Consider the following 137,110-nt stretch of genomic DNA (forward strand, 5'->3'; position numbering starts at 1 on the left):
TATATCCAAACTGAGAACACATATATCCAAACTGAGAACACATAGATCCAAACTAAGAACACATTCAAACTAGAACACATAGTATATCCAAACTAAGAACACATATATCCAAACTAGAACACATATATCCAAACTAAGAACACACACACACACACACACACAAACACACACACACACACACACACACACACACACACACACACACACACACACACACACACACACTTAGCACAAAATGTAAGGAAATTTGTGTTTGGTAGAGTATTTCTTTGTTGTAACAATGCTTCTTGGCAATACATCTTGTACCGTTGGAAAGCCTGTTTATCTCTCTTTTAAATGGTGCCACGTGGGTAAGGAACATGCATTTGTGGGATGAGCAGCAGAACTGAGTATGTGGGTTGCGCCCATGAAAACTTTGCCAAATCTCCTCTGCCAATGCCAAACAGCTTATTTTGCTATTGCTATTGACTCTTGTTTTGAGCTTCTGGTACCCCAGGTGCTGACAATCAGCTGCCTGATATAAGATGTATTGCCAAGAAGCATTGTTACAACAAAGATATAGTCTACCAAACACACATTTCCTTACTTTCTTGTGCTGTGTGTATATATATATATATATATATATATATATATATATATATATATATATATATATATATATATATATATACACACACACACACACACACACACACACACACAAACTAGAACACATATTCAAACTAAGTAGCAAAAGAAAATAAAAATCACTGTCCAGAGACTGTTGGAACTGCCGGTCTGCATGAGCTAGCAGTTAGCCTAGCCTGCCCCGCTTCCACGTCCTGTCAGATGGCCCTCGGTGTTTCCTCTTTGGGTGCAGCTCCAGTTGGGGCTGTAGTCCCTGGGCCCACAGGACGCAGCAGACCAAGCTCCCCCAGCCATCAAACGAAGACACAAACTTAGATGCAGATGTGGATAAAGACACTGCATGGACGGGACAGGGTGAGGCTGCTGTAAATGTGAGCTCACGCCGCCATATTAATAAATGAATAAAAAGGTTTCATTTTCAATTTCGTCATTAAGTTTGAAATTACCATAACATATATTTCATTAAATATTTGCATTCAAACATAGAATTGTTCTGTTTATGAAATAAACATTATAGGGAAATGCTTCATTTTGGTGTCGCGTGTTGATGAGAGCTGGGATAAAGGGCTGCGGCGTTCTCAAGTTTGGGAATGACTGTTCTACAGGGTTATGCGCATGCGTGTGTGTGTGTTTTCTTGTACTTCTGTCTTTGTGACGTCCAATTTGAGTTTTTAACCATTACAGTGAGGACATTCTGGCCAGTCCTCACTTCTTTAAGGGTCTATTTTCTGGTTATGACTCGGGTTTAGGGTCAAGGTTAGATTTTGGATTAGGTTGAAGTTACATTAAAGGGCTAGGGGATTAATGTAGTCAGTGAGAGGCCCTCACAAAGATAGAAGTACAAGAAGGTGTGTGTTTGCATGTATGTGCATGGGATGCCGCATCTGCTGGCATGCAACAACAATGTCAGCATGTGATATGGGTCTATCGCCTTGTTCTAAATTTACATGTTTTATGCATCACAATAATGGGCCTAAGCAATTAAAGCCACCGCTTTCGGTGTATGAAAACTAGAGCAGCCAACTGGCCTGCTGACCTTGGCTTGGAGCTGAGATGGAGGGCAGAGGCTCCAAAACCAAAACCCCAATCACTCAGGGTTGGAAATCATTAGAGCCTGTAAAACGGCATAGAAGCGGCTTTGTCCATAACCCTGTGTTGAAGGACCGGCAGCCTCACAAACAAGCCAGTGTCGTTAAGGGGACAACACCTACCTTGATGGTGGGTGTAAAAAATGGAGCCATTGCCTTTTTCCACGGTAATAAAGTCTCTCACTGGCAGGTACTGGATATGTACTGCAGTGAGGTGAGACGGAAAGTGAAACTGCAGCTACAGCTAGTACCTGGGAGGAGAATCGCTTCTGCTCTGGATGAAAATTGAATTTCTCCGGGGATACTGCTGATTCTTTCACATTTATTAGACAGCCGCAACATAAAATAAGTCGGAGAATTTCTGCACGAGGAGCAAATTTTAACATACACGGATTAGGAATGATGAGAAAAAATCTAACTCCCTTTCTCAACACCCCCCACCCCCAACTTTCTATTGCCTAGAGAGTGCTGTAAGTTGAGTTAAGGTTCTTTTATTACTCCCTCTGGGGAAATTTAGTTACTGAAAATTGACCCATCCTAGCTGTGATCTGTGTAGCTAGGGGCTGCCGCCTTCATGTTGCACCCAGGGAACAGCTGCAGTTCTTTCTCCGTTGCCTTGCTCAGGGGTGAAGACAGGCGTATTAACCCCTAACATGTACGTTTCTTTTGATGGTGGGAGAAACCGGAGCACCCGGAGAAAACCACCACAGACACAGGGAGAACATGCAAACTCCACACAGAAAGGACCTGGAATGACCCCCATGGTTGGACAACCCTGGGGTTTGAACCCAGGACCTTCCTGCTGTGATGCAACAGCGCTAACCACTGGGCCACCGTGCCAGCCAATTTACCTAGGTTTACCAAGGTTGGACAACCCCAAGGTTCGAATTCAGGACCTTCCTGCTGTGAGGCAACAGTGCTAACTACTGGGCCGCCCAACTTACCTAGGTTTACCAAGGTTGGACCACCCCAGGGTTCGAACCCGGGACCTTCTTGCTGTGAGGCAACAGTGCTAACCACCGGGCCACCGTGCCGTCCAATTTACCTAGGTTTACCAAGGTTGGACAAACCCAGGGTTCGAACCCAGGACCTTCCTGCTGTGAGGCAACAGTGCTAACTACTGGGCCGCCCAATTTACCTAGGTTTACCAAGGTTGGACCACCCCAGGGTTCGAACCCGGGACCTTCTTGCTGTGAGACAACAGCGCTAACCACTGGGCCGCCGTGTCGCCCAAACATGCCAGATGCCATGCCAACAGATAATGCCTTGCCCAAAGTCAGCATCTAAGATTTCCTGCAGGGGAGAAGAAAGTGGACATTCGGCAATGAGGACAAAATGCAGCTATTTGATTTTGGAAGATTAAAGTTGAACAAACCATTCCAACACAAAGCTTGACTACATCCATGCTTCTAAGGATAACTGTTTTCCACTGTTTTCTATTAAAATAGGGCGTATGACGTCATATGCCGGGCCATGGGCGGGCCTTAGGGGACTGAGCCCAACTACAGAGCCCCTGTGCTCACCCAGTCTGCATAATAAATCACATAGCTCTCTTCTTTTGCGGCATTCATGTTTGGTTTTTTTTTTCTTCTATGGCCTCGCTGTTGCGCTCCAGCAAAAATAAACAAACACATAAATAAATAAATCGTTTTTTAATGAGACAGTTAAAGAAAACCAATCAAGCTAACGTTTGCATACATGTAAGAGCAACCAAGCCCTGGACCACTCTCGTGAATTTGCTGACATCTCCGGGTTAAAAACCCTGTAAAGTGGTTTTGGTCATGTGTTCTGCACTTCGAAATTACTGGTCTTTGGTCTTCAACACCCTTTCAGAAGTCTTAGGAGCCCCCATTTGAACCAAATCCACAAATCGCTATCTCTGGAGTACCAACAAATAATGTGTTCTTGTCCTTGAACACTAAACAAAGCGGTATCAGTGCATTCACATCTCTGCCTGCTCGCCGGGGGATTCTTCTAGCCTGGAAATCTCCCTCATCCCCATCACGTTCTGGCTGGTTAAGAGATATAATGTCATATTTGACCTTAGGGAAAAACATTAATGTACTCTGAGGGGATAAGAAGAACGTTTCTACTCCAAATGCCAGCCTTTCCTTTCCTATTTGGCAAACCTGTCTGTGTTACCCTCGGAGTGGAGATCAGATGGCGACGAGAGATGTGTCCCAATTCTATCAGAACTACGCTGCACTTGTCGTCATTCAGCCGCACCCCTGCAGCTTTGGCTGGCTTGCTTCATTTTCACATGCATTTTGCAAATGTCCATCGTTTAATGCTCTCGCCTATCAGACTTGATCAGTGTGAACCTATTATGAACGGATGAGGCTGAGATATGGTATTGTCGTTTGATTTCCCGATACTCCTGAGGCACTGGGGGTGAGGGTGCGGGGTGGGGGGGTCATCTGAGGTTTTGTTTGTTCTGTTTGTTCTGCATTACTTCTGAAAATATAAAATGTGGAAATATTTGTCACTTTTGGATATTGTATTTACACCTACATCTCCAATTAGAAAAAAACTTTTGAAAAAAAACATGCAAAGGTTAAAAACATGGCAGGCTTGTCTTGGTACTTGGTACTGGGGGTCAGTCCCACTGACCTCCAGTCCCACTGACCCTCAGTCCCACCGACCCCCAGTCCCACTGACCTCCAGTCCCACTGACCCTCAGTCCCACCGACCCCCAGTCCCACTGACCTCCAGTCCCACTGACCCTCAGTCCCACCGACCCCCAGTCCCACTGACCTCCAGTCCCACTGGCCCTCAGTCCCACCGACCTCCAGTCCCACTGACCTCCAGTCCCACTGACCCTCAGTCCCACCGACCCCCAGTCCCACTGACCTCCAGTCCCACTGACCCTCAGTCCCACCGACCCCCAGTCCCACTGACCTCCAGTCCCACTGACCCTCAATCCCACCGACCCCCAGTCCCACTGACCTCCAGTCCCACTGGCCCTCAGTCCCACCGACCCCCAGTCCCACTGACCTCCAGTCCCACTGACCCTCAGTCCCACCGACCCCCAGTCCCACCGACCTCCAGTCCCACTGACCCTCAGTCCCACCGACCCCCAGTCCCACCGACCCCCAGTCCCACCGACCCCCAGTCCCACTGACCTCCAGTCCCACTGACCCTCAATCCCACCGACCCCCAGTCCCACTGACCTCCAATCCCACCGACCCCCAGTCCCACTGACCTCCAGTCCCACTGACCCTCAATCCCACCGACCCCCAGTCCCACTGACCTCCAGTCCCACTGATCCTCAATCCCACCGACCCCCAGTCCCACTGACCTCCAGTCCCACTGACCCTCAATCCCACTGACCCCCAGTCCCACTGACCTCCAGTCCCATTGACCCTCAATCCCATCGACCCCCAGTCCCACTGACCTCCAGTCCCACTGACCCTCAGTCCCACTGACCTCCAGTCCCACTGACCCCCAGTCCCAGGTCATCATAGTTTAACCTGTGCTCTAGGGCGGTGTTACCTAGAGTAAATACCGCTGCACATAATAACATTAATATGGTTCTGTCTGGTGTAGGTGTAGCAAAGAGGCAGCACTGACAGCATTGTTGTGTGTTGTGCCAGTGCTGATAGGTGTGCTGGTGCGCCTAAATCAGTGCTAACACCACAGAGTGCCAACACCAGCCTGACATGCCCTTAACTTTTAGATAGTTTAAAACTGCAGATGACAGCAAACTCACTAAAGCTGGGGATAGTTGTTCTGTAAAGGGGGGGTCCATTTTGTGTGTGTGTGTGGGGGGGGGTGAGGGAGAGGGAAGGAGGCCCCCAGCGCTAACCTGCATCACTGCATTTCGCTAATGGCTGAGTGGGCGTTTCCATTTGAGCAGCCCTGGAAAGAAGACAGATGGCGTCGCCCTTTAACTTGTACGGTAACCGCATGTGGCTCACACACAGCAGGGGTACTGTATATGAAGTGACTGGTACTGTATTTGTAGTGACTGGTACTGTATTTTTTAGTGACTGGTACTGTATATGAAGTGACTGGTACTGTATTTGTAGTGACTGGTACTGTATTTGTAGTGACTGGTACTGTATTTGTAGTGACTGGTACTGTATATGAAGTGACTGGTACTGTATTTGTACTGACTGGTACTGTATTTGTAGTGACTGGTACTGTATTTGTAGTGACTGGTACTGTATATGAAGTGACTGGTACTGTATTTGTAGTGACTGGTACGGTATTTGTAGTGACTGGTACTGTATTTGTAGTGACTGGTACTGTATATGAAGTGACTGGTACTGTATTTGTAGTGACTGGTACTGTATTTGTAGTGACTGGTACTGTATTTGTAGTGACTGGTACTGTATTTGTAGTGACTGGTACTGGACCATTCACTTCATATACAGTACCAGTCACTACAAATACAGTACCAGTCACTTCATATACAGAACCAGTCACTTCCTCTGCCTGCCGCCCAGCCTGCACTGCACCCGTACCCCAAATGCTCATCCCCACTGGGTGGCGGCTCGGGCCCCAGAAGCTCGCCTCCGAGCTCCCTTCCCAGGTCTGGCTCCAGGAGGGGGCCCCGGTTCCCCTTTTCCGGGCGGGTGTGCTGTGGCTCTGCTGTTGGAATTTCATTGGGGTTTCTTGGGAATCGCTCTTAGTCTGCCCCCCCCCCTCCCGGGACCAGTTTGCCCTGGGAGACCCTACCAGAGGCTATTGCCCCCGACAACACAACTGCCAGGATCACGGGGACACCCAAAGCCCTCCACCACGTCAAGGTGGCAGTTCTCAGAGGGGAAATACATAAATACATAAATAAATAAACAAAATAAATAAATATATATAAAAAAAAAATTAAATACATAAAAATTAAATACGTAAAAAATGTGCTTGAGCATTTATGGGGCACAGCAATAGAAGATAGTTGCATAATTCCTGTGTGATGTGCAGAAACGATGGGTCGCGTTGTCCAAGCATCTAACTGGAGATGAATATGTAAAACCGCTGCTAATAAGTGATTCCTAATTAAAAATAAATAAATAAACGTGCTTGAGCAATTCTCTGTGCTGCTGTGTGTAGGCCAAGTCGTGCTATGGGACGCACTATGCCAGTGTGTCCTGTGTGACAACCCAGTATCACACGTCTTCGTTACATACTTACGAATTTAATCAAACGATTAGATTACATTTTGTAACTGGGTTGTAACTGGGTGCACCGGTGTGTGTATATATGCACGTGCTTTGCTGTGCATTGTGTGTGTGCGTGTGTGGGCATGCATGTGTGTGTTTTTAATGTGTGTATGTGCACTGATGCGTGCATACTACTGGGGGGTGGGGGGTGGGGTGGGTAGCTAATTGAATCCAGAGTCCTCCTCCTGGGGGAGGTAGCAGGAGTTAGTTAGCTTGCTAGTACAAGGCACATGTGGCGGATCCATCTGTATCACAACCTGACACAACGTGTATGTCCCCATTACGCAATCAGCGTCACTCTCAACGCACTGCGGCGCCTTTTATGGACCCCTCTTCTGCTGTGACGCGCCTCTGCGCGCAAAGCGGCGACGCTTTGTTATGTTTATGGCCCGTGTCGGCGCAAACGCGTCTTATAAAAGGGGGGGGGTTAGATAATGGAAACCATTTGAGCCAATTAGGGTGTATAGCTTCCAGCTCCCAAATCAGATGCATCAGCCCGAGCTGGGAGTGCAGGCATATCAGCCCATCAACGCTCACTCGATACCCCCTCAGTAGAGGACAGGGCCCAGCTCGGAGGGTGCGAAGCCGCAGCACTTCATCAACGCCACCGCCTCACAGCCACTTCGCTCCCCAAATGAAGAAGAGCCTCGGTGATCCGCTGCATGGGTGGCTTGCTGACATACCAAAGAGGCCGTTAGCCAATGCAGGGTGGAGGGACTGTTAGCAGGCCACATAGCTGTTTGCCCACGCCCCCCCCCCCCCGCCCCTCGCTCCCACCGCTGCCTTGGTGGTGTACACAGCAGCACTCCTGACCCTGATATTTGGAAGATGCTGGAGGGGAAAACATACCTGTCCATCTGGGCCGATTTGCTGAGGATGAACAGAAACGGAAAAGGAAAAGGGTAAAGGATCGGGAGGGGGGGTGGGGAGAAAAGGGGAAGGAAATGTGCAAAGCAAAAGCACCGAACGAGCTTTTTACAGCATTAAAAAAAGGGTTTGGTATCACTACGTCATTAATATACGGAGGAAAAAAACTGCACTAAGTGAGCTCGCGAGCATCATCGCTATAAATACTATCATTATGTAAGGGCTAATTAGCACCCTTATGTTCCCTTATGACTTGGTACAGTTAGGTTAGGGTTAGGGTGAGGGAACATAGGGCTGAGGGTACGTCATCAGGCTTCCCGCTTCCGGTGTGGGAAGATGGCGGCAGCGCGAACTTACATTTGCGGCGGCCCCACCCAGCACCGTCCATGCAGCGTCTTCGTCCACGTCTGCGTCTAATTTCGTGTCTTCGTTTGATGGCTGGGAGAGCTGGCGCTGGATCTGGAAGATCTTGGTCTGCTGCAACTTGTGGGCCCAGGGACCAGGGGACCGAAGGGGAAACTCCGAGGGCGGTCTCACAGGGGGCGGAAGCGGGGCTAGGCTAACTGCTAGCCCCCGCAGACCGGCGGTTCTGATCCTGATCCTGGCGTTCGATCTCTTGGATTGACCACCGTCATCAGTGGTCACCCGGGGTCGTGTATAACTGTCCCTCTAGGTCCTTGTGGGTATCCTTGCGGGAGGACACCTGCACATGACATCTTTTTATGTGGAGTGGCTGATGCGCCTGCAGCCACCACACGGTCCTTGGCAGGAGGTGGCCAGAGTCCAATGGTATGGGGAACCAAGACGATCGGGGGACCACCCTCTGTTGCAGCCTTCATCCACCTTCACGTCCGTAGTGACCTGGAGACATCTTCCGCTGGTTCTGCCTTTGAGGACTCTGTTGGATCGCGCTTCATCTGGAACCTCCCCCTTGACCTATCCGCCTTGGGTGACTCTTTTAGGAGCCAAGCTCCGGACGGCACAGCTCTTGGGATCATTGGTACAAGCAAGCTTCTCAACACACGGCAAGGTGGCGATCCAGGAGAAGAAGGGAACAAAGGCATAATGCGTTTGGTCGTGTGTGTGTGTCCGTGTGTATGTTTGTGTATCTGCCAGTAGCTAATCCCACACACTACTGGCCCTATCAGCCTAAAAGTGTTGTGCACAATACAACTGTATATGACCAAGAACCTCTCATGGTTGCGATGATTCGAAACCCTTGACAAATGTTTGTTCTCACTACCGCCGCTCCCTCTCTTCATTCACTCTCTAGCTCGCTCGACCAATGCTGCTCTCTGTCGCTGCCTGATCTGAGTTAACCGCGACTCACATCTACCGTTGACTCAGATCGGGCAGCGACAGTGTCATACCGTTATGCATTCGGTTATGAGTCTTGCAAGCAAACGAGACGTCGATCGTATGTCGCAAGTCAGCAAATCATTCACTGCTGATCTCAGCACAGGAGAACTGGAGGAACACCGGATGAACCTACCGACGCCCCCTGGCGGTCACCTGAGGGAAAAGACAGACCCATGTGTAAATCTGTACTCACGGTTTCTAAACCGTGCTGTCGGATTCATAATCCGTGCCTCGAATTACGACTCCATGCACACAGATTCGCAAACCCGGCCCACGGATTATGAAGTTTGGTAAGGTTGGAAATATATTGCAGCAAATTTAGGGGGGCAGCCGGGGACCGAACCCGGGTCTCCCGCACCACGGGCGACTACGTTAACCAGTCGACTAAAGGGTTCGACCCGGGTTCAGGTCCCGGCTGCCCCCTGAATTCGCTACAGTGGTGTCAGAAGTGGGATGGTGAGACCGTGAGGCCATGGGAAGCGCGTGCGCCCAGAGGCGTGGGGGAGCTGGTATGCTGAAGCGCGGGGACGCGGGGACGCGCTTCCCGAAGGGGGGGGGGTAGTGTAACGACCACGTGTGACTAGACTCGCTAGCCCTTGGCTAACGGGTCGGACCCTTTAGTCGACTGGTTAGCACAGTCGCGACCCGGGTTCGCGTCCCGGCTGCCCCCCCCCCCTAATTCGCTACAATATTCACAGATTCGAGTTTACGTCTTCACGTGCTGTATTTGTTTCCAGCCCAAGTCTCGTGCTGTGTTATGAACATGATAAGAAACAGCCTTTGGTTTGGAAAAGTGGAGGCAGGACGAGTTGCAGTCCAAGACCAGAAGTGAACAGAGGGTGATGGAGGGGAGAGCGGATAGCAGTGTAGAGCAGTGGGGAAGGGAGGCAGATCTGAGACTGGCTGGTGTGTCGTGCGTGTGCGCGTGCGTGCGCGTGCGTGCGTGCGATCACGGTGGGAGTTTGCAGAAAAGTAAAACCCAACTATAAAAGCAATCTCACAGCGTGCGCGGGCAGGATGGGTTGGGCAGACCCAGCGGCGGTGTAGATGGAAAGACAGCCATTTTAACACCGTCGTAACAGCAAGTCAAGTCAATAAAACAGGGCTAGAGTTTGAAGAAACAGATCGCTGAAGGGAATATTGAAGGAAAGTGTGTGTGTGTGTGTGTGTGTGTGTGTGTGTGTGTGTGTGTGTGTGTGTGTGTGTGTGTGTGTGTGTGTGTGTGTGTACTCGGTCAATAGAAAATGGTACAGTATGAAGCGATGAGTCAGACGTGATGGCCACAGTCTTTCTCCCAGCTGAAAGCTTGAAAGATGAAGGACAGGTCTCCACAATACACTCCACTGTGTCCAGTGTTTCTTCCTGCATTTGTGTACTCATTCACACACACACACACACACACTCTCTCTCTCTCTCTCTCTCTCTCTCTCAATTCAATTCAATTCAATGCAATGATGCCTTATTGGCATGACTGCACTAATTACAATGTTGCCAAAGTGAAACAGGTCAAAAGAGTAATAAATAAAAAAACAAAAAACAAAACAAAAACAAAACAAAGGGACACATAGATCTGGCAGAAACAGAACAGCACTTGAACAGTAACTGACAGTGTTTTGGTCACTGACCCTTAAGCTGTGGCATCCTGACACATATTGTGCCGCAAGCCGTGACCTTTGACCCTCTCCTAAAATAAGCGGCCATTGTTCTTTCTCATCCAGGAGGAGAACATTTGGAATCTGGTTTTCACATGTCTCCTGATGTTTTTCTCTTATGTTCTGGAATTTCTCCCAATTTAGCAGGAAGTGCATCTCTGTCTCCACCTCACCTGCCGTACAGGGACCACATATTCTTTGCTCTTTCGGTAGCCAAGGTGTGTTGTGTGTCTGCCCTTTTCAGTGGCTAGACTGTGGTCGGTGAGCCTGTACTTGGTGAGGATGTGTCTCTGCTGACTGTCTCTGACAGTGGACAGACAGTCAGCCAGTTTGTGTTCTCTTTTTAGGGCCCCATAACATCCTGATTTGTGTTGTCATTTGGTTTCTATGTCCCAGTGTTCCACATGTGAGTTGTTGCATTGTGTGATGATGTGGTTTCCTCTGATCTGGGGTTGGTTAGCGGTGCTGGTCTGAAACTCATCTGTGTCAGTGGTTACGGGGTCAGTTAGTCTCTGAACCGGCTGGCTGAGGGGACTCTTTCTTAGCTCCTGGATGTGAAATGCTTTAAACTGCAGTGTGTGGTGGGGACTTGGTTTAAGGTGCAGCCAGAATTTAAATGATCTGTTTTGATATTTATTATCAATGGGAAACGGCCTCATTCTGCCCTGCATACATTTGTTGGAGTTTTCCTTTGTACGTTTAGTAATGTTCAGCAGAATTCTGCATGCAGGGCTTCTATTGGATCTTTGTCCCATCTAGTGTAGTCTTGCTGACTGAGTGGACCCCATACTTCACTTCCATATACTGCCATGGGCAGAGGACACTGTCAGAGATTTTGGACCAGGTTTTAATGGGGATGTGTGTTTTATAGTTGTCTTTTTATTGCATAGAAAGCTCTTCGGACTTTCTCTTTAAGTGCATTCACTGCCAGACCAAAGCTGCCCAAGCCATTGACCCTCAGTCCCACTGACCCCCAGTCCCACTGACCCTCAGTCCCACTGACCCCCAGTCCCACTGACCCCCAGTCCCACCGACCCCCAGTCCCACTGACCCCCAGTCCCACCGACCTCCAGCCCCACTGACCCTCAGTCCCACTGACCCCCAGTCCCACTGACCTCCAGCCCCACTGACCCTCAGTCCCACAGACCTCCAGTCCCACTGACCCTCAGTCCCACTGACCCCCAGTCCCACTGACCCCCAGTCCCACTGACCTCCAGCCCCACTGACCCTCAGTCCCACTGACCTCCAGTCCCACTGACCCTCAGTCCCACTGACCTCCAATCCCACTGACCCCCAGTCCCACCGACTCCCAGTCCCACCGACCCTCAGTCCCACTGACCCCCAGTCCCACTGACCCTCAATCTCACTGACCCCCAGTCCCACTGACCCCCAGTCCCACTGACCTCCAGCCCCACTGACCCCCAGTCCCAGGTCAACACAGTTTAATGTGTGCTCTAGGGCGGTGTTACCTAGAGTAAATAGGTGTCTACGGTTCTGACACCTGGGCTTCTTCTGGAAGATCATAATCTCTGTCTTTTTTAAGTTTACTGCCAGGGCCCAGTTCTGACAGTATTTCTCTAGCAGATCCAGATGCTGCTGTAGACCCTGTTCTGTGGGCGACAGCAGCACCAGGTCATCTGCATAGAGCAAGAATTTAACCTCTCTTTCTCATTCACACTCACTCGCACACTGCCTGTCTGTCCGTCTGTCCGTCTGTCTATCTGTCTGTCTGTCTCATTCACTCACTCACACACTGTCTGTCTGTCCGTCTGTCTGTCTGTCTGTCTGTCTGTCTGTCTGTCTGTCTGTCTGTCTGTCTGTCTGTCTATCTGTCTGTCTGTCTGTCTGTCTCTCTCACTCATTCACTCACTCACACACTGCCTGTCTATCTGTCTGTCTGTCTGTCTGTCTGTCTGTCTGTCTGTCTGTCTGTCTGTCTATCTGTCTGTCTGTCTGTCTGTCAGTCTGTCTGTCTGTCTGTCTGTCTGTCTGTCTGTCTGTCTATCTATCTGTCTGTCTGTCTGTCTGTCTGTCTGTCTGTCTGTCTGTCTGTCTGTCTGTCTGTCTGTCTGTCTGTCTATCTATCTGTCTGTCTGTCTGTCTGTCTGTCTGCCTATCTGTCTGTCTGTCTGTCTGCCTATCTGTCTGTCTGTCTGTCTGTCTCTCTCACTCATTCACTCACTCACACACACTGTCTCTCTCACTCTCTCTCATACACACAGTGTCTCTCTCTCTCTCACTTACACACTCTCTCACACTCACACACACACACACACACACACACACACACACACACACACACACACACACACACACACACACACACACACACACACTCACCATGATGATTTAGTAATTAGCTCTGGTACTCGATACTCCTTCTCACTCGGAGTTATATTGCTTTCATTGGATGCGCGGATCCAGGAGTGTCCTTGAAGCGACCGAGGAGGGGAATCAAACCCACTAATGAAACCAATTGCACAAGCCTGTTAAAGACACAACAGCAGAAAAGCCCGCCAGCTGCAGGTAACACTGGCCAGGGGAGAAAGCTCGGCTGCTGACTTGAGCCCGTCTCGGGATCTGTGGAGGAGATATGATCGAGTGGCTTTTAATGGTGTTATGTCCCCACAGCAATTTAAGCTGCGTGGCTAACCTGCTTTAGAGTGATGCCATCAGCTCCAACCCCCCCCCACCCACACACACACACACACACACACACACACACACACACCACATCCACCACCACTACCACCAAACAACTTTCTGGGAAATATATGACATGAATCTGAGGGGTGCCCATGGGGCGGGGTGCACAGAGATGAACAAGATGGATGTCAGACCATCCATACATCCATTATCCAAACCACTTATCCTGCTCTCAGGGCCGCGAGGATGCTGGAGCCTATCCCAGCAGTCATTGGGTGGCAGGCGGGGAGACACCCTGGACAGGCCGCCATTACATCTCAGGGGCCAACACACACACACACCTAGGGACAATTTAGTAGGGCCGAGTCACCTGATCTACATGTCGTAGGACTGTGGGAGGAAACCCACGCAGACACGGAGAGAACATGCCAACTCCACACAGAGGACGACCCGGGACGACCCCCAAGGTTGGACTACCCCGGGGCTCGAACCAGGACCTTCTTGCTGGAAGGCGACCATGTTAACCACTGAGCCACCGTGCCACCCTTGGATGTCAGTCAATGTCAAAATATCATTATTGATATATTGTAACGACCACAACCAGCTCCCTTACTGGAGCTGAGACCCATATGGCCGAGGCCTTGTCGGAGGGACCTGCTAACTGCTAGCCTGCTACCTCGGTAAGTCAGCCCACCTCCCGGCTACTTCTCTAGTCGTGGAAATCAGGCCTTCTTTCTGTTTCTTCCCTCGTTTTTCATCATTTCTACAAGCTCCAGGTTAGGACTAGTATTGTTTGCTTAACCCTTAACCCGTAGACCCGACTAGTCCATAACATAATTTGGGGCGCTCATCAGTGATTTGTTTGAAGATTAATGTTCGAGAACACCGGTTAGCGATTAGACGTCAGTTAACGAGTTACGTCCAAGCATTCTGTTTGTGAGAAGAGGCACAATTGAGTTGGATTCAGCTCGGGACAAGCCGTATGTTGCTAGGGTCAAAAGGAGGCCACGGACATACAGCTACGTGCAGAATAGCTGCACGGTGCTAACTTCTCACTTAAAACAGATGGTTGTGTATGTATGTAAAACTAAGCTAGCTAGAAGGGAGGCTAGTGAATGCATGTATCGTGTGTGTTGAGGTTAAAAATGGGGATATAGGTCTACAGGTTGATAACAGTTTGGTTTGGCCGGTTAGCTGATAGCTTCTTTGCTAATGGTGGCAGGTGTTTTGCTGGTGTGTACTGCAGTGTATTGGGAATATAGTGACCTCTAAGCTACTGCTTGTTGCAGGTTTGTAATAGTTACCTTAGAGGTAATTTTGTTAGAGTCTTGTCTCTTTTGGTTAGTCTATTTTTTTTGAGAATTTGATAACAATAACCATGGCAACGTTCAATGTAGAGGAGTTTTGTGGGAGTGATTTTGGGCACAAGGAGTTGCATAAGCTTAAAAAATAAGTTTTGCTTGCAGTAGCTCAATATTGTCCCTCCAGAGACTAAAAAGCCAGAGATTGTGGACACCCTGATTTTAGTGTTACACCTAAAAGATCATGTACATGAAAGAGCAGAGCGAGAGAGAGAGAGAGAGAGAGAGAGAGAGAGAGAGAGAGAGAGAGAGAGAGAGAGAGAGAGAGAGAGAGAGAGAGAGAGAGAGAGAGAGAGAGAGAGAGAGAGAGAGAGAGAGAGAGAGAGAGAGAGCAAGAGAGAGAGGGAGCGGCTGTTTCAGTGAAGTGGACAATTTGAACCGGCCTTCCTGCCCAATAGTGAAGGAGTTTGAAGGTTTTGTGTCAAAAGGGGTAGTTTCTGGTGCACCCAATGGCGAAATGGTCCCTATATCAATTTTGAGGGACACATGTGCCATACAGTCCTTAATAGTTCAGGGTGTCATAGACCTACCGCCTGCCACCTATTCAAAGGCTTCTACCCCAGTGAAGGGGGTAGGAAGTGGTTTTGATAGTGGCCCTCTGCACTAAGTATTTCTGGCATCTAACATTGTAGATGGACCGGTAGTGGTGGGTATTGTCCCTTCCTTGCCGATTGAAGGATTTGACTTTGTGTTGGGCAATGATGTGGCTGGTACTCAGATTTGTGTGACACCTGTTGTGAGTGAGACACCTTGTGAGGTCCCTGAGACCATGGCTTTGGAGAGAAAACATCCTGAGGTGTTTACGGCATGTGGTGACACGTGCTCAGGCCCTGGATGCTGAAAAGGGGAATTTCAGCAAGCAGGATGAACTGTGTGTTGGCTTGTCTGATACCTTTTTTGCTAGGCTAGCTGAGGTGTCCCCTTGCTCCCAGTTTTCTCGGGAAGCCCTTATATCAGAGCAAGGAAAATATCCTTCTGTAGCTCCATTAAGACAGACAGCTGATAATACTGAGAACATGAAGGCTGTGGCTGAAGGTCCTTCTCCAAGATGGAGTCTTGTTGAGGAAATGGCGTCCTCGTGATCGTCCTGCAGATGAGCTGTGGACCATTACGACTCAGATTGTGTTGCCTGGGAGTTTCAGGAAGGAGGTCCTGTGTTTAGCCCATGAAGTATCCTTAGCAGGTCATTTGGGCATCCGTAAAACTCAAGAGAAAACCAGTAGACATTTCTACTGGCCCAAAATGCATGAAGATGTGGTTTCGTAGCTGTCATGCTTATCAGGTTGTGGGCAAGCCCAATTAGACTATTCCAGTTGCTCCTCTTTGCCCTCTACCTGCCATGGAGGAACCTTTCTCAAGAGTACTTATTGTGTTGGCCCTTTACCAAAAACTAAGAAAGGGAATGAGCATCTCCTGACTATTACGGATGTGGCCACCAGATTTCCAGAGGCGGTGCCATTGAAATCAGTTAAGACCAAGGTCAGAGCGGAGGCTCTGCTCTATTTCCTTTCTCAGGTAGGTTTACCACTAGAAGTCAAATCAAACATCCCAAGATATGAGTGGAAAGTACTGTCCTTGCAACTGCTTTTATAACAAATTTTTACTTGAACGTAGCTTAATGATGTCATGTGGTACGCTACTTCAGTACACTTTAACAACAGATATTCCTGGGGCAGAAAATTGCATATGATCATTTAATATCCAGGAATTCACGTCATAGACACTACCACTGACCATCCCTGTGACAAATTGGCCACAATTTAGAGCACTGACCATATGCTAGGTTTTGTGCCCTCAGCTCTAACCTTTGTGTTGCTTTTCTTTACTTCCCCCACATGCTCTGCTTGTTGGCCTTCTCCCATTTCACCCCTCGGAGCGCCATCCCCTTTTTCATTCTCCTTTCATTTTTCATCTCCATCCCTGTCACTCATTCCTCCTCCTTTCACTCTGAACTCATCTTCCTCTCCTATTCGTCTTCCTCAGTCCTGACTTACCTTGTGAATGATCACCCTGTCAAAATTCGTTCAAAAGCTTCCAAAATGTGGTTTTTGTGTCAAAATGATTGGTAATACTCTAAGGCGAGTTTGCTTTGGTGAAGGTTATTCTTTCTTGCGAGAGGATTTCATATTCAAACTAGAGGAGCTCACTCAGTAGACTGCAGATCTCCACCAGATGTATCTCCCCTTCTCCGGTGTTTGGATTTGGTGATAAACCCTTTATTCACCTACCTGGAGAAGGGACATACATGCACATATGGACAGGAAAACCAGCGTTTTTCCTACCATTATGAGACTTTCATGCAGCACCCAAGTCGATTGAGCGGGAAATATGGGGGGGGGGGGGATTGTTAATGTGCAGCGCTCAAAGTAAAAAAAACAAAACAAAACAATAAAAATGTTGTGCCTGTCAGTCTGGATGTGCAGCCTCCTAGGCGGACCCTCACGCAAAAGCGACTAAGTCTAAGACGAGACGACCGAGATCAGGCTATCATAATGCGTTCAGCATCCCGCGACCCCAGTTGGGATAAGCAGCTTGGATAATATTGTAACGTGCATGGATAAGTAGACACGTTGGCCCTCGGCTAACGAGTCGGGCCCTTTAGTCCACTGGTTAACGTTGTCGCTTGCGGTGTGGGAGCCACGGGTTCGCGTCCCGGATGCGGCGTCCCGAGCTGCCCCCCCCTTAATTCGCTACATTGGTGTGGGATGGTGAGACCGGAAGCGTGAAGGAGCTGATATGCTCCCGAAGGAGAAGGGTAGTGTAACGTGCATGGATAAGTAGACACCTTGGCTGACGGGTGGGACCCTTTAGTCGACTGGTTAACGTTGTCGCTTGCGGTGTGGGAACCACGGGTTCGCGTCCCGGATGCGGCGTCCCGAGCTGTCCCACAAATCCACTGCAATATGTTTAGCTCAGCCATGGGAAAAGTGTTATCATAGCTACTATGATGATATAAAGCTGTGACTGTGACTAACCCCGCTCTTGAAGTTGTATTTTTATAGCAGAGTTTTAACTTTGGAGAGGTGAATAAGGCGACAATTTTCGGCTCATCCGCTGTTCCTCCAGTTCCCCTGTGCTGAGATGGATGATATGCCGGCTTGCCAAAGACGATCGACTTCTCGTTTGGGATACATAATGTTTCGGTTTGGACACTGTCGCTGCCCGATCTGAGTCAACCGTAGATGTGAGTCGCACATGCGCGCAGCCGATTCGGCGGGCAGCGACGGAGAGTAGCGTCAGTTAAGAGTGGGTGAAGAGAGGGAGCGGCGATAGCAGGGACAAAGGTTTTTCCGGAGGTTTTTAATCACCGCCACCACGAAAGGCTCTTAATCATACACTCATAACTGTATGCACACACACAAAAAAAGATGGCTGATAGACCTAGTTTGCGAGATTAGTCGCACGCGCGCGCACGCGCACACACAAGCGCGACCAGACGCACAACCTGGAGGGGGTAATGACGGGTTTCTGATTTTCACATGAACTTCCATTACGAAAGGGTATTGGTATCCAGGTAGCGTAGCGGTCTATTCCGTTGCCTACCAACAAGGGGATCGCCGGTTCGAATCCCCCGTGTTACCTCTGGCTTGGTCCGGCGTCTCTACAGACACAATTGGCCGTGTCTGCGGGCGGGAAGCCGGATGTGGGTATGTGTCCTGGTCGCTGCACTAGCGCCTCCTCCGGTCACTCGGGGCGCCTGTTCAGGGGGAAGGGTAGACTGGGGGGCGTGATCCTCCCACGCACTACGCCCCCCTCTTGGGGAAACTCCTCACTGTCAGGTGAAAAGAAGCGGCTGGTGACTCCACATGTATGGGAGGAGGCATGTGGTGGTCTGCAGCCCTCCCCGGGTCGGCAGAGAAGGGTGTATGAAACTGTATGAAAGGGTACTGGTTTTGCATATCTAAAAACGTCAACATCGGTCTTTTCAGTAAACACAGTGCATTGTGTTTTTGAAAGACTGCCGTCGTATACAAGGCCAAATATTATTTATATTCTGTTACTCAACGGAAAAAAGCCTATAAATTAGTAAATGAGTCTAAATAATAAGCAGTGGATCCAAGGACTGAACCAGTGCCCTTATTGAAGATCTTTTCTGGGTCAATCGGTCTTGTGTATCGCACAACGTTTGGAAGAGGTAAAACCTGCAGGTGGGAAGAGGCCCACCTATGGTTTCTTGCTTTTAGGGCATCACGCAAGGGTAGATAGTGCAATACTCTGTGTGACGGCCCTAGTGCCTTGTAATTGTCTCTCTCCAGATAATGCCCCGCCTGCTGTGGAGCTGCTGGTTGAGCCCAGATGAGTCCAGTCCTCATCAGCTGGATCCAAGCCTTGGAGAGAGACGCCCAACAGTGCCAGTGGGTTGTTGTCAACCAGACAGCGAGCTCTTGCGTCAATACTCGAGGAGGGTGAAACCTGTGGTGTTCTTGATTCTTTTAGTTTGTTATCCAAGCCTGGTTGGTTAAGAGCCGGCACTTTAAATTGCCCTCTGTGTACATATTGACTTAGGGTTAGGTTTTGTTCATACATCTGTTTTTACACCTGGTTCCGCCTCCCGCCTTTCTCATTCCCCCGGGACACTTATTTTCTTTGTTACTTCCCCCTCAGCCCCTGCAGCAGAGGGACAAAGTCCAGCTCCCGGCGGCTGAGAAGACCAAGGCAGAGGAGGATGCCTTGCTCAGGGGGATGAGGTGACAGGCCAGGCATTTGAGGACATGCAAGAGCAAAACAGCCGACTGCTGCAGCGGCTCAGGGAGGAGGACGAGGCCAACTTCACACCGAGTGAAGAGGACTACCCTCTTGAATACGAAGCTAGGCCTTGTATTTATGGGGGGGGGCGTCGTTACGGCCCCAGTGCCGTGTCTAATGTTCCCAGCTCCACAAGAGGCAAGGTAATGCCCTGCCTCAGCCCAGGTGTTACATCCCTCGGTCTGAGGGACAAGAACTAGTGCGGTGAGGGTGCAATGGTGAGACAGGTGAACGTTTGTAAATCATTTATTACCTTAACCATGACAAGGGAACCGAACGATTGCCAAAACTACAAAGCAACCCCCCCCCCCTTGACAGTGCTCAAAAGTGCCCAACCTAATACAGAGGGTGGCAACCTACAGACACAACTGGCCATGTCTGCGGGTGGGAAGCCGGATGTGGGTATGTGTCCTGGTCGCTGCACTAGCGCCTCCTCTGGACTGCCGGGGCGCCTGTTTGGGGGGGGGGGGGCTGGGATGAAATAGCATGACCATCCCACGCGCTACGCCCCCTGGCGAAACTCCTCGCTGTCAGGTGAAAAGAAGCGGCTGGTGACTCCACTTGTATGGGAGGAGGCATGTGGTAGTCTGCAGCCCTCCCCGGATCAGCAGAGGGGTAGGAGCAGCGACCGGGACGGCTCGGAAGAGTGGGGTAATTGGCCAAGTACAATTAGGGCCAAAAAGGGGGGGGGTAATCTCTGCCTCTCGACTCATTCTTCCACGTCGGCTCGCCACAATACTGTAGCGAATTCAGGGGGCAGCCAGGAACCGCCGCAGCCGGGACTTGAACCCGGGTCTCCCGCACTACGGCCTACTACGTTACGTTACCCAGTTGACTGAAAGCTCCGACCCGTTAGCCAACCGCCCTAGCGAGTCTCCTCATTCATGGCCGTTTCAATACTTGTCGTCTTAGTTGGCAGCCCCCTGCTGAAAACATCTTCCCGCGCGCCTGCCATGTTGTTATCTCGTTTTACCACCTTTTTTTTCCCTGAACGTGCATCTACGCCTCCCCATCTAGCGCCTCCTCATATTGTTTTAGATCGTGTTAAGATTTTGAAGACACATAAAGGAAAACCCTCCGTTAACAAGGCAGTCGTGAATATTGCAGCGAAATTCAGGGGGCAGTCGAGAACCGCCGCAGCCGGGACGCGAACTCGCGTGTTCCGCACGGCGGGCGACAACGTTAACCAGTCGACTAAAGGGACCGGCGCGTTAGCCGAGGGCTAGCGTGTCTACTTATCCGTGCTGTTTTGTTGGGCTCGTTGGGCTCAGCTGGAGGAAAAATAAGGGGGATATTTAAAAAAGGCGTTATTAATGACATGTACAACAAGTGGAAGCCTGGGGGGAAAAGGGGATGTTAGCATTTAGCTGATCCGTATCGGCGGTAAGTGGCCTCGGGGCAGGAAAGGAAATGTAATGCTCACTGTGAAGAGGACAGGTTTACTATTAATTAGCACGGTGAATATTAGCATATGAAGAGTGGTTCGGCCTCACGGGAGGTATAATGGCGCCCCTGCAGGCAGCTGTTCTCTGTGCCGACATGATTTCCCAGGGCAGACGGTATGTTCCGGATGCGGTCTTCTTGTGAGCCTCGAGAAGAAGAAGAAGAAGAAGAAGAAGAAGAAGAAGAAGAAGAAGAAGAAGAAGAAGAAGACAAATCCTCAGCTACAAGAAGAAGCTCAGGCACCAGCTTATCAAGCAGCTCGGCTGCCACCGGGGTCGATGACCTTTAGTCTGCAGCGGCGCCCGTCCCCATCGAGCCGCAGAGACGTAGTGGCTCTACCTCCGCCACGTGCGAAGGAAGGCAAGGTGGAGCGAGCGGTGTGCTGTGGTCGTTCATTTCCAATTCGTCTCCAATAAATCTCCCCGTCCGGCTCGCCTGCCCCCCCCCCCCCGTCTGCGATCTGCCACCCACAACGCCTCGCCGTGACTTGATGTGGTGAAAAGCCGGGCCTAAAGGGGTTTTTCGCGTCCTCTGTGATGGATGGATGGAGTAACTAGGGGGATGGATGACAAACAGGCCGAAACAACGCGCGGGAGCGAGGGAGAGGTCTCTCGATCAATCTGTCAGCCTCGCCTTCCCTTTCACTCCGGGGATGTCGTGGTCAATACAGGCGGGCTCATGTCACTGGCAGAGGTGGGGAGAGGGAGGGGTGTTTATGCATGCCGGTGGTGTACCAGAGGGTGACGCGAGTAGGGCATGGACGTGTGTAGGCATAGCTGCGTGTGAGTGTTTATCTTGCTGTGTTATGTGGTACCAGTATAGAGCTTTAAAGGGTGGGTTATTGAGCATGCATAAAGATGGCTGTAAAAATGACTGCAGCTCTTTCTGCAGCTCGGGATCCAGAAGTAACGTCCCCATTCATTCTTGCCGTAGACGAGGGTTCCCCAATTAGTTTTCCCCGAGGGCCAAATCATGTCATGCATGCCAAGCCCGGAGCCAAAACATCCAGGTCTTTTATTCCATTGCGCCAGCAATTGGTGTTTTATATGCAGATGGTGTTGCTGCTATTATGATTATTATTATCTATCCATCCATTATCCGAACCACTTATCCTGCTCTCAGGGTCGCGGGGATGCTGGAGCCTATCCCAGCAGTCGTTTGGCGGCAGGAGGGGAGACACCCTGGACAGGCCTCCAGAGCATCACAGGGCCCATGTCTATATATATATATATATATATATATATATATATATATATATATATATATATATATGAGACTCTCTCATGTGCTACAGATTGTAAGTTCTGGAAATGTCAATAGGGAAATTCCATTTAATGTAGCCGTGGGTCAAACCATTCTGCTGGTACTGTGATACTGCGTCACAAGATTAGAGGTGTTTATTAGTATCATTATTATTATTATTATTATCAGGTGATTATTATTATTATTATCATTGTTATTTTTATCGTTATTATTACTACTACTACTACTACTACTAGTATGTGTAGTAGTGGTAGTAGTTTAGGCCTGGAATTCTTAAAGCCTGTGTTGAGGATCACACGCACGCGCGCACGCGCGCGCGCCAAAAAATAAAAATAAAATGCGCTCTTGAAGTCCAAAACCAACCATTGAATTATGGACAACTGGACAAGATAAATGGATGTTCCTTCACCAGTCAGATGAGGCGATCCTTCTGATGGCGGGCCTGTATTCTGCTGTGGCAGTCCTGAGCCGCTGGCCAAGATGTGCACTGGAGAGTCCGCTTCCTGGTTCTTGATCGAGTTCATTGAAGAAATGATGACTCACGTGTGCACGTGGAGGGGGAAATCGTGAGTAGGAGCACTGCAATAGCGCTCATGTTCTTGACTCGAGCTTGGGGAACCACGTTGATCCAAAAGTCACTCGCCCCAACGTCCTTGCGTTGTGCTTTGAGCAAGTCAGGTGTTCCCATCTCCAAGACCTCTATGTGAAGAGTTGCCTCATCTATGGAAGGTACCACAACCTTTTGGCCTCTGCAGTCCACTGGCCGTCAGGCGAAACTGAGACTGGCTGTCTGAGGAAGTGAAGGATGTCACCTGAGAGTTTAGGGGAGCTTTCATATCGTTCCTCGACTCTTTCTGCCAGGCTCGTCACGGAATCCTTCACCGGTGGTTCATCCCTCATTCCGTTCTCCTCGCAATGCTCCCGCAGACGTGGAAAGTGCAGCTTTCTCCCGCGAAAGTCTCTCTCCGAAAGGTTCCGCTTTGACCAGAAAGCTTCAACCGCCTCATGCATGTCCGCAACAGCGTAAGTCAGGACTCTCAAACTACCGGCTCGCGGGCCACATCCGGCCCGCGGGGCAGTTTTGTGCGGCCCGCGCTATGTTTTAGATTTATCGAGAGATCCAGACCGCGTATCTATTTTGCATACTATTTTTGTGGGTTTTTTTTAAAACATTTCGGTGTTTCTAGTTCTAAGTACTCTGTTCAGATTAGTTTGTGAGGCCAGTTGCAGATGACGTAGCCTAATGTCAGTTTTGCCGCACTCTCACTCTCTCTCTCTCTCTCTCTCTCTCTCACACACACACACTGAACCAGGCAATGCGAGTACATGAACCCAGTAGGCTAGCCCACCGCGAAACATCTCACGTGAGCTTGCAAACATAAATTGTTGTCACTGCTTGCAGAAGTTTTGTAAAAATGTCCCTTTCAAAAGCCAAAAGAAAAGTTGATCAGGAGCACCGACAGTTCCGAGAGAAATGGACGTGCGACTACATGCTGCAGGTAAGGAGTATCGTTTGCCGGGGGAAGACATCTTTATTCGGACACGTCGGACGTAGCACGTGGGAGGATCATGCTCAGGGGCGGATCTACAGGGTGGCAAGGGGTGGCAGCTGCCACCTCTGGGACACAGTCTTGCCACCCCTGTTGCCACTCCATTTATAAATCAGATAATGTGTTTTTAAAGTATATTTTGTGTACATGCATGGTGAACGTCAATGAGACCCGCACCAAACTCATCTCAAACAGAAGTCGCCGATTTAGAATCCCCCTCCCCCCTCACAGGCGCGGATCTACAGGGTGGCAAGGGGTGGGAGCTGCCACCTCTGGGACACAGTCTTGCCACTCCTTTGCCACCCCAGGAAAAAATCTCTAGATCCACCACTGATCATGCTACCCCCCCGCATCCCCCCAGTTCCCCCTCCCGCCCGAACAGGCACCCCGACCGACGAGGAAGTGCTAGTGCAGCAACCAGGACACATACATCCGACTTCCCACCCTCAGACGCGGCCAACTGTGTGTGTAGAGACGCCAGACCAAGCTGGAAGTAACGCGGGGATTCGAACCAGATATCCCCATGTTGGTAGGTTATAGCGACTGGCACTGGTGCAAGTCCATGAATACTGGGATGGCATCAGCCCTTTACCTGTGCCCCCGTCCGTAGGGTTAGTGGCTGTGTCAAGAAGGGCATCCGGTGTAAAATTTTGCCAAATCATCATGCGGATTGACAAGCCCATTCCGGATCAGTCTAGGCTCCATACGGGATTGGCTGAGGCCCGTGTTAACAACGGCCACCATTGGTACTGTGCCGTCACGGGGTACTGATGAAAACTGTAATATTTGCTGTGGCGACCCCTGAAAAACAGGGAACAAGCTGAAAGACGAAGAAGAAGAAGAAGAAGAAGATCTCCGTGTCTGCAGGCAACGGAATAGACCGCCACAACATTTATTGACAGAAACGTCCCATCATTCATCTAAGTGACGTCTTCAGTCTCAACTGACTGCAGGCGTCCCCACCTTTACATTACAGTTGCACAAAGAGGTCCCTGAGATGGGTGAGGAAACGTTTCTCTCAATAAACGTTGTGTCCAGATGAACCGATTCAACTTTCTTGCTTTAATGGGTTTTTGGTTGTTTTTAAAATGTTTAACCTGGATTTTTGAGCATGCATAAAGATAGATTTCACACACCTGAAACATACCTTTGGCACTTTATGAAAGCACGGATGTAAACGACAATGCTCAGCTCGCTATATTTGTAAGGGGTAGCAATGATCATTTTGAGTTAACAGAAGAACTGCTAACTTTATATCCAATGCAGGGAAAAGCTACACCCGGAGATATACTTCAGGTGCTGTGCAATGCAATTGAGGATGCTGGTGTACCCTGGAATAAATTGGCGGGAATCACCGCTGATGGTGTCCCGTCAATGACGGGAAGAAAACACGGGCTTGGAGCACCGATTCCTTCAAAGAAAGCTGGAGGAAGAGAATGGAGATCCCGCAGTTGCATTGCACTGCACCATTCGCCAGCAGGCATTCTGCAGCAAACGCTTGGAGTTTGCCAGCGTTATGACTGTTGTGGGGAAATGCATTACTTACTTCAGATCAGGAGGTTTACACCACTGTCAGTTCTGTGTGCTTCTGGAGGAAATGGATTCAACATACTTGTCAGGAGTGCGCTGGCTGAGCGGGGGCAGTGTCCTGGAAAGGTTTTTTGAATTGAGGGAGGCGATCAGAATTCATGAAAGAAGGCAGGCTACATGTTCCTGAGCTTGATGATCCCAAATGGCTAATGGATTTAGCTTTCTTAACTGATATCACACAGGCACTTCACACTCTTAATTTAAAACTACAGGGGGCCGGACCAACTTGTCAGTGTAGCATTTGATAGTGTGAAAGCCTTCTCTGTGATACTCCAGACTATGGAAAACACAGCTCACAGAGAAAAGATTTGTCCACTTCCCAAAATACCAGTTAATTATTGATGATGGTGCCAGAGTCAATGCTGATGAGTGTGTGACTGCCACTGACAAGCTGCACCAGGAGTTTGAGCGTCGCTTTTCTGATCCCCACTTTCCAATTATTTGCAGACCCCTTCTCCTGTGACGTGAACGGTGCTCCAAGCACATTTGAAATGGAGCTCAGAGATTTGCAGTGCAACACTGAGCTCAAGGCAAAATTCAGAGAGGCACAGGGAAAGCAGGACATGCTTGGACAGTTTCTCAGAGAGCTTCCCAAAACATTCCCATGGTTGCTCGACTGTTCAGGCAGGTCATGTGTCTTTTCAGCAGCACTTACCTGTGTGAGAAACTGTTCTCAACTACGAACTTTAATAAATCAAAGCATAGGTCCAGACTGACCGATGAACATCTCCAGCCTGTCCTCAGGGTGTCCACTGTCCAGTCCCTGAAAGCAAATGTGCCTCACCTGTGTCAGCAGAAGTAGTGCCAGGTTTCTGGCAAGAAGTGGGCTAATTATGTAGGCCTAGGCCAGGCTAAACTATGTACACTGTTTCCTACTCATGCGAAAACTCTGGGGGGGGGGGGAATCGTAATAAATAACAATGTGAAGGTTATATCGTCGAACAGGTTTTTCTTCATCCCTATTGCACCGGCCCTCCACCGTAAGACCACCTGTCAAGTGTTCCCCAGGTAATTTGAGGTTGAGACCCATGGTGTAGTTCTTGCCTTGTAATTGCAGATCAAGGTGATATAGATGAAAAAAATAGCATTGCATCACCTTGTTGTCACTTAAGAACCTCTGATGTTCTTGGGCTTTCTGGCTCTGCAGTCGGGATAAAAATGACACAAGCTCGTGGCACAGGTCGTACACCCTCTCCAACACACTGCCTTTGCTCAGCCAGCGAACATCATTATGCAGCAAAAGACCCTTGTGCTCCACTGACGTTTCCTCCAGCAATGCTCTAAAAAGTCCATGTTGCAGACGAGAACTCTTGTGAACTAAATTTACCAGTCTCGGCACAGTATCCATCGCCTCTTTGATTTCCCCACACCGTTTAGTGCACAACACCGGTTTATGCATAATGCAATGAAATGCTAAGAGTGCTGGGTTAACAGTGGCAGGCCTTTTTACCAAGTCCTTGTGTTGTCCCACCATTGACGGAGCCCCATCGGTGGCAATGGGAACAATTTGGCTCACATCCAAGCCGTTCTTCTCAAAGCAATGTGTTAATTCATTAAAGACGAGTTCCCCAGTTGTGCGCCCGGGCAGAGGAAGCAAACATAGCAGCTCTTTCCAAAACGTCTCCCCATCAAAACATCTCGTGAACGCAGATACGAGCTGTTCCATGTCGGTTCGGTGACAGGACGAGTCTATGGCTAATGATATGGCCTCTGCTTTCCTCAAATCAGCGAGTAGCTCGGAAAAACACTCCTCCACTAAAAGTTCTGCTCTTCTTGTTGCCGTGTTAGCCGACGATGGTGTGGCACAATAAGTCACGTGTAGCTCATGAAACAGAATAATTTATAATTTCTGTAATGCAATGTAAGTTGAGAGTTTCTGTTATGTTTCCTATGTGGTTATGGGGGAAAGAAACGTGGTCATTGTGGAGTTAGAAAACAACGAGACAGGAGACGTAAGAGTAGACGTAGTCGAGGTAGTTTACTAGCTCCAACTTTTCATGTCATACGTTCGACAACGACACTGAACTCTGTACCGGAAGCGGAAGTGCATTATCTGACCTCTTAGGTGAATGTCTCTAGTTATATAGATGTGGGTCACCACGTCATTCTAGTTAAAATTGAAGGTACACGGTTAGTCATAGTTGGGCAGGAACACCAGTAACTAGCCAGTAGGTGGCAGTATCACTACATGAGCAGCGTGTGCACGGAGAGAGTCAAAGAGAAGTCTCGCGTGAGTTCGTCAGAAAACGAGATTCTCTGTGTCCCAAGATGGAAGCGGGAAAGGCTGTGGCGCGATCGGGAATTTAAACACATGTTCTTGTATTTTGCAGGTAAGCTGGTGAAGGTGTTTATGTGTTCTGGGTTAGAGAAACGTTTAGCGACACTGTGCTAGTTTCTGCATGTGTTTATTTGTGACCGTTTTGCCTGTGTATGCTTAGCTAGTTAGTAGCAGCTAATGCGAGGTGCATGGCCGCCATCGCAGTAGCGGAAGTGCCGGCAGGAGTCTGAACAATGAGGCTTCGTGTGAGGGACCCCCCCACCCCCCGTTGATCCTATTAGCATTTCGTATGACTGTGTTTAATAGTGTTTATTGAGAAATATGGAGTTATACTGTGTTAAGACTATTTGAAGAGGGATGTATGAGACATATTGCCCGTGCTATAATTATTTTATTTTTTTCCCGCATTTTCCCCCCTTTTTCTCCCCAGTTATACTCGGCCAATTACCCCACTCTTCCGAGCCGTCCTGGTCGCTGCTCCACCCCCTCTGCCAATCCGGGGAGGGCTGCAGACTACCACATGCCTCCTACGATACATGTGTGAGGAGTTTCACCAGGGGGACGTAGCACGTGGTAGGATCACGCCACACCCACACCCACACCAACCAGAGGAGGCGCTAGTACAGCGACCGGGACACATACCCACATCCGGCTTCCCACCCGCAGACACGGCCAATTGTGTCTGCAGGGACGCCCGACCAAGCCGGAGCTAACGCGGGGATTCGAACCGGCGATCCCCGTGTCTGTGCGTCAACGGAATTAGACCACTACGCCACCCGGACGCCCCAAATTGTTTATTTTTGTGCATTTGTGATGTCTTGTTACTGTTTATCTGGAGAAAATTAGATTCTCTGCGTCCAAGACCGGCAATCTAAAGACATATTCTTGCATTTTTGCAGAGGCCTGAATTAAATGTGTAGCGCCAGATTGAGCCCGTGTGACGTCATTACGTGCGCCTGCTTTAATGGCTCCACAACGGTTTTCTTGTTTGTCTCACCATGACTTAAAACCTCGCCAACCATATCAACTGCACACGTTTAATCAACTCAGCATCGGCGAGGCTCCATGAAACATGCAGTGATGCAGCGGCGGCACTCTCTTGTGTCAAAGCTGGTTTGCAGACAGCAGAGACGGAGTTGCTTGTATGACATTTGCTATTTTTCGTTTGTGGTGATCTGATTCTGTAGGTTGGTTGGCATTAAAGCAGGCAGCATGCACGGTGCTGAGGTGCTGCTTGAGATGATCTGCTTTGCAGACAGCTACGGTCTGCATGCATACCAAGCACGTTGGTCTGGCATCGACGGGGGTCCGGTAGAATAACACAAAGCTGATCGGTCAGATTTGAACTGATGGTTTTGCTGATCGACTTTCCACTTTTCCGCAGGCCGTGTTCTTGGTTTAGGACAGTTATTGATCTGTGACTTGGACGGTGAGTGGCTCTGTCTAGTCAAGGACCGTAGAGAGTGGAGAGTACAGCTTACATCTACGCACGCCCTACGGCATAGGTCAGCTGTCCAATGTGTGTGTGTGTGTGGGGGGGGGTGTCAAAATAAAGTAGAGCAGCACACACTGTATTTCACGTCTTATGACAGGTGCATTAGTGCCAGTGGGTCGGCGCTGGCCAAACATTTGGTTCTCACGGTCTGAACCAGGTCCGCGAGCCGCTTATTTTGGGATCAGGGTCATAGACATTTGAGAAAACCCACATGTAAAGAGTTTTAAGCCTTGAACAAATCCAACCTGCTGTGAGATTTATGCCGGCCTTATAACAATCGATTCCAAATATTTTTCTTTTTCTTTTTTTTTTAAATCAGAAAAAAAGGCAAAGGTACAACGCTGTCTTTTCTTTGTCTTCTAAAAAGCTGTGAGCAAACTCATCCCATAAAGTATCGTGAATGATGACACTGAGTCCCTTTCCCCTCACTATCAAACAGTTTCAACCGATGCATTCTTGTATGTACTGTGTTTGGTTTGTCTTCTCCTCATCCCTAAAATAGCCCATCGTGCCTTAGAGAGGGAATACAGTGGAATATGCTGCTGTAGAGGAAACATGGTGGAGCATGCTGCTGCAGAGAAAACATGGTGGAGTATGCTGCTGCAGAGGAAACATGGTGGAGCATGCTGCTGCAGAGGAAACATGGTGGAGCATGCTGCTGTAGAGGAAACATGGTGGAGCATGCTGCTGCAGAGGAAACATGGTGGAGCATGCTGCTGTACAGGAAACATGGTGGAGCATGCCGCTGCAGAGGAAACATGGTGGAGCATGCTGCTGCAGAGGAAACATGGTGGAGCATGTTGCTGCAGAGGAAACATGGTGGAGCATGCTGCTGCAGAGGAAACATGGTGGAGCATGTTGCTGCAGAGGAAACATGGTGGAGCATGCTGCTGTACAGGAAACATGTAGCATGCTGCTGCAGAGGAAACATGGTAGAGCATGCTGCTGCAGAGGAAACATGGTGGAGCATGTTGCTGCAGAGAAAACATGGTGGAGCATGCTGCTGCAGAGGAAACATGGTGGAGCATGCTGCTGTACAAGAAACATGGTGGAGCATGCTGCTATACAGGAAACATGGTGGGGCATGCTGCTGTAGAGGAAACATGGTGGAGCATGCTGCTGCAGAGGAAACATGGTGGAGCATGCTGCTGCAGAGGAAACATGGTGGAGCATGTTGCTGTAGAGGAAACATGGTGGAGCATGCTGCTGTACAGGAAACATGGTGGAGCATGACGCTGTACAAGAAACATGGTGGAGCATGCTGCTGCAGAGGAAACATGGTGGAGAAAAACATGGTGGAGCATGTTGCTGTAGAGGAAACATGGTGGAGCATGCTGCTGCAGAGGAAACATGGTGGAGAAAAACATGGTGGAGCATGCTGCTGTAGAGGAAACATGGTGGAGCATGTTGCTGCAGAGAAAACATGGTGGAGCATGCTGCTGCAGAGGAAACATGGTGGAGCATGCTGCTGCAGAGGAAAGGTGGTGGAGCATGCTGCTGCAGAGGAAACATGGTGGAGTATGCTGCTGCAGAGGAAACATGGTGGAGCATGCTGCTGCAGAGGAAACATGGTGGAGCATGCTGCTGCAGAGGAAAGGTGGTGGAGCATGCTGCTGCAGAGGAAACATGGTGGAGTATGCTGCTGCAGAGGAAACATGGTGGAGCATGTTGCTGCAGAGGAAACATGGTGGAGCATGCTGCTGTACAAGAAACATGGTGGAGCATGCTGCTGCAGAGGAAACATGGTGGAGCATGCTGCTGTAGAGGAAACATGGTGGAGCATGCTGCTGCAGAGGAAAGGTGGTGGAGCATGCTGCTGCAGAGGAAACATGGTGGAGCATGTTGCTGCAGAGGAAACATGGTGGAGCATGCTGCCGTACAAGAAACATGGTGGAGCATGCTTCTATACAGGAAACATGGTGGAGCATGCTGCTGTAGAGGAAACATGGTGGAGCATGCTGCTGCAGAGGAAACATGGTGGAGTGTGCTGCTGCAGAGAAAACATGGTGGAGCATGCTGCTGCAGAGGAAACATGGTGGAGCATGTTGCTGCAGAGGAAACATGGTGGAGCATGCTGCTGTACAGGAAACATGGTGGAGCATGCTGCTATACAGGAAACATGGTGGAGCATGCTGCTGCAGAGGAAACATGGTGGAGCATGCTGCTGTACAGGAAACATGGTGGAGCATGCTGCTGCAGAGGAAACATGGTGGAGCATGCTGCTGCAGAGGAAACATGGTGGAGCATGCTGCTGCAGAGGAAACATGGTGGAGCATGCTGCTGTACAGGAAACATGGTGGAGCATGCTGCTGGTCATGTCACTGTTTTGCAGCTCATGGTGAGTCTGCCATGGTGAGTCTCGTAGCATGGTGGTGCAGTGGTTAGCACAGTCGCCTCACAGCAAGAAGGTTCTGGGTTTGAACCCTGGGGTTGCCCAAACTCGGGGGTCATCCCGGGTCGTGGAGTTTGTATGTTCTCCCCGTGTCTGTGTGGGTTTCCTCCGGGTGCTCCGTTTTCCCCCCACAGTCCGAAGACACGTAGGTCAGGTGATTGTCCCTTGGTGTGAATATGTGTTTGTGTCGACCCTGTGATGGCCTGGCGGCCTGTCCAGGGTGTCTCCTCGCCTGCCGTCCAATGACTGCTGGGACATACTCCAGCATCCCTGCGACCCTGGTTAGGATAAGCTGCTTGGATAATGGAATGGCGGGCGAGTCTGCCTTGTACCGTCACTACCATGTAGCTGATAATCAACTTCCATATGACGGAGATATGAATGGCCTGACTGTTCGGCTCTATCGGTGAAACCCGGACTTGAGAAATCGGTGAGGTTATCTCGTTGAGAAGCTCAAACGTCTTTTTGAGATCTCTGCATTACTGCCACCAGCTGTGTGCGCTTGAATGTGTGGTGCTTTATTAGGTGAGTCTGCAGCTTGAAATCTCTTCTCGATCACAGACATGAACTGACAGAACCCCGAAGGTCTTCACGACCCAGAGGTGTCACAGCATCTCCGTTATCAAAATGTTGGAGCCATCCGAACAGGATCGTCATACAAGATAGGAAACACGCCCTTTACAACCCAGATATGAGTTATGAGGAATCGGTACTCTTGTTTTCATGCCGGTGTGATGCACGGCTAGCCTGTGGTGCTAATCCTCGGCCCCGCAGCACCGTCGCGCCTGGTGAGTGTATCTGGGCAAGCTTGGAGGCTGAGCCAAGCCTGTGTGGATGCAGCCTGCAGAGCGCTGCTGGGATCTGAGCCAGGGAGAAGCATTGATCAGCAACATAATCACCCTTCCTCATTCGTCTCAGCCTATGTGTACGTGCACGCATACACACACGTTGCCGAATACACAAAATCCAAGGTCGATGCTGATTAGAGGGTTGTTTTGCTTACCGTGTGCTCGCGGCGGCACACTGTATTTAGGGAGGCCTTGTTTTCTTCACCGATTTTTTTTCTGACCCAACTGTTCTCTGTTGTTTAGTTGAATAGGGAAAGTTTCAAGGATTCACTCGGCCGAGTCTGACGTCTAGTCTAACACTGAAAATCAAACTTTGATATGAACAGACAACACAACAACAGTGAACGCATGGCAGAGAAAGAACCGACTGCCTTAAAGGAAGACAAGGAAATCTTTGCGCGAAGCTTTTGGAAGTAGTTTTCTGTCTATTTTCTTTTGTCATGTGGTGAGGGCAGTGGTTAGCGTGGTCGCCTTACAGCTACAAGGTCCTGGGTTCGAGCCCAGGGGTAGTACAGCCTTGGGGCATCATCCTGGGTCGTCCTCTGTGTGGAGTTTGCATGTTCTCCCCGTGTCTGCGTGGGTTTCCTCCGGGGGCTCCAGTTTCCTCCCACAGTCCAAAGACATGTAGGTCAGGTGACTCGGCCGTACTACATTGTCCCTATGTGTGTGTGTGTGTGTGTGTGTGTGTGTGTGTGTGTGTGTGGGCCCTGTGATGGACTGGCGCCTGTCCAGGGTGTCTCCCCGCCTGCCGCCCAATGACTGCTAGGATAGGCTCCAGCATCCGTGTGACCCTGAGTAAGATAAGTGGGTTGGATAACAGATGGATGGATGGATGGACGGATGGACAACCAGCCTTGGAATGTGAGGTTAAACACATAGACAACCAGTCAGTGCATGTCTGTCTTTTTTATGTTGTGTAATCTACTCAGTTTTGGACCTGTACACGTGTTTACACGACTTATGTAAATGTACTGTAAGCTACATTGGCAGATATGCAACATGCCGACCAGTTCTCGCCGCTTCTGGTGTGGGAAGATGGTGGTGCAAATTCATGTTTGCGATGGCCTCACCCAGTACCAGTGTGGGAAGATGGCGGCACGAACTTATGTTTGTGGCGGCCTCACCCAGTACCCTCCATGCAGTGTCTTTGTCCACGTCTGCATCTAAGTTTGTGTCATCGTTTAATGGCTGGGAGAGCTGGTGCTGAATCGGCTGGGAGAGCTTGGTCTGCTGCATCCTGTGGGCCCAGGGACCACGGCCCTGACTGGAGCTGCACCCAAGGAGAAAACACCAAGGGCAGTCTGACAGGATGCGGAAGTAGGGCAGACTAAGCTAACTGCTAGACCATGCAGACCAGCAGTTCCCACAGTCATCCTGGCTGGCGTTCGTTCTCCTGGACAGTGATATACATATATACTATATACAGTGGTGCTTGAAAGTTTGTGAACCCTTTTGAATTTTCTATATTTCTGCATAAATATGACCTAAAACATCATCAGATTTTCACACAAGTCCTAAAAGTAGATAAAGAGAACCTAATTAACAAACGAGACAAAATATTACACTTGGTCATTTATTTATTGAGAACAATGATCCAATATTACATATCTGTGAGTAGCAAAAGTATGTGAACCTTTGCTTTCAGTATCTGGTGTGACCCCCCTTGTGCAGCAATAACTGCAACTAGACGTTTCTGGTAAGTGTTGATCAGTCCGGCTTGAAGGAATTTCAGCCCATTCCTCCGTACAGAACAGCTTCAACTCTGGGATGTTGGTGGGTGTCCTCACATGAACTGCTCGTTTCAGGTCCTGCCACAACATTTCCATTGGATTAAGGTCAGGACTTTGACTTGGCCGTTCCAAAACATCAACTTTACTCTTCTTTAACCATTCTTTGGTAGAACGACTTGTGTGCTTAGGGTCGTTGTCTTGCTGCATGACCCACGTTCTCTTGAGATTCAGTTCACGGGCAGATGTCCTGACATTTTCCTTAAGAACTCACTGGTATAATTCAGAATTCATTATTCCATCGATGATGGCAAGCCGTCCTGGCCCAGATGCAGCAAAACAGGCCGAAACCATGATGCTACCACCACCATGTTTCACAGATGGGATGAGGTTCTTCTGCTGGAATGCAGCGGTTTCCTTTCTCCAAACATAACGCTTCTCAGTTAAACCAAAAAGTCCTATTTTGGTCTCATCCGTCCACAAACATTTTTCCAATAGCCTTCTGGCTTGTCCACGTGATCTCCAGCAAACTGCAGACGGGCAGCAATGTTCTTTTTGGAGAGCAGTGGCTTTCTCCTTGCAACCCTGCCGTGCACACCATTGTTGTTCAGTGTTCTCCTGATGGTGGACTCATGAACATTACCATTAGCCAATGTGAGAGAGGCCTTTAGCTGCTTAGACGTTACCCTGGGTTCCTTCATGACCTGACCGACTATTACACGCCTTACTCTTGGAGTGATCTTTGATGGTCCACCACTCCTGGGGAGGGCAACAATGGTCTTGAACTTCCTCCATTTGTACACAGTCTGTCTGACTGTGGATTGGTGGAGTCCAAACTCTGTAGAGATGGTTCTGTAACCTTTTCCAGCCTGATGAGCATCAACAACGCTTTTTTTCTGAGCTCCTCAGAAATCTCTTTTGTTCTCGCCATGACACACTTCCCCAAACATGTGTTGTGAAGACCAGACTGTTCTTTAAATAAAACAGGGCGCCCACTCACACCTGATTGTCATCCCATTGATTGAAAACACCTGACTCTAATTTCACCTTCAGATTAACTGCTAATCACAGAGGTTCACAAACTTCTGCCACTCACAGACATGTAATATTGGATCATTGTCCTCCATAAATAAATGACCAAGCATAACATTTTTGTCTCATTTGTTTAATTGGGTTCTCTTTATCTCTTTATCTTTTTCTCCCCAACTTCTACCACTGCACCACAGAGAGCATCCTGACCAGCTGCATCTCAGTGTGGTACGGCAGCTGCACCTCAGTAGACCAGAAAGCTCTGCAGCGGGTCATCAAGGCGGCCCAGCATATCACCGGTACCCAGCTCCCAGCCATAAAAGACATTTATCACAAAGGCTGCCTTCGAAGGGGTCTGAGCATCAGCAGAGATCCCACCCACCCCAACCATGGACTGGTCTCCCCCCGTGCTCTGGGAGGCGCTACAGGAGCCTCAGAGCCCAGACTACCAGGCTCAAACACAGCTTCTTTCCCCAAGCTGTTGCCCACCTGAACCTGGCTACCCACTGAATGTCTGTGGATATTTCTAAATATTTTGTACTCCAGCTCTCTTTGAACTTATTTTTAGCTTTTGGTCTTCGTGTGTGTACATCTTATACTGTGTTTGCTGGGTTTGTCTGTGTCTGTCTTGCACTGTTTGGTGAAGCCACAGCCCTCAATTCATTTTTAACATGTGCCTGCACGTTGTTTTTAACGACAACACATTGAATTGAATTGAACTGAATCTGCTTTTAGGACTTGTGTGAAAATCTGATGACGTTTTAGGTCATATTTATGCAGAAATATAGAAAATTCTAAAGGTTTCACAAACTTTGAAGCACCACTGTGTGTTTGTGTGTATACACATTTATCTTTTTTGTAGTTTGATATGTGTTTTTGTAGTTTTTAGATATGTGTTATGGTCTTTGTGTTGCACTGCTGTGGGCTGGGGAAACGATATTTTGTTTAATTTCATGCACATGAAACAAAATGACAAAGTGAGCCTGATGCCTGATTCTTGATTCCTGATGCCTGATTCCTGATTCCTCATTCATCATTCCTCATTCCTGATGCCTGATTCCTCATTCCTGATGCCTGATTCCTGATGCCTGATTCCTCATTCCTGATGCCTGATTCTTCATTCCTGATTCCTCATTCCTGATTCCTCATTCCTGATGCCTGATTCCTGATTCTTCATTCCTGATTCCTCATTCCTGATTCCTGATGCCTGATTCCTGATTCTTCATTCCTCATTCATGATGCCTGATTCCTGATGCCTGATTCCTGATGCCTCATTCCTCATTCCTGATGCCTGATTCCTCATTGCTGATTCCTCATTCCTGATGCCTGATTCCTGATGCCTGATTCCTCATTCCTGATGCCTGATTCCTGATGCCTGATTCCTGATGCCTGATTCATCATTCCTGATGCCTGATTCTTCATTCCTCATTCCTCATTCCTGATTCCTGATGCCTGATTCCTCATTGCTGATTCCTCATTCCTGATTCCTGATGCCTGATTCCTGATGCCTGATTCTTCATTCCTGATTCCTCATTCCTGATTCCTCATTGCTGATTCCTCATTCCTGATTCCTGATGCCTGATTCCTGATTCCTGATTCTTCATTCCTGATTCCACTGCGGTTTTGTGAGTCTCGAAGTCGGGGAAATACTGCATTTGGAGTGAAGGGCTGAGAGCTCTTCGGCCCCTCTCTCAGCCAGTGCTTGAGTTGTCAGCGTTAGCCCCGAGTTTTCTGCCCGGCACAGATTTATTCTGCCCGGCTCCCTACCTATAAACCTCCATCACCGTGCAGCCGGCGTGTTATTACAGCCCAACCTGCCCTGCGTTTGCTGCTTCATCGAGCGGCTGCACGCTGGCTGTTGTGGGGGCCAATGGGGCCCCGGGGCCAGCTGGTAATGAATGCTCACTGGACACGGCTGACGGCGAGCTCTGCAGCAGGCCTCGCCGCTCTGAGCGGCCGTGGTTGTTTCAAGCTATTTGTCATGGAAATGAATTCACTTTTCTTGCGTGTGTGTTCTTGCATGCACCTATAGACAATAGGCCTGTGTGATTTAAAGTGTGTGTGTGTGTGTGTGTGTGTGCATACAAGTGTATGTTTGTTACATGAATTGACTGTGTGTGTGTGTGTGTGTGTGTGCAGGGGGGGTGTAAGTGCGTCATTGTGATGTGCGTATATCTGCAACATTGCAGCTTGAGTGTATCTGAGTGTAGCCATGTCTTGAGTATCTGTATTTTTGTGTGTCGTTAGCTCAGATGCATGTGTGTGTTCGTGTGTTGCAGGATTTGAGTGGTTTTCTGTTTGTGTGTAAAAAGCTTTAGTGTAGCCTGGACTGTGTGTGTGTGTGTGCGTTTCAGGGCTTAAGTGAATCTGTGTGCATGTGTGTTAAACCCCTCGCAATATATCCTTCCTTCTCTTCCTCTGTGTGTGTGTGTGTGTGTGTGTGTGTGTGTGTGTGTGTGTGTGTGTGTGTGTGTGTGTGTGTGTGTGTGTGTGTGTGTGTTTGCAGGCTGGTGGGTGAGGCTAGCATTAACATGGCTGGTGGTCGCTGCATGGCAGGCCGGGCCAAGCAGGTGTTGTTTCCAACAGTGATGAGGATGCATGAGGCCCGGTGAAACACGGGGGATATTGGTGGATGTCCACCTACTGAATCCGCGTCCCGCACGCGTCCAGGACCACAGTCCACTTCCTGTGGACTAAGGAAGGACGCATTAATATTACTGCCACGCCAGCGCTTTCGATAGAGGCCACATGGGGGGGGGGGGGTTTGTGTGTGTCTCTCTTATAAGGTCTTTTTGGCATAATTGAAAGGTGAGCCTTATGAAACGTCAAATTTGGACACATACCTCCGCCTGGTGGTTGAGCGTTAACATTACACTTTAGCAGACAGCCCACAACGAAGCGACTGAGGCCTTCCATCCGTCCGTTATCTGAACCGCTTATCCTGCTGTCAGGGTCACGGGGATGCTGGAGCCTATCCCAGCAGCCATTGGGTGGCAGGCGGGGGAGACACCCTGGACAGGCCACCAGGCCCCCCACACACATCTAGGGACCATTTAGTGCGGCCAGTTCACCTGACCTACATGTGTTTGGACTGTGGGAGGAAACCCACGCAGACACGGGGAGAACATGCAAACTCCCACACAGAGGACGACCCGGGACGACCCCCAAGGTTGGACTACCCCGGGGCTCGAACCCAGGACCTTCTTGCTGTGAGGCCACCGCGCTAACCACTGCGCCGCCGTGCCGCAACTGAGGCCAGTTAACACAATCGAACAAATAATGAATGAATGAGGCACCGGCGGTTCTGGTTGTGAGAGGGTTTGGTCTCCTAATAGCAGGGACGGCTGACAGGCTAGCATGACTTTGGTGTCTGAGCTCCCCACACCGACCACGAGATGATGTATAATGATAATAATAACCTTCTTTAAACGCTTCTTTATTTAGCTTCATGTCCAAGTGATGAACGAAAGCACACTGGTGTAACCAGTCTCAGCTCTTGCAGGGTTTGGGGAGAACCGGCTCGGGCAGTAAACCATAGTAAAAAAACAAAAGGGTGGGGGGGCAGCATTTTGGGGGGCAGATTTTTATGTAGTTTGTTGTTGTTTTTTTACACTTGATAATTTTGTCTGGTTCAACCCCTGTGACCGTTATTGACATCTGAAAATTCTGTTTTGTTTTGGGTTTTTTTTTTGGAATTTTCCTCTTTTTCTCCCCAGTTGTACCCATCCAATTACCCCACTCTTCCAACCCGTCCCGGTCTCTGCTCCACCCCCTCTGCCGATCCGGGGAGGGCTGCAGACTACCACACGCCTCCTCCCATACATGTGGAGTCGTCAGCCGCTTCTTTTCACCTGACAGTGAGGAGTTTCACCAGGGGGGACATAGCGCGTGGGAGGATCACGCTATTCCTCCCCCAGTCCCCCCAAACGGGCGCCCCGACCGACCAGAGGAGGCGCTAGTGCAGCGACCAGGACACATACCCATATCCGGCGTCCAGCCCGCAGACACGGCCAATTGTGTCTGTAGGGACGCCCGACCAAGCCGGAGGCAACACGGGGATTCGAACCGGCGATCCCCGTGTTGGTAGGCAGTGGAATAGACCGCCACGCCACCCAGACGCGAGAGGCTTGAGAATTCTGTTTACCGAGCTGGAGCCTACAAACAGCATGTGAGAATGCTGTTTGTAGGCTGGCGGTGGCAGACAGGTGGTGGCAGACAGGCGGTGGCAGACAGGTGGTGGTAGGCCAGTGTTACGTTGGCTAGCTAATTAGCGCCTTCATGCTACTGTACAAACACCTTGTTTACAGGGGCAGTGCCCTTCAGGAAGACACCACTCAAAACAAGAAATAGGGCGTCGGGGTGGCGTAGCGGTCTATTCTGTTGCCTACCAACATGGAGATCGCCGAGTCGAATCCCCGTGTTACCTCCGGCTTGGTCGGGCGTCCCTACAGACACCATTGGTCGTGTCTGTGGGTGTGGGATGTAGGTATGTGTCCTGGTCGCTGCACTGGTGCCTGCTCTGGTCGGTCAGGACGCCTGTAATATACAACTAAGACCAGCAGGTGACACCACCTTGCTCAAGTAAATGTACCTTCTGAAAGGCATAATAAAAAGCAGCACACTGAGAGAAACTATCAGCACTCGCACATGGAAAAGATAAATATGGTTTCCAGACCCGCAGAGCTGCCATGCTGGTCTTGCTCTGCATCTGCAACCAGTTGTCCCCCTCTCCAGCAACAAGCAGAGCAGGTTAGACCCTGTTTGTGTAGAGTCTTATTATCTGATGACGGAACCACTGGAAACGGACCGATTTTACCAGTAGACGTTAAATTTACTCAACTTTTTGGCTTAGACTTCATAATGAATGGAAACTAAAGCAGACATATCTTGTGACCTAACAGTCCTTTTCAGGCCAGGTCATATAGAGGTGGGATTACGTCAAGGATCGGCTCTGAGCCCTTTCTTGTTTGTAATGGTGATGGACAGGTTGACGGGCAAGATCAGGCAGGAGTCTCCATGGACAATGATGTTTGTGGATGACATTGTGATCTGTAGTGAGAGTAGGTGCAGGTTGAGGAGAACCTGGAGAGGTGGAGGTATGCACTGGAGAGAAGAGGAATGAAAGTCAGTAGGAGCAAGACGGAATACCTATGCATGAATGAGAGGGAGGACAGTGGGATGGTGAGGATGCAAGGAGTGGAGGTGACGAAGGCGTATGAGTTTAAATACTTGGGGTCAACTGTCCAAAGTAACAGGGAGTGCAGAAGAGAGGTGAAGAAGAGGGTGCAGGCAGGGTGGAGTGGGTGGAGAAGAGTGTCAGGAGTGATTTGTGACAGAAGGGTACCAGCAAGAGCTAAAGGGAAGGTTTACAAGATGGTAGTGAGACCAGCTATGTTGTATGGTTTGGAGACAGTGGCACTGATGAAAAGACAGGAGGTGGAGCTGGAGGTGGCAGAGTTGAAGATGATAAGATTTTTGTTAGGAGTGATGAAGAAGGACAGGATTAGGAACGAGTATATTAGAGGGACAGCTCAGGTTGGACGGTTTGGAGACAAAGCAAGAGAGACAAGATTGAGATGGTTTGGACATGTGTGGAGGAGAGATGCTGGGTATACTGGGAGAAGGATGCTGAATATGGAGCTGCCAGGGAAGAGGAGAAGAGGAAGGCCAAAGAGGAGGTTTATGGATGTGGTGAGAGAGGACATGCAGGTGGCTGGTGTGACAGAGGAAGATGCAGAGGACAGGAAGAGATGGAAACAGATGATCCGCTGTGGCGCCCCCTAACGGGAGCAGCCGATAGTAGTAGTGATAGTAGTAGTAGTAGTGGTAGTAGTAGTAGATATTTGTCTTTGAAAGAATGTAAAGACAGCCAAATGGCGCTGAACTCCTGGTGAGAAATCGTGGACATGCTTGGGAGAGATGAAAATGCCTGCTGTCAAAATTAAGAAAGTTGCTGGGAAGACATGAAGCCAATCAGTGGCTCTGACCCAGTACAGAGGGCCCTCTCCTCAATGGATGGATCATGTCAATTCCACATCTCGGGACCCAGGGGGCCCCCACGTGGATGGATACATCATGTCAGTGGATGTATTTGATTGGTACAGGTGCTGCAGCAAGTGTCCAAACAGTCATTATGCTGCTACAGTACTGTAACGATCAGGGATTACTAGACTCGCTAGCCCTCGGCTAACGGGTCGGACCCTTTAGTCGGCTGGTTAGCTACATTGGTGTCAGAAGTGGGATGGCGAGACCGTGAGGCCATCGGAAGCGCATGCGCCCAGAGGCGTGAGGGAGCTGGTATGCTGAAGTGCAGGGACGCGCTTCCCGAGGGAGGGGGGTGGTGCAACGAACATGGATGAGTAGACTCGCCAGCCCTCGGCTAACGGGTCGGACCCTGTAGTCGACTGGTTAGCGCAGTCGCTCGTGGTGCGGGCGACCCGGGTTCGCGTCCCGGCTGCGGCGGTTTCCGGCTGCCCCCCCCCCCAAATTCGCTACATTGGTGTCAGAAGTGGGATGGTGAGACCGTGCGTGAGGCCATCGGAAGCGCGTGCGCCCAGAGGCGTGAGGGAGCTGGTATGACGCAGTTCCTGACGGAGGGGGGGTGGTGTAATGACCACGGATGTGTAGACTCGCTAGCCCTTGGGTCGGACCCTGGACCCGGAGGAAATGACAAGTGGTCTCTCGCTCCCAAACAAACAGTCAAATAGAAAAAAAGCTTTCAGCCTTGGGGAAACACAGATTCCCAAGTGTTTAAAGATTAAATGTTCCACCATTTTGTTTTGATCTTTTGCCCAGTTTGAATCTTGTCACTATAGACATGACGTTTATCATCAGTCGCAGCGATGCAGCTTTTTGTGCCGCTGCTGTTCTGCCTCTTGCTGAGCCTACAGCACCGCAGGTGATCCCGTATCGAACTGGCATCTGTTCTTACTGGTTGTCACATTTGGCCACGTGTTTCTCATATATTGTATTTGGGTATTTACAGGATATTGCACGGGTAGTTGAGAGTCCATCCATCCATCCATCCATCATCTGAACCGCTTATCCTGCTCTCAGGGTCACTGGGATGCTGGAGCCTGTTCCAGTTGAGAGCCCATTAAGCATAATTAACCCCCCCCACCCACCCACCCAGGTCATTCTGGCAGTTCCACTTAAAGGACGGACACTGGAAACCTCTTTTCTGCAGACTGGCCAATGTTCTGTTCGTGCACTCACGGCGACTGGTAAGTCACCTTACTGGAGGAATTGCAGATAACATGTGTGTAGTACAACACAATGCTAGTTTCTTCATGTTGTGGGTGTATATATCTTCTAGGGCTGTGTACTGGTGAGAACCTGGCGATACGATACACATCACGATACAGGGGTTACGATTCAATATATCACATCGCGGTACTGTAAGAAAGGCGATGTATTGTGATTCCGTAGGCCTGTGTTCTTTGTGCTACTTCCTGCCACAGATTACGTTGTTTGGTAGGAGTGGAAGAGTCAAACGGCTGAAGATAGATGACAACACTGTTGTCTAGCGGTCGTGGGGTTACACACGACACAAAGTGTTTGTCACGAGCCTTTACGTGTGTAGTAGACCAACAGCGCTACCTAGTGGTGGTTAAGCTAGGCTCTCATATACCCCGGATGTTGACTGCTGCGACAGTCGGAGAGCTACAATAAAGAGGACAAGACGTTGGGAATTGGTCTTCGGCTCAAATCACTGTTATGGATATATTAGCAGTATAGGATACATCCAGATAATATAGCAAATATATTACAACGTGTAAACAGTTAAAAATGGATACAGTGGTTTTGAGAATCGATACAGTATCACAAAAGATATCGCGATACTCGAGTGTATCGATACTTTCTTACACCCCTCACATCAACAGTATTGGGTTTTCTATGCGTTGGGTGAGCTTTGTGGTCATTTCAGATTCCTTTGATTCATGTGACTGCTGCTGAGTGTTGGCTGGCTTGTGTCGTTTTCCCCCATTTCTCGTTGGAGCCTTGAGGATGTTGCCGAGACCTCGGATTTAAGTTGTGAGGGCAGAATTCTTAACGAACCTCCACTGAGCGAAGTCATGTTTACTACAAATGGGTTTTGTGTATTAACGTCATGCAAGGGCTCTGCCCACGTTATAGATGACAGGAATGTCCTTGCCACTTTGTATTGGTACAATATTAAAGGCAGCAGTACAATATTAAATTATAAAAAATATTGTAGTAGTACATTAAACATTAAAGTAGTACAATGTTAAATATTAATATCAATATTAAAGTCATATTGTCCTCGTAAAACATATATATATGTGTGTGTGTGTGTACAATAGTATTGGGACACCTGGCCATTACTCCTACAGGAGCTTTTATGACATCCCATTCCAAATCAAGAGGCATTAATATGGAGATGCCCCCCCCCCCCCCCCTTTGCAGCTATAACAACTTCCACTCTTCTGGGAAGGCTTTCCACAAGGTTTCGGAGTGTGTCTGTGGGAGTTTTTGCCCATTCATCCAGAAGAGCGTTTGTGAGGTCAGGCACTGATGTTGGACGAGAAGACCTGGCTCGCAATCTCCATTCTAGTTCATCCCAAAGGTGTTCGATGGGGGTGAGGTCAGGGCTCTGTGGGGGCCAGTCAAGTTCTTCCGCACCAAACTCACCCTACCATGTCTTAATGGACCTTGCTTTGTGCACTGGGGCACAGTCATGCTGGAACCGAAAGGGCCCTCCCCAAACTCTTCCCACAAAGTTGGAAGCATAGACTTGTCCAAAATGTCTTGGTATGCTGAAGCATTAAGATTTCTCTTCACTGGAACTAAGGGGCCTAGTCCAACCCCTGAAAAACAACCCATACCATTCTAACATACCATGGGCCCAGAGGCATGAGGGAGCCGGTATGCTGAAGCGTGGGGACGTGCTTGCTAGGAGGGGGGGGGTAGTGTCACGATCATTAATGACAAGACTCGCTAACGGGTTGGACCTTTTAGTCGACTGGTTAATGTAGTTCGCCGTGGTGCGGAGACCCAGGTTCATGTCCCAGCTGCCCCTGGATTCGCTATATATATATATATATATAAATGTAAAAAATAGCTCTAAGAATAGCTATCAGAGATGCTCTGTTGACCCACTGTTGAAATAAGAACGTTTCCACACAGACGTAGCTCAGTCAAATTAACATAATTTGTATTGAAAAATAGTTCATAGTTAAAATAAGAATGGTCACAGACGGTTATAAAAGCAGTTTACACTGCACATGTACACACCAGCAGTTTGACAAAGGCTTGTCATCACCGGCACACAGACAGTCTCCAATTAGCGTTCATGAGAGGATTCATTTCAAAAGCCCTCATTGGAAAATAATAAAAACAGTCTCAAGATGATATGACACTTGGTCATGACTAATGCTTTGTACAACATTCTGTGATTGCAAGTGTTTTACAATGTTGTCAACAGTCGATGTTTGAAGGTTCCACAAAATTTGATCAATCCCTGCTCTGCAACGGCAGAAAACTCCTCTCAAACAGGCGGCAGTTTTAAATACAGTACATCATCACGACATGATAACAACGGCAACCAATCACAGCATGTGTTAAAGATGTCACTGCGAACTTTCTTGGCTTTAAATTGCAGTTATCTGCCCGCCTTTTCACATGAATAATAATAATATTCATTACATTTATACAGAAAAGCACTATATAAATGTAATTATTAATGTATAATATATGTGAAAAAACACTATATAAATGTAATTATGATTGTTAATAATATATAACATAGAGGGAAAAGCACTATATAAATGTAATTGTTTTTATTACTGTGAAAAGATGGGCGGATAACTGCAATTTAAAGCTAAAAAAATTAAATGCAAATAAACATCCAAATTGCACTGAAAATAAAATAAAATGTTGCAGTGAAATAAATGTTTTCCAAGTAGAAACTGTATTTCCCCAAAACATCCTTTTGTTTAAATTTAAGTAATGTTTTTTGTACTTTTTTCTATTTGAGATGAAAGAGAAAAGGAAAGAAGGAAAAACACCCCATGTTCTATTTTTGTGTTCTATAATAATAATAATAATAATAATAATAATAATTTTTTTCTCCCCCATATGTGCTGTATCATCATGGGATAACAGAGTTCTGCAGGGTGTCTCAAACTTAAGTCAGCCAAACACAAAATTACCAGGATCGTTCTAGAATCTAGGTGTGATTTGGTTGTGCATAGAATTCTCCTTTTGTTTTTTCAAGATTACAAGTTAGGTGAGTGTGGCTGATCAGTTCAGCCTGTTAAAACACTGGTTTGGATTTTCTATGTGGCAACGGTTAACCTTGTGAATAACTCCAGTAGTATTTGAGCAGAGCACTACAAACCAAAAGGCAGTTTTCATATGCACATACTCCCGTGGATTGACAGTCAGCAGTAAAGAAACAAGAAAATACATTTATAGTATATTACATATTTATACTGTAGGGGTAAACAGACTTGCTATATTAGGAGAACACCTTTCCACCAAAAGTTAACAATTGCACATAATTGTTGGCTACGATATTTTAACGGCATGGAACACCTTTAAAATGGCATTGTTAAAATAAACAGATTAACACATGTACATTTGGTTTTGTTTTTTTACAAAATGACAAAAAAAAAAACACATTTCCAACAGGAATACAAAAAGTAAGAAGGTGCTACGAAGTAAAAAAAAAAAAGAAGAAGAATGAAGTTCTCTTTTTTTGTGTACAAAATTATGTCCTTTAAAACAGACCCTTGCTTTTCTTCAGGTTCTTCTGCTTCCAGTTTGGCATGGAATTGAACTCCACCCGACTCATCCCCAGAAGGCTCTGCAACACATACACATGAGAAGACATTAGGGGCTCTAGTTTCTGGATCGCACAAGGCCGGCGGTAGCACTAACACAGACGTAGAGACAATTTCATTGGGCGTAAGGTGGTTTTTCTCTCGCTTGGACACGTTTGCTAATTTCCGGGCTTGCCATGACATCGTTTGTGCCGAAATGGGTGTTGGGGGGGTGCAGTAGATGGTGTGTCAATCAAAATCAGGTGGCGCAGTGCTAGTTTGGTGTCAAATATATATATTTTTTTTTAATTTACCTGATCAGCTTTTAATATTGCTTTTAAACTTTTTAACAGACAGAACCCAGCAGGTTTTAGTTAATGGCGTTATGTACAATGTCCTGGTCTCAAACAGGGGCTCACCGCAGGGTTGCGTTCTTTCCCCCCTGCTTTTTGTTTTGTATACAGACAGCTGCAGGTCTTCTAAAGAGGGTAGCTACCTGGTGAAATTCTCTGACGATACCGCACTTTTGTCTCTTCTTCAGGGCTCAGAGTCAGATCACGGTTGTGCCCTACCTGCCTTTGTTGATTGGTGCGACGATAACTCCCTTGACCTTAATGTGTCAAAAACTAAGGAACTTATCATTGATTTTAGGAAGAACAGTGATACACCCAAAGCTAGCACCGCCAGCGCGGCATGTCTCGAAAATAGCAAAAAGGTATTGGCCACCCCTAAGATCGACTTGTGTCATGAACTAGCACCTTCGACTGCACTATGACCCAGAAAGTAGAGGCCTAAGGGTTAACCTAGTTCAGATTTTCATCATGATCTAGCCAACAAACCTCTCAGTGGGTTTGACGGTCGAGCTTGTCATCGAATCATTTCCCACTTAGCTCTTCGCCTACAGCTGCTAGCCACTGCAACCCTAATATGAATTCAGACTCATCCACCTCTAATGACATGTGCGTAATAATACAGAAGATTACTGACGATCGGTAATTTAAGCCCAGTTATTATGCGTAGTGACAAAGAGGGCGATTTTTAGTACAGCAATAGTGTACTTGGTAGTGGTAGCCCTCGCCTGTATATCGAGACATGCAGGCGAGAGCTGTGATTTTAACAGATTCAGAGGCGTCTATGGTTTGTGTTACACGGTTGTCCACTATAAACAAAGAAACTCGCTTCTGATAGTGTTTTTGAGAGAGAGAGAGAGCGTGTGTGAGTACTTGTATAACTTATGCTCCTTCCCAATTGGGGCTCAAAAAGCAAGACCAGTATGGGTGTGGACTTGATTTGCACCCCATTCCTGGAGCCAAACATTTTTCATTGCTTGCTGGTGTATAGTCACAGTTGTTGCCATCTGCTTGACCTACCTCGCCTGTATTTGACAATTCCAATAAACAACTCCTCACTGCTTAAATGTTACAATACTTTGTCCCTCAGTACTGATGTAATTGTGTAAATGACGTAAATTGAAATGACCTATCCTCTGTAAGCATGTATGCATGTCAAAATGGTTGAAAGGGCAGGGTGGAGAAAGGTCCCACTGTTATTCTAACAGGAATTCCTTATTTACCTTTTTCACAAAGACGAACTGGATTTTTGTTGAACGGCATTTTGTGTGACCTCCTCAACTTGGTCTCTTACTTTGAATTAGGACATGGCAATTAGGAACTGGAATACAACACTACGCACAAGGCTTGGACGTTGTGGTCTCTGTTGTGTGGAGTCGAGTGTACCGTACCTTGAAGTCCTGGTCGGAGAGGTAGTCCTCTAGGCGCAGAGGGTCCACTCCCTCAGGCAAAGGCTTCCGGGTCAGCTCCTCAATAGAGTACTGCTCTTTGCTCAGCTTGGACAGCGCCTCCTTCACCAGGGTCACCTTGCTTTTGGCGCCCTCTGCCTGCAAACATGCAGAAGGAATCGAAAAACTGTCAACTGAACTCGGTACAGCGACAACTTCTGTCGACTTTGTTTGTTTATATGCATTATATAAAATGAGTGAATGTGAATTAAAATTTAAGAAGAAAAATACGTGAATACAAGTGCAGCCGCTGTACCAAACATGTAGGCACATACATGCAAGTGAATGCTGTTGCTGATATTGTTGTGTCGTTAGCAGATGATTCGTTCTCAAGCACGAATCTTTTGAGGGAACGAACTGAATCACTTCCTCAGACGATCCATTTATTTCTGTCCGGTCAGCTGCGAGCAAACGTGCAGGGATACACACTCACTGAGTGAGTGGTCCGCAGTCATTTATTCGCAGGAGGAATGGGGTGTGTTCAAGACAGCAAATACACAGGTGATCCGAGTTGCTAACATTTAGCTGCAGGGACTCAGCAACATTGGTCTTGGGCAGCAATCCAAATATAAGACATTATCTGGATTGATATTATATGCACAGGATAACATTTATTGTTACTGAGCGGAGGCCGGCTGTTTGACACCACAAATGAGAGCCCACATGGGGCTCGCCTCCCTGCCTCACCGGGTAGGTGAAACAATGATGGGAGTGTTTCACCTCGCTCTGAACGCTTTATATTTTCACTTGCATCGGATTTACGCTTTGAAGCCATGATTACAAGGGGAAACGCATGACAAATTTAAGTCAAAACACAACACACACAACGTTTACGACTTAAAATGGTGACAACAGTGTGGCGTTGTTCTCCCTCGGGCCGACAAACCGCCTAAAACGCACAGTGTTTTGAGCGTCGCGCAAAGTAGTCCGTCCGTCCCTGCAGACACAATTGGCCGTGTCTGCGGGTGGGAAGCCGGATGTGGGTATGTGTCCTGGTCGGTCGGGGCGCCTGTTCGGGGGGGACAGGGGGGAGTAAGCGTGATCCTCCCACATGCTACGTCCCCCTGGTGAAACTCCTCACTGTCAGGTGAAAGAAGCGGCTGGTGACTCGACATGTATCAAGAGGAGCATGTGGTAGTCTGGAGCCCCCGCCCCAGATTGGCAGAGGGGGTGGAGGGGACGGCTCAGAAGAGTGGGGTGATTGGCCAGATACAATTGGGGAGAAAAAAATCCTAAAAAAAAAAAGTAATAGGCTTTACAGAGGTTGGTTCGTAAGTACGAGCGTTCGTAACCCGGGGACTCGCTTTATATGCAAATGTATGCGTAAGGGAAAGCGGTCTGACGAGTCACTTATTCCTTCCCTGGGATAGACTGCATGACTCTTTTATTAAGCGCCCGAGAAAGGAACTTTGGTAGCACTTTAGTATGGGGAACATAGTCACCATTAATTAGGTGCGTATTAGCATGCAAATTAGCAACATATTGGCTCTTCATTGGTCTTTATTAAGCACTCATAAATGCCGTATTCTGCATGGCCTTATTATACAACCAGTAAGCCATTAGCTATGAGTTTTCCCTCTATAACCTCAGAAGTATTGCTTATTAGTAGTACCATCTCAATATGCTTTGCTTAGTATGGCCTTTATAAGGTGGTAGTACCACAAGAAGAGTTATTCTCCCTTACCAACACTTAATGAATATGGTCTGTTCTTACATAACAACACACAAAACTACAAGTGTTCATAGTGTTAAATTACTCTAAATTCAGTTGTTGTTACTTAGAATATGTTCCCCATACTAAAGTGTTACCGGAACTTTAATACCGACTCTTGCAACAAAACAAAACGGGTCCTTGGCCCTGTGGTTACTGTGTTGTGAGCAGGAGAGCTCATGGAAACACTCCACTTATTTCCTTCATTAGCTACTAATGAAAATGAGTTTCCGAGTAGCACTCGGCACACGGCGGTGTGTCTCGCCTGCCTCACGTTGAGAGGCGGACCTGCAGCCGCCTGAGACTCTCAGACTGCGGACCGGTATGTAAACTGCTCAAGATCCCCATGTGATGGTCACGCCCGAATTAGCTCTGGTTCTGTTACCCCTCCCCGTCTCCTGTGTGTCGGTATGTGTGTGCGTTATCATGTTAAGTTGGCTGTTAACCTGTATTCAAGCGGCTCAACATTCTTTCCAGAGGAAGTCGGCGTGTTCAAAACATCTGTTTGTGATCTGTGTGGCGAGCTTACAGACGTTCTGCTCAGAAAGACAAGACAGACAAGACAGTGTCCCAAAGGACAACAGCACGGCAGAAAAGCCTCCCGCTACCTGTGCGGTGACGCTGGGGTCTTTCTCCCAGTAGGGGAAAATATTGGTGAACGTGAGTGGTTCACAACCTGCGAGGGTCAGGTAGGCCTGAGGGGGGCGCCGAGGATTCTTCTCTGTGTCCCGTCACATGGAGAGAGGAAAAGGGGGGAAAGAAAAAGCAGTTTTCACAAAGCTACATGCAGTGATGTTTTCATTTTTAGCAACTTTACGTGAGTGCCATCATATTGCAGGTGTGGCAGAAAGTATTGCTGGGTAAAATTTCAATAAGCGGACCTCTGAGGATTCATCACCAAGCAGTCGTTTCCCTTAAAATAATGAATTTGGATGATCTCTGGGTCAGTGCTATTGATTTTTTTTTTTAGTTCCACCCATTTGAATAATGCATAGCAGTGATTTGGTAGATGTTTTTATCTATTATTAATCCCCGTGGGGGGAAATCGTGCTCTGCATTTAACCCATCCTACCTGTGTAGCTAGGAGCAGTGGGCAGCCGCCGTGCAGCGCCCGGGGACCAACTCCAGTTCGTCTCGCCATGCCTCGGTCAGGGGCACTATTTCCGCCTGCTGCGGGATTCGAGCCAGGGTTGTACTGCACCATGAGGCGACATGACTAACCGCTCGACCGAAGGGGCCGACCCCCTGGCCAACGGGCCGGTGAGTCTTTACTAGTTTACAGTAGTCACCCTCTCCCGGAAGCGTGCCCTCGTGCTTCCTTATTCCCACGCTCCGAAGAGGCTTAAGAGGATCCGCACACTTCCGGATCCTGCCGCTGCCACCAGTGTAACCGCATTAACCCTAACATGCATGTCTTTGTGATGGTGGGGGAAGGGGGGAAACCGGAACACCTGGAGAAACCCCACCACAGATACGGGGAGAACACGCAAACTCCGCTCAGAGGACGACCCGGGATGACCCCCCAAGGTCGGACAACCCCGGGGTTCGAACCCAGGACCTTCTTGCTGTGAGGCGACAGTGTTAACCGCTGGGCCACCGTGCTGTGCAAACAAAATAAAAACATCCTCGATAGGTCCGCGAAGAGTTAAATTAAGCTATTTCTCCGGGTCCCTCAGATATCAGAGAACAACAGTCACAGAATTCACCATGCAGTCATAGACTTGGGATGCAAAAGGGGAACGTGTCAACATGACCAAACAAGTAATTATTGGGAAAATCTGAAGTCACGCTTTGAAAAATGTATTTAGATAAAAAAGGGAAGGGAGCCGTTTAGCCTTCGTAAGCCCAAGTAAGGTCTGGTTAGGAGGTTTGGCTGCAGCCTGGCCACAGGGGTGATAAGCTGGGTCTGAACTGTTCACACTACATACTAACAGAATGTAGTGTGCACATTTTGTGTGAGAAAAGTATATCTATGGAGATTATCTTCTGTTGCCTACCAACACGGGGATCGCCGGTTCGAATCCCCGTGCTGCCCCCAGCTTTGTTGGCGTACCTACAGACACAATTGGCCGTGTCTGCGGGTGGGAAGTTGGATGTGGGTCACTGGTCACTGCACTAGCACCTCCTCTGAACAGTCAGGGCGTCTGTTTGGGGGGAAGGGGGGAGTAGCGTGATCCTCCCACGCACTGCATCCCCCTGGTGAAACTCCTCACTGTCAGGTGAAAAGCAGCGGCTGCAGACTCCACATGTATCGGAGGAGACCTGTGGTAGTCTGCAGCCCTCCCCGGATCGGCAGAGGAGGTGGACCGGGACTGCTGGGAAAATAAGGTAATTGGCCAAGTACAATTTGGGAGAAAAAAACCCCCACAAAAAAACAAACTATGGAGGTAATCTTCACTGACCAAAACCATCCCCACAATTCTCTGTTCCTTTGTTGTTTCCGTGGCAACGACTGGCCAAGGGGACATTTTCCAAAGCGAAGGGCGGACATCAAGCAGGAGGAACCGCAGCCCAAATCGGCAAATTCAACAGTAATTCTCAACAATTTCATGACACTGTGTTTCGACGATGAATAAAAAGTGAGGGCTGAATGGAAACGGGAGTAAAAGAAGCAAAGTTCTGCTGCTGCCCTGAAGGGTCACTTCTGCTTGGGTGCCAACGTCTGCCAAGTGCAGCATACCAAGTGTGCGGCGCCGACAGATTTCTACATACTGAACAGTTTGCCTCGGCGGTATGCAACATACACTACATACTCTCAGTATGTAGAACGCACTGACAGTTCGGACACGGCTGATGCTTGATGGTAGGTGGCCACGTCTGCAAGCGCTTAAGTAATCAGCTAACCTGTGTCTGCCTGCAGTAAAACTGGAACCAGAGCTTTGACCAGAGACGGGCACAGAAGCCCTCAAGTCTTTAAAGTGAAAAAAGTGTTCATTGTCCCACTTCCTGCAGGCTAAGTCTGCCTCTTCACACTTCCTGCAGGCTAAATCAGCCTCTTCCCATGCGGCTGGCACTGAGCCCTGACCTTTGCAGTAATGCAGCACCGTCTCCATGGCACACTTCCTCTGGTTGTCCCAGCGCATCTTCGCAGAGCCGGTGCACTGGCTGTCGTCAGGCTGCCAGCCCTGCCACAGGTACACCTCCATGCGATTATCCAGCATGAACAGGGCTGCACGCAGGGGAGAAGAGACACGCCACAGTCAAGCACACATAGTGGAAATAACTGAAATGACAGAGCTTACTTCATTATCCTGAACCAGGATCCTGGCACTAGAAAATTAATCTATCAAAATGCCTTTCTGACTAGACCAAGCTAGTCTAGCTTGGTCTAGTCAGAAAGGCACGAACTGACGAAGCCTCTTGGAGGAGAGGCGAAACGTCTTCACGGATATATAACCAAGTCCAGTTGCCCTTGATTCAATTCCTTTGGAAAACAATACAGTCAGTACAAGTACAGGTTGGTGCATGCCACTACTAGACCCAGTTCATCAGCTATCTCGGAGAGGAAATGAATCGACCTCTTAGGACAGTGTTTCTCAACCCAGTCCTCAAGGACCCCCTATCCTGCAGATTTTCATTGTAACCCTGCATAGGTAGCCCTGCTTGTACTTACTCGACCAATCATCTCGCAGCACTTAATTATGCAAGGTGTGCAACATCTGACAAAATTCATTGCTGATTGGTTGAATAACTACAAACAGGTACCTATTCAGGGTTGCAAAGAAAACATGCAGGATAGGGGTTCCTTGAGGACTGGGTTGAGAAACACTGTCTTAGGAGTACCACTTGAGACGTCACATTAGCAAAAAACAAAATCACTACGATTCATATCCACAATCACACACACAGTCATTTGTGTATCACACAAAACAGCCTCTTGCCTAAGCAAGCAGCCTATCTGAGGACTGCGGTTGTGTTTGTACCTGGCTGCGGGGCGGAGTACAGGTTGTCCTGGAGGAAGGGCATGGCCATGACCCCCTCTGGAACCCTGGCAGGACTCAACCGCTCCTCCCCTTCAAACACCCCGGAGCTGGCACTCAGCCGGAACAGCCGTGGCGTGTAGTTGTACTTCCCTGGGTCTGAAGCCAAATAGACAGACACACACACACACACACACACACATTGACATCAGTCCTACAGCAGTAACCACTAAACGTCCTCCATCCCTCACCTCACCGCATCCATCCATCATCCAAACGGCTTATCCTGCTCTCAGGGTCGTGGGGATGCTGGAGCCTATCCCAGCAGTCATTGGGCGGCAGGCGGGGAGACACCCTGGACAGACCGCCAGACCATCACAGGGCCCACACACACACACACACACACCTAGGGACAATGTAGTACGGCCAACTCACCTGACCTACATGTCTTTGGACTGTGGGAGGAAACCGGAGCACCCGGAGGAAACCCACACAGACACGGGGAGAACATGCAAACTCCATACAGGATGACCCCCAAGATTGGACTTACCCCGGGGCTCGAACCCAGGACCCTCTTGCTGTGAGGTGACCGTGCTAACCACCGTGCCGCCTCGCTCGCAGCAATCACATGGATTGTCAAACCGAAGCTCCAGTCCAGTGTGCTGCAAACTAATTGGGAACACTGTCCTGTGTGTGTGTTGCTGTACCTTGTAACATGCAGTCGTAAGCCTTCCTGTCTTGCTGGCCCAGAGCCTTCCAGAAGTCTGCTGGCTCTGCTCCTTCCTCTACCTCCTCCACCTTCACACTGCTGGTGCTGCCCAGGCCCAACTCTGAAGGACGCCTGGAGTGCAAGAGCGCACACACAGTTGACGTGTCAACCAACGCAGGCACCATAACCCCCTGCCCAACTCTATCCATCCTAACAGTTACCCGTCCACCCGGTTCTTACCCCTGGGTGAGCTTCTCCGCAGCCCTGGTGGCCACCTGCCTGGCACCGATATGAGCCTTACATCCGTGCCACAGGTACAGAACCCCTTTGTGGGCTCCCAGCAGCACCAGGCTGGCCCGGGACCGCAGGCTAGAGCAGTGGCAGTCCACCTCCACCAAGGACGTCTCCACTGGCGCCTCGCCGCGCACGCAGAACAACCGCCAGCCGCCTGTAGGTGTCGGATGGGGACAGTTAGAGACAGCTGTGACACAAACGTGTCCGTTCAGACCGAGTCGGTGAAAGCAAAAGGATCCAGGCAGTTTCTTACTCCGGTCTTGTATTGAGCACTCTTTTTGAAATAATCAATCCTCGGCAATTACCTATCAGACTCTGCACAGATGAGAACAATGACTTAGGGGTGATGTGTCAGTCACTGCTCACTACGTGGTAGTGCCGAGACCTTCAGGGACCCCTGTGTCAGTCAGTCACGCCCCCTCATTACCTGTGTTGTTGGTATTGTCTTCTCTGCTGCCTTTGTGGATGACAAGCGCCCCCTGGAAGAGCTGGAGGAAGCAAGGAGGCTCTTCCCCCTGACTCACCAACACCTAGGACAGGTAAGGGCACAGACAGAGAAGCAAAGGCTTGAACCGGCTCCTGACAAACGGACAAAAAACCACTGCCGGGGGCTTTATGATCTTATTTGTAAAAGTTATAATTGTTGTTTGATGGCTGGGAGAGCTGGCATTGGATCGGCTAAGGGAACCTGGTCTGCTTGAGTCGTGTGGGCCCAGGGACCACGGCCCTGCCCGGAGCTGCGCCCTAGAGGAAACACCTAGGCGGTCTGGCGGCGGCCTCGCCTGTGCAGTATTTTGTCTGCGTTTGTGTCGTCGTGTGGAGTGCGGGGGAGGTGTGTCGAAGATGTCTGGCCGGGAGAGCTGGCGTTGGATCGGCTAAGGGAACCTGGTCTGCTTGAGTCCGGTGGGCCCAGGGACCACTGCCCTGCCCAGGCTAAGCTAACTGCTAGCCCATGCAGACCGGCAGTTCTGACAGTCATCCTGGCTGGTGTTGGTTGTCCTGGACAGGGGATTTTTTTGGGCGGTGTCGTTAACCGTTTTGTGTGTTGTGTTGCACTGCCGTGGGCTGTGGGAAACGAACTTTCGTTTCTTTGTGTACGCAAGTACACGTAAGAAATGACAATAAAGCGTTGCCGATTCCTGATTTATAATGACGTCTGCATAGATTTCATCTCACTCGTCTGAGTAAAAAGAGTTCAAACCAAGAAATAACACACTCATATAGACTGGAGAAATTGCCAACCTGCGCCCCCCTGTGGTTGCCCAGCTCGACTGTCATGAGAGCGGAGGTTCCCTTCTCGCTGACACTGGAGTGGCGGCCCTGCCAGAAGAAACAGGCGCTCCTCTCCCGGCCGGGACCACCCGCGCTCAGCTCGCCGGGCCTCTGCCGCTTCCCCACTGACGGATCACAAACACATCACAGAAAAATAAGCTCCGGTCGATTTCCTCTCGCCCACAATTCAATAACGTTTTATTGAAGCCATCACGACGGAACCACAGCGAAATGCGGAGAAAAGGCGAGTTTCTTTCTTTCTTTTTTTTTCCTTCTCGAACCACATCGCTTGTTGTCTCGCCGCTTTATTCCTCGTTTTGTCAAGAGGTATGCGCTGCTTTGCTCCCGTGCTCATAAAATAACACTCAAGCACAGCTGGGAGCTGCCAAGTACACACATTATTACACTGCTGGCAACTCAGCGGGTCCATTAAACCTCGGTCGACAGCACCTCTATGGGAGATACGGACAGAGCTCGTACAAAACATCCCCGATTTTCCCAAGCCGGGTTGCTGGGCTTCCCGGTCCAACTCCCGCTCAGCTCATCTGCTCAGGAAAATCGTCGTCGATGGCTTTGTGCGCGTGCGGTCAGCACCGACATGTAATGTAGTCAGCTGAAGCATTAAAATCCTCGTATGTACTGTGCTGACAGAGATATTAGTGTTCTGCTGACAAGACGCTTTCCCACAGTGCCTACATGTACCAGCATGCATTGCGTTCCGGCTTATGTGACGTCTTTTCCATCACTGGAAACGTAGCTTAGCCAAGAGAACAGGGATGTGTGTTTAGAACAGATCAGCGCGTTACAAACCCTTCTAGGAGGGGGGGTGTCCCAGTAGCGTGGCGGTCTATTCCGTTGCCCACCAGCACGGGGATCACCAGTTTGAATCCCCGTGTTACCTCCGGCTTGGTCGGGCGTCCCTACAGACAATTGGCCGTGTCTGCGGGTGGGAAGCCGGATGTGGGTGTGTGTCCTGGTCGCTGCACTAGCGCCTCCTCTGGTCGGTCAGGGCGCCTGTTCAGGGGGGGGGGTTAGCGTGATCAACCCACACACTACGTCCCCCTGGTGAAACTCCTCACTGTCAGGTGAAAAGAAGCGGCTGGCGACTCCACATACATGGGAGGAGGCATGTGGTAGTCTGCAGCCCTCCCCGGATCGGCAGAGGGGGTGGAGCAGCGACCGGGACAGCTCGGAAGAGTGGGGTAATTGGCCGGATACAATTGGGTAGAAAAGGGGGGGAGGGGGGTAGAAACCCTTCTAGGCTGTTAGTTTTTCTATCCGCCAACTAATGTCACGATACGTCCCCTTGGCGGACAGAAAAAAACAAATTAACTGTCACTGCCACCCCAGAGATGCAGAAACGACCCAGAACATCTGCAGGTGTTTTTCATGTGCCGTCCCTGTTTGCAGAGATAAGGTTGAAATTTGCCAAACCCCCCCCCCCCTTTAAGCCACTGCTGCACCAACTTGCATGGCTTACCGATGGCGGTGATGGAGTACTTCCAGCGGATAATGTAGGTGTCTCCTTCATGGAGCTGGCCCAGGCTGGCCTTGGGCAGCTCCTCCTCGCTGTGCTCCTTGATGTGCCAGGCGTCTACCGCCACCGTGGCCAGCTCCGCCTGCCTGCCGTCCTCCGTCCGCACAAGGCCGTGACCCCGCTGGACGTCCACGCCCTCCAGGACGCTCTTCACCGGTTCCGGCTCGTTGTCCAGCAAGGCCTTGGCATCACAGGGCTGGAAGTCCGGGTCAAGCGGGGAACGGGTGCTGGAGTGAACTGGACTCTGGGCAGCAGACAGACAGAAAAAGAGAGATTTAGTTACTTTCTGGTGTTACGGTTTGGGTTCATCCAGGTAATATAAAAGAAGTACGCAGAACAGTAGTTGAACAAAAAGGGGAAAGGACTCATTTACCGTCTATGTGCATATCTTAAGATAAGCCCCGTCATTACAAAGGTCAAAGAGAACACACATTTTGCATTGGAAGTCATGGGAAAATAATTTGCTGCACACAAAATAACTGGATCAAAAAATTAAAATTGCTCAGTTTTAACAAACAGAACTGACTCACAGTGTTTTCCCCTGAGTCAGTTTTTCCTTTACCTTGACCTCCTCAGCTTGGGCAAGCTCTTCCTTTTTCCTCTCGGCCCAGTCCAGGAACTTCTCTTTGAACAGGGCCGTCTCGTTGTGCTCCGACAGCCGGCCAAACAGAGCCCAGCTGGGACGGCCCTTCCCTTGCCTGGGTATCGCACAAACACAATTTCCTGATGAACAATTTCCACATTTGCAACAAATGTAAGCTGTAATGGCATACGTCATCCAGTAGGGGCCGACACAACTCAAAAGATGACTCGGGAGCCTCAGTGCAAGAGGCAGGCCATTTGTTTATACCACTGTTCATGAGCTCTAACGTACTTTCCATTACAAAAATTGCATCTAAGTAGATGAAGTCACATCACTAAGCAAAGTAAAATACACACACATGAGAAACACAGAGGCCACATGTGTGATACATGAAATCATAACCTTTTAAATTGGGACAATTTTTTTTTTTTATTACTGCTATATTAATCCCTATGGGGCGATTCTTTCTCTGAATTTAACCCATCCTAGCTGTGTAGCTAGCAGCAGTGGGCAGCCGCCGAGCAGCGCCCGGGGACTTGCCTAGTACAACAGTGTGGGAGCAGGCAACAATGTGCAAGGTACCTTTCAACTCTTGCAACTTCATTAAGACCAACAGACTCACATCGGGGCATCTTTAGCGGTGGAGGAGTCATCCAGGGGGTTGACCCGGCAGTGGCTGTAGTCGTAGCTGCCGCTGTACAGCTGCTTGCCCAGTTTCACAGCAACCTTCCTGTCGCCCAAAGGCACATCTTTCCCATGCCACACATACACCTCACTGCCAAAGTCAAAAACCAGGACCTGTGGGGAGGGAGGGAGACGGGATTTCAAGATGTATTCAAGAAAGTTCGCTAGAAAAAGGAAGAGGGCAGCTCGCCAAAAAAGAAACATGAAGTTGGGATGAACCATCATTATCACTGCAGAGTCATAACCAATAACATTTCTAACCGACTTCTGACAGCTGTATTTACAGGTCAGAACAGTTTCGCCCCGAGGAAACCCACACAGACACGGGGAGAACGTGCAAACTCCACACAGAGGACGACCCGGGACGACCCCCAAGGTTGGACTACCCCGGGGCTCGAACCCAGGACCTTCTCGCTGTGAGGCGACCGCGCTAACCACTGCGCCTCGGTGCCACCTTGAGATCCCGTCCATGAATATCACAAACAGAATTGGAGACAAGGGACAACCTTGGCGGAGTCCGACACCCACCAAAAACGTGTTTGACTTCGTGCCGAGAACGCGGACACAGCTCTCACTTTAACTTAAATCATTTAGAAACAATTAAAAAAAAAAATCATCATCCTCGATGTTAACGTCGAATACAAATTGTAAAACGTATTCCCCCCCGACTTCCTGGGCAGAGTTCGTGTTCTGCACGGAGGTCTGTACCTCTTTGGAGTTGAGCAGGGAGACGCTGGGGATGGAGGCCCAGGCCTCCTGGTGAGGCACCAGCTTCTCCCCCTGCAGCCTGTACACACCGTTGGAGTCCACCACCCCGCTCTCATAGAACTCATCCTCCTCTGGCTCCCCGGCACCTGCGGCACATACACAATCATGTACGCCCCCAAATGTATGCGTACAAAATACTACGGTTCAAACTGGGAATAAGATAATTAAAAGGAATGGGAATATCCACCACACATTTAAGGACGCACTGTAGACGTAGTCGTGACCCAGTCAGTGTGTATCAAAGAGAAAAAAAAACGTATAGCGGCAAAGGCGAAAGAATCTGGTCGACACGTTCATGTCAGATAAGTCTATTTGCATGAATGTGCAGGCGATGTAGAAGCGGCGGTGCTGCCGGGGAGATAGTAAGCAGAGGCGTCTGTGAACATTTATAAATGTACTGTAGCTAATGGGGTTCTTGGGTGGTCCACGTATATGCTGGAGACTGCACTGGGAATTAGTCGTCATGCAAGCTGTGCACCATAACGGTCAATTACGTGTGTGTGTGGACACACATTTCTCGCTCTGTATTTCAAGGGATACCTTGACCGGTGGGAATTTTTTATTTTTTATTTTTTTCAAATATTTTGTTTTACATGGCAACAGGAGCGAAATGGTTTGACACTCGCCAATCAGGTCTCCTAAATCCCGCGATCCTAACGTCTTTAGATCGTAAGCGTTCCTTTAAACCAGTGACTTGTCATTAAGCCAACCCCCCCCCCCCCCCCAATTGTACTTGGCCAGTTACCCCACTCTCCCGAGCCGTCCCGGTTGCTGCTCCACCCTCTCTGCCGACCCGAGGAGGGCTGCAGCCTACCACGTGCCTCCTCCCATACATGTGGAGTCGCCAGCCGCTTCTTTTCACCTGACAGTGAGGAGTTTCGCCAGGGGGACGTAGCGCGTGGGAGGATCATGCTAAACCCCCCGGTTCCCCTTCCCCCCTGAACAGGCGCCCTGAGCGACCAGAGGAGGCGCTAGTGCAGCGACCGGGACACATACCCACATCTGGCTTCCCCTCCGGCAGACACAGCCAATTGTGTCTGTAGGGACGCCTGACCAAGCCGGAGGTAACACGGGGATTTGAACAGGAGATCCCTGTGTTGGTAGGCAACAGAATAGACCGCCACGCTACCCGGACACCCTGGGGGGGGGGGGGGGGGGTTTGTTTTGTTTTATCAAACACGTATTTGTTTACTGATGTTCAACTGCAGCAGCGTTTTCCTCTCATTCCTTCTTTCCTAGTAAAACAAAATAAAGTAAAAGCCAGGAATTCAAAACACCCCATCATCCCTTCCAGTGATTTTCTGTGAGTGTATGTCAATGTGTCTACCTCTGTATTGGGTCTTTCCTCCCAGGAGGCTCCAGAACTCTTTGGCCCACCTGTTGTCGGTGTTGATGCCCTCCTCGAGGATAGTCACCTGCGGGGCCTTGCAGCCCAAGTCCCTCTTCGCCTGCACGAAGGATGCCATCTCCGACGCCTGGCCACACAAAGCATGCAAGTGAAGAGGGGGAAAAGCGAAACGCTTCCTACTAAAAGGATTCATAATGCTTCCTATTAAATACCACTTCTAAACAGATATGTCTTGATGCATGCTCAATAATCCAGGTAAGAAAATCAAAGAAGGTTGAATCAGTTCATCTGGATACAATGTTTCAGTTCATCTGGATACAATGTTTCAGTTCATCTGTATACAATGTTTCAGTTCATCTGGATACAATGTTTCAAACGTATCTGTCAATGAACGTTGTATCCAGATGTCAATAAACATTGTATCCAGATGAACTGATTCAACCTTTGATTTTTAAACAGATACTTTGTTTCACGTACATTTTTTGTTATGTTAGATGAAAGATATCCATACTAGTACATTGTGTGTTCCTGAGAAAATAAGATGCTACCTTATGTTCTTTAGTCAACATTGGAAAAACCCATGATGATTCTTTCATTAATTTCTTAACAATCGTGCAAACATGAAACATTGTCTTTCATCTTTGGCATTCAATATTTTGATGCCCTATGGCACCTTAAAAATCAATTTAAGGGGTGTCCGGGTAGCGTAGCCGTCTATTCCGTTGCCTACCAACACGGGGATCCCCGATTCGAATCCCCGTGTTGCCTCCTGCTTGGTCAGGTGTCCCTACAGACACAATTGGCCATGTCAGTGGGTGGGAAGCTGGATATGGGTATGTGTCGTGGTCGCTGCACTAAGGCCTCGTCTGGTCAGTCGGGGCGCCTGTTTGGGGGGGGGGGGGGGGGGCTAGCATGATTCTCCCACGCGCTATGTCCCCCTGGCGAAACTCCTCACTGTCAGGTGACAAGAAGCGGCTGGCGACTCCACATGTATCGGAGGAGGCATGTAGTGGTCTGCAGCCCTCCCCGGATTGACAGAGGGAGTGGAGCAGCAACCGGGACGGCTCAGAAGTGTGGGGTAATTTGTCGGACACAATTGGGGAGAAAAAGGGGGTAAAAATAAAAAAATAAATCAACATAAAAAATACATTTTTACACAGCGAGGTTTGATACGCAGAACCTAACATCTACAGACAGTATCTGCCTATCATCTTTATTGTATCCCTGAAGGATTTGGAAATGTGTCAAAAACACGCTTTAGTGGCGAGGCCTGCCTGAAAAACAAGTGGCAGATTTTTTTCCCCCCTTTTCTAAGTTCAGTATTTATGGATGAGCACATTCCGAATGTGATGGAGCTGCTTCAAGTAAAAGAAAGGATCAATGACAAAGGAAAAATCCATCTCTGTGCTCAAATTGATGCTCCCTCTTAAAACTTGGGTCACAGATACCTGGACAAGAATCCACGGTTTGTTCACAAGTTGCTGAATAGAGCCAGAGGAACAGTCTGGTGCCCGAGGTAACGTGTCCTACCTTGGCTTTCTCGATAACGTTGGCGAACTCGCCACTCCACATGAAGCAGTGCTTGGGCGTGATGAGCAGGAAGCAGTCGCCGCTGTTTAGGGAGCTTGCCGCAGGCGCCACGAGGCGCACCTGGACATGCCTCCGACCTGCAGATTAAACCCACGTACAGACACAGCCCTCTGAGATTAGACGTGTGCTGGGAGTGCAAAAACACTGCATTTGAGAGCACAGCAGTATCCATCCATCCAGTATCCACACCGCTTACACTCAGGGTCGCGGGATGCTGAAGCCTATCCCAGCAGTCACTGGGTGGCAGGTGGGGAGACACCCTGGACAGGCCGCCAGTCCATCACATGATCCACACACACACACCTAGGGACAATTTAGTATGGCTGATTCACCTGACCTACATGTCTTTGGACTGTGGGAGGAAACCGGAGCATCCAGAGGAAACCCACACAGACATGGGGAGAACATGCAAACTCCACAGAGAGGACGACCCGGGACGACCCCCAAGGCTGGACTACCCTGGGGCTCGAACCCAGGACCTTCTTGCTGTGAGACTAACCACTGTGCCACCGTGCCGCCAGTGCAACAACCAGTAAATAAACTAATGAATACATACAAGCGGTACTTCATGTCTTGCACAGTTGCGTGAAAAATTGCATCAAAGCAGTTTTAATTTACCACCTCTAAAACATATTTACATATTCAAATGAATAGCGGGATCCATTTAATTGCATACAAATGCATGCACATTATGTCCGTAAGTCAGATTTAGACCAACAAATCAAAACTTCCATGGCTGTTTAAAATAAAGTATACTTGTATTTCCCAGGTACGCTTTTAGGAAACACAGAGACGGGGGGTTCGGTCACCAACCCTGCTCCCGGAGAGCTACCATCCTGCCGGTTTTCACTCCAACCCTAATTTAACACACCTGATTCTACTGATTACCTACTTACCAAGACCTTGATTAATTGAATCAGATGTGTTAAATCAGGGTTGGAGTGAAAACCAGCAGGACGGTAGCTCTCTAGGAGCAGGGTGGATGACCACTGGATTACAGAATAATGCTACAGTCCTGGATGACTGAGCACCATGTCTGCAGACTCCTGTTTGGTTTTTTTTTTTTTTAAAAAAAAATTCAGATTTTTCCCATTATCTCCCAATTTAGTGGCCAATCGATCCCTATTTTAGTTCAAACACCCACCCTCGTTCAGTCTCGAAGGAGACGCCTCGCCACTTTCGTGACAAGGCGAATCCAGGCCGAACCCCTGCTTTTTCCCCACACACACAGAGACACATTCATGTGACGAACACAAGCCGACTCCACCCCCCTCCTGAAGACAGCATTACCAATGATTGCTGCTTCATCGAGTCCGGCCATAGTCGGATCTGACGAGACCGGGGCGCGAACCCCGGTCCCCGGTGGGCCACTGGATCGACACAAAGCCGACGCTTAGGCCGCTACACCACCACAGACTCATGTTTTACGTTACTGGTGAAAAGCTGAACCTGTCCAGTCCATTTCCCGCCCCGCCCTTTGACTCTCTGACCTTTGATGCGGATGAGCATGAGCTTGTGGAAGGGCAGCGTGCTGTTGTTGGTCACCACCTCGGTGGACTTCACGCTGCGCAGGCTGACCTTGCGGAAGTTCTCTTTGCTAGCGAGGCCCGCCAAAGCTGCATCAGCCAGGTTGGAGTGCTTCGACACTGCGTGGAAGACGGCAGGGTAGTTAGTGATAACCATTGCTATTATGGACATAGTTACTAACAGGGTAGGAGAAAAAGGGAAGTGTTTTGTAATCTCCATTTTCATGAGCTATCTAGACAATCACGTATAGCAGCAGTGTTCATTTCCCCTTGTCTAACCAATTTGTGAAAAGGTCACTGCACTTTTATCTCACAGTCTATTCAAAGTAATGGAATAGTTATCAAATGAGGTATATTTCAAAAACAAATGCAATTTTAATACACATTCATGATGAGACCAAGTAAAATATTTACATATACTTCCTCCATATATAATAGTCTCCATATAACAGTCATGTCACCGGATTAAATGACGTAAACCTATGAATTTTCCCAGGTTGTATTTGATGAAGGGATGAATATTTAGGCACTAAAAGTACACAAAATTCTTCAGGAGATTACATGAGGCCACTGGAAGCAACAAGTCAACTGTTTTAATCTCTAAAATGCCCTGACGGACATGATTTGGAGCCACATATTTTGCACAGCATGCTCCAACATGCAGTTTCAGTCCTCAGCACAGCTAGGTGACATTTTCAGCAAACTTACTCCTCTCCACTTGGATCCTCTTGGTCTCAACAGAGGCCACATTAAGCCTCTGTTCTGTGTAGACCTGGCGGATGTCAATGCGTCCGGCCAAGGCTCGTAAAGGGTTCCTGGAGCCCTGGTTCCTCCTGGCCGGCCGCACGGCCCGCTTGTGTTCTGCTACGGATGAGGTCAGTCTGAATACATTCATATACAGGAACACAGTCATGTTGGTGGAAACTAGTTAAAAAAACTCCGCATAACAGAACAGACAATGGACAGGTCACAAGTTATAGGAGCCCAAAAGGCTCAAAACACATATTCATGTATTTAGTGTCTTGGTACAAGCTCCTTGAACAAAGTAAGAAGCAACAATAAATGGGGCGGCTCATTGATATCTAATAAAGAGCAAAATGTATTCTTTTCTTTTTTTAAAATTTCTCCCCCTTTTACTCCCCAGTTGTATCCAGCCAATTACCCCACTCTTTCCGAGCCGTCCCGGTCGCTGCTCCACCCCCTCTGCCAGTCCAGGGAGGGCTGCAGACTACCACATGCCTCCTCCGATACATGCGGAGTCGCCAGCCGCTTCCTTTCACCTGACAGTGAGGAGTTTCGCCTGGCAGGATCACGCTAGTCCCCCCAGTTCCCCCTCCCCCCCGAACAAGCACTCAACCGACCAAAGGGGGTGCTTGTGCAGCGACCAGGACACATACCCACATCCGGCTTCCCACCCGCAGACACGGCCAATTGTGTCTGTGGGGACGCCCGACCAAGGTGGAGGTAACATGGGGATTCAAACTGGCGATCCCTGTGTTGGTAGGCAACCGAATAGACCGCTACGCCACCCAGATGCCTACAACATGTATTCTTAACGCTGGCCCACACTACAAGATAATTCAGCTGCTTTGGGGCCTAAACCCCCCCCCCCTTCCGACTAGTCCCAGTGTTTGATGGTTGTAAAGATGATCTTGCCAGATCGTCCTGTGGTTGGGACGAGTGTTAAGAGTGTATTTCACTTCCCCTGATCTGCTCAAAAGCCCATCGCGGTCACACCGATTTCAAATCGCAAATATTAAACATCCTCAAGCTTTACGATCTGATCCGATACGACATCCTGTAATGTTGGGGGGGCGACGCTGAGGATGCAGTCGACGGACCGTCACGTTCGGAAAGACCGACAGCCAACTGGGAGCCGAGCTAAATGAAGTGGTAGAAGTCATAAACACGATAACAGCCACGGCGGCATCTGTGAAAGCCTCATTTGATCCAGGTTTGATCACGAGAGAGTTGCGAGATTTCCGGTGCTGGGAGTCGGGGCTGTGTTTGATCATCGACCGTTGCGAATGGGATCTGTTAGTGTGCGGTGTGCCGTCTCGGCCAAATTGTTAAGGGTGTGTGCTCGCCACACGGCAGAGGACGAGAAACGGCGATACTTATTACATGTCGTTGTGTGTGGGGTCTCCCACACTTTCACATCTGTTAAGATTTAAAACTCTTGTAGCGTGGCCCAGGCGTTAGCGAGGGGGATAAAAATGACATGCAGTCAAACAATGTTTGGAATCTTCCAGACTCTGAAGCCGTGTTAATTTGTGAATCTTTTGCTCGGTTTATTATTTTACAGCATAATACTTCTCTGCTGAGAAACGCGCTGTACAAACAAGTTAAACGACTATTATCTCCAGAAACCTACGTTGGTGTGTTGGCTTCGAGCTGGCTGAATTCCTCCTCGGACATGATCAGGCTGGAGTTGGGTGTCGAGGGTGAGGCAGTTTTGTAGAAACTGCCAAACGTCTCCTCGTCATCTAGGGTCATCACCTCCTTCTCGGCCTCCGCCGTCACTTCAATAGTGGACGTCCTGCTTTGTCCCATGCCTGACTCAAAAGCATTCGTTACCACAGAAAAGGGTCACACAAAACAGATATAATGTAAATATGCAACATAACGTATTTGAATTTTCTACTATTACCCAGGTGGGTGCTACACAATGGTGGTGGTCGAGGTGAATCCCCCCCCCCCTTAACTGTGAATCGCTCTGGGTACCAAGATAAAGCGCTATATAAATGTAATATATTATTATTATTATTGTTAAATATATATGTATAATGTAATATGTAATGTATATTATGTAATAATCATTATTATTATTATTAATAATCATTATTATGTATGGATAATGTATATCAAAATAATAACAATATATAATATATACAATAATAGAATGAATATTACTGATATATTATTAATTATAATTACTATTGTCATTAATAATTATAATTAATATTATTAATATGTTTTATATAATATTTTTGATCTAATAAGTACATCTATAATGTAAATATGTCGCTCTGAGGTTAAACTAACAAAACGCCGCGGCCCGAGTCCGGTGACTGAAAGTCGCACGTGGCCGCACGGCCGGTACGCCACCAAGTGTATGCGGACGACACATCCGTCTCACTGTTAGAACGGGAACGCGTATGTTTTGTTTGACCCTTTTATGGCGTCCATTGCATAACCGCTCCGCTGTGTTCGATCTCACAGCTGCGCTGACGTTTACTAGGTGTCGTAAACGTCAGAGCGGTTTTCCATCTGTACAGAAACGAATCCCGCCGGCCTGCTGAGGTGATCGGCCGTAAAGGGAACACAGGCTTGAAATGAGATTCAAATATGTGGGGGGGGGAAAAACCCAAAACCTCGAATCTGATGTTGTACAAGCTTTTTAAGGGAAAACGCTTAAACGCTGTCATTTTGACTATCCATAAGAAAAGATCAAAAAACAACAACGACAAAAGAGGGCAATCTGTACCTTTATTGTGAAGCTTGTCCAGGAAGGACTCCAGTTTGTCCAGCCGCTTATCACCCTCCACCTTGATATCCGTCCTGCTGGAGATCTCTGCCGGCCCAAACAGACAGCAGTCCATTTAGTAAGGCTGACGGAGCACTGGATGGCTGATTAATGGATTGACTGAATGACTGACTGGCTAGGTGGCAGGAAGGGGAAGGAGGAGATTTAGTACCTTCTTGTGGTTTGACAAGTTTAGTAGAAGAAGACCTCTTGAGGTGGACAACGGGAAGCTCGTCCTTCCCCATGTCTGACACGAGGCCTGGCGGGAGCAGAAACAAGAGAACGATGAGCTCAGTTTGAGCCTCTTGTCTGCCTCATTACATACCGGCAGTACTGTCACTCATACCCCCTCACATCACTGACGCAGTGCGGTACACATCTCCTGGGGTCAGGAAGGAGAATGTTAAATGGTTGCAGCTCGCCTCCGCCCAGGAAATATGTTTGAAAAATCACAATTTTTGTGTGGTGGAAAGCAAAGTACGAGAAAGGGGTACATCTCTAAAACCAAGGAGGTGGAGATGCACCTCTGACTTTAATATTGTAGTCTATGTTTAGTCTCTGCCCACTTACGTCAGACTACCTCAAAATCTCTGGTCTTACGTCACCTAGTGAGGTGGGGCCGGCATGCAAGAGCGAGAACCTCACCCCGAAGAGCGCCAGAAACAACCGGGTTTTACCTGGCGCCGAGGGGAACTGTTTTTGGCGCTCTATTGTTGTTTGTCTATTGGTCAAAATGTTCACAGAAAAGCGGCTGCAGCAGATAACATAACGCTTTCGGGGCACAGGAAAGAGTGTCGCTACGTGACCTGATTAAACTGCGGCTCAACGCCAACCTCACGGAAAAGGTCAAACCCTGTTTTTGTTTGTTTGTTTTGGCCAAAACTTTGTCAAAATGGTCCGATTTACTTCAAACTGACATTAAAAAAAATGCTTTGCTGTTCTTTTTCAGAGATATAATCCCATCCACTGCTTTAATGGGCAATACATTGTTTTGAAGATTGTTAGAGGTCAAAGTTCAGGGGTCAAGGGGCCGGGTTTGTTGTTCCTGGCACCACTTGTTTTTCTTTGAACGGGGTTAGGTGAAAGTATTTTGACCGATGCTGGAAACATGTACAGGGTTGCTCGCTCTCATCAGCTGGAAGGCACATACACAGTCAAACACATGAGAAATTCTACTTAAGGTTTCTTTTGTTATGTTTTGTTTATTTGAGGGAGGGGGTCCCCCCCCCTTTGGCCAATTACCCCGCTCTTTCGAGTGGTCAGCTGGCTGTTGCGTCGCCTCACGTCGCCTGGCGTCTGGGCCAAAAAGTAGCACTTGAACACACCGCAAAGACTACAGCCAACAGCCAGCTAGCATGTACGCTCTGCACTGACTTGCTGAGCTGAGCAGCCAATCAGAGTGGCCTCTCTCACCGACAGGCTCCAGTGATTCAACATGTTGAATCGGCTGAAAAGCTGCCGACAGGGGTCCGGCTAGTGCCGACAAAAACTGGGGTCACAGACGCTCACCGATGGCCAACCTACGGCCTGGTGTGTCAGGGCCCTACCACATTCCCCTCCCGACACAAATGTGGAGCCGCCAGCCGCTTCTTTTCACCGGACAGTGAGGAGTTTCACCAGGGGGACGTAGTGCGTTGGAGGATCACGCTATTCCCCCCAGTTCCCCCCCCCCCCGGAACAGGCGCCCTGACTGACCAGAGGAGGCGATAGTGCAGCGACCAGGACACATACCCACATCCAACTTCCCACCCGCAGACACGGCCAATTGTGTCTGTAGAGATGCCCGACCAAGCCCGAGGTAACACGGGGATTCGAACCGGCGATCCCCAGGTTGGTAGGCAACGGAGTAGACCGCCACGCCACCCGGACACCCGACTTAAGGTTTAATGTCATTTTGAAGATGCTTTCTGCTTTGTTGTTCCTAATAACCGAGAAACCAGTCTAACAATGGTGCCTCAATTGGAGGATCGTGACAATCTCCAGCATGTTAATATCATTTAATTAGAGGTGGCTTTACAGTGAGCACAGTTATGTTGTACACTAGTTGTTGTTGTATAACACTACCTCGTTATATGTGGTTGAGAGGCAAAAAAAAAAGAGGCAGAGAGGGACAGAGATAGAAAGAGCAAAGTGAGAGCTGCAAACAGGAAGTGAAGTGGAGAGGAGACGGAGCCAAAGAGAAAGACCACAAGAGAAAGGGGTCTCAGGGGGACAAAGAGAAACACGAGAGACACAAAGAAGGGAAAAGAGACGCACACAGAGAGAAAGCGAAGAGACAGAACAAAAGAAGAGAGACACCAACAAAAACAAAAAAAAGGGAGGAGAGCGATACGAGAGCCAGCCAGAGGACGTCTCCAGGGACCAGCAGAGATGGAGTTGTGGAGAAACATGCAGGGAAGGGAGTTGTGGAGAAACATGCAGAGATGGGAGTTGTGGAGAAACATGCAGAGATGGGAGTTGTTGAGAAACATGCAGAGATGGGAGTTGTGGAGAAACATGCAGAGATGGGAGTTGTGGAGAAACATGCAGAGATGGAGTTGTGGTGAAACATGCGGAGATGGGAGTTGTTGAGAAACATGCAGAGATGGGAGTTGTGGAGAAACATGCAGAGATGGGAGTTGTTGAGAAACATGCAGAGATGGGAGTTGTGGAGAAACATGCAGAGATGGGAGTTGTTGAGAAACATGCAGAGATGGGAGTTGTGGTGAAACATGCAGAGATGGGAGTTGTGGTGAAACATGCAGAGATGGGAGTTGTGGAGAAACATGAAGAGATGGGAGTTGTGGAGAAACATGAAGAGATGGGAGTTGTGGAGAAACATGCAGAGATGGAGTTGTGGAGAAACATGAAGAGATGGGAGTTGTGGAGAAACATGAAGAGATGGGAGTTGTGGAGAAACATGCAGAGATGGAGTTGTGGAGAAACATGAAGAGATGGGAGTTGTGGAGAAACATGCAGAGATGGAGTTGTGGTGAAACATGCGGAGATGGGAGTTGTTGAGAAACATGCAGAGATGGGAGTTGTGGAGAAACATGCGGAGATGGGAGTTGTGGAGAAACATGCAGAGATGGAGTTGTGGTGAAACATGCGGAGATGGGAGTTGTTGAGAAACATGCAGAGATGGGAGTTGTGGAGAAACATGCAGAGATGGGAGTTGTGGAGAAAAATGCGGAGATGGGAGTTGTGGAGAAACATGCAGAGATGGGAGTTGTTGAGAAACATGCAGAGATGGGAGTTGTGGAGAAACATGCAGAGATGGGAGTTGTTGAGAAACATGCAGAGATGGGAGTTGTTGAGAAACATGCAGAGATGGGAGTTGTGGAGAAACATGCAGAGATGGGAGTTGTGGAGAAAAATGCGGAGATGGGAGTTGTGGAGAAACATGCGGAGATGGGAGTTGTGGAGAAACATGCGGAGATGGGAGTTGTGGAGAAACATGAAGCGATGGGAGTTGTGGAGAAACATGGAGAGATGGGAGTTGTTGAGAAACATGCAGAGATAGGAGTTGTGGTGAAACATGCAGAGATGGGAGTTGTGGAGAAACATGCAGAGATGGGAGTTGTGGAGAAACATGCAGAGATGGGAGTTGTTGAGAAACATGCAGAGATGGGAGTTGTGGAGAAACATGCAGAGATGGGAGTTGTGGAGAAAAATGCGGAGATGGGAGTTGTGGAGAAACATGCGGAGATGGGAGTTGTGGAGAAACATGCAGAGATGGGAGTTGTGGAGAAACATGCAGAGATGGGAGTTGTGGAGAAAAATGCGGAGATGGGAGTTGTGGAGAAACATGCAGAGATGGGAGTTGTGGAGAAACATGCAGAGATGGGAGTTGTGGAGAAACATGCAGGGATGGAGTTGTGGAGAAACATGCAGGGATGGGAGTTGTGGAGAAACATGCGGAGATGGGAGTTGTGGAGAAACATGCAGGGATGGAGTTGTGGTGAAACATGCAGGGATGGGAGTTGTGGAGAAACATGCAGGGATGGAGTTGTGGTGAAACATGCAGAGATGGAGTTGTGGTGAAACATGCAGAGATGGGAGTTGTGGAGAAACATGCAGGGATGGAGTTGTGGAGAAACATGCCAAGTTTTTGTCTCACCTCTCTTGGCCATACGTCCGGCTACGGTGAACTGGATGGAGTCATTGGCAGCTCCTTTCCCCCTACTCTTCCACTGCTCCTCTTTCTCCTGCAGAATCTTCATCCTCTCCGCAAGCGACATCTTGGTCTCCACGTCCGCACTGGACTTCTGTCATGACATCGACACAAAATTAACGAGATGATCGGTAGTAAAGATCATTATAATGTACTTTAACATAAGGAACGTAGGCACTACCCCTACCCTCCGTATTACTGAAAGACTGTGTGAAGGTGGAGAGGGACGGGGTTGGGGGTGGAAATAGAAGACAAGGCCTCGGCTGGCTGGGTTATGTGAGGGAAACAGAGACCACTGATGGAAAAAAAACCAAACAAGCGAAGAAGAAATGACAGTGAAAGAGCAAACAGGAGGCGAAGACACAGGTGTACATTTGGCTAACAGGAATTATTAAGAGACCCAAACCCCCCCCCGCCCCCCAAGTCATTTTTCGAACCGCATGGACAGATGCCAAACACGGATTTGTCATAAGACAAACAAATTCCTCCTACGTCTTTACGCTGCCATTTAAAACCGATTGTTAGCACAGGGAGCATGATCTATGTTTGGTCCCTGTAGGAAAACGCACACCAACGGGATGAAAAATCTCACTGCACACTGACGCCATCCATCAAGCGCACTTCTGTGGAGCTTTTCCTGAGCGATTTAATCCAGCTGCCATTTCTGCACCTGAATTCCACCATTAAAAATGAATTACCACGGCTTTACTGGTTCCCGGGCCCCGAGTCATGCCGAGCCCTGGGAGCCGTTACACAGTAATTAATGATATTCCACTCCTGAATGTCCGTTACGTGTTTTATGGCCCTGGTTGAGATTTAAATGGCAGCCACTCCCTATCCCTTTGCTAATAGCTGGCAATTCATCTTCTGTAATATGCCAGGAGTTGTGATTTCCATTTCACGGAAGGTATTCTGCAGCTTGGAGAAGGAGTGTGAAGCTGGAAATCGTGGTTTGATTGGCGGATTGAGAATCAGCTGATCCTTACTTTTGCTAACATGACAGAAAACCTGCTACAGCCAACTCCAAACCCTGAAATCTTGTAAGAAGTTATGCGCCATCATTGGAAGCAGAAAGTCAGTTCAGACGTGCATATACAGGGGTGTCTGGGTAATGTAGGGGTCTATTCTATTGCCTACCAACACGGGGATCGCCAGTTCGAATCCCCGTATTACCTCCGGCTTGGTTGGGCGTCCATACGGACACAGTTGGTCGTGTCTGTGGGTGGGAAGCCGGATGAGGGTGTGTGTCCTGGTCGCTGCACTAGTGCTTCCTCTGGTCGGTCAGGGTACCTGTTCGGGTTCCTGGTGAAACTCCTCACCGTCAGGTGAAAAGAAGCGGCTGGCGACTCCACATGTATCGGAGGAGGCACGTGGTAGTCTGCAGCCCTCCCCGTATCGCCAGAGGGGTGGATCAGAGACTGGGATGGCTCGGAAGAGTGGGGCACTTGGCCGGGTACAATTGGGGAGAAAAGTGGGGAGGGGGGTTGCTCGTACAGCATTTATAAAATACTTCACATTAACAGACGCAATCAGAAAAGTCCAACAAACTCGGAAAGAGAAGAAAGCAAAACAGTACGCCTGCCGGGGAACTCGACATGAAACCGAACGCCGTGGCGTGGGTGATTATCTTTTTCTGCTTGGGCTGCAGGATGATCCGTGTGGCCTCCTGAATCGTGTGAACGAGTCCGCTCGAGCTCCATATCGAAGCTCCGGAGAGCCAACATAAACTCCCGGAGATGTCAGCAGCACAAGACAGCGGCGAATTGAATTAGGAGAGGAACCGCAGCCAAACTGATGTTGTCAACACGACACTGGAACAGATGACTTATGGGGTCTCATTCCAAAACGAGACCGAAAAAAAAAAAGACTGTCACTTACACATTGAAACCAATTATGGTAATGTTTCATGGCTATGAAGTAACGTCAGTCCTTGGTTGATGGAATAAACGCAGTTTGCATTCTTCATATCTCACAGCAGCTGAATAATGAACCACGGGTAAAAGCCCCCCCCCTGCTGTGTCAAAACATTAACTTGAGCCATATCATTAAGAGAATTCTTCAAATGTCAAAATATATTCCAACTGCTAATGAATGGGGAACAACTGAGACCCTAAGCGTCAAGTGCAGAAGGTTGAGGAGGGAAATCAAGTTTAACAGCAACACAAACACATGCAGACCGTACGGAGTATATGGAGGGTTGGAGCCCCTCCATCCGTCATCGCTGCTATAATCACGCGTAGGGGGGGAAAGCTGGAAATTCCACCGCCCGAGCAGTCGTGCTCTGAAAGAGCTGATATCTTAGTTCCAGGTGTGAGGAGTCCCGGCCCGGGGTACTGCTTGTGCATCATGAACACCAAAACACACGTTGGTATGCAAACAGCAAGCATGCCTCTACTGATATTTCAAACAGTCTCGCTGGCCGTCACACAAACATGAAGACACAAACCATGCACACACTGCTGTATACACAAGCACTCACATACGGGCGCTACGGGTTTCGCTAATAGGATATTTTGTGGAGAAATACTGGCGCATAAACGGAAGAGCATGGAAAAACATCACATGACTTTGGGATTCACAAACATGCCAACACACATTTATGTAATTATACTATGTAGGGGGCAGCCGGGAATCTGCCGCAGCCAGGAATCGAACCTGGGTTCCCCGCACCACGGGTGACCGTGCTAACCAGTCAGCCAGAGGGTCACTGGTTAGCACGGTCACCCGTGGTCTGGGCTGCATATTTTGAACTCGCTCATCACGTATTGACGGCTCCTGGTGCCTGGCGCAATGCATAGAGCGCCCTCTGCTGACAATGCTGTGCTTAGCAGGAATAAAATAACCACAAATCCCAATAAAGGACCAAATAGGGTTGGGTTCTCTTTATTGAGCTTTAGGACTTAGATGACGATCTGGTCATATTTCAGATCATGTTTATGCAGAAATAGAGAAAATTCTTTAGTTCAAGTTGAAGAAAATTACTTAATTATGTGGACTGGAATACAATGAAAATCTTAAGCGTTGGCTCTCTGCCTTAACACAAAAGACACAAGGACAAAAGACACAAGGGCACACCATACCTACACACCATGTACACAGAATTCACACCTTATATACACAAGCATAGAAAAGTACACGATAACACAACCATGTAAGGTACATATGGGTGCATCAGCTGTTCAGCAACCTGACTGCTTGTGGAAGGAAACTATTACTGAGACGGGTGGTGTGTGACTTGATGCTCTGGTAGTAGGTTTTTTAGGTGGAAGGAGTGAGAACAGAACATGAGCGGGGTGGCTGGTGTCCGTAATGATGTTTTGGGCTTTCCTTTTTCAGCGAGTGGTGTAAATATTATGAAGCTGTGGTAGCTCCATGCCAGTGATTTCTGCTGCTGTCTTTACAGTCCTTTGCAGCAGTCTGCAGTCCTGAGCTGTCAGGCTGCCAAACCACACTGTGATACAGCCCGTCAAGACCCTCTCCATGGTACTGCGATAAAAGTCCATAAGAGTTTTGGTACTCATACCAAAACTCTTGAGATGCCTCAGAAAATACAGTCTTCATTAGCTCCGGCTTGGTCGGGTGTCCCTACAGACACAATTGGCCGTGTCTGCGGGTGGGAAGCTGGATGTGGGTATGTGTCCTGGTCGCTGCACTAGTGCCTCCTCTGGTCGGTCGGGGCATATGTTCAGGGGGGAGGGGGAACTGGGGGGAATAGCGTGATCCTCACACACGCTACGTCCCCCTGGTGAAACTCCTAACTGTCAGGTGAAAAGAAGCAGCTGGCGACTCCACATGTATCGGAGGAGGCATGTGGTAGTCTGCAGCCCTCCCCAGATCAGCAGAGAAGGGTAGAGCAGCAACTGGGACGGATCGGAAGAGTGGGGTGATTGGCCAGATACAATTGAGGAGGAAAAAAAAAAGGGGGAACCCCCCCCCAAAAAAATAATAAAATAAAATAAAATTGCAGTGTCTGCTGTGTCTTCTTGGTGATGCATTGGTGCCAAGAGACCTTATGAGAGTGCCTGTGATGTGTAAACCGACAAATCTAAACCTGTCTACAATTTCAACAGATGAACCACTGATGGAAACAGGAATGTGATCATTCTAAAGTCAACAATAATTTCTTTTTTTTCTTATTGGCATTTAGCGACAGGTTGTTATCATGGCACCATATAGTTAAATCTTCCTCCTCCTATAGGCCCTCTCATCACTGCCGCTTATTAGTCCAGCCACTGTGGTATCATCTCATTTAAGGTTCACAAACTGTCTAGTGCCACTGTAAATGTTCAGCCTGAAGCGAGTTCCCCACAGATGGATCATACCGTTTTTTCCTCCAACTAGCTGCTTCCCAGTCTTTGGTGAACTATGCTCCTTTATACCTACTGAACACATAGTATATAGAATACGTGTATCGTGAATGTAGATCATTGAGTGTTCACAGGAGGAGGAGGCTTATAAGATGCCTGCCAGATCTTATCCGTCTTGACAAAACTGGTTTTATTAAGCAGAGACAAATGCAGGAAAACATAAGAACATTACATACGACATGTCACATAGAATAAGATAGAATCAGCCCTGATTAGCCTAGATGCCCAAAAGGTGTTTGATGCAGTTAGCCAGAAATGTTAATATAAAGTTCTATATACATTTGGATTTCATGAGGACTTCATAAAAAATGATTCATACATTATATAATAAATGGGGACATTGCACTCCCATTTACTCTACAGCGGGGATACAGACAAGGATGTGCCATCTCTCCTCTCCTGTTCACCATATGTATCGAGCCCCTTAGTCAATGGATTCATCAGAATCAGAATACAAAAGGGTATTGGGGGGGGGCAAAAGCTGGCATTATTTGTAAATGATATTTTGATATACTTAGAAAAACTCACCCCATCCCTACCCAAAGTTGTGTGTTGCCCAGAAGAATATGGCTCCATGTTTGGCTATAAACAATCAAAGACACAAGTCCTCGCTTTTAATTACGAACCCACTAAGGATATTATTGAAAAATACCAGCTAAAATGGGATGCTGATTCAATAAAATAGTTGGGTGTATATTTACCAAAGACCTGGCAAACTTATCCAACATCAATTTTGGACCTCTGGACTCCAAACTAAAGGCAGATGTAAGAAGATGGAAAAGAGTACGTGGGAATGGGACGTCCATGTTTGTTGGAGTATTATTATCCAGCCCAGCTGAAGCTGATATGGTGGTGCAACCCTGGTTATTTTGCTAGTTGGATGAAGCTAGAGCTGGCAATGACTGATAGGATCCCACTTGAAGAAACTGTTTCTGATGAAACACAAGTCAAACATCTCTTGGACAGAGCAAAGCCATTTATCTACTTGTCCATGAAGATTTGGAAGGAAACAAAAAATGTGCAATATACAGAGAATATCAAAAACTATTAAAGTGATGTTCCTTCGATAGTGATCCCCCCCCCCCCCAATTTGAGGGACAAAATATTTAGTATATGGGCAAGGAAAGGTGGTACGGCTTACTGTACTCTGATACATAAAGAGTTTCCAGACTGTGGCGGAACAACATAAAGTTGAATGGCGAGACTTCTTCATATTCCTAAAAATGCATCACTACTTTAGAATAATCATGAAAGATATTACTTTGGCGAATCCAGAGGATGAAATAATGAACATTTTTATATCCGCCTATAACTCCAAATACAATGCTAAAACTATTTCCAGGGCACACAACTGTTTTTCAGATTAGAAGAGGCACTGTGTATTTAAGAGAAATGGGACGGGGAAAGTAATTGGGTTTTCTACGGGGAGGAGTGGCACAGGATCTGTCAAACACAGTGGAAAACTACAAGTTCCCTTATTTAGAGGGACTTTTGTAGGAAGAGTTTGGTTCGATTCTTCATTACCCCTCAGCAGAAGCGACACAGAGCTATTAATTCAGACTGCCGCAGACAATGCCAGACCGACCATGTGACTCACTATCATATATTTTGGTCCTGCCCTGGCCGCTTCCTGGAAGAACATCCATCAGACTTTAGAGGAGGTACTCAGAACCAGCATCCCTTTTAGATTCCATATTCTATAGTCATGCAATATCCCACGAGATATAAACTGCAGAGATCGAACCCTTATGTCAGTTCTACTGGCTGCATGTGAAAGAGTCATAACCCCTAAGTGACTACAGCCCGAAGCTGCCTCGGTTGAGGACTGGATGAACATAATATACACAATGGAGAAATTGACATAATCCCTCCGAGTACGCCAAGATAAATTTACCAGAATATGGTCAGGGCGGATTGACTTTATCAGACCCCAAACTCGAGACTTTATGGAAGACATATGCGTATTATTTGAACGTTAACATTCCTCCCAGTCGTTCTGTGCTGTACATAGTGCTGTTTGATACCAGTAATTATTGACGCCTGAGAAATATGCAAATATGGAAGGAACCCAATAAAATTTCATCTGGAAATTTTATTGTTTTCTTTGACCCCCCCCCCCCACACACACACACACATATACACTTTTAAGAAGACCTGTCAGGTATAAAAAGAATGTGTAATTTTTTATATATTTCCAATGTAATTATTTCATTTATCTATTTGTTTATTCACCCATTTTCTCTTTATTTGTGATAAATTGATCAAAGTACAACTCTGAGACTGTAAAAGAAAAGTAAAAGACCCCCTCAAATAATAGAGATGGCTGTCTAATGGAAGCCATTTTTAACCTGGATGTTTTCTTTTTTGTTTTGTTTTTTTCCTGCTTGCTTGTTTCTTTCTTTAAGCACCTGATTTTGTTGTGACATATAACTGTCAAAACAGGCGTGAAGTATTTGTAATTGTGTTTTGTTAATCCTCTGGCTGCCAATAAAAAGCAAAAAAATAAAATAATGTCAATGCAAATTCATTAGAAAGTCATTTCTTTGCTTTGAGCCAAATGAAAAAACACAGTATCTTTAATACAGGATGTTGCCTTATAATGTTACACTCAAATTACTACACCTAAACCCTCGCCTCCTTCCTAGGGACTCAGGATGACCTGCAGCAATTATCGTGTCACTCTGTAAACTCCCAGCAAAGAGAAATATAAATTACAAATATAATTATAAATAATAATGATATTTATATTTATAATATAAATTATAAATATCATTCCCTATCTTGCTATATAAAAGCTTTCTGCCTGCTGTTTCTGTGTTGTTGAACCCGAGTGTGCGGTGCTAATGGTACCGGTGTAATCTAAGCCCGGTTATGGCGACTTCATCAAGGAACCACGCTGAAAACGGTTCATTCTTTCAGGTAAAAATCGTGCTACAATAAATGTTTTTCCATAGTCCAACAACCTTCCATCCCCACATTAAAGATGGTTACTTCTATAATGGCAGCGCGCCGTTACCCTTAGTTAAGTTTAGCCACGCTTAAGAGCATCTGCCGCGGTCAGCTGTGCTGTAGACCGTCCACACGCTGTGTTGGCACACGTTTCCTGTGGACGAATACGTCAGGGTAGCCCACTTTCACAGCCTGCTTCCTCCTCGGTGCATTTTCTGCATACATCACTGAAACTACACTTTCAAGATTTTCACCAGCGGCCTCAAAACCCGTGTTTCCTAATGGAGGCCCGGCTCTTGGAAATTTGAAACCGATTCCGAATCAGATCCGGTTTTCAATACCCAATCATACGCAGCTGAGCCCCACAAACCCGTTGCCCAGCTCTGGAATCAATCAGAGAGGAAATACCTTGGCCTGACAGGATCCCAGAGAGATGAGATGGGATCGGGGGGGGGGGGGGACCCAGGCTGTGAGCATTTCCCCAACAGGAAACTATTCCTCTCTGCCCTGCCTCACTGTACTCTGCAAGAATCCCCCTGGCCAAACCACAGAAACATCTCCACCAGCCGGGGGCCAACAAGCCACAATCCTGTCGTGAGGGTGAGGGTGCTGACAGCTCTGTCTCATCAGCGGCGACGTTGAGTTTGAAAAGAGCGTGTCCTTAGAGGAGCTAAAGACAAGTCCATATAGTCACATTAACGCCATCTTGGTGCATGCAAACAGACACATGCATGCGCACACAGACACACACTCACCTGCAGAGCCAGGGAAAGGTTGACAAGTCAGATGTCAAATTCAAAGACAGGGATGCAGTCTGGAGATGAAGGTAGAGGAAACTGGGAACAAAGGAGGGAAACGGGAGGGGGGAGAGGAACGAGAGAAGAAGAAGAAAGGAAAAGTTGAGAGGGGGGGGATTGACAGGAAAGAGAAAGAAGGGCAGCCTAGATGTCCATCCCGAACTGCCACAGCGGGAGGAGGGGGTTTCAGCAAGCGGCGAGGGTCATTTAAAACCTATGACAGGGAAGGCATGGGAGCCGAGCACAACAGGGAGACACATGGCAGAAAGAGGGAGACTGACAGGTTGACTATAGAGAGGTATGCAAATATAACACAAGGAGTAATAAATTACAAAAAACGAACCATTCCCGCTCATAAGAAGAATGACCCCATCTAAAGAGTATCTCATACCCTGCAAAATGTCAAACGCCACCAGTGACCATCCTAAAATCTTCTTCCAAGATATTTTTACTTATTTCCGCTGATTTTCCACGCCTCGTGAGAAGGTGGAGACCACTTCCCTCGATGCGAGGGTGTCAGGACAGGATGTTGGTGTTGCTGTAAAGCCCCCTGAGGCAAATTTGTAATTTGTGATATTGGGCTACACAACTAAAGTGGACTTCTAAATCGTGTCCAGTGTGGGGCGTCTTGAGTGGTATGGCGGTCTATTCTGTTGCCTACCAACATGGGGATCGGCGGTTCGAATCCCCGTGTTGCCTCCGGCTTGGTCGGGCGTCCATACAGACACAACTGGCCGTGTCTGCAGGTGGGAAACCAGATGTGGGTGTGTGTCCTAGTCGTTGGGCTAGCGCCCCCTCTGGTTGATCGGGGCACCTGTTCGGCATGATCCTCTCAGGCGCTACGTCCCCCTGGTGAAACTCCTCACCGTCAGGTGAAAAGAAGCGGCTGGCGACTCCACATGTATGGGAGGAGGCGTGTGGTAGTCTGCAGCCCTCCCCGGATCGGCAGAGGGGGTGGCGCAACAACCGGGACGGCTTGGAAGAGTGGGGTAATTGGCCGGATACAATTGGGGAGAAAAGGGGGGGGGTGTAAACTCATTTCGATGCTTGACCTTTGAATCAACTGATACCATGAATTGTCTCTTTAAACGGCCAACGGACTGTTTAACTAGCTAGCCGATAATGGTAGCGTCACCGCTGCCCACGTTTATTTATTCATGCAACCCTCGACAGCTCCTATGAAAACACCGGCAAAACTATTTCAAAGTAATCACAAGTCACGACGGGTGGGGGAACTTTCTTTGTTAATAGTCGTGATGGCAGCGTGAAGAGCAACGATAGTAGGAGGTCACTGCTCTGTGTGAGTCTGGCGAAGAACACATCATCCCGTGTGATGTTTGAGTCTTCTGGGCTGTGTGGCCTTGCTGGGTGATGTCGGGCCGGTCTGATCTGTAGCGAGTCAACACTGACACACAACTCCCACACGTTTTAAAGGAAGCTGCAGGAGGTGGAAATACGTTTACAAAAGAAAATTTAAAAAAACATGTTTTTTTTTTCCCTAATAAGCGGTTTGGATAATGGATGGACGGAAAAACGTGCCTCTGAAAATAACGAGAGTGATGCCCCTTAATTAAAACCCGACTACACCGAAAAGGTGAAAGTATTTTTTGTTTTTGCTATTAATTACCTCCCCCAGCTGGCGCCCAGTGCCTGCTGGGATAGGCTCCAGCGTCCCACGACCCTGGGGGGGGGGGGGGGGGGGTAAGCGGCTTGGATAATGGATGGATGGATGAGTATTACTTTGTCGAAATTCCAAATATTGCGGGCGTCCGGGTGGCGTGGCAGTCTATTCCATTGCCTACCATCACAGGGACCGCTGGTTCAAATCCTCATGTTGCCTCCGGCTCGGTCGGGTGCCTAGAAGACACAACTGGCCATGCCTATGGGTGGGAAGCCGGATATGGGTATGTGTCCTGGTCGCTGCACTAGCGCCTCCTCTGGTCGGTCGGGGCACCTGTTCACGGGGGAGGGGGAACTGGGGGGAATAGCGTGATCCTCCCACGCGCCACGCCCCCCTGGTGAAACTCCTCACTGTCAGGTGAAAAGAAGCGGCTGGCGACTCCACCTGTAGCGGAGGAGGCGCGTGGTAGTCTGCAAACGGCCGGATACAATTGGGGGAGACAAAAAATCCCGAAAAAGAAAAAGAAAATTCAAATACGTGATGTTGCGTATAGATCTACCACGTGCACCTTATTTTTTTTTTTTGTATATTTTGATCCACTTTCATATTTTCATGTAGAGAATTTTTATGTACAAAATATACTTTATGAATAAAGTCTGATTGATAGCATCAACGAGCTCCGTGCCGCTACAGACGGAACGACTGACGAGGCTTTTTGTAAACAAAGCGAAGGCTTATTCCACGCAGCTGCTTACATGCACACAAACACATTTTTACAATTACATTTCCAACAACAAGGCCTCACTTCAATGAAACACGAAAAGAAAAGCTCAGCGGGCTTAAAGGGAAACATGTGGGGCGGGTGAGAGAAGGTGGCCGTGGTGTGTGATATACCCCCCCCCCCCCAAAAAAAACACCAAGCCGAGGGGCAACAAAATCTGTTCCAGCTCGGGAATGCATGAGACCGAATGACAAGTTCCTGTTTTTCTTTCAAGTGAGGAACTCAACCGCTTTTCTCTCAAGTGAGTAATGGGTTCATTACTTGAATAGGTGCCAGGGGGCGCAGGGGGCACCCCCGAGCTGGACAAAAAGTGAATTCGCTGGGGGTGGATTTCTGACAATACTACCAAGGAGAATTGAATCGTGAAAGAAGAAAATCAGTCCTTGTTCAACTGTGCTCAGGTTAGACGCCCTTTACCTGGTGCCAACATGAAGCCGATCAGTTTGCCAAACCAAGCCGCGTGCTCCTCGGTGCTGCGACCTCACGAAGCCCAGAGCGCTCCAGTAGCGGCTCCGTCGCACAATGGGTTGCAGACCAATTCACTGGCAACGGCTGTCGATTTTGGAGCTAAGGAAGAAATCCGCAGACTTTCTGGATGTCATTCTGGCTTCCTTCCCTTGTGCGCCTTACATGCAACTTTTGTACTGAATTTATGGATTTATAGTGGATTTATTAGAAAAGGGACAGACTGCAGAAATATAATATGACATCAGTTCTCAGTGTGCGACTTATTTGTCTGAAAAATCTGGCTCTCTGAAAATGTCCCCAGAGTTCGAACCATATTTGGTCCAGGTTGAGGTCATGTTTGGATGGAGGACGAGCTTCGAGCAGAAACCTCACAATGATCCTCCTGATCTAAATATTCAAGCCAAGCGATGGTCCAAATAGATAGACATGACATCATCTGACACATGGCGTGTTTTGAGTGAGAGTTATGGGTCTTTGTAAGGCTTGCACATGGCACGGGTTTCCAGGGTTTTTCCCATAGCAGCAGAACTGCTCCGTTCCTGTACTGGCTCTACTATTATTACAGCATAGCACTAGCATCCTTTATTCACCCACAGGAATATGCAGATGATGGTGTGCTGCTCTTGCAGAAGGACAACATGCAAAAACAAACATCCAGTCCTACCTACATCATATGTGTCCATATCTCTGCCATATTTCAGGCACAAGCTTTGCAAAAACCACACAGAAATAGCTAGCGTGATTTCACGGGACAAAAAAGAAGAATCTCATAAACCTGGGGTATGTACCCCTTTTCTTAATACTACTAAAAAGGAATATATGAACAAAGTTTAGTTTTAGGAATAAAGTTTGCTCTCTTGGACAGTGAAAATTTTTTTTTTTTTTTTGATATTTTGGATATATGTTTTTGTGGTTTTGTAGTTTTTGTAGTCTGGATATGTGTGTTCTTGTAGTTTTTGGATATGCGTTTTTGTTTTTGTGTTGCACTGCTGTGGACTGGGGGAAATGCTACTTCAAATGGCAATGACAAATAAATGTTAATAAATAAATGACAAATAAAAAAATGAAATAAATGAAGGACAAATAAAATAATAATAATTAAATAAATAATAAAATGGATAAATGACAAATAAATAAATGACAAATAAACAAAATAAATAAATAGATAAATACTAAAATAAATAAATGTAAATAAATGAAAAATAAATGTTCCTCACTGCTGATAAAGTATAAATGGAATATTCTAGTAGTGAATAGGTGCAGAGAAAGAGATGGGGGCTCTCTACTCCAGTGCAAATATAGGGTCACACTGTAAAAGTGGAGTAATTTATCTATAGGTGACATATTTAGATATGCATGTGCCGGAAACATTAAAAAAAAAATGAATGAGAAGGGAGAGAGCAGACTGGACCGAGTCTGCTTGTGAGCCTCCACACCAGCATCAGGAATCAGGAAAGAAAAGGGGAAGAAGAAGAAAGGAGGGTGAAGATACCGCAGGAGCCAATTAGCGCTCGATTGCATAAATCGGAACCAGTCTTTGTCTGGTCAGGTGTTCCGCCCGGAGGGCGAACAGTTTTTGACCACACACCCAGAGGCACATGCTGAGGCAGCGTGTTGCCGCAGTCGTGACTTGTGGTTCTGGGTATTACCGTCTATCATGGACATACCTTCGAGTTTCATGGACACTATTAACAGATGGACGGAGACTGAGTTTGGTGGCGGAGTTATTTTGTACACGGCGTTAAGGGCAAAGGCGTGTCATTCCCTGGAAGACCGGCTCTATTCTGGATCTCTACATTTGGCATCAACGCCACTCCCATCCACCCCCCCTCCCCCTTCTCCTCCACCCACTGGCTCAACCTCCCACCCCTACACCCGTCCCCCTTGGCAGCTGCTCAGGAAAACAAGCAGATTCAGCACAGGAAGAAATGTGTGTGTCCCTCTTCCCACAACTGCCCTCATCCTCAACTGGGAATTACTCTTTCACTCCCCCACAACAATCGGAGAGCGTTAACATGCATGGAAGTAGCTGCTAACTGGCAGCAGTTTCCCAAAAACAAACAAAAAAATGTGGTGTGACTGAGCAGAGACCACGCTATGAGCACTCCTAACCTTCTTCTTCCAGGAGCTCTCAGAGTCCTGCAGCTGGTTGAAGCGGTCAGCCAAGGACTTCTGGACCGTCTCTGTGGGTTTGGTCTTCTTCAGCCGACTCTTCCATTCTTCCTCACAAGTGGTCAACTCAACCAGTCTAGAAAAATAAAATAAAAAGGGGGGGGGGTCAGAGACACTCATTCTGTTACACCAGGGGAAAGCAGGCTTTTTCCTGCCTTTTAAGCAGGATCAGAATCATGTTTATTGGCCATGTAGGTTTGCACATACGTGGAATTTGACTCTCTCTCTCAGTGTACTTAACATGGAATAACAACACTACAACACAACAATCTTCAGATATACACACAAGACTTGACTTATACAGGAGAAATAAGAGGTGGTAAGGTGCAGCGGTGCAGAGAATATATCAGAGATGCTTAAATAGATGTTAGCAGGTTACTTACATACATGCCTGAGGTAGATGGACATGACGGTGTGTACCAGTATATGTACAATGTACAGTACATTATATACAACATGTACAGTACAGTGTATACAAAATGGCTGTATTTATCGACAGTGTTAAGCGTTAATTTGAATGACAGCCTGCAGAAAGAAACTGTTTTTATATCTGGTTGTTTTGGGGTACGGTGCCCTGTAGCGCCTGTCAGAGGGAAGGGGTTGGAACAGGTTGTGACCAGGGTGTGATGGGTCTGCAGTGATGTTGCCTGCTCATTTAAATCCGCTATCCACAACTTTCTTCCACTGGTAAGTTATTTTACCCATGTGAGATGTGACGGTTATGTGGCGGTTCTGATGGAAAGATAATCAATATTCCAGCATGAGAGTGTTGTGATCTAGTTTGATATTTGATTTGATTTTTACATACTTGATTAATCCCCATGTGGAAATTCCTCTCTGTATTTAACCCATCCTAGCTGTGTAGCTAGCAGCAGGGGGCAGCCGCCGTGCAACAGCCGGGGGACCAACTCCAGTTCGTCTTGCCATGCCTCGGTCAGGGGGCGCAGACAGGAGTACTAACCCTGACCTACATGTCTTTTTGATGGCAGGGGAAACCAGAGCACCCGGAGAAAACCCACCACAGACACGGGGAGAACATGCAAACTCCACACAGAGGGTGACCTGGGATGACCTGGGATGACCCCCCCCCCCAAGGTTGGACAACCCCAGGGATTGAACCCAGGACCTTCTTGCTGTCAAGCGACAGCGCTAACCACTGGGCCACAGTGCCGCCCCTATCGTAGGCAGACAGAAATAGACATGTTGCAGCTGATTAACTAGGAGAACAAACAGGATGTAGTAGCCACTGTTGCTTGTATGCTATCAGCTCAGCAGGAAACAGTTCTCGCCCAAGTGAAAATGGCATCCTCCTACCAAAGCCAATGCAAACAGTCAAAAACTACATCAAACAATATGGGAACACTGTTGTACAGTAATATTGGTTGTCATGGCCACATCAGCATCATATTTCAATCTTTTTTTCCTTCTGGAGTTTTTTTTTCCAACGTGTACGTATTTGCTGCACCAGTGTTCGTCCTACCTGGTCTAAAAATGTCGATAACAGTACACGAAGACCTTGTCCAACCATGGTGAAGAGGCCAGTGAATATTATGTGAAATCAGGCTGGTCAGTCAGTCAAAATAAATGTTTAGAGTCTTTCGATGGTATTGTATCGTGATGAAATTTTGGATATTGATTGATCGCGATGTGCAATTTTGTTGTCTAAATGAATGATAATGAGAATCTATTACCTAAAATTTTTCAAAAAATGAGGTCTGAAATATTTTAGGTCGTATTATTTGAAAACTAGTTTTGCTTTATATTGCAATGAATTCAGGGGGCAGCCAGGAATCCACCACAGCCAGGACACGAACCCAGGTCGCCCGCACCACGGGTGACTGCGCTAACCAGTCAACTAAAGGGTCCGACCTGTTAGCCAACGGGCTAGCGAGTCTAGTCATCTGTGGTTGTTACACTACCCCCCCCCCCTCCTTTGGGAAGCGCGTCCCTGTGCTTCAGCCTACCAGCTCCCTCGCGCCTCAGGGTGCACATGCTTCCGATGGCCTCACGGTCTCACCATCCCACTTCTGACACCAATGTAGTGAATTCAGCCGGGACGGGAACCCAGGTCACACGCGCCACGGGCGACTGCGCTAACCAGTCAGCTAAAGGGTCCGACCCGTTAGCCGAAGGTTAGCACGTCTAGTCATCCGTAGTCGCTACAATATTATACTTTAAATTGCCAAATAGTTCAATGTGATGAACCTCAGTAGAATCCTTAAGCTATTTTTGCAAGCAGATAGTGTGATATAGACCAATTCTGTATAAAATTCCCTGTGATTATCATGACTATGTCGTTTTCCATATCGCCCAGCACTAATGTAACCCAGCTACCTGGTCCAGATGGATAAACAAATGATTTCTTAATGGACAATTGCTGCGGATTTTATCTTCAAGTATCCTTTTATACTTAATCTACTATTTACATGACCTATTGGAGATTTTCTACTTTTTCCTTAGAAAGGCAGTTTGAGGAGTTTCGATTTGATCTTAATGTTAGACTACTCAAAATTTATTTTTCAATCCAGAGGGGGGGGGGGTGCCCAAAGCTAGTCTGCGACCCCTTTGTGAGTGTGCTGCTGGTATATGTATGTACAGTATATGTTCCCCTGACCTCTGTTTGAGTGGGGAGCTCAGGCTCCCATCCAGGCTGCTCTCCAGCTCATCCCCATCTTCTGACACTGAGGGGGTCTTCTCCAGCGATGGTGTCTCCTCCGGGCTCTCGTCGGGCGAGGGGCTGCGCACCTCCTCCAAACTCCCTCCACTACTGCTGCTGCCCTCCTCCGTCTGGTCTCTATGAACGCCGAGGCTCCATTCATCGGTGCTTTCCTTGATTAGTGTATCTTCCTCATCATCTTTTTCCTCAGCATCGTCTTCCTCCTCCTCGACTTCCTCTTCCTCCTCCTCACTTTGGGGGTGGCTGAGCTTGACACTGGTCTGTCTCACTAGGTGGCTTTCCGGCGTCGTCCCCTCACTGTGGTCCGACTCCAGGCTTGTGGAGCGGCTTTTCTTTAGGATTCCCTTAATGCTGCTGGGCCCCGAGTCCTGGCGCTGCAGCAAGGCAGGCCGTCTGGGAGGGGAGGCAGGGGGAGAGGAGTCTCTGTCCTTGGTGAGGGCGGGCGTTGTGTCAGAGAGATGGCTAAAATCCTACAGGAGAGTGAGAAAATGTGAAGTTTTTGTTAATTAAACAATCAGTTTTTGATCATCGAGCAGTTATGTGAAGACCACCAGCCACCCCACTTGTTCGAGCACTCATTTAATGTTTGGCTGAGACTGTAAAGTTTCTAATCCAACTTCTTTAGAGGACAGGGATGTGTATTCAGCTGCTTTTCAGTTTATGGCTTTACTAATATATACAGTAATTTGCTTTATGAGGGGGCCCATTTATTTTAACACAACTCATCTATAGTTTCCACATCCTGTTTAGATCCTCTTCCCATTTGTCCCAGAGCCACAGGGGCTGCATGCTATACACAGCAGTCATTTTCTATTCCCCTTTGCAGCAGGGCTACACCGAGAGAGAGAGCGAGAGAGAGGGTGAAGATAGAGCAGAGCTGAACTAGAGCAGTATTCTGTTATCTGTTAGTGTGTGTCTGGCTCAAGACAACAAACTTCACTAAAACACATGTTGTGTCCGTTTGCATTAAAATTACAAAGTACACGCTGGCAGACGACAACACCCTACTCACCAAAGGTACACAAAAGTAGACCCTCCCTATGAGCCGTCATCCTGGTTATAATTAGTTTTCTGAATGCGTTCGCCAATTAGATGCTGACATATCTGAGAGCTGAATAATTTTGGTTTATGAAGTAAAAGTGTGATGATTTCTCACAAATATCCTTTAGCAAAATTGGATCCCGAGGATTTGTGGAATGGAATCTGTCAATACGTGTCAACACAGACTGCGTTAATGGATAAAACAGTGTGCGTTGGTGAAAAGTAACTGGACATGTGTTGATCCAAGCCAGACATACACCTCGTCAAGAGGGTACTGTCACTTAGACAACTTGGACCTGCAAGAAAGACCCCACTGAGAGGTCAGAGGTTACTGGGCAGAGTGCACGGAGAGAATGTGGAGATGAGAGGATAGCAAGTTCAGCTCCGAGGGAAAGAAAGTGATGCGAAGTCCAGGTGGTCCGCCGTGCTGACAAACACCAGAGCAATGCCAAAAATGTGTGCGACCTTTAAGTGTGTGTGCATGTGTGAGAGAGAGAGAGAGAGAGACTGTGTGATGTGTGTGTGTTTGCATTACTACACATGTGGGGTTCAGTTTGAGTGCAATCAATGATAACTGTTATGGACAATGAGGACATTTTTCCTCATTGCAGTGATTTTTCCCGCTTAAAGGCCGAGCTCTTTATTTTGAGGGTTAACGCTATAATTAGTGAATGAATGTTGACAAGAGAGAATGTTATATATATATATATGCAATTTAAAATGTGCACTGTAACTACACATTAATAACACATCTACACACCCATGGGGAATGTTAACATGAGTAAGAGTCTGAGAATTGACCACATGTTGTAAAATGCTTCAGAACTGCAGGACTGCAGCTGTCAACTTTATGATTTTTCCAAGGACATACCCATGAGACCCAGACAGTCGAGTTATGATTTCAACAAAAGCAGCACTGGTAAAATACCATTTATATTGGTCTCTCTCTCTCGCTCTCTCTCTCTGACTCACATTTTTATTGGGAAAGTTTCCTAAACTGGGGTATACCTCAGAAATCGAGATGATCAGAGAACTTTCAGATTTTTTTTTTTTTTTACAACTTAGGTCATATTTTCATAGTTTGTACTTTCATGGGCATCATCTCATCTCATCATCAGCCGCTTCACCGGGGTCGGGTCGCGGTGTCAGCAAGCTAAGTAGGGCACTCCAGATGTCTCTCTCCCCAGCAACACCCTCCAGCTCCTCCTGGGGGATCCCAAGGCGTTCCCAGGCCAGATTGGACATGTAGTCCCTCCAGGGAGTTCTGGGTCTACCCCCGGGGTCTCCTCCCAGTTGGATGTGTCTGGAAAACCTCCAAATGGGCGCTTTCACGGGTATTTGTTATGATATAATTTTACTCTCTAGCTTCATTTTGGAGATTTTGGATATGGGACCAGTCAATCTTTGTTCCAACCCTCACCTATGGTCATGAGCTTTGGATAGTGACCAAAAGGGTGGGATCATGGATACAAGCGGCTGAAATGAGTTTCCTCCATAGGGTGTCTGGGCTCAGCCTTGGAGATAGGGTGAGGACCTCGGACATCCGGAGGGAGCTCGGACTAGAGCCGCTGCTCCTTCGCATCGAAAGGAGCCAGTCAAGGAGGTTCAGGCATCTAATTAGGATGCCTCCTGGACGCCTTCCTTTGGAGGTTTTCCAGGCACGTCCAACTGGGTGGAGACCCCGGGGTAGACCCAGAACTCGCTGGAGGGACTACATGTCCAATCTGGCTTGGGAATGCCTTGGGATCCCCCAGAAGGAGCTGGAGGGTGTTGCTGGGGAGAGGGACGTCTGGAGGGCCCTACTTAGCTTGCTGACACCGCGACCCGACCCCGGAGAAGCAGCTGATGATGAGATGAGATGAGATGATATGGGACCACCCCTAAACAGAGCTCTACAGCAGCATCTTAGCTGTTCTCTCAACAACAACAGAAACCCTGCCATCTCAGCTAGGCAGTGTGTATGACTGTCCATTATGCATGACTTCTCTGTTGTGCTGGCCAGATAGTTCATCTATGGGTACTCCTACGCAAGTATGGGCTGCACATTCCTGCAAGGTGAACCAGGAAGTAGTGCAGCAATGTGATCGACCATTGATAATACCAAAATTTTTGTGCAGCAACTTTTAACTTGCACTTTTGTTTTCGCTTCCAAATGTAGTTTAGATAAGGGGTTTGAATTGGAATTGTTGAACCCTGTGATGCTCCTGTTTCACTGCCCCGTAACTCACCTTTGTAAAGCAATGCCTCGTGGTGAGGAATTTTCCCTTAAGATTCAAACAAGAACACTTTTTTCAGAAGCCGTAAAGTTTGTTTTGGACTCTCTGACCAATGACTATCACGCAACTACTTTAAGTTTTATGGGTTTTATAGGTGTTCCCTTTTACAGGTTCTAGGTCTTTGGTATGAAACCCTTTTGAAAACATCAACAGTCTTATCAAACCACAATCTGACCTTCTCTTCCTCAGCGGCAGCATGTTCACGCTCCTTCCATGATGGCTCGCCTATGGTTTCGTCCTCCTTTGTCTCCTTTCTTGTAGAGCTCTTAAAAACGCTACAAAATGGATAGAAAATGACAGAAAAGAGAGAGGGGAAGATGAAGAATTTACCGGAGATTAGATGTGAGCACAATTCAACGTCACATATGATGGAGAGAAGAATCAGTTCATCTGGACACTGTTTATTGAGAGAAACGTTCCATCACTCATCTAAAGGACCTCTTCAGTGTAAACTGACTGCAGGTATCCCCACCAGTATAAACAATACAGTGCCATAATCCCCACCCTTATAAACACTACAGTACTATACTAGAATCCCCACCCTTATAAACACTACAGTGCTATAATCCCCACCCTTATAAACACTACAGTACTATAATCCCCACCCTTATAAACACTACAGTGCCATAATGCCCACCCTTATAAACACTACAGTACTATAATATCCACCCTTATAAACACTACAGTACTATAATCCCCACCCTTATAAACAATACAGTACTGTAATCCCCATCCTTATAAACAATACAGTACTGTAATCCCCACCCTTACAAACAATACAGTACTATAATCCCCACATTTATAAACACTACAGTACTATAATCCCCACACTTATAAACACTACAGTACTATAATCCCCACCCTTATAAACAATACAGTACTATAATCCCCACCCTTATAAACAATACAATACTATAATCCCCACCCTCATAAACAATACAGTACTATAATCCCCACACTTATAAACACTACAGTGCTATAATCCCCACCCATATAAACAATACAGTGCTATAATCTCCACCCATATAAACAATACAGTAGCATAACGACCCAAACCAATTACCAGTTTCATATGCAAACTGCTGTGACCATTAACTAGTGTGGCCATGTGTACCATTCACAGAGGATTTATGTACACATGGCTATTGTAACTCTAGAGCGACTGGCATTTCACTCCTACCTAGAATGACCATGGGCGGTCGAAATGACCTGTGGTATTTAAACTCTATATTCTGTCAAGATAAATACCCAATGGAGATATTAATGCATTACATATGTTAGTATGTCTATTATGAAACTAACTGACACCAAAATTAACATTTTAACATCTTTAATACTATTTTTCAAACAATTTGAAATGGCCGCTGTCCAGCGCCTGTAAATACTGCAGCACCTCGGTGGTAGCCATGGTGTGTCTGTAACCAGACATTTTGGACATAATCACAAATCAAGTTCAGACTGTTTCTCTGCTAGTGTGTTTCTAGGACAGAGCAACGAACTTCACGAAGGAAATGACACCACCAACACACGTCATAAATAGTGACATGACGCACACGATGACGCGCAAATTATGCGCCGTCATTTTGACCACTCATGGTTGTTTTAGGTAGATCTTATGATAACTTTTTTGTGTGCAATTGATCTAAAACTAATTTTCACGCAAATATATACAATTTTAAGAGCATTCAGGGAGCGGCAAGTCTGTACTTTGAAAATCTGTAACGGTCAAAATGACCACCTTGGTTGTTCTAGTTCATGGTCACGCCCATATTTGCATATGCAACTGGTCGTTGGTTTGGGTCGTTGTGCCACTGTATCGTTTATAAGGGTGGGGACACCTGCAGTAAGTTGAGACTGCAGAGGTCACTTAGATCAGTGTTTCCCAACCCAGTCCTCAAGGACCCCCTATCCTGCAGATTTTCTTTGCAACTATGAATAGGTACCCGTTTGTAGTTATTCAACCAATCAGCAATGAATTATGTCAGATTTCACACACCTTGCATAATTAAGTGCTATGAGATGATTGGTTGAGTAAGTACAAACAGGGCTACCTATGCGGGGTTACAATGAAAATCTGCAGGATAGGGGTTCCTTGAGGACTGGGTTGAGAAACACCGACTTAGATGACTGACGAAACGTTTCTGTCAATAAACATTGTGTCCACATGGACTAGTTCAACCTTCTGGGATTGGCTGATAATGAATGTAATGAACAATAATAAACATTATCTGGTTATACACTGATCAGTCACCAAGATAACGTTCTACACAACTCTACTCAGGTCTTGAAGAGAAACAGAAAGCATCAGGGGTTGGCGTGATGTGGCATTAAATCACTGATAATTACACAGACATACTGATAATGACACAACGTGTTTGGTTGCAGAGATCGGGACATATCTTGTCCGCCTCCTGACTCATGATGAAATCGGAGAGCCTGTGGTTTGCCGATGAATTAAAATTCCACAGAAGGACTAAGGGTGGGCAGGGGTTGGCATGCTTTCCGGGAGGCACACAAAAAGGCAAACTCACATTCAGTCAAACAACACCCCTACACACACAACAATTGTGCCTCGCATCAATCGCTCACACATGACACCATGGCACGGTGATGCCACGGGAGATAATATGGCGGATAAACGTCATTAAACTCGACACATGCAGGTCCCACGCAGACTTGCAGACTGTTTTTCAGTCCAGATTGGGTAAAAGGTTAAAGACGGCCTGGCTCCCATAGCTACAACAACTGACTTCAATCTGATTTGCATCTCTACGGCTGCTACCTTACTTTGCGCTCGTGAATTGTGTGTGTAATTGTGCAGCAGTGGCGGGCTCTGCTGCAGGTTTATCTCTGCACAGGTTTACATCATCATCAATGTGCTTTTGATTTGGCCTTTTAATCACCCGCTTGCTTCCATTTACCCAGTAGCCAGCCCCTTTCGTACGCACTTGTGTTTCGTTCAAAGCCCAATATAATTTTAAGCCCCGCGCTTGTAATTTGTGATATTGGGCTATACAAATAAAATTGACTCGACTCGCTTGTATTGTGCCATATGCAGTGCACCGTAGTCAATAAAACTCATTGCATGACTGGCGAAACATCCAGCTGGATCCAGACTCGTAATGCCGTTAATGGCTCCACCATGCGCGTACCTAACCGTGCTGCATGATCTACGGGGAGAATAACATCATTCGGCGATATCGCGTCCCGCAAATGTAATTGCGGCTCACATAACCGAGTAACGCGACTACTCCGCTCTCCGGCGAAACTCGGTTACGAGCGATTCCGGTTGTGATTGCATTCCGCTAATGATAATGACAAGACAGCTCACCTACCTGCCCAAGGCTGTATCCGCCTCGCTAGCAGTTGGCTGGAGGTGGGCGTTGTCCCTTGCACGGTAATTGCTGCTTACCTCCTCTGACTCCGAATCCTGCGGGGGGCAGAGAGATAGCGGCGGCCGTAGCCTGCAGGTTAGACAAGCTGGGTCGTGAAAGGACCCAAACCAGCCGTGAAAAGCGGGGCGAGGATAACGAACGGATATCTCCATCACTGCCCAATGTGATGCCCTTCAGCAAGGCAGTTCACACACAATGCGCTCCTGTGGTATTCTTTTCTCTTTTTTTTGGGGGGGGGGGGTTTCACACCTTTTCTCTCCCCAGTTGGATCTGGCCAATTACCCCACTCATCCGAGCCGTCCCGGTCGCTGCTCCACCCCCTCTGCCGATCCGGGGAGGGCTGCAGACTACCACATGCCTCCTCCCATACATGTGGAGTCGCCAGCCGCTTCTTTTCACCTGACAGTGAGGAGTTTCACCAGGGGGACGTAGCATGTAGGAGGATCACGCTATTCACCCCAGTTCCCCCCTCCCCGAACAGGCGCCCCAACTGACCAGAGGAGGCGCTAGTGCAGCAACCAGGACACATACCCACATCCGGCTTCCCACCCGCAGACACGGCCAATTGTGTCTGTGGGGACGCCCGACCAAGCCGGAGGTAACACGGGGATTCGAACCGGAGATCCCCATGTTGGTAGACAACGGAATAGACTGCTACTCTACTCGGACGCCCAACAAAAGCTTACTTTACAAGGGTTTAGATCATTTCAGCTACTAAAGAAGTGGAAAGGCATTGAAAGAGAGTAGACTCGGGGTGTCCGGGTAGCGTGTCGGTCTATTCCGTTGCCTACCAACACGAGAGCCGCCGGTTCGAATCTCCGTGTTACCTCCGGCTTAGTCGGGCGTCCCTACAGACACAACCGGCCATGTCTGCGGGTGGGAAGCCAGATGCGGGTATGCGTCCTGGTCGTCGCACTAACGCCTCCTCTGGTCTGTCGGGGCGCCTGTTCGGAGGGGGAGGGGGAACTGCGCTACGTCCCCCCGGTGAAACTCCTCACTATCAGGTGAAAAGAAGCAGCTGGCGACTCCACGTGTATCGGAGGAGGCATGTGGTAGTCTGCAGCCCTGCCCGGATCGGCAGAGGGGGTGGAGCAGTGACTGGGCCGGCTCGAAAAATAGGGTAATTGGCCGAGCACAACTGGGGAGAAAAAAGGGCAAAAACTCCAAAAAAAAAAAAAAAAAAAAAAGGGGGGGGGGAGAGCAGACTCCACATAGTAAATGTTGTGCAATCTCTGTGGGAAAGGTTTGGGGGAGATAGAGGAGGATGTTGAAAATAGTACGAGAGGAAAGGGGTGAAAGAACAAATTGTGTCAACGCCGTAGTCACAAAATCCAGGTACAAAATGGGTGAGCCAGAAGCTGTCCTCTCTCTCTCTCAGCCAACAGCAGCTCCTTACACATTCCCCACTTCAAAACCCGAATCCATGTCTACACCCCGAAACCAGACACAATCTTAGACACAACCGGGCATGAAACTAGACACTCTGCAGCCCAGGATTACACTTCATGACCACAAACCGTTTGCAAAATAATAACATTGTGCGACCAGTTGTCTTAAATGTGGGTTGGGGATTTAACCAAGTTTCGATCCCTTTCCCCAAACCGTACAGAGCTCTGCACATGAGCCGTGCAGCTGTTTGAGAAGGCGCTCTGTGAACCAACGCTCCGCACAGCTGCCGGGAGAAGTCCGGCGGAGACGACCGGACCTCCAGCTGAGACGCTAGCAAAGACCAGGAAACGAGGACTCTGTCCCTCAACCTTTTTTTTTTTCATCGCTAAATTTTCTTTAAAAAAAGACTGACATGAAAGAATTAAAAATACAGATGGCAACTGACGCAGAGTGGCTGTCCGCCCCATGACTGCTATTGTTTTGGTCAGACTTCGCACACGTGTTCGCCATATTACTGGTGAATGAGTCCAGCTGATGCTGCCCCGCTTTCCATTCCGTCTGAAGCTCTCAGTCTCCATTTCTTTTTTTCTTTTTTTGGGGGGGGGGGATTTCCCCCCCCTTTTTTCTCCCTAATTGTATCCAGCCAATTACCCCACTCTTCTGAGCCGTCCCAGTCGCTGCTCCACCCCCTCTGCTGATCCGGGGAGGGCTGCAGACTACCACGTCTCCTCCCATACACATGGAGTCGCCAGCCACTTCTTTTCACCTGACAGTGAGGAGTTTCACCGGGGGAAAAGCGCATGGGAGGATCACGCTATTCCCCCCAGTTCCCCCTCCCTCCTGAACAGGCGCCCCGACTGACCAGAGGAGGCGCTAGTGCAGCGACCAGGACACATACCCACATCCGGCTTCCCACCCGCAGACACGGCCTGTTGTGTCTCTAGGGGACGCCCGACCGAGCCGGAGGTAACGCGGGGATTCGATGTGGAGATCACCGTGCTTGGAGGCAACGGGAGAGACCGCCACGCTGTCCGTTGCCTACCGACACGGGGATCGCCGGTTCAAATCCTCCGTGTTACCTCCGGCTTGGTCGGGCGTCCCTACAGACACAATTGGCCGTGTCTGCGGGTGGGAAGCCGCCCCTACAGCCTCCATTTCTGAAAGAAACACACAGAGTTGAGCCGAGGGTGTGACACCATACTCCTCGTTGTCAGTAGAAAGTTCGTATCGTCACAGCACTCTTCACAGTGCACGCCATTACAGGTTGTACCTTTAAAGTTGATTAATACGCTTTCTTGTGAGTCTGTGTGAGTCTGTGTGTGTGTGTGTGTGTGTGTGTGTGTGTTTTTCCAAGACTATACACTCCAGTCAATGGAAAAGCCAGGTTTCTAAGACGTTGGATCATTTTCTTGTTCAGGATATTGAGACTGACTTTATTTGACTTTGTGGTATCTCGACACAACCCCATCAGGACTGAAAAGTGCACACTTGGGCCTGTGTTTCCCTTTAAGTGCGAGGTGCTGATCTCACCACTACTGGTGTCCTCTGGAGAGGCTGACTCACCGGCTCACTATACAGCACGCTACGGAGGAGACACCGCCGAGTGCCAAACACACATGAGGACGATCACTTCTCATCCCCAGGTTACCTTTTCTCTTCTCAGTAGGGAGACCGTGAATGACCAGAGCGGAGAGACGGAAAGAACGACAGAAAGACAGAAAGACGCAAAGAACGACAGAAAGACAAATAGACAGAAAGACGAAGACAGACGGAAAGACAAATAGAAAGAGAGAAAGACAAAGACAGACAGAAAGACAAAGATGGAAAGAACGACAGAAAGACAAATAGAAAGACAGAAAGACGAAGACAGACAGAAAGACAAATAGAAAGAGAGAAAGACAAAGACAGACAGAAAGACAAAGATGGAAAGAACGACAGAAAGACAAATAGAAAGACAGAAAGATGAAGACAGACGGAAAGACAAATAGAAAGACAAAAACAAAGAAAGACAAAGACAGACAGACAAAAAAGACAAAGCAGGAAAGAAAGAGACAAAAAGAAAAAGAAAGACAGAAAGACAAATAGAAAAACAGAAAGACAAAGAAATACAAAGAGAAATACAAAGAGAAACACAGACAGAAAGACAAATAGGCAAAGACAAAAAGACAAAAACAAAGAAAGACAAAGACAGACAGAGACAAAAAAGACAAAGCAAGAAAGAAAGAAAGACAAAAAGACAAAGACGGACAGAAAGAGAAAGAAAGAAAAAGAAAGAAAGATGGACAGAAAGACAAAACGAAAGACAGAAACACAAGGACAAATAGAAAAACAAAGACAAAGACAGACAGAAAGACAGAATGAAATACAAAGACAGAAAGACAAATAGAAAACCAGAAAGACAAAGACAAAAAGAAAGACAAAGAAATACAAAGAGAAACACAGACAGAAAGACAAATAGACAAAGACATAAAGACAAAAACAAAGAAAGACAGACAGACAGACAAAAAAGACAAAGCAGGAAAGAAAGAGACAAAAAGACAAAGACAGACAGAAAGACAGGAAGAAAGAAAAAGAAAGACAGAAAGACAAATAGAAAAACAGAAAGACAAAGAAATACAAAGAGAAAGACAAATAGAAACACAGACAGAAAGACCAATAGACAAAGACAAAAAGACAAAAACAAAGAAAGACAAAGACAGACAGACAAAAAATACAAAGCAGGAAAGAAAGAGACGAAAAGACAAAGACAGACAGAGACAAAAAAGACAAAGCAAGAAAGAAAGAAAGACAAAGACAGACAGAAAGAGAAAGAAAGAAAAAGAAAGAAAGATGGACAGAAAGACAAAACGAAAGACAGAAACACAAGGACAAATAGAAAAACAAAGACAAAGACAGACAGAAAGACAAATACAAAGACAGAAAGACAAATACAAAGACAGAAAGACAAAAACAGACAGAAAGACAAATAGAAAGACAGAAAGACAAAGACAGACAGAAAGACAGAAAGACAAAGAAAAAGAGACCTTTGACCAATCCTTTACTGGCACATCCTTCTTAATTACACTAAAGAGAAGGAAAGAGGCAAAGAGAGAAAGAACACTGACGGAGTGATAGGCTCTTTGTGGGAGCCAGTTTTCCCAGCAGGTTTTGGCTGGAGCGCCTTGCTGCCATCTGGGTTCACTTGGCCAAGTCTTGGCACGGCTCCTGGTCCATAAAGGCCAAGTTAGCAGGGCTACAAACAGCCATTTACATCTGCTGCAATGAAACCCGACCACGGCCTGGGAAAGACACACACACACACAAGTATGTGTGACAGAGCGAGAGAGAGAGAGAGAGAGAGAGAGAGAGAGAGAGAGAGAGAGAGAGAGAGAGAGAGAGAGAGAGAGAGAGAGAGAGAGAGAGAGAGAGCAGGGACACTTTGGGGAGTAATATCCTTAAACTGGTGTCCTGGACGAGTCCTCCAGCGTTCTAGGCTGGATTTTCCACTGCGGTGCAAACCCTCGAAGGACGCTCTGTGTTTGCACGTGCACACATCCAGGTGCAGGGTAGTGCAACGCTCTGTGGAACAGCTCAATCTGTTCTAGATGGAGTAATCTTGCTAGAGGAGGAGGGACGGAGGAGCGCAGCGGCAGGGCTGGAAACCGCCGGGGGAGTGGCGGAGGAGCGAGGCAGATGCAGATGTGTCGATTCGAAAAGTGGCGTGTCTAAAGACGCAGACGGGGCAGATTTACCGACGCGGAGTTCATCCCTACTGTCACCAGATCATCACTTTGGAATTTGGGTGCAACTTTGAAGCGCAATCAGAAACGGTTCGGGGCGTCCGGGTGGCGTAGCGGTCTATTCCGTTGCCTACCAACACGGGGATCGCCGGTTCGAATCCTCCGTGTTGCCTCCGGCTTGGTGGGGCGTCCCTACAGACACAATTGGCCGTGTCTGTGGGTGGGAAGCCGGATGTGGGTATGTGTCCTGGTTGCTGCACTAGCGCCTCCTCTGGTCGGTCGCGGCACCTGTTCGGAGGGGGGGGGGGGATAGCGTGATCCTCCCACATGCTACGTCCCCCTGGCGAAACGCCTCACTGTCAGGGGACAAAAAGGCGCCTGGTGACTCCACATGTATGGGAGGAGGCATGTGGTAGTCTGCAGCCCTCCCCGGATCAGCAGAAGGGGTGGAGCAGCAACCGGGACGGTGAGGTAAGAGTGGGGTAATTGGCCAAGAACAATTGGGGAGAAAAGGGAGGGGGGGGCGGTTCAATGTTTGGTGATGTGTGCGGTTATACGTACGGATCCTTGAACGCGCGTACACACAGCGAACCAAAGGTCGACGCACACTTATGCAAGAGTCACACTTGTGTGCACATAAAAACTAAAAAATTGGTGGCCAACATAACATATCCTACCTTGAATCGAGACATCTTGGGGGTTGCACTGCCACCAGCCGGGTCAGCGGCCTTCCCGCCAACTGAAAAACACAAACACGTGCACACCGAAGGTTAACCAGCGTACGTGAGAAGTCGCCGTCCACCTTCCTTCATTTGTGCGGCGCTCGCCGTGTACGCCATTAGCTAGCATGTGCAATCAGGAGTCACCTTTGGAATGAAGGTTGAGAGTACAAGACGGTCTGGGTTTGGTTTCTACAACAGAACGCCGTTTATGGTTTGGGAGATGGTGAAGTGATACACCTGCCAACCACAGCCCTCCACCCACAGCCTTCCACCCAGAGCCCTCCACCCACAGCCTTACAGCTTGGCGTAAGGACAGAGTGCTCGCTTATATAAGCACCGAGGTTGACATCGTAACAGTAATTAACAGTCTCTTATGCAACTCAATTCACGTAGGCATACTCACTCACTCGGTCGCTCATTCAGTCACTCACTCGGTCGCTCACTCACTCAGTCACTCACTCACTCCCTCAGTCACTAAGTTATTCACTCACTCACTCGGTCGCTTGCTCGCTCACTCAGTCACTAGGTCATTCACTCAGTCCCTCACTCACTAAGTCATTCACTCACTCACTTGGTCGGTCGCTCACTCACTCAGTCATTCAGTCACTCACCCACTCACCTGGTCACTCATTCACTCACTCTGTCACTCACTCATTCATTCACTTACTCTGTCACTCACTGACTCACTCAGTCACTTGATCACTCACTCTGTCACTCACTCACTCACTCACTTGGTCATATACTCAGGTCACTTGATCACTCACTCAGTCACTCACTCGGTCACTTGATCACTCACTCAGTCACTCACCCACTCAGTCACTCACTCGGTCACTTGATCACTCACCCACTCACTCACTCACTTGGTCACTCACTCACTCATTAATTCACTCACTCACTCACTCACTCACTCACTCACTCACTCACTCACGTAAAGGAAAGTACTGCCCACAGACCACCTGCTCTCACCAGAGACGTACCCTTCGAGTCTAACACAGATAAATTGTGTAAGTACGGGACAAACATGCCACAAGTTAGAGCACGTACATTTATTGACCCTATTTCTTTCAATGGCGATGCCAAGAAAGGCGCGTGGGTGGACACCAAGGCACCCCCTGAGAAACCCAAGAGCTCTCGGCCTCGGAACGAGTTCACAGAGCCCATGGGCCGCAACGGATTCTGAGGATGGAGAAGTGTGTTGGGCTCCATCGTTCAGCGAGCGTTAAAGTAGTGAGATCATGGGTTTTTTTAGATGACGGGCAAGGTTAGCAGGCATGTGTGTGTGAGAGGCAAAGAGAAGGGGAAAGAGAAAGAGAGCGGCACGGAAAAGACAGAAAGTGCATAATTCACTGTACAAACTGTACATTTCAGAAACCTGTTGTGAATTACCAGATAAGCCCCCCGCCTCCGCGAGCTGTTTTCTTCCCGCCCGAGCAAAGGGGGAAACGCGTAATCACATTTACGGTGATCTATAACAGCGAGGAGTCGGTATGATGTTCCGCAAATCTTGTTTTGTCGTCATGACGATGCAATGTCTCAACCCAAAATACCGTCTCTCGGATGGAAAAACGACAAAAATCCAAAAGGGATGTCTTCCCTTCACCCCCCCCCCCTTCTGACGAAGAAACCAATTTTTTTTCTTTTTGGGGGGATTTCCCCCCCCATTTTCTCCCCAATTACCCCACTTTTCCGAGCCGTCCCGGTCGCTGCCGCACCCCCTCTGCCGATCCCAGGGAGGGCTGCAGATTACCACATGCCTCCGCCTCCTTTCACCTGACGGTGAGGAGTTTCACCGGGGGGATGTAGCGCGTGGGAGGATCACGCTACCCCCCCAGTCCCCCCCCCTCCGAACAAGCGCTCCGATCGACCAGAGGAGGTGCTAGCGTAGCGACCAGGACACATACCCACACCGAGCCGGAGGTAACACGGGGATTTGAACTGGCGATCCTCGTGTTGCAACGGAATAGACCAATACATTTGCATAATCCAAGGACCCTGACTAAGACTCAGCAGGATCCGACTGATGGGGAGACATTAAGCAGACGGTGGACTCGGAGTGCTCTTTTGGTTGTGACGTCCGTCCAAGCCATGTGACATCATCCTGCATCCACCACCGGTAGTCTGCTTACCCCACCTCCTGCCTGGTACAGCAGGGCCGGTAGTCTGCTTACCCCACCTCCTGCCTGGTACAGCAGGGCCGGTAGTCTGCTTACCCCACCTCCTGCCTGGTACAACAGGGCCGGTAGTCTGCTTACCCCACCTCCTGCCTGGTAGAGCAGGGCCGGCAGTCTGCTTACCCCACCTCCTGCCTGGTACAGCAGGGCCGGTAGTCTGTTTACCCCACCTCCACTCGGAGGCGTCCGGGTAGTGTAGCGGTCTATTCCGTTGCCTACCAACACGGGGATCGCCGGTTTGAATCCCCGTGTTACCTCCGGCTAGATTGGGCGTTCCTACAGACACAATTGGCCGTGTCTGCAGGTGGGAAGCCGGATGTAGGTGTGTGTCCTGGTCGCTGCACCAGCGCCTCCTCTGGGCAGTCGAGGCGCCTGTTCGGGGGGGAGGGGGAACTTGGGGGAATAGCGTGATCCTCCCACGCGCTTCATCCCCCTGGTGAAACTCCTCACTGTCAGGTGAAAAGAAGCGGCTGGTGACTCCACATGTATAGGAGGAGGCATGTGGGAGTCTGCAGCCCTCCCCGGATCAGCCGAAGGGGCGGAGCAGCGACTGGGACGACCCTGAAGAGTGGGGTCAAGTACAATATTAGCCATATTAGCCAATACTGTACTTCACCCCAGTATATCCAATATATCCCATATCCCACAATATATCCCATATTGGCCGAGTACATCAGGGGAGAAAAAAGGGGAAGAATCCAAACAACAACAAAAAACCCTTCACTATGATGACACAGTGATGCATGATTGGTTACCAGCCTTTTTTTTTTTTTTGACAAGCATTACTTTCATTCAATCTTGAGTTAATATGTTTTTCCACCAAGCACTTTAACAACTACGATGATCTCTATATAAATAAACAAATGGTGCATGGCCTTTATATAAACCGATCATTCTGTATTATTGGGGAGTAGGAATAACCGACACCTTCAGTTGGGACTTGTTTTTAATCTCCTCCAGACTCCCGTGGCTCAGAACTAATGACTTCCTGCCATTAAAACTTGTTTCATGATGTTGGTCATGCCGCAGCTTAGGCCTCCAAATAATACACGTCTTCTTCTGTCAGTTTGGTCAACCATTATTTCCCCTTCACAGTTGACAAAATTGCACTTCTTCAATTACTTCCGCCATTTCGCCTCAAAACTAAACTGGCCCTTCATACTTGCGCAAACCAGGTGGTTGGGGCGGGGGGGGGGGGTGTCTGAAGCCATTTATAGTAAATTGTGGGCGTGGTCAGAAGCCCGCTGGCCCTCAAAACAGGAAGTTGGGGTGTGTCTGAAACAATTTATAGTAAATTGTGGGCGTGGTCAGAAGCCTGCTGGCCATCAAATCAGGCAGCTGGGGTGTGTGTCTGAAACCATTTATAGTGAATTATGGGCGTGGTCAGAAGCCTGCTGGCCCTCAAAACAGGAAGTTGGGGTGTGTCTGAAACAATTTATAGTAAATTGTGGGCGTGGTCAGAAGCCCGCTGGCCATCAAATCAGGCAGCTGGGGTGTGTGTCTGAAACCATTTATAGTGAATTGTGGGTGTGGTCAGAAGCCTGCTGGCCCTCAAAACAGGAAGTTGGGGTGTGTCTGAAACCATTTATAGTAAATTGTGGGCGTGGTCAGAAGCCCGCTGGCCATCAAATGTGTGTGTACACAGATTCCTACACCTGAAGATACAGTTTCATACATCTGGCCGCTGATCGTTCCGCTCCACCTTTTTTCTCTTTTCCAAAATGGGAGAGCCAAGTCTGTCTGTGTTTGTATTTACTTTACTCAGCTGACAAAAAGAAAACAAACCTCGTCTGGAATCTACCGTTCAGGGGAAACAACCGCGTTACTTCGCTGTTGTGTCTACCACGTTTTGCGTCCCTCACAACAGCAACACACCTTTGGCCTTCTTGCACGAGATTTTTGAGACTTTACACCTCGCTCATTCTACCCCAAATAACTGCGCCGCTGTAAAAAACAAACATGGCCTTCACTTTCGCTTGAGGCAGCCTACCCCGACCCCTGACATCTCACACAAAGTGTTTTCTTTCAAGCTTTGTTGAAGGCGTGTTTCGTTTCATTTGTTTTTCCAGAGAAGTCTGTAACGGCGTGTAGCGCTCGCTGAGGGGACGGAGGCAAGATGCCGTGTACCTATAACATCATGGTTTCAATTAAGGCTGACAAGCTCTGCTACTCCACCATATTACCCCGCTGGGCCTCCTGCACAGTTACTTGAAATAAGGTCGACACACTGGCAACCGAACAGGAATTGAAATGTGCACTATTTTCAAGCCATGGTTCTACTAAACAGAGCAGCCCCCTTGAAAGCCATCGCGGCGGGTTCTTGCCTCACTTCCTGCTTTAAACAGAGCACGGAGAAGAAGCCGTTTACATCGTTGAGCAAGAAAGACATGTTACACCACCTCGTGCGCAACAGCCATTCATATTTGCTGCAAGCTGTCCTTGCCATTTTGCTCTTCACCTCGTCCTCCCAGAGACGCTTCTCTCTTACTCGCTACAAGGTGGACGCGACGAAGAGCGCGCAGGTAGCCGGACGGTAAAGCCACCAGCCCAGCAGACAGACAGACAGACAGACAGACAGACTGGAAGGCAGGTAGGCAGACAGATAAAGGGATATGCAGGCTGTGGGCCCAGGTGGCAGGCCGGCAGCCAGTCAGCCAGTCAAGTCGGTTCATACACAACCCATTTCCTCCTCTCTGTGCCAGAACAAGCGTCGACATTTGTCCCGTGTCAGTGGTGAAGTGGTGAGCTCAACAACCCTGCTCGGTGTTTATTTGAGAACACGCGTTGTACCCTTAAAAAGGAAAAACGAGGAGAAAGACGGACACGCCGCTTTTCCTTCGCTGAAACAAATTCGTAGCACCACAATACAGTGCAGTACAATTCGCTCTGTGTGTAACTGTAGTCCACTGACTTCCGGTTTTGACAGTTGCCGCGTGTTATTGACGATGGCATATTTTTCGCGATGCCTGCGACATTTACCATGGATACATGTCAACGACATACACACAACTGTGGACAAACTTTCACCTGCACCTACCATAAGGATGGGTATCCTCATAACGACGAGAAAGAGCCGGACACGTCGCTTTTCCTTCGCTTCAGTATATTTGAATGAGGACAAGTCGGCGAACGCTCCCCCCCCCCCTGTGACAATCCTAGGCATTACCAATCGAGCAATGAACCATTCACCCAAAAGAAGTCGATCTCAGATTAAAGCTGAAGTACGTGCCAAAGCATCGACACCCACAGCCAGCACTACCCTCACCTTGTCCGCCACATGAAACAATCCCGAGGCCGGACATTCACTTTAAATCAAGTGCCGATCAAAACTGGGCCAAGGACGGCTGCAGCCTTTGTCATTCTGTTCGATTCCACCTCAGGCGCAGAGTATCGAAAAGCCCTTTTTGACTGGACCGGACCGGCGGGCCGGTCCTACAAACGCGAACGCCGCTGACTGAGTGGTCATGTTTTACACGATTGGGCCGCTGGGTCAGGTGACCAACAACGTCGATGAAGTTACGCGATTGGTCGGTCGAGCGGCGAGAGGCACGAGGGAAAGCGCAGAGTTAATGCAGCCCAAATAACAAACCACTGGCAAAACACTCGCTGGCGAATTCACAAGAAGAATTGCGCGGCTTTTGCGGCCGCTCAACCTCAAAGCACCCGCAAAGGGCGAAGTGTGCCAAGCAAATAGCGTCTCGCTGCTCCGGCGCCATTTGCACATATTTACATTAGGTAATATGCATACATTTGGCGTCAAATTGGTCCCTTTCTATGCAAATGAGCCTCATTTAGGGGCGGTATGGTGGCGCAGTGGTTAGCGCTGTCGTCTCACAGCAAGAAGGTCCTGGGTTGGAACCCCGGGGTTGTCCAACCTTGGGGGTCATCCCAGGTCGTCCTCTGTGTGGCGTGTGCACGTTCTCCCCGTATCTGTGGCGGGTTTTCTCCGGGTGCTCCGGTTTCCCCCACCATCAAAAAGACATGCATGGTAGGGTTAATAGTCCTGTCTGTGCCCCTGACCGAGGCATGGCAAGACGAACGGGAGTTGGTCCCCGGGTGCTGCACAGCGGCTGCCCACTGCTGCTAGCTACACGGCTAGGATGGGTTACATGCAGAGCAGAATTTCCCTTTGGGGAGCAATAGAGTATATCAAAATAAAAAATTGCACAACACCAGCGCTACTCACCACACACAGAGATGATGGTAACTCACATGGGTGGTGACTGCTCATGGCAGCAGGGACTGTAGCCAGGCGAGGGCATCTTCATGCCAGGGGTGCTCGAGAGCGGATATTTCGAGGGAGAGTATCATTTTTTGCTTCAACTGAGACTGAAATCATTCACAGATCCAGGTTGCCAGGTCTAACCATTTTCACTACACTTCATGACATCAAGGATGGCATTGAACCCTCCTACCGTGTTCTTGCCACAAAGCCACCATCTATACTTTGGCACATGGATAACTGCAATCAGACACAAAAAAGGGCAAATTGCTCTCAGCTGCAAACTTTCATGGACGTGTTTGCGCTGTACTATCATTAGCGCGAGGCCTGTTCTGCAGCGGTGGACCCAGGCCGTGCGAGGGGCAGGGGGCCAGAACATTCAAAAAGCACTAGCACGCACAAAGTCATGATGCGTTTATGGTCCACCCGAAGGGCAGCCATTAAAGCAATGGATCATGTTTTCTCCACTGACAAGACACCCCAGAGGGCCCTGTGTTACGCTGGCTTGCACATTAGGCCACCACAGAGAGCATTTCATCATGTTTTATCTACCATAGGGGCATCCAAGCAGGCACTTTTGGGTTGTTTTTTCAAACATGGGGGCACCAGGGGGGGGGGCAATTGCCCCCTGCCCCCTCGTCCACCAGTGGTTTTGTGAATTTGGACCTTGAGACGGGGCAGATGGCGGTTGCAAGTGATGCGCAATTCATGGTGCGCCCAGCGGCCACAATCCATTCTGTGTGAATTCGCCTGTCAGTACGGAGTGAGTGTTAGAACAACGAGAGACATCCGCAGACGGAAACGGATGAAGGAGGAGGGGGCATTAACAGATAATTACAATACAAGCTCAACTAAAGGGCCGGACCCTATAGTTGACTGGCTAGCGCAGTCGCCCATGGTGCAGGTGATCCGGGTTCGCGTCCCAGCTGCCCCCTGAATTCGTTACACTGTTAACCCTAACAGGTCATTACAATTGTTATCATAAATAGTAACAATTAAATCAAGTTCTCTTTCAAATTAAACATCCCAACATATGAGTGGAAAGCACTGTCCTTGCAACAGCATTTATAACCTTTTATAACCTTTTTTTTTATGTAGCTTAACCATGTCATGTGATATGCTACCTCAGTAACAGCAAATATTACTGGGGCCACTACATCTAAATCCCAGGAGGGTTTTCTGACATGGGCAACAAGCCCCACATGGCGCCAGCACATGGAGATATGATGAACTACAAGGAGCGGGCCAGCAGAGGAGTGTACCACAAGAGTATCTGAAGTGCAGTTAAATAGAGACTCCTTACCCTTTGGCTCCTCCGGGCTGACGGTTTCCAGCAGTCTGCAAGGGAGGGGTGGGGGGGGGGAGGGGTGGGGGAGGGAGGGCAGAGACAGAGAGACAAATGAGGTCACAGTCCGAGTGACTGAAGGAAAAGAACAAAAAAAAACGACACACGGCTTCAACACTAGTAAGAGCAAGAGTGCAGATGTGGGCCGGTCACAGGGCCGAGTGTGCACATGTACAACTGACAAGACATGGGACAGGATAACCAAGGATAACCAAAGATAAGGACTATAAAACTAAACATTGACACTCATAACAAAGCAGAAGGCTACTTACCACCCCTCGCAGGACGAGCATCGTACTACATCTACCCCTGCCTTCCCTGCTGCCCTCCCTGCCCCATGCCGGCCCTCATATAACAGCAGCGCTTGTGCAGCATCTGAAGATGGCCATTCATCTCTAAGTAACAGGCGTTAAATATGGACGGGGAGAGCAGCTGCCTGGGGTCGGGCAGCGGGGTGGGTGGGGTGGGGAGGGGTTGTGGCAGTGATGTAACAGAAGGAGGGGAAAGGGGGCTCTTTTCAAAAACACAATGGAAGAGAGTTGCGGCAGGCAGCTGGAAGGGGTCAAGGGTCACAGAACGGGGGGGGATCCCCGACGGGGCGGTAGAGCTTGAACTCAGCGGGCCCGGGTTGAGTCAGACTCAGTTTCCCGCTGGAATGCTTGGGTCGGGTTCACCATCTTTGAGTCGTTATTTTATGAGCAAAATCCGGACTACGCATCTTGGACTTTCGGAGCTCTGAGTGGGGCTCAAATGTCCAGGCCTGAGTCAGGCTTCGCAGAGATGAGCGCGACTGAAAATGCTGTGCTAAGGTTTACTGTAGGAGGTCTGGGGTCGGGCGTAATGGGAGATGATGGAGGATCACATCGTTCTGAGGCTGCTCTGTCTTTGAGCAGTCTGCTCAAGGGTTCAAATACAGACAGGTGGACTCGGATTACCCAGCCAAACAACTGCCAAATGTGCACATCCCGCAAGGACACGCATCTGCTTACACAACCTCCAAACACAGCATCTAGTAATGAACAAGCCACATCACCGTCACCACATCACAGGCAACGACACACAAAGCCACACTACCTTAACCGCGGAACAAGACAAAGCTATTCTAAGCCATAATCAGCTTTTGAGGTGAGCGCGGCCCCCATGCTACAGCACATTTCATCGCTACAGCAGACTGGGTCTGGACGACTAGGCTCTACAGAAGGCCCCTCGGCAGGCCTCACCGCTGGCTCCGGGCCACCTCCACGGCCGACACCGCCCGGGTCTCGAAACGCCTGGAGGTCAGGGAACCCCCCTCCGACAGCTCGCCGAGCAAACGCAGGGCCCGGCGACGCTTAGTCGATCCCGCCACCGCCCCGACTGGAGGCTCGGGGGGAGGGGCCACACGCATCGGCTCCACGCTGGTGTCACAACTAATTGGGGGATGATGAAAAAAAGAAATGGAGTGAAAAACAAAGGGAAAACAGAGAGGGAATGATCCAGCGGGGGGGAGAGAGAGAGAGGGAGGAAAAGTAAAAGAATGAGAGCACAACGGAGAGTTAAGGGCTGGGGGGGGGGGGGTGGAGGGAGAGAGAAAAGCCAAACAAGCAGCCAACATCATGCGAGAGAGTCATTCATCATGCACTTAGACACGCAGTAAACTGCTGTCTCTGGTGCTGTCTAATATTATGTCATACGTTGGGTTTGAACCCACGGACAGGGGGAGAGAGGAACAATATTAATGTGCAGCGAGACGGGGAAGAAATGTGTTAGTGTAAAAGAGGGGCAGTACAGTTACACAGGAGGTAGCCCTCCTGTGTAACTGTGTATAGTTTAAAGAGGATTTCTGCATCCGATAAGCGCAGCCACGCGGAGGCCTGGTTTCGGCGGTAACGTCGGTACTGTTCCGATTCTTAGTTGACCGCTCGACCCCGCAAAAAGGTGTAGCTGTTCGTACAGCGGGGTAAGCTTCTTTTAGCAGCACGCAGCCTTGGCCACGCCAACAATCAAATCTTGACTCCTATCCAGGCCCCGGTTCACAGCTGGAGGGCTTTCGACTTGTGGTTCATTTCAATGAGCCTACACAGAGGAAGAGCCTCGAGGTAGGCGTGGAGCGGCATTCCCTGAATAACCGCATATGAATTTTAGGAAACAGTTATGAGCATGAATGGCATTTTGGAGTTCATTCTTTTGATGGTTGAATTGACGAGGGCAGGATGCCTCTGCTGTGGCAGATAACCCTGCCGCTGACAGACGTGCTTCCATTATCACTGGGAGGAACGGCAACAGTTTCCCTGTTGCTATTCTGGTCTGACGACTCGAGAGACTGGCAAACTGAGACCGCTTTGTCGAGTGGAGCACTACTCATGTCTAAGACATTCCGTGTCTCGCTGTCCATCAGAAGCTCTGTCAAAATTCACATTTTTATCCCGTTTTCAAACCACATTTTGGCGTTACACTTTTAGATCCCCATTGTTTTACCCATTTGTTTTAACAGGGCAACAGGTTTTAGTCATCGGACTTCAGGATCTTAAGTTGTGTGTTTGTAAGTTGGCTGTCAGCTGGATGTAGCCTACTGGACTGCCCCAGATGCTAGCTTAGCTGACCATAGTGTAATGACCATGGATGTGTAGCCTCGCTAGCCCTTGGCTAACGACTCGAACCCTTTAGTTGACTGATTAGCGCAGTCAGCCATGGCACGGGGAACCCGGGTTCGATTCCCGGCTGCCCCCTGAATTCTCGCTACATTGGTGGCAGCGGTGGGATTGCGTATGCGCTCAGAGGCATGAGGGAGTTGGGAAGGAGTGGGGTAGTGTAACGACCGTGGATGTGTAGATTCACTAGCCCTTGGCTAACGGGTCGGACCCTTTAGTTGACTGGTTAGCGCAATCGCCCATGGTGCGGGGAACCCAGGTTCGATTCCCGGCTGCCCCCTGAATTCGCGCTACATTAGGTTTGTCTTGATGCATGCTCAATGATCCAGGTGAGGAAACCACAGGAAGTTGAACCAGTTCATCTGGACACAAGGTTTACTGAGAGAAACGTTTCATCTTCATCTGAGTGATGGATCATGCCACATGTGACATGCAAACAGCCAATCATTTAACATCGCCGATCCAATCCCCGCGTTACCTCCGGCTTGGTCGGGTGTCCCCTACAGATACAATTGGCCGTGTCTGCCGGTGGGAAGCCGGATGTGGGTATGTGTCCTGGTTGCTGCACTAGCGCCTCCTCTGGTCAGTCGGGGCGCCTGTTTGGGTGGGAGGGGGAACTGGGGAGGAATAGCGCGATCCACCCACGCGCTACGTTCCCATGGCGAAACTCCTCACTGTCAGGTGAAAAGAAGCGGCTGGCGACTCCACATGTATCGGAGGAGGCACATGGTAGTCTGCAGCCCTCCCCGGATCGGCAGAGGGGGTGGAGCAGCGACTGGGAGTGTGGTAATTGGCCGGATACAATGGAGAGAAAAGGGGGGAAATGCTAAATAAATAAATAAATAAATAAATAGAGGACAGCTCATCACTATGGCAGTTTTTTTTCCCAATATCAGAACAACGTGGTGGTTAAATTCAAAGCAAGGTTAAAGTCAACCATTTTTGCCTGGTCTTTATTAAATATAGGTCATTAAAAACTATCAATAATTATCGATACCAACTAGATTGAAATATCTTAGCGTCATTACTTTTTCAGCTCTATCACTCAGCCATGCCTTGCAATAATGCAGTAATCATGCAAAGTTCCAGGAAAATGGCAGAATCGGGTCTCCAGAGCAGTTCGTGCAGCACAGATAACCTTCTGGAGTCTTCTGCTGTCGTTCAGGAGGAAAGTCAAGTAGAACTAAAGGCAACAGAAATAATCTGATTAAAATGTGTTACCGTCTGCAGCGACACATCTCCAGCATGTGCTGTGCATATGTACGGAACATGCTGGGATATCTATGTATGCAACCTGGCAAACTGTTTCAGATTATTACACGCATTACATCATTACTTCTTTAATAATTTAGATAAACAAACTACAACCCCATATTAACTGGAGTATCAGCTAGCTCAACTGCATTCTTTGTAATGCCAACACATATCAATGTGGCCAATAAAACCCAGAGATTTCTGCTTACGAGAAACACAAAGTTCAGTTTCTGGCGGGTAACGTGTGTCTAGACAGCCTGACTCCATCTAGCTGTATGTGTTGCCCCTGGGAGTCAAAACACGAGTCGCTACAGCTAACGCACAATGAACGTCACAACAGGACTGACAAGGTTAGAGGGCTGAAGTGACAGGCGTGAAAGACAACACATCAACCTGTCAGCCCTGCTTCCTGCTCTCTGCAATTGAAAATATAGTCTATAAACTTTGGTCGAACTAAACCCCTGTAACCTCCACCCCCTCAAACCCCCCCCCCCCAAAAAAAACTGCCACCATTGCACAGGAAAACAGAAACGACTGTGCAAAACACCTACTCCTGCTGGACACGGATTCCCTGTATAGCCCCAAACTAGCCAATGCTTAGTATACATAATTCACCTCTGTCCTCATAAAATGGAGTCAGTTTTGGCATCCGGGTGGTGTGGCGGTCTATTCCGTTGCCTACCAACACGGGGATCGGCGGTTCGAATCGCCGCGTTACCTCCTGCTTGGTCGGGCGTCCCTGCAGACACAATTGGCCATGTCTGTGGGTGGGAAGCCGGATGTGGGTATGCGTCCTGGTCGCTGCACTAGCGCCTCCCCTGGTTGGTTAGGGTGCCTGTTCGGGGGGGGGGGGGACTGGGGGGGAATAGCGTGATCCTCCCATGCGCTACGTTCCCCCTTGGCGAAACCCCTCACTGTCAGGTGAAAAGAAGTGGCTGGCGACTCCACATGTATGGGAGGAGGCATGTGGTAGTCTGCAGCCCTCCCCGGATCGGCAGAGGGGGTGGAGCAGCGACCGGGATGGCTCGGAGGAGTGGGGTAATTGGCCAAGTACAATTGAGGTGAAAAAGGGGGAACCCCCCCCCCCTCCAAAAAGGAGTCCATTTTGACCAATGCAGGGAAAAACATGAAGCCAAAGATAAAATAAATAAATAAATAGATAAATAAATCCTGACCTCTGTTGCAATGACAGATTTTAGGCAACGCACTGTTAATTACTACAGCCAAGATATGCCATGAGTTATTACACAACATGCACATTCTTGTGAGGGTTTTGCAACACAAGACATGCCTTTTCCAATCTAATAAACCGGCAGGTTGATACGATCTAACCGGCTGCCAGTCAGGCTTATCTCGCCTCAGTAAGCACAGGACATAAAAAGCGGACGGAGCTCGAGCTGAAACATATTCAAACGTCCCCCCCCCCCCCCAAACTTTCACTTAGTCTTGAAAAAGTCTGTCCGCCTCAATCTCGACCCATTTTTCAGTCATCCCCATAGGCTGCCGGTCAAGACCAGACAAGCCCAGCTGTCGGAGTTCAGCAGAATCCCCGGCTCGATAAAGGCAGAAAACATTCCCAATCCCAGGACACAACATGTTTCCCTTCTCCCACGTACAGTGCCCAGGACATTGCTGGCAGCCAATGGGAGGGCTTCAAACATGTCCCATCCCTCCTTAGACCCACAGTTACCATTTGTTATTCGCTGACATGTTTAACGTTCGCACTCCTCTCTGCAGCTGTAAACTGAAGCAAAACAAGCCGCTTGTATGTCATGACAGCAAAACATGCCCAGGCGAAAAAAGGGGGGGAAAGGCAGCCATCTGATCTTCACACACAGCCAATTTTGGGAATGTAAGAAGTAGTATTTACTTCAATGACATGATAGCACCGAGGTTTTCCAAATGTACAAGCCACATGCCTCCACAAGATCCAGTTTCTCCTTCTTCATCCTTCAACGCTATCTTTCCCTCTACTATATCCATCTATGCATCATTTATACCCATTAAACTCAATTCATGGTTGCGGGAGCCCATTCCAGGAGCTGTTGGGCAGAAGACACGGAGACCAAGTCCAGGGTGACCCGTCACTCACACATCATTCACACCTATGGGCAAACTTTAGAGACTCCAGGTCACCTAACATGCATGTCTTTGGACTGTGGGAAGAAACCGGACTATCCAGAGGAAACCCACGCAAAACCGGGAGAACATGCTAACTCCACACAAGTGGGGACGCAAAATTCTATCATGTACATCTTCCAAAAATAAAGACATACTGTAAAGATGCCACTTGATGCTCATCCTGTTTCCTGCCGGTGTGTGCGGGAGGAGTGAAGTGTCACTTTAACAAGGGGACGTGATGTTCAAAGTTTTGAGATCTCCATGGAAGAAGTACACCTCTGTTAACTTTTCCACAGCATTCAAACTGTGTTGTTATTGAAGTCATTATCTGGTTGCTGACAAGATCAACATTTGCAATCTAGTTTTAAAATACTCTCCCTGAGAGAGCCCAACTCTGGACCAAGCTAGCGATCACGCCCATGGCCAGATGTGTGCTTCATTTTTCTGGACATGTCTATATATGTCAGATGAAGCAACCCAAGTACTGGGGCCGACCCGGCATGAACCGTCAAAGATAAAGGTGGGCAGGTTATAATTTTAAAGACAATATGGGTAACCTCACCTGGAATGAGAGGAGAGCTTCATGGTGGAGGCCAAACTGGATTCTGAGGATAAAGTGGAGTCTTTTTTTGGGTTAATGCTGCCCCCTGTGTCCTGGGAGGACTCACTGTCAGCTTGTTCGTCGAGCTCCGCAAACTTATCCGTGATGCCACTCCTGGTCTGGGTCTCCTCTGGCTCCTTATCCTCGAACTTCTTCTTCTCCTCTTTCACTGTTGAGGAGACCATCTCGGATGAGTCGCCAATTTTCCTGTCCCTTCGGACATATTTGGAGGTGAATTCATCTGTGTTGCCATAGCGTTCAGCAAGCTCCCTCCTCCTTTCAGCCTTGTAGCGGGCGATTCGCTCAGCTTTGGTCTCCACGGTGGAGCTTTGCAGGGTATCTACGCCATCCATTTTGCTTTTCCGCTCTACTCAGATGTAGTCAGGATTCAGGGGCTGACGCACTTTTCTTAGCTGGATGCAAACCACAGTGACTGGTCTACTGGTTGCTTCTTCAAATAGGAGGACCGGTCAAGTGTTGCCAGTTTGCTTAGGAGTGGCTCTCCCCCTGAAGACGCTGCCTCACTTTGCCAAAACCATCACAGGGCTGCAAAAAGAAAAAGAAAGAAAGATAGGTACCCATTAGTGAGTCATCAGTGAAAATCCCATACAATAGGCTTTCAGAAAACACCCAAACCTGCGACGATGACCGCAGCAAAGGAAATGCATCGTCATTCAGCTTGGAGTCCTAAGAAACTAGCTGCTGTGGCCATGCAGCCAAGCCCAACCCTGCCTGTGCAAGTCACCCCCTCAGCGAGAATGATGTCAGCCAGCTCCGCTCAAAGACAAGAAATCCCCTGAGCTGTCTGGCTGAGCGCCGCACCGAGACGCTCGCATAACCTCTAGCCACTCCACTCAGAGGGTGTGGGATAGCAGGAGGAAGAGTAGCGAAGGAGCGCAAGAGAGAAACAGATATTAAGTACTCTAATCTTCATCCTTTCCCCCCCCCCCTTTTCTTGTTTAAGTGGAGGTCTCCGCCTTGGCCCCACGCCGCTTGAACGTTTTCCAACCCCCAGTAATGGCTCTGTGTTTACTATGACACACAAAGGGCATGAGCTCAGAGAGCGGAGATCTACACACGGCTGCAAACAGACGGGTTCCACAACTGCCAGCTCGCTTAAAAACCCAACCCCAGCTGACAGCGGCAATAAAACTTATTATGTGTGTGTGCAATGTCGGCGAACCCCCACGCTATGTCAGGGGCTTTTCCACGGAGCCGTCTCACACAGCTAGCACACCAACAACACTCAGTCCGCGGACACCCCTGGAGCTGGACGAGGGTGGGTTGGGGGGGTAGTAGTTCGACGGAGGCATGTTTACTTAGGTGGGGTAGCGTGTGAGCGGGGAAAGTCAATGTGGTCCCCCTGGTACCCCCTACAGCGAGAGGGCAAAGGTTAATTCAGCACATATAGGTTTCTACATGTATTAGCTCGAAGCTTTGAGGAACGGAGGTTTTGAGCAACAACGAAGAGAGGGAGCACAGAGAATGGTGGCGGCGAAAGAAGAGGGAGAACAGGAAGAAGAAAAAGAGGCGAGGAAATAAGGGGATGAAATAACGAGTGGCACGTTGCAAAGTAGAATAAATGGTCCCACTCCCAGAAATCCTCGCCCGTAACGACGACGGAGTTTGCATAAATCACAGCGCACAAACCCGTCGGCCCCACAACCACCTGCTGGGCCACATAAACCTACACAGACCAGGGACTCTTTTTTGCCCGCTTCAACTATATGGCTCTGAAATATTACACAGGAAATCGACTTGTTTCTGGATGTGTGTGAGTGTGCATGTCGGTTCTTCACCTTGACCGCACCAAGCCCTCCTACACCTAAAATAACAGCGCTCCGACTACAAAATACATGACTTCCACCCCCCACCGCTTGACCTTCGACTGCAAACGTCAAGCGATGGAGAAATACATATTGTCTGGTGCGTGCTGCAAATCTGTTAAAGACAGCCCTGTTATGATACTCATTATTAACTATATTATTACTAACTACTAACTATATTATTACTATTAATTATTACTAGCTACTAACTCTATTATTACTGTTAAGAATACGGAAGTTGTGACCAATTATGATAAATGTTGCAGAAATAAAATATGATTAATCTAAATTATGAGAATGAATACCTGCTATAACATCCCCCCCCCCCCCCCCCAATTGTACCTGGCCAATTACCCCACCCTTCCGAGCCGTCTCGGTCGCTGCTCCACCCCCTCTGCCGATCCGGGGAGGGCTGCAGACTACCACATGCCTCCTCCCATACATGTGGAGTCACCAGCCACTTCTTTTCACCTGACAGTGAGGAGTTTCACCAGGGGGGGCGTAGCACGTGGGAGGATCACGCTATTCCCCGCCCCCCCCATTCCCCCTCCCCCTCCAAACAGGCGCCCCAACTGACCAGAGGAGGTGCTAGTGCAGCAACCAGGACACTTACCCACATCCGGCTTCCCACCAGCAGACACGGCCAATTGTGTCAGTAGGGATGCCCAAACCAAGCCAGAGGTAACACAAGGATTCGACCCATCCATCCATCCATTTTCCAAGCTGCTTATCCTAATCAGGGTCGCGGAATGCTGGAGCCTATCCCAGCAGTCATTGTGCGGAAGGTGGGGAAACACCCTGGACAGGTCGCCAGCCCATCACAGGGCCGACACATTCACACCTAGGGACAATTTAGTACGGCCGATTCACCTGACCTACACGTCTTCGGACTGTGGGAGGAAACCGGAACACTGAAGAGGAAACCCATGCAGACACGGGGATTCGAACCGCCGATCATATATTATTTTAATCATACATCCCACGATGACAAAAGCATCCCTAACAATTCATATTACACGACAACAGGCATGGCACTCAAGGTGGAAAGAGGGCAAAGGGATGTACGGCATTTAATTTCCTGCTACTGCAGGAAACATGTGCACACGTGTGTGGTGGTTATGGGGCAAACAGAAATAGTCTGTTCACTGTGGAATAGTCCATCCCCTACGATACTACCACTGCATCCGAACATATGTAGGGAGCCTTCTAGTCTTTTGCATGATTTGTAAAGAAGAGATCACTCTTATATTTCTTTCAAATTTCAGGATAGATTTAGTGATCTTTGGCTCGTGAACCCAGTCCAAAGAGTAGTCTACTGAACATCTACATCTTCTACAGCAGGGGTGCCCAACTCCAGGCCTCGAGGGCCACCGTGTCTGCAGGTATTTGTTGCAACCATGCACTATACCACCTGATTTAACCAATTCCTTTCCCCCCTTGGTCCAAGAGGTGAGCTAATTAGTTAAATCAGGTGGTGTAGTGCATGGTTGCAACAAATACCTGCAGACACTGCGGCCCTCGAGGCCTGGTGTTAGGCACTCCTGTTCTACAGGGTGAGCTTGACTTACAGCAAGAGGCCAGGACGTAATGCTCCCTGAACTCTGTTGAGCCCAAGACCTTAAGGAATGAACTATTACATCTTTTAATTTGGTGATTTTATCAATCCAAAGCGGAGCTTGTGAAACGCCTTATGAAGGCAAAAACTTGCCAGGGTCGAATGCTGATGCTCGGGACTGCGAACACGCTTACATAATTCACCTAAGTCACTACCTATAAAAGGATTGCTGAACAGTCCATCGAAACTTGGTGGCGACGCTGCTTTGTTTGGAAAACGTTTCTGTTATTTTACGTGGACGAGGGGTGGGGGGGGAGGGGAGAAGACCCACAGTTCTGAGTCATACATGAGAAATCCTCACCCCCTATCAGAAACTGGTGAACTCACCGAGATGCTTGTTTTCTGGAGTCGTACTTTCCCACTTCACAATACCTTTTTATGGTTATTTCTTCAGAGGAATGAGTGGATGGAACAAGTGGCAACGTGCAGGGCCAGAAGGCACTTTAGGTTCTCAAACAAAGCCCGATAGGACTGACAAAAAAAAAAAAAAAAACAGGGATCCAATGAAAGCGGATGATAAATATGGTTTTGGAAACAGACATCCTTGCTATGGTAATGAGTCCATCAGGATACCGACAAGCCTCGTGTTCTTAAAGACTCAACGGCAATCATTTTCACGTGGATCTGGACAAATATTCAAAATATGCTGGGGAACAGCGGCGTCTGTGTGGCGTGGTGGTCTATCCGTTGCCTACCAGCACGAGGACCGGCGGTTCGAATCCCGTGTTACCTCCGGCTTGGTCGGGCCTCCCAACAGACAAAATTGGCCATGTCTGCGGGTGGGAAGCCGGATGTGGGTATGTGTCCTGGTCACTGCACTAGCGCCTCCTATGGGCGGTCAGGGCGCCCGTTCGGCGGAGGAGGGGAAACTGGCGGTAATAGCGTGACCCCCTCCCCCCATAAAAATGCTGGGGAACATAGCACTTTTAACAAGTATGTGTTTGATATGATTGATATCAGAGGTGGAAAACCCGGCTTCAGAAAGCAGAAGCCTAACCATGTCTTTGCTCCACCCGTGGACTAAACCAGCTGATTTCACTAATTAGTTCTCCTACCTGGCTGAAGTGCTGTGCTAATTAGAATCAGCTGGTTTAGTGCATGGGTGGAGCAAATACATGGTTGGTACTTCTACTTTCGGAAGCGGAGTTTTCCACCTCTGATTGATATGACTGATGATTTGATATATTGACGTATGATTGATAATATTTGTCAATATCAACTGTTGCCGGTCAGCAATTTTAATATATGGCTAACATAGGCAACATGAAACCTGCCCCTGCGGGTCGTTTAAACAAACTGAATCCTGGATGCTATCGCTTGTGTGTTCTCTTGACTTCCTGCTTCCTTGTGACAGCTGTTTCAGGTCATGGGAGGAAGTCCTGACTCGTCAGTGGCCAAGTGTGTCAATTCCTGAGTGTGCCTCATAACCTCTTTCATAAGAAGTGCAATCAATCAGAGCACCGTACTCATAACCTGGAAAACCGGCTACAACTTTTCCAAAAGGAACGGATGGGCAAGGGAAATGCACTGCTTGTAAAGGGATTCAAACAGAGATGAAGTTTCTAGGCAACACTATCATTTCCCTGCCATTATGCTTTTTATGTTTTATTCCCCTGCAAAAACCACCAGAGATTCTTGCGAGGCTAACTTTCTACTCCCTCTCCATGCTGGTATGATATTCCTTCATCCATCCATCCATCCATTATCCAAACTGCTTATCCTGCTCTCAGGGTCGCAGGGATTCTGGAGCCTATCCCGGCAGCCATTGGGCGGCAGGCGGGGAGACACACTGGACAGGCCGCCAGGCCATCCCAGGGCCCACACACACACATTCACACGTAGGGATGAGTCACCTGACCTACATGTCTTTGGACTGTGGGAGGAAACTGGAGCACCCTGAGGAAACCCACGCAGACACGGGGAGAACATGCAAACTCTGCACAGAAAGGACCTGGGACGGCCTGAGGTTCGAACCCAGGACCTTCTTGCTGCGAGGCAACAGTGCTAACCGCTGGGCCACTGTGCCGCCCAAAAGGTGCCCACAACCGCATTTAACCCCGTGATATGTGTTCAGGCTCTGGGCTGAAATGTCCCCGCAGCATCACATACTAAAGCGGCAGCGGGGTAGTGATGAGACAACAGCATCGTAAGGCCACCTCCTGACCCCATCCTCATTACTCAAAGCCCACTGGTGTCAGTACCTACTACACATGCAGAGTTGTGGTGCTCCTCACGGGAGAACAGAGCTGTCGCACACACCCATGAGGAGTGTATCACCATTACACAAGGTCAAGGGTTCATTCTCGAGATAGTGGAGCAAGGCCCAGATTGCCTTGCAGGGGGGGGAGGCAAACTGCTGACTTGTAGTCCATTAAGTCCAGACTCCCTCAGAACTTCCATGTCCACACAAGAGGACGGCGCAGGAATTCGGGTAACGCCCGAGATCATACACAGTGGATTTAGTTAGGGGGGTATGGGCTTTTGCAAGGATGGAGGTAGGCTGACTGCATAGAAATTCTACGGGTTCTGTTCTGGGGAGTTAAAGGGAGTGCCCAGGCTACAGCTAGCCAAAGTGTCAGCCTGCAACTAAATTATGGCCCAGAGGATGAACTCTTTTGCATATGAGCTCTGATTATAAATCTATTAAGGGCTCATGAGAAATGCTTTTCCTTTTCACTTCGCCACAGAGTCCACTCCCCTCCCGCTAGTCATCCGGGGTAATGATGGGGGGGGGGGGGGTCAGAGCACCAACGCAAACCCAGCAAACGCTCACTTTAATTGGGGTATCCAGCCCTTCCCCTGTAACAAGTCACGCAACAATCGCGTCAATAAAGTCGACACGCAAAAGGGGCGTCCGGGTAGGGTGGCGGTCTACCAACACGGGGCTCGCTGGTTCGAATCCCCGCGTTACCTCCGGCTCTGTCGGGCGTCCCGACAGACACAACTGGCCGTGTCCGCGGGCGGGAAGCCGGATGTGGGCGTGTGTCCTGGTCGCTGTACTAGCGCCTCCTCTGGTCGGTTGGGGGTGCCTGTTCAGGGGGGGAGGAGAATCCACCTTGCGAAACTCACTGTCAGGGGAAAAGACTTGCTGGGGACTCCACGTGTATCGGAGGAGGCGTGTGGTAGTCTGCAGCCCTCCCCGGTAATTGGCCAAGTACAATAGGGGAGAAAAACGGGGGGGGGGGGGGTAACCAACAAAAAAAAAAGGTCCTCAAACACCCACAGTTGAGCTTGTGCTCAGAACTCGGAAAACAAGTTTTTCTTGTAACTGGCAGAGCAGAAAGAGGACGGTCGTTCGGGCCTCTGACTTGTGGACACGTTGAGCTGTGATAAGTTTGCCATCAGGAAATCAACAACACACTGCATCCACACGGAGTTGAACAGAGAGCTTCGCAGACCCTTGGACACCGGCTCTCCTTCGGAGTGCCCTCGGAGAGGAGGCAGTTAAAGTCTGAGCCAGCTCCTGACATGCATTCTTCCTTAGGGAGGAGGGTGGAGGAAGGAAACTATTTCTTCACCGAGAGAGCCAGGTGCCAGTGCGGTCCTTTTTTTTAAACAAAACACTGATGTAACACTGATCTTTTATTTTTGTTAAATTCTAGTCAGGCACTTTGGAGGCCACAACCGAGTGACAAGAAGCGACACACCTACGGCGCCGTAGAGCTTTTAAACCTCTACGTTTCCTTATGCAACACCCTCAAATGGCTTCAGAGTCCAGGCCGGGGGCTCTGAATGGGCTTCGGCAGCCTTACGTAAAGGTTCTTCCGCCTCGGACGCCTTGCGGAAACTGGAAACCTGCAGAAACACGGCGAGGATTAAGGCCGGACGCCAGCTTACCTCCTCCTGTGCGCGCCGCTCGGCAGTACAGCGACACCCGGACAGGCGCTTTGCGGCCGACGCTGGCATGTTCCACGGGCAGCGGGGGGGGAGATCCAAGAGCCCCGTCATTTCGCTGCGGCACGCATTCATGCGCTGGGTCACTGCAGCCGGGTCACGTGACCTGCCGGCGAGCGCAGACAGGTCTGCGTTGCCGGTCGTCAGCCCCCTAATCCGTTAACCCCGTCTGACTCCCGCATGCGCCGAGCGCCATCTGACAGCCGAATGCGCGTGGCGAGAGGACCGGGGGGGGGGTCAGACGCTCGGGTGTTCTGCGAACGCCTCTCGCCTCTCGGAACCAGCACTGGGAACGGGTGCTGGTTCCGAGGCCCCGCCTGCAACCCCGTAAGCAAAGAAATGGCGATTTAATTGCGATCGCAGAGCTTTTCCAACGGCACCCTGCAGGGGAGCGTCATGGCTAATGGAGAGCCGCGGTGCAGGACACTGACGGGGGGCGGGGGTGGGGGTGGAGTAGCATGCAATGATAAGGGGGTGGAGAGCAGGGGCTTTTGCGGGGGGATTTGGTCGGGGAGACTTTGTGGGGCATGTGTCCCCAGGGTGCCAACAGGCCCCCGGTCTGGGCTGGACCAGCGTCTGCTCCCGTGAAGGACCGGGGGGGGGGGGCAAAAAAACAGACTCCCGAGTCTAATCCACCTTCCTCTTTCTGTCTCTTTAGAACGCGTAAACAGACTCCCGAGTCTAATCCACCTTCCTCTTTCTGTCTCTTTAGAACGCGTACATGCACACACACAAACACAACCTCCGCCCTAATCCCCGCTGCCAGAACCCCGCTGGCTGTGGCCAGCCACCCATAAGTCAAGTTGACATAACAACTCACTGACTACTCATGCCTTCACTCCGCTATGCCCCGCTACCAACTGCTATGTCAACCATATGAACAGACTGCCTGGGAATAGACGGTGCCAGGCTGACCGCCCTCTCTTCGGTATCTCCAAGTACCCGTCGAAGTACTACTGCTGTAGGGGTCCGGGTGGCGTGGCGGTCTAGTCCGTTGACCACCAACACGGGGATCGCCGGTTCGAATCCCCGTGTTGCCTCCGGCTTGGTCGGGCGTCCCAACAGACACAAGCAGGATAGAGTATGTGTCCTGGTCTCTGCACTAGCGCCTCCTCTGGTCGGGGGGGGGGCGCCTGTGGGAAATGGCGTCCCCCTGGTGAAACTCCTCACTGTCAGGTGAAAAGCAGCGGCTGGTGACTCCACATGTATGGGAGGAGGCATGTGGTAGTCTGCAGCCCTCCCTGGATGGGCGGAGCAGCGGTGACCGGGACGGCTCGGGACAGTGGGCTGATTGGTCGGATACAAGGGGGGGGGGGGGAAAGGGGGGAAGAAGAAGAAAAGAGAAAGACTGTCGCTGACATTCTGAAATGCTGTGGGTGTGGCTGGAAAAAATGTGTGCACAGCCCTTTAAATGTTGTGTGTGTGTGTGTGTGTGTGTGTGCGTGTGTGGGGGGGGGGGGGGGTATTCCCCTTCGTCCCAGCCTTACGGCTGTTTGCTGCGCTCAAAAGGAACCATTAAGTGTGACGCAAGAGGAAGGAAACACATGCACGCGAGCCGGCGTGCACACACACACACACACACACACACACACACACACACACACACACACACACCCCAAATAAAACAAACACACAGAAATGTGTTTACAGTGTACAGTGCAACACAATCTCACACAACCCCTGAGGTTTAAAAATAAAAATAGGCAATGAAGTGCAGTCAAACACACAGGAAAAACAAACACACACACGCACACACACGCATGCACACACGCGCGCACACACACACACACACACGCACACATACACACACACTCGCTCTCCTACTGAGCTATGAATCCAAAGACTGGACTGCAGAAGGAAAGGGTGGGGACTTTATCTCGCTGGCAGATCTCATACACACACACACACTACACACACACACTACACACACACACACTACACACACACTCACACACACACACTCACACACACTCACACACACACACACACACACACACACACAGTCGGATTAGCTGGATTCCTCTCTGAGCTAATGTAGGCCAGATACACACAGCCACACAAGTTTTATTATTATTAGGAGAGATGTAGGAACTGCAGCTGCCACACCCGCATCTAACCCCATCACACCCGTATCTAACCCCATCCCACCCGTATCTAACCCCATCACACCCGCATCTAACCCCGTCACACCCGTATCTAACCCCATCACAGCCACATCTAACCCCGTCACACCCGTATCTAACCCCGTCACACCCGTATCTAACCCCATCCCACCCGTATCTAACCCCGTCACACCCGTATCTAACCCTGTCACACCCGCATCTAACCCCGTCACACCCGTATCTAACCCCATCACACCCGCATCTAACCCCATCACACCCACATCTAACCCCATAACACCCACATCTAACCCCATAACACCCACATCTAACCCCATAACACCCACATCTAACCCCATCCCACCCGTATCTAACCCCATCACACCCGTATCTAACCCCATCACACCCGCATCTAACCCCATCACACCCACATCTAACCCCATAACACCCGTATCTAACCCCGTCACACCCGTATCTAACCCCATAACACCCGCATCTAACCCTGTCACACCCGTATCTAACCCCGTCACACCCGTATCTAACCCCATCATACCCGCATCTAACCCCATCACACCTACATCTAACCCTGCCACACCCGCATCTAACCTCGTCACACCCGCATCTAACCCCATAACACCCGTATCTAACCCCATCCCACCCGTATCTAACCCCATCACACCCACATCTAACCCCATCACACCCGCATCTAACCCCATAACACCCGTATCTAACCCCGTCACACCCGTATCTAACCCCATCACAGCCACATCTAACCCCGTCACACCCGTATCTAACCCCGTCACACCCGTATCTAACCCCATCATACCCGCATCTAACCCCGTCACACCCACATCTAACCCCATCACACCCACATCTAACCCCATCACACCCGTATCTAACCCCATAACACCCACATCTAACCCCATAACACCCACATCTAACCCCATAACACCCACATCTAACCCCATCACACCCGCATCTAACCCCGTCACACCCGTATCTAACCCCATCACACCCACATCTAACCCCGTCCCACCCACATCTAACCCCATAACACCCACATCTAACCCCATAACACCCACATCTAACCCCATCACACCCGCATCTAACCCTGTCACACCTGCATCTAACCTCGTCACACCCGTATCTAACCCTGTCACACCTGCATCTAACCCCATCACACCCACATCTAACACCGTCACACCTACAACTAACCCCTTCACTCCCACATTTAACCCCGTCACTCCCACATTTAACCCCGTCACACCTACATCTAACCCCATCACACCCACATTTAACCCCGTCACACATACAACTAACCCCGTCACTCCCACATTTAACCCCATCACACCTACATCTAACCCCGTCACACCCACATTTAACCCCGTCACACCTACAACTAACCCCGTCACACCCACATTTAACCCCGTCACACCTACATCTAACCCCGTCACACTTACATGTAACCCTGTCACACCTACATTTAACCCCATCACACCCACATCTAACCCCGTCACACCCACATCTAACCCCACCACACCTACATCTAACCCCGTCCCACCCACATCTAACCCCATCACACCTACATCTAACCCCGTCACACCCACATCTAACCCCGCCACACCCACATCTAACCCTGTCACACCCACATCTAACCCCATCACACCTACATCTAACCCTGTCACACCTACATTTAACCCCATCACACCCACATCTAACACCGTCACACCTACAACTAACCCCTTCACTCCCACATTTAACCCCGTCACTCCCACATTTAACCCCGTCACACCTACATCTAACCCCATCACACCCACATTTAACCCCGTCACACATACAACTAACCCCGTCACTCCCACATTTAACCCTGTCACACCCACATTTAACCCCGTCACACCTACAACTAACCCCGTCACACCCACATTTAACCCCGTCACACCTACATCTAACCCCGTCACACTTACATGTAACCCTGTCACACCTACATTTAACCCCATCACACCCACATCTAACCCCGTCACACCCACATCTAACCCCACCACACCTACATCTAACCCCGTCCCACCCACATCTAACCCCATCACACCTACATCTAACCCCGTCACACCCACATCTAACCCCGCCACACCCACATCTAACCCTGTCACACCCACATCTAACCCCATCACACCTACATCTAACCCTGTCACACCTACATTTAACCCCATCACACCCACATCTAACACCGTCACACCTACAACTAACCCCTTCACTCCCACATTTAACCCCGTCACTCCCACATTTAACCCCGTCACACCTACATCTAACCCCATCACACCCACATTTAACCCCGTCACACATACAACTAACCCCGTCACTCCCACATTTAACCCTGTCACACCTACATCTAACCCCGTCACACCCACATTTAACCCCGTCACACCTACAACTAACCCCGTCACACCCACATTTAACCCCGTCACACCTACATCTAACCCCGTCACACTTACATGTAACCCTGTCACACCTACATTTAACCCCATCACACCCACATCTAACCCCGTCACACCCACATCTAACCCCACCACACCTACATCTAACCCCGTCCCACCCACATCTAACCCCATCACACCTACATCTAACCCCGTCACACCCACATCTAACCCCGCCACACCCACATCTAACCCTGTCACACCCACATCTAACCCCATCACACCTACATCTAACCCCGTCACACCCACATCTAACCCCGCCACACCCACATCTAACCCTGTCACACCCACATCTAACCCCATCACACCTACATCTAACCCCGTCACCTCCCTGTGCTACACTTGCCGTGGGTGCACTAAAAAGTACTGCGTCTGTCAAACAATGCTTGTGTGACCCACACAACACTTGGGAGTTTTAAGATTGAAAACCACGTGATCCACCCAAAACATTGTCGGTGGACCGGTCAAGGTTCATGCTGACCACCAGCCCAGGGGAGGAACTGGGTCAAGCACTGCAACTGGAACAAGGGGCAATGATTGACCGATCTTTTTATAAATTTCTTGTGCACTTCCACCCTTTATTCCTTTATTCTGCTGTTTCCTGGTCCCACTATCGACAGCTCACACGCCAGGCGTGAAACAACGACGGCCCCGCGACACCAGTGCTAAAACCGGCCTCGCTAGAAGGACTGCCACGAGGACCTCCTCCGTTCAGTAGCTGCCCTCCAGACCCGCTGCTGCTGTTAGGACTACTACGACCACAACGGTGACAAGACATCAACAATGATGACAACGACAACAATGACAACAACAATAACAACAACAATGACAACGACGACAACAACGTCAATGGCTACAACAATGACAACAACAACGATGACAATGACAACAACGATGACAACGACAAGCCAACAACAACAACGATGATAACGACAATGACGAAAACAACTCCAACAACAATGACAATGATGACAACATGACAACAACAACAACGACAATGACTACAACAATGACAACAACTACAACACGACAACAACGACGACAATGACAACGACGAAGACAACAACAACAAACAACTTGTGACGCTTATTCCCAACAAATGTATGATGACTGCAGTACAAAAGCGGCACTAAAACAACAGCCAGTTTACATGCAGAGGGGTCATGTAAGTCGCATGATGAATTTCATTGAAAATAGCTACATAGACCCTAGCCTCACAACCACAACACCACACACCTACAACCCAAGGCCACAGGAGGGAAACTAATAATAATAAAATCAGGGAAAAGACACTTCAAACTGCATCCTGGGCCACATCCTGCCATACTGTGGCATAAGTACTATCATCCTACCATACTGTGGCATAAGTAGTATCATCCTACCATAGTGTGGCATAAGTAGTATCACCCCCGCCATACTGTGGCATAAGTAGTATCACCCTGCCATACTGTGGCATAAGTAGTATCATCCTGCCATACTGTGGCATAAGTAGTATCATCCTACCATACTGTAGCATAAGTAGTATCATCCTACCATAGTGTAGCATAAGTAGTATCATCCTGCCATACTGTGGCATAAGTACTATCATCCCGCCATACTGTGGCATAAGTACTATCATCCCGCCATACTGTGGCATAAGTACTATCATCCCGCCATACTGTGGCATAAGTAGTATCATCCCGCCATACTGTGGCATAAGTAGTATCATCCCGCCATACTGTGGCATAAGTAGTATCATCCTGCCATACTGTAGCATAAGTAGTATCATCCTGCCATACTGTGGCATAAGTAGTATCATCCTGCCATACTGTGGCATAAGTACTATCATCCTACCATACTGTGGCATAAGTAGTATCATCCTACCATAGTGTGACATAAGTACTATCACCCCCCGCCATACTGTCGCATAAGTAGTATCATCCTGCCATACTGTGGCATAAGTAGTATCATCCTGCCATACTGTAGCATAAGTAGTATCATCCTACCATACTGTAGCATAAGTAGTATCATCCTACCATAGTGTAGCATAAGTAGTATCATCCTGCCATACTGTAGCATAAGTACTATCATCCTGCCATACTGTGGCATAAGTACTATCATCCCGCCATACTGTGGCATAAGTAGTATCATCCCGCCATACTGTGGCATAAGTAGTATCATCCTACCATAGTGTAGCATAAGTAGTATCATCCTGCCATACTGTGGCATAAGTACTATCATCCCGCCATACTGTGGCATAAGTAGTATCATCCTGCCATACTGTGGCATAAGTAGTATCATCCTACCATAGTGTAGCATAAGTAGTATCATCCTACCATAGTGTAGCATAAGTAGTATCATCCTGCCATACTGTAGCATAAGTAGTATCATCTTGCCATACTGTAGCATAAGTACTATCATCCTGCCATACTGTGGCATAAGTACTATCATCCTGCCATACTGTGGCATAAGTACTATCATCCTGCCATACTGTGGCATAAGTACTATCATCCCGCCACACTGTGGCATAAGTAGTATCATCCTGCCATACTGTAGCATAAGTAGTATCATCCTACCATACTGTAGCATAAGTAGCATCATCCTACCATAGTATAGCATAAGTAGTATAATCCTACCATAGTATAGCATAAGTAGTATCATCCTGCCATAGTGTAGCATAAGTAGTATCATCCTACCATAGTGTAGCATAAGTAGTATCATCCTGCCATACTGTAGCATAAGTAGTATCATCCTACCATACTGTAGCATAAGTAGCATCATCCTACCATAGTATAGCATAAGTAGTATAATCCTACCATAGTATAGCATCATCCTGCCATAGTATAGCATAAGTAGTATCATCCTACCATAGTATAGCATAAGTAGTATCCTCCTACCATACTGTAGCATAAGTAGTATCATCCTGCCAGTGTAGCATAAGTAGTATCATCCTGCCATACTGTAGCACAAGTAGTATCATCCTACCATACTGTAGCATAAGTAGCATCATCCTGCCATAGTATAACATAAGTAGTATAATCCTACCATAGTATAGCATAAGTAGTATCATCCTGCCATACTGTAGCATAAGTAGTATCATCCTACCATACTGTAGCATAAGTAGCATCATCCTACCATAGTATAGCATAAGTAGTATAATCCTACCATAGTATAGCATCATCCTGCCATAGTATAGCATAAGTAGTATCATCCTACCATAGTATAGCATAAGTAGTATCATCCTACCATACTGTAGCATAAGTAGTATCATCCTGCCAGTGTAGCATAAGTAGTATCATCCTGCCATACTGTAGCATAAGTAGTATCATCCTACCATACTGTAGCATAAGTAGTATCATCCTACCATACTGTAGCATAAGTAGCATCATCCTGCCATAGTATAACATAAGTAGTATAATCCTACCATAGTATAGCATAAGTAGTATCATCCTGCCATAGTGTAGCATAAGTAGTATCATCCTACCATAGTGTAGCATAAGTAGTATCATCCTGCCATAGTGTAGCAAAAATAGTATAAGCCTACCATAGTATAGCATAAATAGTATAATCCTACCATAGTATAGCATAAATAGTATCATTCTACCATAGTGTAGCATAAGTAGTATCATCCTGCCATAGTGTAGCATAAGTAGTATCATCCTACCATAGTGTAGCATAAGTAGTATCATCCTACCATAGTGTAGCATAAGTAGTATCATCCTGCCATAGTGTAGCATAAGTAGTATCATCCTGCCATACTGTAGCGTAAATAGTAGCAGGTTATATTGTCCACTATCACATTTATTTAACACTCCTGAGGTACCGGAAATGAAATTGTGTAGACATAGGTCTCCAACCTGTGATCTTTTGCAGCTCTATTCACTACGACATCAAAGAAGAAAACCAAATCCAGGCCAGGTACTGACAGGGTGTGTGTGGGTGTGTGTGTGTGTGGGGGGGGGGTGTACTGTCTAATGTTACTTGTCAGAAGTTTATCAGCAGCATGGACTTTAAAACCAGTTCATCATCAGGGAAACACCCTCCACCCGTGGGAGTATTAGTGCCTCTGTGTGTGTGTGTGTGTGTGTGTGTGTGTGTGTGTGTGTGTGTGTGTGTGTGTGTGTGTGTGTGTGTGTGTGTGTGCGCGTGTGTGTGTGCATGCCAAGTAGCAGGGGAGTGCCATGTGTAAGAAAAAAGACAAAATAAAGAGGAAAAAGAGCGATGCGGAGGTGAGGTGGGAGGGATTCATGGGGTGAAATAATTCACCCGGCACATCCCCGTTATAAACTCTCCCCCTTTGCCCCTCGGTCACCCCCACATCCCTCCGTTTCCCCATATCCCTCGGTCCCCCCCCACATCCCTCGGTTCCCCCTATCTCCCCCTGTGATCTGGTGTGCAGTGTGCAGAGCAGACACCATCTGGACAGCTGGAATTTGGCAGTGTAGGGGGGGGCGGTGCGGGAGGCGGTGCGGGGGGGGGGGGTGGTGGGTTAAGAGGTCCTCCATGTTCTGGGGGAAGGGTTGTGGCTGCGGGGCACAGCGCTGTCAGTGTGGTGCAGAGTTAACCAGTTAATGCCGGATCAGCAATTAAGATAAACTGGTCCGAGTGTTCCGGCTGAAATTCTGAAATGGCACCGGCGTGTCTGGCAGCACATCCGCCAGCAATGAAATAAAACAAAATAAACTGAGTCAACGATCTCTTGTGCTACTTGTGCATCCTTATAAGAGAACACGTGGAAACAACAGTATCTCAATGCAGCCTCATGCTGCATTTCACAGGAAACAAGCGGCCTCGCCCGCTCCCACCGGCGGCGTCTACAGAGGGGAGGATTTACCATGCAACAGAAAAGATCATTTCCATCACATCAATGGCTTCCAAATATTAGCTAATGTAAGCAACACATATATCCAACACACAATATCACCGCCCAAGGGAGGGAACGCCAGCCAGGATGACTGTCAGAGCTGCCGGTCTGCATGGGCTAGCAGTTAGCTTAGCCTGCCCCGCTTCCTGTCAGAGCCCCCTCGCTTTTTCCTCCTCAGGCGCAGCTCCAGGCAGGGCCGTGGTCCCTGGGCCCCACAGGATGCAGCAGACCAAGCTCCCTCAGCCGATCCAGCACCAGCTCCACCAGCCAGACATTTTCGACACACCTCCACGCAGTCCGCCCGACGACACCAAAAACACCACCAGGTGAGGCCGCCGCCGGACCGCCCTTGGTGTCGTCGGGATTGTCGGTCTGCAATCGCTAGCAGTTAGCTTAGCCTACCCCGCTTCTGCATCCCGTCAGACTACCCTCGGTGTTTCCTCTCCCTGGGCCCACAGGACACAGCAGACCAAGCGCTCCCTGCCGATCGAGCGCCAGCTCTCTCAGCCATTAAACGAAGACACCAACGTGGACAAAGACACTGCATGGACGGTACTGGGTGAGGCCGCCGCAAACATAATTCACGCCGCCGTCTTACCACACCGGTGGCGGGGTGAGGCCGCTGCAGACGTGAATTTGCGCCGCCATCTTCCCACAATAATAGCAGTAACGATAGCAGCGAGTATGGAAAATACACACAAACTGTCAATTACTTGCCACAACACTGTACGCGCGAGAGCCACCGGGGCAAACTGCAACATCTGGAGACACTGAGTGTTTGCCAGTAGTGGATCCATTTAAGGCAAGCCCTACATCCGCACGGCTCGTGATCCCGTGTCAGGACGTAAAGCTTCGACAACATCCTCCACATATGGCCTTCACGACAGCGAGGCGATTTCTATTTAAGCTGCGGGGCCGACAGCCAATCACGTCCAATCGGGCCCCCTCCTCTCATCTCTGTTGCTGCACGAAACTCTGTTCTTGCATCATCGACGAAATACTTTCCGCGCCCCACGCGGGGAGTCAAGGCCGTCCGACGCCGGCTTATGTCCACACCAGGATGTCACGCACCGACCCCGGAGCGCGCCCCCACCCCCACCCCCCCACCCCGGATTCTGATTTATTGAAGATATGCAGATGCGCCTCTCTTTGGGTCTTTAATACCCCTTGACAAACAGCCTCGGGCGGACCCCTGCTGCCCCGGCGAAGTGCTGAGACAATGTGAAATGCGGCGAGGGGAACTGTCCTGTGCCGCCCCAGACATGGAAACTATTACGTGTGCTCATCTCCGGCGAACTCTAGCTGGGTTTTCGGCGCCGCGTGACTATTATCTTCAGCTCAGCAGCTGGGAGCACGGGGAGCGCCGTCGCTGGCCGGACATGGCTATCGTCTGAAGTGTCAACCGTGGAAAGCGGCCACTTTTAACGGCCATCTTCGGTTTATAAACACGTCTTAGTGGGGATTAGCCTCGGGGTAACCCCTACACTTTCCCCTGGAGACTTCCTATTGCTCATGCTGTCACGTCCCCTCTGCCTAGTGTCAATATTTGTGCTGCGGGGCTGCTGGGCAGGGCAGCTGGCGTCGGCCCCGCTGGGCGCCGAGCGGGGAAGAGGGGACGGACGGGGACGTGTGGGTGGATTTTTCCAGAGTAGGCTTCCTCTCTGCAGCGAGCTCTGAAAAGCGGCACCAGCCGCCAGTCCGCAGGGATTTTCTCCGCCGGGAGATAAAACACACACAAACGCACAAGTTTCCTCCAACCTGACAAACGAATGACAGAAAATGGACTCCTTCTCGCTGGCCGTGCACGCCGTTCTGCCGCTAAAGAGACGCCACTTTACTCCGCCGCTTGCTCCAACCTATCTACGCCCGTGCATTCAAACTTGCGGACTTTGTGTGCAGACTCGTTTTTCAAGCCCGACAGGACTCTGAACCCTGAACCTCTGAAGCGCCCTTCACAAGCGACTCGTCGGTTTGTTTGTTTTTTTGCTACGCCCAATTTTCCAGCTTTTCCGTAACACGACAATGGTACAATGACCGAAACTCCCCCCACTACCCCCACCCACTCCACCGACCCACACACACCTGCAGTGAAACCCATAGGAGCCACACCACAGCAGCTTTTTCCTGGGCCTCGGGCCCCCGGAAGGCCTCTGGCCGGCAGCTGCGGGCCTGAGCAGGCGGTGCAGCGGGTCGGCCAACATACTGTATATAGTCACGGCCCTTACATATCGACTTGTTTGTTTTGCTTTTTCCAACTTCTTAGTCTTGGAATGACGGAGGTCGGGGATTCACGTAGAACTTCACACTACACCTTCAATCCGAGAAGGAACGACTTTAAACATATATAAATATATCAATATGCTTCTGAGGGGCGTCCGGGTTGCGTAGCGGTCTGTTCCGTTGCCTACCAACACGGGGATCGCCGGTTCGAATCCCCGTGTTGTCTCCGGCTCGGTCGGGCGTCCCTACAGACACAATTGGCCGTGGGAAGCTGGATGTGGGTATGTGTCCTGGTTGCTGCACTAGCACCTCCTCTGGTCGGTCAGGGCGCCTGTTCAGGGGGGGGGGGTGAGGGGGAACTGGGGGGAATAGCCTGACCCTCTCACGCCCTACGTCCCCCTGGTGAAACTCCTCACTGTCAGGTGAAAAGAAGCGGCCGGTGACTCCACATGTATGGGAGGAGGCATGCGGTAGTCTGCAGCCCTCCCCGGCTCAGCAGAGGAGGTGGAGCAGCGACCGGGACGGCTCGGAAGAGTGGGGTAATTGGCTGGGTACAATTGGGGAGAAAAAGTGGGGGGAGACTATTGTATAGGAGCAGTGGGCTGCTGCAGCGCCCGGGGACCAAGGCCAGCTCTTCCTTCCGCTGCCTTGCTCAGGGGCACAGGCAAGAGTATCAACCCCTAACTTGCACGTCTTTTTGGTGGCGGGAGGAAACCGGAGCACCCGGAGGAAACCCACACAGACACGGGGAGAACATGCAAACTCCACACAGAAAGGACCTGGGACGGCCTGGGGTTCGAACCCAGGACCTTCTTGCTGTGAGGCAACAGCGCCACCCACTTGGCCACTGTGCCGCCCCCAAATCTGAGTGGGGCACATTAACTGAATGCACTACAAACTTGCAGGGTAACCTTACCCTGCACATTGACAGACACAGCAAAGGAGTCAAATTAGCTGCTAAAGTTACACTAAAGTTCACCCAGTCAGAAAGGTGTAGCAAAAGGTGTAGCAAAGGCCTCATGAGGCTCTGGGCAAGCCCCCCTGTGGGAACACGTCAACATCTCTGCACAGCGGAACAGAGAGAGGGGTTCTGGATGATTTTGGCTCGCTAAATTGGGATGAGGTTGGGGGGGGGGGGGGTCGTGCATAACCAATGCTGATTGGTGGATCAGGGTAGGCTATCTGCCAGCGCACAAACACACGAAACAAAACAGTAGCCAGGACAAAGTAGCTGACACAATAAATATATGCACACACACACACAGATGTAGAGCACCACAGCGCTGTGCAGCGAAGTAAGAAGTGGCTCCATGCTAACGGTTTTAGCACTCCCATTTTGTCCTTTCGCAGGTTTTCCTCGCTCCCATTTCCCACAGTTCCTCGGCTCCTCCCGTGTAATTCGCTTCCCTGAAAGCGACGCTGCCCCTCTAAGGCGCACACATAAGCGCCACCATCAAGCGTGCGGGCAAAGCGCCTACGTGCACATTAGCGTCAACACTTGGCCCCCTGTTCGTAAACGCAGCCATAAATCTATCTCGGGGTGGGGGGGTGGGGGGGGCAAGAAACAAGCGTTGCGAGACATCTGCTCAAACACCAAATCTAACGCGAGACAGCAATTGCGGTGATCTAACTTTACAGTTCGTCAGCCCCCCCCACCCCCCCCACCCCAAAATATTTCTACCCTTGATGCTAACGTATGCTGGTTTAAGCCCTTGAACCGACTCGCTCATCGTCGCTTATACCGATCATCGTCTCGTTACGCAAGCTTACTGTACTTACTGTACCTACTGTACTACTGCACACCCTGCAAGCTGCTGTACATAAACATGTCCGCCTGTGGAGACGGCCCACCTGTTTTGGCGCCATTAAAGCATGTGCTAGACGGGACAAGTCTGCATCACAAGCCTTCCAAGACACCCCCCTCCCCAACCCCATCATCACCACCTCCACCACCTCCACCAAGGCCCTCTCCCCGGGACATGGGCGGCACAGCTCAGGAGGTAGAGGTACCTGGTCACTGCACTAGTGCCTCCTCTGGTCGGTCTGGGCACCTGTTTAGCGGGTGGGTGGGTGGGGGGACTTGCGTGATCCTCCCACGTGCTACGTCCCCCCGGTGAAACTCCTCACTGTCAGGTGAAAAGAAGCGGCTGGCGACTCCACATGTATGGGAGGAGGCATGTGGCAGTCTGCAGCCCTCCCCGGATCGGCGGGTGGAGCGGCGACCGGGACGGCTCGGAAGGGCGGGGTAATTGGCTAAGTACAACTGGGGGAGAAAAATGGGGGGGTGAAGAAAAGCTCTATATAAATGCAGTCTGTTTACTACACCCCCCCCCCCCGGTTCTGCTCACAAGATCCTCGCTGAAGCAGCCCAGCGCCGCCGGGCTGACGCGAGACGCGTTCAAGGTGAAAGACAACACTTACCAGCAGCTCATAATAAGGCACGCTTAAGTAGCACACAACAATGGAGCCCGTGTCTCTTTGTCTGTACGGTGCATAGGAGAGGCAGGTCAAGACCAGCAGAACAACAACGGAAACATGCCACTCCCCGTGCAGACATGCTGCACGCCGCGCAACGACGGGGTAAAAATAAACTAGTGTGAACAGCAACACAAGGTCCACAACATGTGCGAGTGTCTATAGCTTACGTTGGAGGAAGACAAACGCGTCTCGTTTCCCGTCGGAGTCAAACGATCCTACGGTATCTTGGCCTTTGCATCTTAAATAGCGACGGAGGAAAACGGATGAGAGCAGAGACATCCGTCAGTACTGCTCACCAGGGCCGGATCTAGGCATAGGCAAACCAGGCAGCTGCCCAGGGTCTAACTGCCACGGGGGGGGGGGCCAGACAGACGGATAAAAACATCAACTTTCGGTCTAAATTAAAAATATTTATCATAAAATATTTTAAGCTATAAATAGGTAATACCTAACTAATTAACCATATTAACCATGTGGCAGTTAAAAGTAATATTGTTTGTTTACAAAGTATCAAAAGGTGCTTGTTTGGGGGGGGCCCAAGAAAAATGCTCTGCCTAGCGTGAATCTATCCATTTAATCCGGCCCTGCTGCCTCACGTCCCTCGCTCCACAACAGCTGATAGGGCGTCCGGGTGGCGTGGCGGTCTGTTCCGTTGCCTCCCAACACGGGGATCACCGGTTCGAATCCCCGTGTTACCTCCGGCTTGGTCGGGCGCCCCTACATCGGCCGTGTCCGCGGGTGGGAAGCCGGATGTGGGTGCGTGTCTTGGTCGCCACACTATCCAGACGGCAAAATCACTGTGGCCCGGACCCCGTCCCACACCCGTCATTTCATCCGGCCCATATACCGCGTGGAATGACGGCACTTGGGCAGTCCGCTCCCGTTTGCCAGATCTGGGCCAGAACCAAGCCATAGCAACGCAGCATGTGCCACATATTTGCCAAAGGTGGCCCATATTTGTTTTGTGATATTTGGGCCATATTCACCACTTACCACACGGGCCACTTCAGGGCCACATCCAGATCACATGTTGCCCAGAGCACCGCATCTTTGCCAAAAAAGGCCCACATTTGATTTGGCATATTTGGGCCATATTTGCTATTATAAATGTGGGCCACTTCAGGCTCACATCCCGCTTTGTCAGGGCCAGAAGAAGACCATCAGTGCCGCATCGTTGCCTAAAGTGGCCCACATCCGGATGCTATCTGGGTAGCGCCTCCTCTGGTCGGTCGAGCCGCCTGTTCGGGGGGGGGGGGGCTGGGGGGAATAGCCTGACCCTCCCACGCGCGACGTCCCCCTGGTGAAACTCCTGACCGTCAGGTGAAAAGAAGCGGCTGGTGACTCCACATGTATGGGAGGAGGCATGTGGTGGTCTGCAGCCCACCCTGGGATCAGCAGAGGGGGTGGAGCAGCGACCGGGACGGCTCGGAGAAGTACAGCTGGGGAGAAAAAGGCGGGAAAATTCCAACGACAACAAAAACAACAACAACAGCTGATAGAGGAGGATCACCAGAGGCCTTTTGTGACAGACACGCCTCACAATGGCAAAATTACAGACCGGCTAACGCACAAATATCACAGGCCGACACGAGAAGGGCGTCGTTCCAAAATACAATACCT

At 49.0% G+C, this 137,110-nt stretch overlaps 1 protein-coding gene across 1 annotated transcript; it reads right to left on the reverse strand.

Moving 5' to 3' along the window:
* Positions 1–44,281: 44,281 nt before the first annotated feature.
* svild (supervillin d) lies at positions 44,282–114,694 on the reverse strand. The gene is made up of 29 exons (XM_056297097.1): positions 114,681–114,694; positions 114,006–114,590; positions 107,397–107,431; positions 99,656–99,717; positions 93,811–93,905; positions 90,651–90,750; positions 87,096–87,628; positions 84,422–84,557; positions 71,273–71,420; positions 67,346–67,432; positions 67,135–67,221; positions 66,022–66,202; positions 64,356–64,528; positions 63,612–63,767; positions 62,062–62,198; positions 60,511–60,658; positions 59,124–59,269; positions 58,354–58,529; positions 57,711–57,846; positions 57,092–57,392; positions 55,582–55,736; positions 54,767–54,869; positions 54,286–54,493; positions 54,044–54,177; positions 53,340–53,495; positions 52,442–52,585; positions 50,025–50,137; positions 47,649–47,804; positions 44,282–45,951 (listed from the first exon to the last, which is right to left on the reverse strand). The coding sequence occupies exons 2-29, from the start codon at positions 114,395–114,397 to the stop codon at positions 45,865–45,867; spliced, it is 4,485 nt and encodes a 1,494-aa protein (XP_056153072.1). The 5' UTR covers positions 114,398–114,590; positions 114,681–114,694; the 3' UTR covers positions 44,282–45,864.
* Between the last annotated feature and the right edge of the window lie 22,416 nt (positions 114,695–137,110).

Source organism: Lampris incognitus, chromosome 17, assembly GCF_029633865.1.
Source record: "Lampris incognitus isolate fLamInc1 chromosome 17, fLamInc1.hap2, whole genome shotgun sequence".
NCBI lineage: Eukaryota > Metazoa > Chordata > Actinopteri > Lampriformes > Lampridae > Lampris > Lampris incognitus.

What these genes read in the sequence shown, in the direction of transcription:
- svild (XM_056297097.1), bottom strand. Translation starts at nt 114,397, where the DNA reads ATGGATGGCGTAGATACCCTGCAAAGCTCCACCGTGGAGACCAAAGCT. An exon ending in ACGTTATCGAGAAAGCCAAG is followed by an intron (nt 60,659 to 62,061) that starts GTAGGACACGTT and finishes TTGTGTGGCCAG; the next exon opens with GCGTCGGAGATGGCATCCTT. An exon ending in GTACTCCATCACCGCCATCG is followed by an intron (nt 55,737 to 57,091) that starts GTAAGCCATGCA and finishes GTGATCCGTCAG; the next exon opens with TGGGGAAGCGGCAGAGGCCC.